Below are 126,601 nucleotides of genomic sequence, written 5' to 3'. Positions count from 1 at the left end.
CCCAAATCTAAAATACGTATTTTTCCTCTCACCTGTAGTGCTATTTATCCATCTAATGTAGATTGTTTTGGTGTGAGTTGCCGGGTTTTGGAGACATCGGCCGTAACTATTTTCCTTTAGTAGTAGTTCGCTTGGTCGAAAGAAAATAGTTCCTGCATGAAACTGCTCACTTCTGTACCCTGTACTACGAAGCTGTCTTAACAGACCCGCGATCTGTCACTTTGATCTGGTTTGACTGAACAGGATCAAAGCTATCTAGTTTAACGATACTACGACGCTGGTTTTCTACTCGATAACTGAAGCTGGGTTTATCTGGGATCTGCCTGTGCACGCGCACGTTTTTCGCTAGTGCACAGGTGCACGCGAAAGAGGTGCGCTAGCCAATCACATTATGAACAGCTGAGTTGATCCACGCCCACACCCATTTCCACACCCATTTCCTCATTCAATGAAAGCGCAGTGGGATCAGAGATTTTTGCGGATATTTAATGTAGCCTATGGCAGAATGAAAATCCACGTTGGATATAGTCTGCGGAAGGACTGTCTAAAGCTGCCGCTTGTATTCACAACAGTCATTTGATTTACTTTGATCAGCGATTTCTGTCTCCTACAGCAGCTTTGTGCGAGTGTAAATGTACATTAAATGTGTAATCTCAGTCTATACATTTCCACAATCTGTAAGCCTATTTAGACCATAGATTTAGAAAGCATGCTCAATGAATAATGATCTCTATCACTCATTATGTGTGTGTGGTTGCACTGATCGAATAATTCATATATAGGCCTAGGCTATAATAATGATATCCTAATATAAAAGAGAAAACTGCTGAACTGAATTGAGACGATGCGGGCATACTTTTCATTGATAAAAACTTGCCTATTTTTGCTCATATATTAGCATACAGCCTACAGGACACACTTCCAGCTGAAACATGCAAGAGTAGCCTGCATATTTAGTATTGGGGCTATCCCATATTTATCCCATATCTATATTATATGTATAGGCTTTTCTGGCATGTAGGAGAATATCACCCTCACTCGTTTATGATATGCGCTGCGGTGATTAATAGTGATCACATTTCTCCACGCATCGTTGAGCTGTTAAGACATAAAGTGGTAAGTAGGCTTAATTTAATTATGTAACCTACAGAGCCACAAATGTTTTTCTTGTTCTATTCTCAGTTGACTGCAATGTATTTTTCATATGGCGATCTTATATGAACGGTGAGTGACTCCAGAGAGCCGATTATATGGGTCTGTCATGGATTTTGATCTTATCCTCTGAAGCTAACCTGGTCGGGACCAGGTTAGCTTTGCAGCATGAGTTGCCATGGTGATTAGAAGTTAACTTGCTTTGTAGTACGCCTAAACCAGGTTCAAACTCAAACTTACTCGGATAAGGCATTAAACTAGCTACGTAGTACAGGCTACTGCTAGCATTAGCTGCTGCTAGCTAGCTGCGTGTAGTTCGCTCCAAAGAAAATAGTCCCTGCATAAAACTGCTCACGACAAGGTCTGTGGATTATCTTGAGTAACCTAGCCGGGTCATGATTTCTAGAAAGAGACATTGCTGTTGAGTTTTTTTTGTTGCACTTTGCACTTTGCAGTTCCACTGTACTCGAGAGATGGCAGACATCTTCACGGCTGACATCTCCAAAACTCGTCAACTCACACCAAAATGATCGAGATGGATAAATAACACTACTGGTAAGAGGAAACATGTATTATTGATTTTGGGGTGAAATGTCCCTTTAAGACAGTCTGATGAGAATCAAGAGAATCCAGATCAGAGGGAAGAATCAATCAATTCTGATCAAGGAGATGCTGAGATGAATTTATGAATGAGGAGCTGTGGTGTTAATTGAATGAGGAGTTGTGGTGTTAATTGAATGAGTAGTTGTGGTGTTAATTGAATGAGGAGCTGTGGTGATAATTGATGTTAATTGGGGGACATGGCTTTCAGGTGTTTAGCTGAAAAACACTTGCAATCCAGATGGATGAACATCACACTCAGAGGATGAATAATTCAGTGTTATAGATATCAAGAATAAGCTGCACAGCAAACCAAGGCATTTCATTAACCATAAAGTCAACTGGCAATAGAACATAAAACTTCTTGACTGGATGTGATGTTGGTGCAGGCCGGGTATTTGATATAATGCATGCTAACAGAAGGCTGGGTCATAATAGCATCCCTCTATCTGAACATTATTCTTCACATCAACAGAACGCTATAAATATGTGTGTATTGGACCTGAACCACAACAGTTTCCATTCTTTACCAGAATTTTTTTCCAAATTCCCCAAAATTTCAAGATGTGGAAATGATCAAATACATTTTTTATATTTTTTCCACACCTGCGTAGGAACCAGATGATAATCTGATAATCGAGTTTTTCCAAATTTGCTAATGTCTGAAGTATACTAATGTTACCTAAGGAGAGGGAACCGTGTGCTGCCCCCTGGTGGCAGAGCTAGTAAGTAAGTAAATCAGTATTATACAGCACTGAGGTTCCAAAGTGCTTTATACCAAAGAGACCTCAAAAGGGCAACACAGGCTGCTCAGCACAGAGCTCTTTTGGACAGATCATGGGAGATATTCTAGTGTTTTTCCACCTTTTAGCCCATTTACTGCTCTGCTCACACAGGCCATTTCTTAACCCATTGATACCTGATGCAGCATTTGTGTGTGTATCCCTTTAAGACCGCGAACAACGTGACGCGTTAAAGGGATACACACACAAATGAGGGATATACACGCAAATGCTGCATCAGGTATCAATGGGTTAAAGCACAACATACACTTTTAGATTTCACATCATGGAATGACATCACAGGTCCACAACTTAACACAAATCAACTCTGACATTACTGTCAAACTAAATGAATTATCAAAATGGAATGAATGCAAAACAGTTTCCAGTTTTTGGATCTGTGTGAGATCACGTGCAAAATAAATCAGATGTGTTTTACAGTGAAGTTGTCTCTTCTGAATGTGACAGGTAACCAGTGCAGAGAGGCTGCACAGGAGATGAGAGCCTGGGTGAAGGAGCAGGGAAACCCTGAACACAGTAGCAGGCAGACGGAGGGAGAGGAACCAACAGTCAAAATGCATTCCTCCCTCCATTTCCTCCTTAAAGGAATTAGCCATATCTGGGTCCAACAGTGTTTAGGAATAATTATTCATGCTTGTTTTATCCTTCTTAAGGGACCAGATGGGTGGAGTTTGCCACATCCTGACCATTCAAATTATGTCATGTGAGGCGTTAACAAAAAAAAGAGTACACTAAAGAGCTTTTCCTGTGATTGTCTCAACTTTCCGTTAAGTATGTTGCCTTAAGTGCGAAAAAAAACCCCACCCATCGGGGACATAATGAACATAAAACAAACCGAGAAAATTATTTCAAATATTATTTGGCCGACAGCTGGTTTCCTCCGCTGGTGGCGCTGGCCGAGGGCAAATTCAATGAAGTCTTAGACTATTTTCAATAATGAAGACTACTTAACAGCAACGCCCAATCTCGTCATATCACAGTGCACGCCCCCTTTCTTTGAGGTTGTATAACCTATTCATTGTTAGGCTCGCCCCCTTTCTCTGATGCTGTCCCCTCACCCATTCACAGTTTACCACACATGTGGCAATAACCAATCAGCCCAAGGTATTCCTCTCCAGCTGATCCCAATCACCTAATCAGCGTAGTATATCAGGGTCCATGTTTACTCTGTTTGCTATGTGCTGTGTATGTGTCATTTTCAGTTGCTGATCATCATCGCTGAAGCAGTTGTTTTGCCCCACCTCCTCCCCTGACACCACCATCGGTCATGACTCCCGATAGAAGAATTCCCTATGGGGGGATTTCCTATCCTATTCTTCACTGACGACGCCCTCTCATCATCTCAGGAGAGCGTCATCATATCATGGAGTCATACGCCAAAATTAATATGTTGTCTCATTAAAGCTTGTTATACTTTCTACTAGTCTCTCATTATTGAAATATTGTTATCTTTTTTGGGGAGAAATTTTGTAGCATCAATATTGAGTATTACCGCTGTCGAGACTTTTTCTTATTGAAACCAGTATTTTCTTTTTCCAGAGAATGTTTTAGGTCGCTTTCACATATAAGCTGTTTAGTCCACTTTAAACGCGCCAGAGTTTGTTTCCTCGGATAGTCCGCTTCTTTTGGGGTGGTGTGAACGCGCGAATGAACTCTGGGGCGAAACAAACAAGCAAACTCTGGTCCGCTTGAAAACATGGGTCTCGGTTTCGCTTCCAAGTGAACCCTGGCGCGGTTCGTTTGTTGTGTGAAAGCAAACCAGACTAAACACAAGAGCAAATAGGAAGCGCCAGTGCATCATGAGTAGAAGACGGTAGAAGGGAGCAAAACAAACACTACGGCGCGCATACGTGTACAGTACCTGCGCGCCGTGTGACGTACGCCGTCATAACAACACGTATCTCAACAGCTGACTTGCCTTCTCATTCGGTACTGCCTCGCTCGTCTCATCTGCAGAATGAAATGTTCAACAGCTTGCTGCCTCATCTGCTGCTCATATTGGGCACATTCTTGTCAAATATTTATTTGATAGTAACACCAAAGTAAAACCAGAAATCCCAATATCGCAGGTGGTGTTGCTCCATGGTTTGTGTTTTGTGGATTCACTTGTGTTGTTCAGTCAGCCCTCAGCCAGGCAAGAAGCCTGCTGGAGAGAGGAGAGATTTCCCTTCTCTATTCTGTCCAATAGACAAGTCACTGTTTTGATCACGTAACAATGTTCAGAAAGTTTGGTGCTTGTGACAAATTTCTGTGTGAAAGTGAACCAGACCAAATGAAAATAGCAACAATGTTGCAACTTCACCCCCCGAATCGCAGCGAGTCCAGCAGCTTTATATGTGAAAAAGACCTAAAAGCTGGAAATAAGGACCGTGGTGTAAAAAAACGAAATTCTCCTTTAATACAATTGATCTAACTGGATTGTGAAAACATTAATTACAGCATTAATGTGCTTTCTTCAACAAATCAGTCATTCGTCAAAAGAGCGAAAGAAGGATGCTTTTGAGAGTTCCTGAAAGAAAACTCCTGGCTCTTGTTTCCTCGAGTTCGGTTCTGTTTTTTCCTGCCACGTTCCTCATCTTTTCCGTCAGTCAAACTAACAAACAACATTCAGAACAAACAAAATGTAGATATTTAACCCGTGCACAAGCTGGTGGGCAGCATGCTCATCAGGCTCAAAGGTTCACCCTTTGTTCTTGCTTTTATAAAAACCAAACACAATCATAACTCGACAGGATGCAGAAAACAGCCGGCGGACTCACAAATAAGGTCCTATAGAGAGAGGCGGTGTTCTCACAAAACACCAGGCCCGCCGCCCGCCTCTCCTTTAAGTAGCCAGAGCCCAAGTCCCCCTCAAAGACGCTCTTCAGAGGGAGGAGGTGCAGAGGAGACAAGCAGAGAAGGAGAAGAAGGAGAAGAAGAAGAAGAAGAAGAAGAAGAGGCTGAAAAGAGACATGTGAGGTCTACACTGGAGATCCATGCCAAGTACAAACTTCTAAAGAATCAGGTTGATAATGCTAGAAGATACCAGACAAGACAACCTCAGCTTCTTTTTTCATCTTAAAGGTAGTATTAGTTATGTGTTAGCCTTGTAAAAGCATCATGAGCACGTTAACTCACATTCTGTTTCACTCCATGGATCAGTCTGGACTTATAGTTGTCCACATCCATTTCCAGAAATTACAATGTAACCGGGCCAATCAGGGATGCCACTGGCATAACAGTAATGGTGTGTGTGTGTGTGTATATATATGTATGTATATGTGTATGTATATATATGTATATGTGTATGTATGTATGTATGTATGTATGTATGTATGTATATATATATATATATATATATATATATATATATATATATATATATATATATATATATTATAATTACTGTAAATAAAATTGGCCTTTATAGTTAGAGAATTTTAGCAAAATGCTTGGACCATCTGTGAAAAAATTTACTACCAATAGCTTTCTTCACCAATGTGTTCTTATAGGTGTCTAGAATCACCTCTCAATTAGTGCAAACCCAAATCCTCGTGGAAAATCCTGGAGAGCCAATCAAAGTTAAGGTGCCCCGAGGGGCACCTTAACTTTGATTGGGGGAAAAAATATGATAAAAATTAAAAGTCTAAAATGAACTTGTGGGGTGTCTAACTAGGGGTTTTCATATGGAATCAATAAAGTGCCATATGTATTTTGAGCTTGAGAAACATTGTTTGTAAACTTTGAACTTGAACTTTGAACTTGTATGTCTGTAAATAAAACTTGTACCTGTAAAAATATCTTGTCCATCTGAGAGAAAGTTTTGTGCATCTGCAACCCATTTTTGTATCGGCAACCCATTTTTGTATCTGTAGACATATCTTGTGCATCTGGGAATAAGTTTTGTACACACGGATAGAATTTGTGCGTCTTCAAAAATATTTTTTACAAGTACAAAAATTTCCTACGTTCGTGTGCGACCTTGAATGCAGCACTTGCAAATTTCCTACGTTCGTGTGCGACCCTGAAAGCACCACGGACAAATTCATATTGCGAGCTTGGATGTCTGTTTACAAGTACAGATTTTCTTTACGAGTACGAATTCTGCCACCCAACCATGTCAACTTGGGGCCATAAATCTGAGCGGACTGGCCAATCAGGTTAGACCCAGTCCCCTCCCACTGAATATCGGATCGTATCGAATAAAACAATTGACAATTGACCAGAAACTTCTTCCGCCTAATACAGACAAACAGAGCAGTGTAGTTTGGTAGTTTGGAAAGAATACGAGCTTCAGGTAAGTGGCCACTTTAAGTAAATCGACATAAAATATAAGTTTTGTTGGTTTTATGAGACATTTCATAGCATGTTACGATAGACATGATCCCCATGTTAGTACACAGGCTCTCCCAGTGAGCTAACTGACGCTAGCTAGGTTAGCTAATGTTAGCTAGCTGCTTCATTCAATTTCCCCAAATAAACTAAATCGCTATTTAACCCGCTAGCGTAAGGGGTAATTTGACTAACGTTACAGCTCACGTAAGCTATAAAGACCGTGTCCAGTCTTAGTACAGTTAAGTTAGTAGCTGGCTAACGTATCAGGGCTAGCTAGCGTTAGCTTTCATTGCTACCAATGTTCCAGCACAGGCTGAAGCCACGACCGGGGCTATCAAAAGTATGTCAATGAATCATTAGCCTACATTTTATTATTTAACGCTATATAGCGTTACTGTAGGTCTGCTGTTGTACTGGGTCAGGCGATTGGCTGGTATTAGTAGCGTTATGAGTGAGGTACTTCACACAGCCTCACAAACTAGCTTCACGAACTAACGTTAAATCAAGTACAAAGGGCACGTTTGTATAATAGTAATAGTAATAGTAATAATAGAATAACAGTCATTATATTGAACGTGACATGACGGCCTATGTGACGTTATTGTAAGACCCTGGAGCTTTAGCTATCGGATAGCTATGAACGTTACTACTCCAATCAATCAATCAAATTTATATGAATATGGCGTTACTGTAGGGCTACTGTTGTACTGGGTCAGAGATTGGCTGGTATTAGTAGCGTTATGAGTGATGATTCATCGCTTTAACGTGTTTAGTGTTAGCATGACATTATTGCTGAGAATGTCTATGCTTAGTGAGCGTTTTGAGGTATAAAGCTGTCTTGAGTTGCAGTTGTGTTTCCTTGGTATCGTCCTTTCAATATCTGTCTGTCAGTTTCATTGCGTCTTTGTCAGTCAGGTTGTTTACGTAGCGTTACCGAGGTTAGCCGTATGATATGTGAATAGGTGGCAACTTCCATGACATGTATTTTTAATGTACCTGACTAGCTAGCTGATTAACTGGACAGTGATTGTTTATCTGTCCAGAGATGTGTAACGTTATGGCTGGACTTGGAATGGAGGCTAGCTGTCTGGAGTAGTAATACATACTACTGGACAAAATGAATACATCTGTAAGCAAGCTTATAGAAGTTGACTGCAGCAAGCTGTATTGATTGAGCATCTAAACATCAGTCAGAGGCAACAAAGGTGTCACACCCAAACCATGTGCCAGGACATCAGCCTGTGTTGCATTGCTGTAATCAGAATTATTATGTGCTTGGAAACCATTGTACATGCTATGTACACAATACTATTTCAATACTATTTTCTTTTTCTATGTCTTGCAATTGAACATGACTGTTTTAAACAACCTGCCCAGTGTTGCCAAAGCTAAACTGGTGTCTGGTATCAGATATTGATTTACAAGCTCTAAATACATTCAAAATGTCAACATTTATCAGCAAGTAGTTGGTATGATCTCCGGGCAATCGTTGATTTATATGTCTTGCTCTTATAAAATAGCTGCTGTGACTGACCTTTTCTCTAATAACCTGGGACTTTTTCATCCATTTGCTCTCCGTCTTTCCCTCTTCCTCTCTCTCTTTCTCTCTTTGCCTACCAGCCCAGGTTATCCTGTTGATTCTACCCTCAATCTTGTCGTGCTCTTCCCAGCAATGGTAATTGAGAATTTGATACTCTGTCATTATACACCGATAAAGCATGAATTCATGGGCCAGAGTTCACCACCAAGGGGCTGAGGGGGAAGTCCACAACAACTAATGAAACCCAGCAATTCTCATTAATCCTGGTGTGACCATGGCTACCTGTACCATCAACCCTGTCAAATGTCAAATCCTTCCTTTCCAAACAAAATCTGTTTTCATGATGGGAGGACCTTTGTTTAATCTGCCATCAGCTTCTAGATTTATTTAGGGTTTGATTAGCCTCAATGCCTGATATACTGTATTAGCAGTAATATGTCTCCCAAAGGATGCATTCCAGAAAGCAGGTTAAATGACTACACAGATTTTTGCAGTGTTGGGCAAGCAACTTTGAAAATGTAGTAAGCTAAGCTGCCAGCTACTCTACATTAAAATATAGCTTCACTACTTTGAAGCTATCCCCAGTAAAATGTAGTCGGAATGAGATGTTTGGAGCGGGGGAGTCTGGTGCAGCGCACAGGTCCTAGACCTGGTGAGACGAGGGAGGAGCCCGGCCGGGTGGCAACCCACAGAGCCCGGTCCCTCTACGTACCAGAGCCCTTCCCCCCCCCGGTCCCGGCAGAGTAGTTCCGGAGCAGCGGATTGAGTGGCCCTGACCGCGTGACCACCTTCAACCCTTCCTAGAGGGCTGACCGTGGGTAGCTACTGGGACGTAAGTTGGGGCTTGGCCAGCCCCGGCTGGGTCACCTGGGCGAGGGTGTATGATGTTGCGAGACCCGAAACATCCAATGACCCCAGGGTACATCACTGAGGATACGTCCCAGTTGCATCCATGCAATGTTTTTTCATTATATAGCACGCTCAGCTACAGGCTCCATGCCAAAATAAAAGTAGCTTGCTACTTTACATTGTGTGTGTGTGTGTGTGTGTGTGTGTGTGTGTGTGTGTGTGTGTGTGAGGGAAAACACTTTGAATTCAACCTATTTCTAGATTTATTAGTGTTGGGCAAGCTACTTTGACAATATGGTGAGCTAAGCTACCAGCTACTCTACATTAAAAATAAGCTTCACTACATTTAAGCTATCCCCAGAGAAATGTAGCACGCTAGCAACAAATAGCTTCACTATTTGTTGCTAGCTACTGCCCAACACTGGAATTTTCCCAACCCATAGTTTAGACTAGAGAAATCTGGGATTTTAGATTCCAAGAAGTTCGATTAGATGAACTCCAGGTCAGTTACCATGGTAAGTTACACTCTGAAGCTACCCCGCTCGGTAGCAGCCTCACTTGAACTAACCTCAAGTAATTGGTCGGAAAACCTGTCAGCCTGCAGCTTTTTACTTGGGAGACAGGTCATATTATTCACAGTCACATGATCCAGTGACTGACTGAATATGGTTGAGAATTAAATTTGCAATATCAAATAATGGTTTGCTTTTTACTTCACTAGGACAACGGAGAAATTGTGTGTGCGCCTCCCTCGACCACCGACCCCCCAGGCACTTCTGCTGAATCTCAGGTGGGTTATCAGAAAATGCTTATTTCTATAAACAGAATCTGTATCAGCTGTGCAGCACTACCAACTTCTTGCTGTACAGGAAAGTGCATTGCGTTGTTTCTCTGTTGCAGCCCCATTATGCAACTTTTTCTTTACGTTAATATAATGCCTTTTAAATCATTTTGATGGAACACACGCTGACTTCTAATAGATAGACTGGGATTTCTATCATTCCCACTCTGCACCCTGAATGCCTGTTCCCCACAGCATGTAAACTTTAGGGCTTTTCTACTGACACCTTTGGCCACAACAAGTCATGCCGTTCCGCGCTGATTTCGGTTTCCATTATATCTTTGTATGTGCCAAGTCGTCCTTGGCCACGATCGAGATGGACCCGCCTCTAAGAAAGCTGCACACCCGACTGCCCAACCGCAGTGTTCATGAGTGTTCTCTCATCTGTTTCGGTTTGTACTTTCGGATATCTGCTTTATTTCATTCCCTCATCTCTCAGAGCCGTGTCATGTTAATGCTGAGCTGATGAAAGCATTTCTTAACCCCTTTGTACTAAAAATATTATATTTGCACTACCAAACTAACGGAGGGCATTTATTAGAAAGGGCTTTAAAGGAAATGCAATGTTTATCCACCATTCCACCCGTGACTTATGATACTTTCGATTAGGCTTTGGTCGGTACTAAGGTATTACGGTATACCATGTATTTAAAAATACTGACAGTATGATTTTCAATACATCAAAACCATATTCTATTTTGTTCAGGCAAAATAGTTGCAACTGTCCTTGCCTGTGCTCAGCTTAGCCTAAATTATTTTCAATCATTTTTTATTTTTTTTCGCCATTTGTAGGCTACCTTACTAATAGGCAAGCATATATGTGTTACAAGCAACACTATATTGTGTGAGACCCAGGCTTGCCCATAACAGTGTCCATTCCATTAGACATTCGTTCAATTGTCAGTCTCCATTGAGGACATTTAAATACTTTTCTGAAAAATAGAAGTTGCAACTTTTTCACTCATGGACCTGAATTTATATACCGTATATAACAGAATAATTATTTGGAGGTAGAAAAGAAACACTTTGCACAATTGGCTGGTTACTCCAAGGTTACTTAAGTTACTTACTACAAGGCTGATACCTGAATGAGAAGAGTAGCATGTAGGTGAGGGTGCAGTTTCCCCAAATAGTGGGGCTTTAATGTTGATGTCCCACCACAAGCTGTGACTTTGGGTTGTGACTTGTGATTTAACTTGTGTTTTAACGTCTCATTTCCACTTGTGCAATTGTAAATCAATTTGATTCACACATGTTTTGCTTGTTTGGTGTAGGCTAGGTTGCTGTAGTGTTTGTGTTTTTATAGCACTTGATAGCATCCTGGACTGTGTATATGTATTCAACGTATTTTCCAATAAGGCCTGATGCTTTTATATAAAGCATATTTCATGATCTCTTTGACAGGTGATGGTGGGAAGTCTTGTGTTAAACAGACTGCGCTCTAGATTGGAGCAGGCCTGTCAGCGACAGCCCTTGGACGTGGACTATGTTGAGTTTATCTGCCGGAGTGAAATGACTCTAATAAACTCACTCTCTGCTCGCTTAGACTTCCCACAGGAGGTAAGTTCACTGCTCTTTCTTCCATGTGCCTTGATATCTCAGCAACCTCGCTGACATGGACACAAAGTGGCATTGTCAGACAATCGAATGCACATTCCCAAGCAAGAGTATGTTGAATTAAAAGGCAGAAGTCACTATACTTATTCTAACCATTTGAAAGCGGTGCTATTCCTTAACTGCCCTTGTATGTAAATGGAACTCGTTCTTCTTTATTCATTTCATGGATTATGTCTGGGGCATATTTTCACCTTTATCGAATAATAACAATTAAATGTATTTTGTATAGCTGCTTTTCAATGACTCAAAGACGCTGACAATCTCGAGTCCACAGTAAACAGAAAAAAACAAACATACAAATAACACAACTAATCGGGTGGAGGGGAGTTGAGGGGGCGTGACATGGGCGGAAGATGTGGTTAAGGGTAGGGTAGGTTGTACGCTTGGGAGAACAGGTAGGTCTTGAGTCGGGATTTGAAAGTGGAGAGTGAGGGTGAGTCTCTGACAGGCTTGTGAAGAGAGTTCCAAAGTCGTGGTGCTGCTCTCGAGAATGCTCGATCTCCAAAGCTGTGGAATTTGTATGGAGGAACAGTGAGCGAAACAGTGGATGAGGATCGGAGGGTTTGGGTGGGGCGATGGGAGAGGAGGAGGTTAGTCAGATAAGGGGGGCGCCAGGCTGTGGTGGGCTTTGAAGGTGATGCGTTGTTTGATGAGGAGCTATGGAGAGAGTGGAGAACTGTAGGTGTCTTTTTTTGGCCTTTATTACGTAGGAAAGTTGTAGACAGGAGAGAGGGGGGATGACAGGCGGCAGAGGGCCATAACTTCATCCACTCTACAACTGCAGAATATTGTTTCTTTTTTTGGTGTAACATTGTACTGACAGTAGTCAGTGTCAGAGGGTGTTATATTAACACATTGACTGCCAGCCATTTTTTTTTTGCTGTAGGTAGCTTTTGCCAAGCCGTTTTTTGAGGATTCTGGCTCATTTTACAAGAGCCGAGGATTCTTTTCTGCTTGGAGTTTGTCAACACAAAGTTCACAAAAGTACTAATAGAATGTGTGCTTTCTCTGTCTAAAAGAGTTAGTTTGTAGAGTTAGTAGTTATGTAGATATTAGCCGTTGAGTACAGCATGGTTTTAGCGTCTGAGAGTGAAAGCTGAGATAATCGCAGTTTTGTGAAATTCAATCAAACAGGCAGAACAGTCACTTTAACCATTTATTTTTGACATCAGTGAGAGATCAGACATCTAAACAATATAGTTCCGAACGCCCTCTCCTTCAACTCCTCCCTCCGTGGGCGTGTCTAGTGGCTTTCAGCCTGCGTTTGTCACAAGCGAGTGCTCTGCTGCTGCTGCTGCTGCTGCGAGTTTGAGCAGCCTCCCTCCCTGGCAGCGAGTTTGAGCAGCCTCCCTCCCTGGCAGCAAGTGTGGATAGGTCTCACTCGTCTCTTGGGTTTGAGAGCCCCGATGAAGCCCCGTGCGACTCTAGGCTTTATGCTGCCCACCCAGTCCATTTCTGGAACCCCCCACCGCAGCAGCGCGAAAGCGTCCCCGCCTACAGTATGAGAATGAGGCTCGTTCGTTTCTGACTGTAAAATCGCCAAGCCATTTCCTTGAGAATGGAGGAAGCAGCCGCCTTGGTTGACTTTCTCTCTGTCGGGAGAGGACCGTCGCCACCTAGCTGGTCGGTAAAATAGATTATACACATTCAATACTTCCAATATCTCCATAGGAGACGCGGGGAACATTGATCCACGTAGCACCGTCAAAAAAAAGAAAATCGATCACGTCAATGGCAGTCAACCGTTGGATTATTTTTGACGTATTAATACGTCAATGGCAGTGAACGTGTTAATCACTATTATCATTTTAAACTTTGCAGCCCTAAGCCGAAATAGATAAAATAACAATCCTGTTGTTTGAAATATGAATACAATTGTTTTATGCTCTAAAATTATCTTACTCTGCTTTGACAATTGAGGCCTGTGAATGAATGAATGAATGACTATGTTGACTTTTAGTGACAAATATAAACTTTATTTAAGGTACTTGAAGGCCTTTCCCAGCTGGTCACCCTCATCGACAATGAAATCAATGGGAGAAGAACAGCACACCAAAGCTGGTTGTTTCCAAAGAATACCTCCGGGACCTGATCCAGACAGACCTGCCTGTCCACTGTCCAAACCTGCTTGGGAAACTTGTGCAGTTCTGGGTGGGCTGGAATGTGCTTCCCAGTGCCGACTCCGCAGGATGGCTTCGCATACCCAAAGTCTTCAACCTGCTTCAACCTGCTTAAACTCCCAGAACGTTACAAAGACTACGAAAGATTTGAAGAGGAAATCCTTGCCGCTATCGCGAGTGTTGATGTTGACCCGGGTTATGGACTGTCGTAAGGAGATGCATATATGTTCTTGTTTAATTGTTAATGAGTTTATTTCTGCAATAACTGCATTTATGGTTCCGTTTTAACGTTTGGTGAGGCATGCTTGATCAGAGATACTCAAGTCATTTTTTGCAAGTCTAAGTCAAGTCTCAAGTCTTTGAGCTCAAGTCCAAGTCAAGTCTCAAGTCTTTGAGGGGCAAGTCCAAGTCAAGTCTCTCAAAAAAAAAACATTCAAAAAATATTTTCTTTAAATCTGAATTTTTTGGACGTTTTAGTCCGAGTGAAATGTTATGTAGTCTCTCCTGTTGTCATTGTCCATTTCTGTTCTTATTTGTAGGATTTGAATCATGGGTGGTATTTTACACCAGTGGTATGGGGGTCCGGGGACCCCCTGGCACTTGCCTGGGGTTCCGCGAAAAGTTTTCAAGAAAATAAAAATGAAAGCTTTTTTTTGCAAAATCTTCATAGTTCAATGAAAATATTTTATCCTTTGAATCTAAAATGGTTCATGGATTACATTCTAATCTAACAAACCTATCAATTTAAAAGTAAAGCACGTTACCGTGGAAACAATAAAGCTTAGCCCAAAATCACAAATCAGAATGAGGGGGTCCCCGGTATATGTTCCATCTTGTAAGTGGTCTTTGGCTGAAAAACATTTTGACCACTAGATGGTAGTATGTACCTAGTCTTCTATGAGGTAATGCTGATCTCAGGTGTCAAGCTCACAGGTGAATGGGAATTTTAACATAGGTCTTAGCCTAAGTGTAGAGAATAATTGTCAAGCCACTCTGTTAAACAGCAAATCATGTGGATCACTTCACGATCATGTTAATTGCATCAAGGAAATCTATTTCTGTCTGCAACATCATTCTACAATAAATGAAAACCTCAAAGATACATCATTGTTTGGACATTCACTCACTAACTGGGTAGACTGGCTACACACTGGGTCAATAACATTCATTTTCACATTATGCAAGTGAGCACCAATATGAAAATCTTGGCCAATACCGATAACCAACATTAACATTGCCGTTATGGCTGATAACAGATATTTACCTATGTCGATATGATCTGTATAAAAGCAAGTTTTGATGATAATCATATTTTGTACATACTGAAACACATGTAAACACTGAATTTGAAAAACAAGAAGAATCCCTACAGACTGTAGGAAAAAAGCAATAGTCAAATAAATAGTGCAGTGTTCATAAGAGCGACATACCAGAGGTGACTGATATCTGACATCACTACAGTAGGGACTTAGCAACAGCTTGATAATGACATTTTTTTTTTCAAGATTTATTTTATTTTTCGTACAGTTGCTCATTCGTTGACAATATTACAGATCCATAAACATCTCTGCTTGAGCACACGCACATTGCGTAAAATAAAACAAGACAAAATAAACAAATAAATCCCAACCGCATCCCTCCCCCCACCCATCTCCCTTGTATGTTGATAATGACATTATGTGAGACATTCAGTCGACAGATATTTATACAGTAGGCTACATCAGATTCCTCAACAGTGCCTGGAAGGTGTTAACACATGCCGTGACAAACATCTCACTTGCAGAGCTCCATCTAGGTCTCCTGAGCAATATTCTCATGGCATTATATGCCACTTCAAGTCTGTGCATGCTTGACCTCCGACTCCTATAATCTGACCACAGGTGAGCAGTGTAGAGTGGTGTGCAGTATGCTCTAAACAGAGACACCTTCACTCCATCTGTACACATGTTAAACTTCATCTGACAATTGCTCTGAAATAAAATGACCTAGATATTTAACATTATCACAAACAGTAAGGTTATTATCAGACAATTTAAAAACAGGAAATGTCAAGCATTTGTCCTCTTTGGTCCTGCAAATTAAGACAACACTTACTGGCATTGTATTTGATATCATGTACCAAACCATATTCAGTACATATTGTGAGGAGCTGCTGGAGACCAGCACTACTTGGGCTCAGAACAACAAGATCATCTGTGTACATTAAATGGTTCACTAGGGTATTACCAATAAGGCACCCAGTGTTACAACCATTCAGTTGCTTGGACAAATCATCAACATACAGATTAAAAAGAACTGGGAAGGGATAAGATTCCACCTTGACGGACCCCATTACTAACCCCAAAAAGGGTTGATATGTTGCTCCATTTAACTTGCATAGTCTGATGGGCATACCAAAAGGCCAGAATCCTAACAATATAGCTGGGCAAACCTCTTTGACATAGCATGAGTTTTTTTTATGGTTGACGGTCAAAGGCTTTAGAAGCATCAATAAAACATAAAAGAAATTAGAGGTTTTGCCATCTGTATTTGTTTACAATTTCCTTTAAGGCATACAGAGGTCAGTGTGCCATTTGCTTTAAAACCAAACTGCTTGTCTGTGGAGTAGATTAACTCCTTAACTCTGTCCAGCAGAATTCTCTCCAGGACTTTTGACAGTATATATTATATTAAGTTGATATCTGAAGCAACTTGTTGTTAATGTTTTATTTGTTTATTTAATGTTGACTTTCAACTGAAAATATTATTTTACTCATCAGCAATGGTGCATTTTGTATAGTCTAGACTAGCCATCTTGTCTCAGTTGTTGAGATCAAATAATCATTATCCCCTAGGCATCCAGGAAGTTAGTGAAACTATACAGTAAGCATTCCTGCATAACCCAAGAGTCTGTTGGGTTGGCCTGCATTCATGGGAACCAGTCTGTGAGCGGCCACACTCCAGTCAACTTTCTGGAGCTGTCGCTTTCTTTTTCTGAAAGACATCTGGAAAACACTTATGGCTAAACAATAACAAATTGGCAAACACATATTTTTAAACATCCTTATCATCTCATGAGTGCAAATGATCACCAAAGATGAAACTACAACATTTAAAAGGCTTTACTTGGTAAACAATGTTTAATAGTTTTTATCCACAATTACAATCACAAGGACAAACAATGTCCCCCCCACCCCAAAAAACATTTTTCAATAGTAAATTGCTATGTATACAGATGTAGTGTTCATAGTGTAAATGTTTTGATTATATTTTAGGAATAAATGTATATATTACTTTACACTTCATAGAACTTGTCTTGATCCCGCAATACATTGCACTGCCGGGATTGCCCACCAAATTACTGTTCTCAATCTTCCCTTGTTTATTAAAGCAGCATGATCACAAATATCAAATGTTTGATGCACCCAATACATACTGTTGTACTATACTTTAAGATTCTACTATTCTACTACTATTCACTGTTTTTCAAGCATGCAGCGTGCTGCACTCGAGCAGCCAGGCATGAAGTGGGTAAGGTGTGAGCAAGGTGTGAGCGGGACAGGGCAGCACCGGGCAAAACAGAGCGAGGCGTGGACAAAACACAGTGTTTCTGGTGTGAGTTTCAATGACTAGAAGTTAGCCCAATAGAATGTAGTGCATATACTTGGTAATAGCTTTCACTCTCTCCTGTTATCTCCCCATCTACATATATTTGTGGTGTTCAGCTGCGTCGAGGAGCTGCACACCAGCTGTGATCTTCATCCACATAGGCTGATGCGGTGAGCACTCCACTGGCTGATATCCCGATCAGCCCCGGGACTGAGACTGGTGGAGATGTTACGGGAGGAGAGATGAGGGAGAGATGCCTGAAGGATCTATAAGGGCAGAAATTAAATATAAACAGTTTGTTTTGAACCCACAGCATATTACTAAACAGAAAGCTTAGTGATGGGAGTCACTACCTATTGAATATTGGCCATGCATGCTGTGGAAATGATCCACAATGCCCCAAACATATCTCACAAGGGCAAAAAAAAGCCCTTAAAAGTGTATTTTTCCTACCCTGCTCCACAACATAACATTATGTAATACAACATTGTTATACAACATTATAACATTTAAATTCCCAAAATATTCAAGACCTGTAAATTATTAGATTCATTTTTAATGCGTTTCCAGACTTTCCACACCTGTGTAGGTACCCTGTGAACACAGGCCAAGATCAAGTAATGTAGCTGAAGAATAATTTGCGGGTAGATCATCATGATTAGATATAATTTTAGTATTCATTAATGCTGTCAAGTAAAAAAAAAAAAGTTTGTTTCATATCAATATTAATTTCAGCTGAATTATTATTTTCCAAGGACAGGAAAAATGTGTAACAAAACAAGAGCTTCAACATAATATTGCCTGTGTACTTGTATTGCCTTATTACCGACTCTGGTAGAGTGGCTTGTTGTTTCTGTCCTGCTGTCCTCTGTGTCTTCTGCTGTCAGATGTGACTCCTGGCCAGTGCCAGACAGGGTTGTATCTGGTTGAGGATGGCTGTAACACATGAGAAAATGATTTAACAGTTTGCTCTTACTACCTTCTTCCATGCAAAACAAGACTAGAACCTATCCCTGATGCATTTATTCAGGACCAGGCATGTCCAAAGTCCGGCCCTGGGGCCAATTGTGGCCCGTGGACAGATTTTTTTATTGGTTAATCAAGCAAGTTCAATTTGCATTTGTTTCCTTCACCTAACAATGACAGCACTATCATACAGTTTGTAGAAACACCAGGTAGGAACAGCACATGCAGAACTACTGTTTTCAGATGGCAAACAAAGTACAATTGTATGTGATTTTTATTTATATTTTTTAATAACACCCATATGAGGTGAGAAGCACCTGCACGGCCGCCTCACCCCCAATTCAAAAAAGTTTGGACAATCCTGCACTAGATGGACAATGTCGGCGTGGCAGAGAGAGAGACAGTTAGACCAGACTCAAATGGGGGTCCGTGGCACTTTGCCAGGGGGTCCACGAAAAGTGTTCAGGAAAATAAAAATAAAAACTTTTTGTGTGTGTGCAAAAGCTTCATAGTTCAACTAAAACATTGTAGGCCTATGCTTTAAATTTAAAATGTTTATTGTCTTATATACTTGTGCCTGCTTCAATAAAATTGTCTCTCCCTGTCCCTGATCACTCACCTGTGTACTCCCTCGGCTGGGTGTAATTTTCAACCAGGAACTCCTAGGTCAGCTGATTCCTACTGAATTGACCAAAACAGTTCAATAATTGCAACCCTGTCAAAATCTTATTGCTATGCTAGTTATTGTTATTAGTTATAGTATGAGTATTAGTTGACCAATTCTATGGGTCAGTCATAATTTTGTAGAAAGAATGCTACTGTCTGAAACTCATTCAAAAGAATCCATCCTTACATAATGAAAAATTAAATTGTTGATATTAACACTTCAAGAGACAAAGTAGTAATAATTTTGTTTGATATTTTTTCTAACTAATGGATTGCGTGAGCATTGAACACGTCACGGTGGCGCAGTGGAAGGCTCGGATGATGCCCTCCTCCACGTACGGCTTCAACTGCTTCAGGAACTCCGCGGCTGCCGCGACCTGGAGACAGAGGAATAGAAGGAAAGGTCTGAGGATGGAGATATCGCATTAACTGTGATAGACTAGATATCAGAAGGAACAGCCTCCATGCAATCCTACACCACCGGCTTGTTTTATAGCTCTTTGGAATCTCAATGTTGTATTGGCAACATACTGCCTTCTTATAACACTTAAGCCATTACATTCCCATTAGTGGACAGACTGCTGCCATGACAACAGAAACAACACCATTAAAATACAGCCATGGGCCATGGGGCTAAAATGGTTTTCCCCCACCATCTAGTCTCGTATCTATACTAGACTGTATCTATACTATCGACCCTACCCCATATTTATCTACATGATATTCATCCAAAAGAAAGGTTGTGATTTACAGGGAGGAAAAATAACAATATGAGGAAATGTAAGCTATGTATGAGGGAATACAAAGAAACACAAAACATTAAAAAGAAGAATAAAATAGAAATCAGATGAGAAACAAAAAATTGTCAAATATTGTAGGCCTAGGCTACTCACCAAGCTGGCCTCCCATCATGGTACCCAGGCCAGGCCAGTGTACACACCATTAACCACTGACAACTTGATGGAGGACAGACCAGCTGCAAATAACAAGGCAAGTCACAACAACACTCACCTTTAAGAACGGGGTTTCCACGGTTCTCTGTGTCAGGGACATTGTGGGGCTGGATCTGGGCTCTCTGACTGCGGTGTCGGAGAAGATGACTTTGTCCAGGCTACGCTCCATCATGAGCAATGACTCGCACCCATTCCACGGCGTGCTAGTCAAACACAGGAGTACGTTCAGTGAGAGGCTGATCCCACCTAGATGCAAGGAGAGGCACAGGAAATCATTCCTGCCTGTGGCCATTGGACTCTGAAAACCTCTGCTCTAGGTTAGATAGCAAGCTACAATCTGCAGTGCTGTACACATGACTACATTAGAGCTATACAGAACTATACAGACACAGCACAGCTATAAACATGTCACGTGACAGACTTTACTGTAACAGGTATCAGCATGCCATCATTATATTATACTCTGATGATAACGTTTACACAGGAAATATGCAGCTAATGCAAATCAGTGACGCTGACCTTAGTTGGGTTATGTATCGCAATTTTTAAGCATAATAAAGTGGATTACATGGCGCCACTCTTCAATTCGACATGCATTGAATACACTGAGCAGTTACTCTGAGGGAATAAAATTACTATTATAACCTGAAACGCCTGTTATTGTCACTTTTGAACCGCAGCAAAACGGCATGCATTTGAATTGAGTTTGGCTAGCCCAAGGACGCTAACGTTAATTTAGACTATTTCACGATTTTAAGGCATGAATATGTATTCATTGCTTTAACGTTACTCGGCTGACCCGTACAACAGTAGCCCTACAGTAACGCCATATTCATATACATTTGATTGATTGATTGTTTGGAGTAGTAACGTTCATAGCTATCCGATAGCTAATGCTCCAGGGTCTTACAATAACGTCACATAGGCCGTCATGTCACGTTCAATATAATGACTGTTATTCTATTATTACTATTACTATTATACAAACGTGCCCTTTGTACTTGCAGATTTAACGTTAGTTCGTGACACTAGTTTGTGAGGCTGTGTGAAGTACCTCACTCATAACGCTACTAATACCAGCCAATCGCCTGACCCAGTACAACAGCAGACCTACAGTAACGCTATATAGCGTTAAATAATAAAATGTAATGATTCATTGACATACTAGCCAAAACCATGAGGTGTCGGACTCGTGAGGTATCGGACTAGGGGGCAGTCCCCAGCTAGCCAGGATACGTTAGCCAGCTACTAAATTAACTGTACTAAGACTGGACACAGTCTTTATAGCTTACGTGAGCTGTAACGTTAGAGTCAAATTACCCCTTACGCTAGCGGGTTAAATAGTGATTTAGTTTATTTTGGGAAATTGAATGAAGCAGCTAGCTAACATTAGCTAACCTAGCTAGCGTCAGTTAGCTCACTGGGAAAGCCTGTGTAGTAACATGCTATGAAATGGCTCCCTGGTCGTGCAGTTAAATGTCTCATAAAACCAACAAAACTTCTACTTTATGTCGATTTACTTCAAGTGGCCACTTACCTGAAGCTCGTATTCCTTCCAAACTACCAAAGCTCTGTTTGTCGTTTGTCTGTTTGTTTAAGGCGGAAGAAGTTTCTGGTTGAGTTTCTGGTCAATTGTCAATTGTTTTATTCGATACGATCCGATATTCAGTGGGAGGGGACTGGGTCTAACCTGATTGGCCAGTCCGCTCAGATTTATGGCCCCAAGTTGACATGGTTGGGTGGCAGAATTCGTACTCGTAAAGAAAATCTGTACTTGTAAACAGACATCCAAGCTCGCAATATGAATTTGTCCGTGGTGCTTTCAGGGTCGCACACGAACGTAGGAAATTTGCAAGTGCTGCATTCAAGGTCGCACACGAACGTAGGAAATTTTTGTACTTGTAAAAAATATTTTTGAAGACGCACAAATTCTATCCGTGTGTACAAAACTTATTCCCAGATGCACAAGATATGTCTACAGATACAAAAATGGGTTGCCGATACAAAAATGGGTTGCAGATGCACAAAACTTTCTCTCAGATGGACAAGATATTTTTACAGGTACAAGTTTTATTTACAGACATACAAGTTCAAAGTTCAAGTTCAAAGTTTACAAACAATGTTTCTCAAGCTCAAAATATATTTGGCCCTTATTTAATTCCATATTTTCAGGGGTGCTGAATCCATTCCAAACATTATTTTTGAGTAAAAATGTCTCCCTGACCATATAATATTGGTATATTGGTTATTGTTATGTAAAGCACAGTGTATAATCAACAGAATGTTCCACGAGGATTTGGGTTTGCACTAATTGAGAGGTGATTCTAGACACCTATAAGAACACATTGGTGAAGAAAGCTATTGGTAGTAAATTTTTTCACAGATGGTCTAAGCATTTTGCTAAAATTCTCTAACTATTAGCAGATGGTGAAAGGAGAGAAATCACATCCTCATGTTGATCCCCTTCACATGAGGGGAGGGCGGGCAGGAAAAGCAACTGGGCTTATGGGAAATGTAGTCTTAATGTAGAGAAACGATTGAACGAACAATACTACTGCTGTGAGATAGAGGAGGCCATGACAATAAAGGGGAAATACATGGTTTAAAGGTGCAAACAAGATTCAAGATTCAATATTTTTATTGTCACTCCGTAGTACAAGTATCATGTGTGAAATTCTTGTGCTGTGAACTCCGTTTACAACATAGTACAAATATAACAGGGCATATGTGTGCAAAAACAACAAGAGACACAACAAGCAATAAGGCAGTAGAGTGATAAGACAAGTCAGAGACAGTGGCATATTCACTGCACATAGGTGCACATGTCATGTGCATACTTTGGACGTACTTAAACATTTTAAATTCGACGTATTTGACGTACAGGTGCAAATAGCATATACCTAATTAAACATACAATTAAACATTAGACATACATAATGGTAGCATCTACAGTGCGGTACAGTCCAGCTACTACACTATTTGTGTATGTTAAGGAGTCTCGTGGCCTGCGGGAAGAAACTGTCCCTCAAGCGATTTGTGCGTGCTTTTGGGACCCTGTATCTTCTCCCTGAGGGTAACAGGGAGAAACTCCCTGGAACAAACTGGATTTATTAAAGAATAATCAAAGTTTTAAGAAACAAACAACAAAACAAACAATGGTATGTGTAAATCACTTAATCAGTAGTCTAAGTGAGTGAATGTATGAGGATGTAAATATGGATGTGGTGTTGTACTAAAACTGTAAAACTGAATATATACACACCGCTACAGTGCAGTGTGATGAAATGCATTATCTATATTAGGGGTGACACGATGGACGATGGCATCGACCATCGTGATGGGCCGATCCCCCATCAACCTCTGAGCCTTCTACATCGGATCATCGTAATTAATTATCTGTTCGAATTAAAATTGTGCAGTTTTAATAATAAAAAAGGCCAAGTCCACTTACCGTGATGCGTGGGGGACGCACGGGCGACATTAAACAAGCGTACCCAGTTCAGTTCAGAGAAGCCTCCCCTCGCCCTCCTCCGCTCTACTGCTTCTCTGAACTGGGTGCGCTTGTTTAATGTCGCCGGGGCGTCCCCCATGCATGAGAAGGTTGTGTTGTTGTGAAAACTTTTTAAGACAAAGAAGAAACTTCACGTTCTTTCCTGTTTTCAACACAAAGTGAGTACACAAGTCTTCAACTGTGAATTTAACTCGCCTGTTTCCAAAGTGAAAGTTGGAGTCGCTCCATAGATACAGCAGCTGTAGTCTCAAAGCAAGGCCCATCAGTCATTTCTCCTCAACTCTCTCATTAGGTTCAAAATTCAAAAGCCACACACACACACACACACACACACACACACACACACACACACACACACACACACACACACACACACACACGTTGTTGGTGAGGATCTGTAACCTTAACGTTAGTTGTTTTGCGCTGTTCAAATTGCTGGTAGTGACAGCCCCACTGCTTCAGTCGCCTGGCTCTGTGCTGTTAGCACAGAGGCTACTAGTAGCCTATCCAAGCTCGCTGGTCTCATGTAGAGCTCAGCTGTCCTGTTAATGTGAATTCTGAACGCATTGCAATGCTCTGTCGGGATTTTAAGTTGTTTCTGTGTGAACCTCCTCACCATTGGTGCACGTACAGTAGTTCCACCTTGAGTTTAGTATTAGTAACTGTCACATACACACTCAGTGTAGAAAATACCAGGGCTCCTTTCATCAAACAGACAAAAAAGGATTTTAAATCTAAGGTGGACTTTGTAAAGGGAGGTTGTGACATGGAGAGTATCTCAGTGTTCATAAAGTGTTGTTTTGTACAGTGTATTACCTCAGTGTTCATAAAGTGTTGTTTTGTACAGTGTATTACCTCAGTGTTCATAAAGTGTTGTTTTGTACAGTGTATTACCTCAGTGTTCATAAAGTGTTGTTTACAGTGTATTACCTCAGTGTTCATAAAGTGTTGTTTTGTACAGTGTATTACCTCAGTGTTCATAAAGTGTTGTTTACAGTGTATTACCTCAGTGTTCATAAAGTGTTGTTTTGTACAGTGTATTACCTCAGTGTTCATGAAGTGTTGTTTACAGTGTATTACCTCAGTGTTCATAAAGTGTTGTTTACAGTGTATTACCTCAGTGTTCATAAAGTGTTGTTTTGTACAGTGTACTACCTCAGTCTTCATGTGTTGTTTTGTACAGTGTATTACCTCAGTGTTCATAAACTGTTGTTTTGTACTGGGTATTATCTCAGTGTTCATAAAGTGTTGTTTTGTACAGTGTATTACCTCAGTGTTCATAAAGTGTTGTTTTGTACAGTGTATTACCTCAGTGTTCATAAAGTGTTGTTTACAGTGTATTACCTCAGTGTTCATAAAGTGTTGTTTTGTACAGTGTATTACCTCAGTGTTCATAAAGTGTTGTTTACAGTGTATTACCTCAGTGTTCATAAAGTGTTGTTTTGTACAGTGTATTACCTCAGTGTTCATGAAGTGTTGTTTACAGTGTATTACCTCAGTGTTCATAAAGTGTTGTTTACAGTGTATTACCTCAGTGTTCATAAAGTGTTGTTTTGTACAGTGTACTACCTCAGTCTTCATGTGTTGTTTTGTACAGTGTATTACCTCAGTGTTCATAAACTGTTGTTTACAGTGTATTACCTCAGTGTTCATAAAGTGTTGTTTCGTACAGTGTATTACCTCAGTGTTCATAAAGTGTTGTTTTGTACAGTGTATTATCTCAGTGTTCATAAAGTGTTGTTTACAGTGTATTACCTCAGTGTTCATAAAGTGTTGTTTACAGTGTATTACCTCAGTGTTCATAAAGTGTTGTTTTGTACAGTGTATTATCTCAGTGTTCATAAAGTGTTGTTTTGTACAGTGTATTACCTCAGTGTTCATAAAGTGTTGTTTTGTACAGTGTATTATCTCAGTGTTCATAAAGTGTTGTTTTGTACTGTGTATTACCTCAGTGTTCATAAAGTGTTGTTTACAGTGTATTACCTCAGTGTTCATAAAGTGTTGTTTTGTACAGTGTATTACCTCAGTGTTCATAAAGTGTTGTTTACAGTGTATTACCTCAGTGTTCATAAAGTGTTGTTTTGTACAGTGTATTATCTCAGTGTTCATAAAGTGTTGTTTCGTACTGTGTATTATCTCAGTGTTCATAAAGTGTTGTTTTGTACAGTGTATTATCTCAGTGTTCATAAAGTGTTGTTTACAGTGTATTACCTCAGTGTTCATAAAGTGTTGTTTACAGTGTATTACCTCAGTGTTCATAAAGTGTTGTTTTGTACAGTGTATTACCTCAGTGTTCACAAAGTGTTGTTTTGTACAGTGTATTATTTCAGTGTTCATAAAGTGTTGTTTTGTACAGTGTATTACCTCAGTGTTCATAAAGTGTTGTTTTGTACAGTGTATTACCTCAGTGTTCATAAAGTGTTGTTTTGTACAGTGTATTGCCTAACAGCCAAAGCAAACTGCAGTCAGACTTACCCAACCTGTCAGACCAGTTCAGAGAGAGAGAGAGAGAGAGAGAGAGAGAGAGAGAGGGACAGACAGAGAGAGAGAGCAGTACAGTAACATATTATGTCTTATTGTACAGTAACATATTATCTTATTGTACAGTAACATTGTATTCTGTCTTATTGTACAGTAACATTGTATTCTGTCTTATTGTACAGTTACATTGTATTCTGTCTTATTGTACAGTAACATTGTATTCTGTCTCATTCTACAGTTACATTGTATTCTGTCTTATTATACAGTAACATTGTATTCTGTCTTATTGTACAGTAACATTGTATTCTGTCTTATTGTACAGTTACATTGTATTGTCTTATTGTACAGTTACATTGTATTGTCTTATTGTACAGTTACATTGTATTCTGTCTTATTGCACAGTGCAGTAACATATTTTGTTCTGTAGCCAGCCTTGCTTGAGTGTCTCGCTCTAGCAGGCTGTGCTTTTTACTCAATTCACTTTATTTTAAAAACTGCGACAGTTCACACAATTTTAACACCTCATACATATATTATACATCAGACCCTTGAGCTACTTCTGCTCTCACTCAGAATGTCAAAATATAAGTGATGTCTAGTTTTTGAGATGTTAATGTTTGTTTGGCACAACTCATACTAGTTTGCTGCTGCGGTTCCGCATTTCCGGGTGGTCGTGATGTCACGCTGATTCCTCCTATTTTATTATTGTAGAATAATAGTGCATTGTGTATTATTGTGTATTATTGTAGACTTAGGTGAGGGTGACTAGACTGGTCTGAGGCCTAGTTTACATGACAGCGCTCCTTGCATAACTGGGCCTTCTGTTTCCATGACAACGGAGTTATTGATGCCTGAAAATGGAAAAAAGTGAAAGCAGGTTCCAGAATGGAATTCTGTGATAAGGCTCCCCATATTATTGTAGGCCTGGTGGTCCACCTATCTTAATTCAAAGTGCAGGTCTATTTCATCCAGATTTCATGAATTTGTAGTGATTCTTATATGAATTTAATAGCAAAACTTTGGTAGACTTTGTTTTTCTTTTCCAAACAACATTTTGGAACTCTTCAAAACAATCCTCATTCAAATAGAGAAAAACATCACATGGATGCAACTGGGACGTATCATCAGTGATGTACCCTGGGGTCATAGGATGTTTCGGGTCTGCAAACATCATACACCCTCGCCCAGGTGACCCAGCCGGGGTTGATCAAGCCCCGACTTACGTCCCAGTAGCTACCCACGGTCAGCCCTCTTAGGGCAAGACAGGGCCACTCAATCCGCTGCTCCTGAACTACTCTGCTGGGACCGGGAGGCTCTGGTACGTGGAGGGACTGGGCTCTGTGGGTTGCCCCCTGTCCGAGCTCCTCCTACGTCTCACCAGGACCGGGACCTGTGCGTTGCACCAGACTCCCGCTCCAAACATTTCATTCTGGCATGATGTTTCTTGGGCCGTGGTGGTACTGCAGGCTCTACTTGTGGCTTGAATGGCCCTCATAAAAGGCCATCCGTGGATTTGTGGGCTTCTTCCTCACGGAAGACACAGGCTGGGGCGCTAACCCATACTGCTCCCGGGTTCTGTCTACATTCCGGCTGTCAACTCCAGTCTCTCCAGTGGTCTATTCCTGGTTGTCACGTAGTCTATTCCTAGAAGTCACTGGCTAGGCCAGGCTAACTATAGAGAAAAAACATCACATGGATGCAACTGGGACGTATCATCAGTGATGTACCCTGGGGTCATAGGATGTTTCGGGTCTGCAAACATCATACACCCTCGCCCAGGTGACCCAGCCGGGGTACAGGTTTCCTCCAGAAAAGCATAATTTTAAATAAAATGTGTGTAAAAGTGTTTTGAACAAAAGCCCAAACAACAACTTTCAGATTAAAGAACAAACAACAACAACAACAATAACAATGACAAAACAACACTAGACTCTTGTGTTGTTTTTTTCCTTTCTCAAACTAGCAGGATGACAGTGGGTGAGTTAACATGCACAGAGTTGTTTTGTGACTTGGAGTAGAAACAACCACCTCCTCCTAAATGTGTCAAAAACGAGGGAGATGGTTCTGGACATTGGGAGGACCAGAGGGCTGTACCACGAATGTTGTATAAGAAGATCCAGGATCTGTCCCTTCATCTGGTTTGGCTTAACCAGATAATTGCCAAGAAGCTCGATTCTAGTTAAGTGATACCACGAATGTAGTTCGCCACTCGTTAAGTGGATCCAGGTTTACATGAAAATGCCCGTGCACAGGAGCTCCTGCCCGCAAAAGAGGCATGGTTTTTAACAACTAGCCAATCACAATGCAATATGGACTACTCCAGCTTCTACTGCGCCAGACACGCCTATTTCCTCATTCATTCAAAACGCAAATCGTGAAGCTTTACTATGTATGTCAGAATCAAAATCCGCGTTGGATATTATTAGTCTGTTCCCGAATGACTGTCTAAAGTTACCGCTTTTATTCACATCAGTAATTTCTTTGAAGAGCGGTTTCTGCCTCCACGTAGGCTATCGACAGCAGCTCAATTCACCCTCTCAATAAACTCAATATAACCTGCATGTCTATTTCCAAAATCCGTAGGCGTTTTTAGACCATTAGGCTCAATGAATAATAATGATCTGATGATGTGTTTGGTCGCACTGATGGAATAATTCCTATAGGCTAATAGGCTATCAATAAAAAAAATAATGATAAGAAAAATTTAAAAAGGCTGCTGAACTGAATCGACACGGTACATGCGGGCATAGATTTCATTTATAAAAAATAGCCTATTTTGTGGTCACATATAGGCTATTGGCAGCAGAGTCGCATATCTCCATATTTCATACAAGGACTATGCTGGAAATAATATGAAGTTCAATCACATCATAAATTGCTTAGATAGTAGTAGGCTATTCTGGCATGTATGACCATGTCCAACCCAACGTCAGCCTCAGCTCCATTGCGCACACGGCACCGTGCGCAACGGAGAAATTTATGTAACCTTTTTATGCCGGTTTAGTGATATTTCTCCACTCACCATTCAGCTGCAATCGATCGGCGGGGTCAAACAACGTATCTAGCCTACTTGATCGAGAGCACAAAAATTAATATATAAAAACATATTCCAAAGTGGTAAGTAGGGCTTAATTTAAATGTAGCCTGCAACAAGTGCAAGGCTTCAGTCCTCGATTAATTCAACAGGAGCCTTTTTTCTTTTTCTCCCCCCCCCCCCCCCTTTTAAATGCAATGTATTTTTCATATGGGGGCCATATGAATGGCGACTCGCTTTTCCAGAGAGCTGATTGGTAAGCAGGTGGGTCTTTCATGGGTGTTGATCTTATCCTCTGAACTTAACCTGCTACAAAGCAGGTTAGCCGTAGACCATAAGTTGCTATGTGAAGTTACCTCGCTAAGCCACTAATCATGTTTCGTGGGCTGAGGAGGTGGTGAGGGTGGACAGCTACAACGAAATACCTGGGCGTTCACCTGTACAAAAAACTGGACTGGAAATGCAACACTGTATACAAGAAGGGACAGAGCAGACTCTACTTTCTGAGGAAGCTTAGATCCTGTATGCAGCAAGATGTTGCATATATTTTACCAGTCTGTTTTGGCAAGTGCAATCCTCTTTGCAGCCACCTGTTGGGGCAGCAGCATCAGAGCCGGTGACTCTAATAAACTGAACAAAGTGATGAAGAGAGCTGGCTCTGTGCTGGGGACCACTCTGGAGCCCCTGGAGGTGGCTCTGTGCTGGGGACCACTCTGGAGCCCCTGGAGGTGGCTCTGTGCTGGGGACTACTCTAGAGCCCCTGGAGGTGGCTCTGTGCTGGGGACCACTCTGGAGCAGCTGGCTCTGTGCTGGGGACTGCTCTGTGCTGGGGACCACTCTGGAGCCCATTGAGGTGGTTGTGGAAAGAAGGATGTTGCACAAACTGCTCAAAATAATGGATGACACAACACACCCCTACACAACCTACTGGCTGCACAACAGTGTTTTCAGTCAGAGGCTCCATCAGCTCCCCTGCAGTAAAAACCGTTACAGGAGGTCTTTCGTGCCCACAGCAATAACCATATACAATAACTCCCATACAGTACATGCAAAGAGAGGAGACTCATCCTCTCACTCTCCCCCTCTCATCCACTCCCCTCCTATAATGCCACTATTAAACCCACATTGCTCATGCACAATGCACACTCATACACTTTGTCCACGTTGCACATTTTCACGTCATAGTAATATTATTATTTAATAGTATACTCTACAGTGTACAGTGTACAGTGTACAGTGTACAGTGTACAGTGTACAGTCATGGTAATAGTACTATTTAATATGCTCTACAGTGGACAGTTCTGAAAAACGTAAGAGCGCTGTAGTAGCTGTGTCAATATGTTTATATTCTTTCTTTATTTCAATGTATTGTTTTTCTAATGTCTCACTAGACTCAGCCCTCAGTCTTAATCCGTTTCACTCCTGTAAGACTGAGAATATTACTACCGGTATTTAAATCTTTGCATAACGTTAGGTGGCGCTGTTGGAAGCCTTGAACCAATCATGAGTGTTGTGGGCGGGCCTGCTTTCTGGGGGCAGTTCTCATGCAGAACCGGTGTCTCGCAAAACATCGTCGCATTTGCGGATAAACATATTAATCACTTAGAAACAAACATAACCTGTTAATAGGACGTGTTTCATCCGGCCCCGGCGGCTAGAGGTCTTTCCCCCAGCGATAAACCCGACTCCCGAGGCTACGTTACAGAGCCTGCTGTTGACTTCACACAAGTTCACAGTATCAAGCGGACCACTTCCGGGTAGGAAAAATGATTGTAAAATAAACCACAGCTATAAATTTTGTTTGGAGCATATCAGCTTCATGCTCTGTGTTACGACTATGATAAATGGCATTGCCGCTACCAAATAAAATTCTAATAATAAACGTAGGCGTGTCTGCTGCCGGCGGTTCTCGCCGGGCTCGGAGAGACAGTTTCTGACAGTGAAATTCCCAGACGTTTGGTGACCAAACGTCTGGGAGCCGAGACTAATGTCTCACTGACACCTACCTCTTTGTGTGTTTTTGACATAAGCTATGTTGTTGTCGTCATTGCTGTCATTGATATTGATGTTGCTGTAACGGTAGAATTTCCCCTCTGGGATAAAGTACTCTATCTGTCTTGTGTGGAGTGAGGTCACCCTCTGCTGGATTGTATTTGTACTTGCTTGTGTGGAAGATGAATGACTGGCTTCTCTCTCTCTCTCTCTCTCTGCCTGCACTCTGTCCCTCCCTCTCTCACCCACTCGCTCTCCCTCTCTCTCTCTCTGTCACTCCCCCTTCCTCTCTCTCTCAGAAGAGTTTCACTTACATATCGGTGTGACGCAGATCATTTCCAGCATGAAAAGGTATTGTTTTATTGTACAGTAACATTGTATTCTGTCTTATTGTACAGTAATGATGTACTCTGTTGTTGTACGGTAACATTGTATGATAGTTTATTATTGTAGAATAATAGTGCATTGTGTATTATTGTAGGCTTAGGTGAGGGTGACTAGACTGGTCTGAGGCCTAGTTTACACGACAGCGCTCCCTGCGTGAAATGCCAAACTTCCGTTGGCTTTGGGCCTTCTGTATACAGTACATAATGGAGTTATTGTTCTGTATACAGTACATAATGGAGTTATTGGGGCACACCCCATACATATATTATACATCAAACTCTTGAGCTACTTCTGCTCTCACTCAGAATGTCAAAATTTGATTTGATTTGATTTGATGTATTAGGATCCCCATTAGCAATGCAAAGCATAAGCTACTCTTCCTGGGGTCCACATAGAACATTAAACGTCATACATTTACAACCAAGACAATCAGATAAGCAAAAATAATACAACACAAAAAAGTAAAATAGAGAGTTCCGCTCTACAGTGTATCTAAGAGAGTTCGGCAAACACTAGTACGTTTTCACTTTAGAAACAAAAGAACGACAGATCTCACAGGACAGACAAACGAGGCGATGTGCGTGCAGCCATCTTGGATTGCACGCAGACAGAAGTAACTTCTCAGTCTGATTTACATGAATGACCAACCAAAAAATATAAGTGATGTTTTGAGATGTTAACATTTGTTTGGCAAACTCATGCTAGTTTGTTGCTGCGGTTTCGCATTTCCCGGGTGGTTGTGATGTCACGCTGATTCATCCTATTTCATAATTGTAGAATAATAGTGCATTGTGTATTATTGTAGACTTAGGTGAGGGTGACTAGACTGGGCTGAGGCCTAGTTTACACAACAGTGCTCCCTGCATAAAACGGTAAACTTCTGTTGACTTTGGACATTCTGTTTCCATGACAACGGAGTTATTGGGGCCTGAAATGCAAGGAAAAGTGAAAGCAGGTTCCAGAGTGGAATTCTGTGATAACGCTCCACATATTATTGTAGGCTATTAGTAACAAACACTTTGGTGTCTGACTGTAAGACAGTGCTACATATTATTGTAGGCTATTAGTAACAAACACTTTGGTGTCTGACTGTAAGACAGTGCTACATATTATTGTAGGCTATTAGTAACAAACACTTTGGTGTCTGACTGTAAGACAGTGCTACATATTATTGTAGCCTATTAGTAACAAACACTTTGGTGTCTGACTGTAAGACAGTGCTACATATTATTGTAGGCTATTAGTAACAAACACTTTGGTGTCTGACTGTAAGACAGTGCTACATATTATTGTAGGCTATTAGTAACAAATACTTTGGTGTCTGACTGTAAGACAGTGCTACATATTATTGTAGGCTATTAGAAACAAACACTTTGGTGTCTGACTGTAAGACAGTGCTACATATTATTGTAATGCAGGCTATTAGTAACAAACACTTTGGTGTCTGACTGTAAGACAGTGCTACATATTATTGTAGGCTATTAGTAACAAACACTTTGGTGTCTGACTGTAAGACAGTGCTACAAATTATTGTAGGCTATTAGTAACAAACACTTTGGTGTCTGACTGTAAGACAGTGCTACATATTATTGTAGGCTATTAGTAACAAACACTTTGGTGTCTGACTGTAAGACAGTGCTACATATTATTGTAGGCTATTAGTAACAAACACTTTGGTGTCTGACTGTAAGACAGTGCTACATATTATTGTAGGCTATTAGTAACAAACACTTTGGTGTATGACTGTAAGACAGTGCTACATATTATTGTAGGCTATTAGTAACAAACACTTTGGTGTATGACTGTAAGACAGTGCTACATATTATTGTAGGCTATTAGTAACAAACACTTTGGTGTCTGACTGTAAGACAGTGCTACATATTATTGTAGGCTATTAGTAACAAATACTTTGGTGTCTGACTGTAAGACAGTGCTACATATTATTGTAGGCTATTAGAAACAAACACTTTGGTGTCTGACTGTAAGACAGTGCTACATATTATTGTAATGCAGGCTATTAGTAACAAACACTTTGGTGTCTGACTGTAAGACAGTGCTACATATTATTGTAGGCTATTAGTAACAAACACTTTGGTGTCTGACTGTAAGACAGTGCTACATATTATTGTAGGCTATTAGTAACAAACACTTTGGTGTCTGACTGTAAGACAGTGCTACATATTATTGTAGGCTATTAGTAACAAACACTTTGGTGTCTGACTGTAAGACAGTGCTACATATTATTGTAGGCTATTAGTAACAAACACTTTGGTGTCTGACTGTAAGACAGTGCTACATATTATTGTAGGCTATTAGTAACAAACACTTTGGTGTATGACTGTAAGACAGTGCTACATATTATTGTAGGCTATTAGTAACAAACACTTTGGTGTCTGACTGTAAGACAGTGCTACATATTATTGTAGGCTATTAGTAACAAACACTTTGGTGTCTGACTGTAAGACAGTGCTACATATTATTGTAGGCTATTAGTAACAAACACTTTGGTGTCTGACTGTAAGACAGTGCTACAAATTATTGTAGGCTATTAGTAACAAACACTTTGGTGTCTGACTGTAAGACAGAGCTACATATTATTGTAGGCTATTAGTAACAAACACTTTGGTGTCTGACTGTAAGACAGTGCTACATATTATTGTAGGCTATTAGTAACAAACACTTTGGTGTCTGACTGTAAGACAGTGCTACATATTATTGTAGGCTATTAGTAACAAACACTTTGGTGTCTGACTGTAAGACAGTGCTACATATTATTGTAGGCTATTAGTAACAAACACTTTGGTGTCTGACTGTAAGACAGTGCTACATATTATTGTAGGCTATTAGTAACAAACACTTTGGTGTCTGACTGTAAGACAGTGCTACATATTATTGTAGGCTATTAGTAACAAACACTTTGGTGTCTGACTGTAAGACAGTGCTACATATTATTGTAGGCTATTAGAAACAAACACTTTGGTGTCTGACTGTAAGACAGTGCTACATATTATTGTAATGCAGGCTATTAGTAACAAACACTTTGGTGTCTGACTGTAAGACAGTGCTACATATTATTGTAGGCTATTAGTAACAAACACTTTGGTGTCTGACTGTAAGACAGTGCTACATATTATTGTAGGCTATTAGTAACAAACACTTTGGTGTCTGACTGTAAGACAGTGCTACATATTATTGTAGGCTATTAGTAACAAACACTTTGGTGTCTGACTGTAAGACAGTGCTACATATTATTGTAGGCTATTAGTAACAAACACTTTGGTGTCTGACTGTAAGACAGTGCTACATATTATTGTAGGCTATTAGTAACAAACACTTTGGTGTCTGACTGTAAGACAGTGCTACATATTATTGTAGGCTATTAGAAACAAACACTTTGGTGTCTGACTGTAAGACAGTGCTACATATTATTGTAATGCAGGCTATTAGTAACAAACACTTTGGTGTCTGACTGTAAGACAGTGCTACATATTATTGTAGGCTATTAGTAACAAACACTTTGGTGTCTGACTGTAAGACAGTGCTACATATTATTGTAGGCTATTAGTAACAAACACTTTGGTGTCTGACTGTAAGACAGTGCTACATATTATTGTAGGCTATTAGTAACAAACACTTTGGTGTCTGACTGTAAGACAGTGCTACATATTATTGTAGGCTATTAGTAACAAACACTTTGGTGTCTGACTGTAAGACAGTGCTACATATTATTGTAGGCTATTAGTAACAAACACTTTGGTGTCTGACTGTAAGACAGTGCTACATATTATTGTAGGCTATTAGTAACAAACACTTTGGTGTCTGACTGTAAGACAGTGCTACATATTATTGTAGGCTATTAGTAACAAACACTTTGGTGTCTGACTGTAAGACAGTGCTACATATTATTGTAGGCTATTAGTAACAAACACTTTGGTGTCTGACTGTAAGACAGTGCTACATATTATTGTAGGCTATTAGTAACAAACACTTTGGTGTCTGACTGTAAGACAGTGCTACATATTATTGTAGGCTATTAGTAACAAACACTTTGGTGTCTGACTGTAAGACAGTGCTACATATTATTGTAATGCAGGCTATTAGTAACAAACACTTTGGTGTCTGACTGTAAGACAGTGCTACATATTATTGTAGGCTATTAGTAACAAACACTTTGGTGTCTGACTGTAAGACAGTGCTACATATTATTGTAGGCTATTAGTAACAAACACTTTGGTGTCTGACTGCAAGACAGTGCTACATATTATTGTAGGCTATTAGTACCAAACCACTTTGGCGTCTGACTGCAAGACATTGCTACATATTATTGTAGGCTATTAGTAACAAACACTTTGGAGTCTGACTGTAAGACATTGCTACATATTATTGTAGGCTATTAGTAACAAACCCTTTGGAGTCTGACTGTAAGACAGTGCTACATATTATTGTAGGCTATTAGTAACAAACACTTTGGAGTCTGACTGTAAGACAGTGCTACATATTATTGTAGGCTATTTGTAACAAACCCTTTGGTGTCTGACTGTAAGACAGTGCTACATATTATTGTAGGCTATTTGTAACAAACCCTTTGGCACTCTGAGACTCTGAGACGCTTGATAAATACGGGCCCAGATCAGTACAATGAGGCATTACTCAGTTTTACAGTAAATGTCAGGACTTTGACCTGGATTCATCACTTGATTTTCAGCAGAAGAAAGTGGAAAAAGTGTTGAGTATCTCTTTAAAATGTGTACTGTACCATTTCAATTAAATATCATATACTTTCAATGTGATCTGCTAGAACACTGCCCTTGTTTTTAAAACATGAAATCTGGTTGTCCAAATATAAACAACTTGTGGTAGTCGTCGTCATCATCATCACTGTCATTATTTCTGGTTATGCACTTTCTGCTGTGGCTTAGGGTTGGGAACCAAACCAAATAAGAACCAATTCCAATACCCATAAAAAAAGAGAGATTAATTTCTGTTCTACTTATAATGGCTCCTAAACAAATTTCAGGTGCACTTTGATTTGTAGTCTGGCAGTAAAAACGAGACTGCCCGGCTGCTGTGGCTGTTTGCCAGTTGAATGTATGCATGTCTTCCTGTCTCCTAAAGCTACATGCTAGTGCTCTTTCTGGACTGTAAAACGTACTGTGATTGACTTCCATAGATTTACTTACTTCCATCACCAGCATGTCTCTTGACAGTATTGAATCATATAATAACAGCAACCAAAAAAATATGTTCATTAAATTGTATGAAGTCAATTGAGAATATGAATGACTGAATATGGCTTCTGTCAAGGTTTTTAAAAGTAAACGTTTATCTGTGAAATAAGCATGTGACCTGTTTGACCCCATCCCTCAAATAATAATAATATTAATAATTTAATAATAAATGATAGGCTATCATTCTGATATATTGATGTGAGAGGTCTTTCACAGCCCACTAGATGGCACTCTGAGGCTCAGTGGGCCACGGCCCAGTAGTTGCAGAATATGGAGAGAATCATTTTTTTCATCACTGTAAAGCCACAACATATTGAAGAGTATTAATGTGATGTGTGTAGTTCTTCATAGATCTAGCCTCTTCATTTTGCTCTCAAAGTGCACCAGATTGATGCATTTTACTTTAAAATGTATAAAATTGTCTTCTGGGGGGGAACAGCCCCACCAGACCCCTCTGCTGGGTTATGCATTGTGCATGCATGCATGTTGGACCCCTTAGTTGCAAAGCCTACAATCAAAGGTGTTTATAGTTTTTAAATGGATATGGCTTGTTTTCTGATATGCTGATGATAATAAGAATATTAATTTGATGAATATAAGCGGTTGATCACTATAACTATGATCACTATAAGTGGATTCCACTGTAACAATAATAATAATAATGCAAAAAAAGCTGGCAGCAGCACAACACATATTTACCCCATTTATCTTTTCTAGTTTTTTTGTCTAATTTGGGGAAGTGGTCCTTGGAAATGTTGCTTCTCTAGCTCCCAACTCCCCTCTGTACAGTGAGAATGTAACCAGTGTGTGCATAAATCTCCATCCAGCAACACCTGTCACCTGAGTGAAAGTTCCTATATACCCATATATTACTAATAATCACTAATAATTAGTGACACCATGGTCACACATTTGGTGGCTTTATTACACTTAGCCTAGAGTAACCCTGGAAATGGCTCCTACAGACTGCTTCAAATTGTTCTTTATAGAATAGAACAGAATAGAATAACCTTCTGACAGATCCAATCGTCACACTATCACATGCAATGTGGTCTGTCTTGACTAGAACTAATGATGATATGTATCAAACATTTGTGTTTCCAGAGGTCACCACAGGCAGAGAGCAGAGTCTCCAGTACCCAGCTGTCTGTCTATGAAGAGTGATCACTCTAAAGGTCAAATACCTCCAGACCTCAGTGATGAACCTGGACCTTCAGACACAAAGTAAGAGGACTGGTTATGCTGGAAGCCTACCTGATGGAATATCATTCAATGAGATTGTATTTATGAAATCAAGATAGTCGTAAAGATATCAAAGAAAGTAATGAAAGAGAATAATGACTGCTCACGTCACTGATCGACAAAACAACCAAAATGGATGTTTATTTGGATCATGTTAGCCAGAAAAATTATTCACATCTATATGCAAATTCAAAGTGTGTGTGTGTGTGTGTGTGTGTGTGTGTGTGTGTGTGTGTGTGTGTGTGTGTGTGTGTGTGTGTGTGTATGTATCAAACATCTGTATTTCCAGGGTTCAGTACCACAGGCAGAGAGCAGAGTCTCCAGTACCCAGCTGTCTGTCTATGAAGAGTGATTGGTCTAAAGGACTACCTCCAACCTTCAGTAATGAACCTGGACCTTCAGACACAAGGTAAGAGGGACTGGTTTTACTGCAAGCTAGTGGCCCCAAAACTGAGGAGGGAGGGGGGGTGTCAGAGGAATGATGGGGGATGCGACACATACCTGTTACCACTCACGATTGGTAACTTCTCCTGTTACTGTCTTTGAGAGGCTGTAGCAGGTTGAGTTTGTTACTGTCTTTCAGAGGCTGTAGCAGGCTGAGTTTGTTACTGTCTTTCAGAGGTTGTAGCAGGCTGAGTTTGTTACTGTCTTTCAGAGGATGTAGCAGGCTGAGTTTGTTACTTTGGTGTCTGACTGTAAGACAGTGCTACATATTATTGTAGGCTATTAGTAACAACCACTTTGGTGTCTGACTGTAAGACAGTGCTACATATTATTGTAGGCTATTAGTAACAAACACTTTGGTGTCTGACTGTAAGACAGTGCTAGATATTATTGTAATGTAGGCTATTAGTAGCAAACACTTTGGTGTCTGACTGTAAGACAGTGCTAGATATTATTGTAGGCTATTAGTAACAAACGCTTTGGTGTCTGACTGTAAGACAGTGCTACATATTATTGTAGGCTATTAGTAACAACCACTTTGGTGTCTGACTGTAAGACAGTGCTAGATATTATTGTAGGCTATTAGTAACAAACACTTTGGTGTCTGACTGTAAGACAGTGCTACATATTGTAGCGTTCCTGGTATTGAAGAGATAGAGGCTTCTTGCTGGTACAGGGATCTTTATTCACAGTTATTTATATATCCAACTCTAGGCAGTTGTCACGCTCATAGCTAGCAGCTTTCCCCTTAGGCGGTAACCGGAGACTGCCCACGCATGCTCAGTCTCCCCCGGAAGTTCCCCACGAGTATAGTGTTCCCCCCAGTAACACTCCCACACATACGTTCCTCTCTGTAGTCGAGACACTACCATTGCTCACCACTGTATGTGTAACACTGATTCGCTACATACTCCCCGCCCAACAATAAGTCAACGCCCACGTTGACACCACACCCACACATCCCCCTGTACCAAAACACACCCAAACATCTTTTCTTTTCTTTAACATTTTCTTTTGTCTTTTAACCACATTTCATGCTTCATGTACTAGCTTCTCCCACATCTTTCATTCCCCCCAATATCTCATGCCATACATTATTTCTTTTCTTAGACAACATTTCAACCACCATCCTCCTTCCTTTTTTTTTTTTTTTTTTTTTTTTTAATACAGTTCAAAGTTCTCCAAATGTCCTGGAGCCCATGGCTCTCTCCGTGGCCGTGTTACACTCTGTAATTCTGCCTGTGGGGCCGATCCCACCTGCAGTGTTTCTGAGACTTCAAGCCCCTGGGTGGTGGCCCCTCCCTGTGGAAACAGTTCCCTTCTCCTAGCACGTCTAGAGATCTGGGGGAAGGGTGCACCCCTCCCGGTACGGGGCCAACCGGTCTCGGTGGAGTACCTTCCTGCCACCAAGTGGCATCTGCACTCGGTACACCACCTCCCCCATTCTCTCCAGGACCCTGCATGGGCCTGTCCAGTGACAGTCCAGTTTAGGGTTACGCCCTTTCTTTCTCCGGGGTGTGTACACCCAGACCAAATCCCCCCCCTGGAAATGGTTTCCCTTTGCCCTCACGTCATAGTTCCTTTTTTGTCTCATGCCCGCTTTCTCCAGCTGGCCTCGAGCGAAGTTGTGAGCGGACTCTAATCGATCTTGTAGCCTCCTGGCGTACTCTCGCCCTGGGGGCGCATCCAGTGCATCTGGTGGTTTGCCGAACGCCATTTCTGCTGGCGTCCTCAGTTCTCGGCCTAACATGAGCAGCGCGGGTGTGCAGGAGGTGGACTCTTGGGCGGCAGATCTGTAGGCCATGAGGATGAGAGGCAGGTGCGTGTCCCAGTCTTTCTGGTGCTCCTCTGTGAGGATGGCCAACTGCTTTTTCAGTGTCCGATTGAATCTTTCCACCAGGCCATCGCTCTGGGGGTGCAGTGCTGTGGTACGCGTCTTTTTTATGTTCAGTTTCTCGCACATGGTGGTGAACACTCGTGACTCAAAGTTCCTCCCTTGGTCACTGTGGAGGGTCTCCGGTGCTCCGAACCTACTGAACATGCCCGCCACCAGTGCGTCGACCACCGTTCCCGCCTCCTGGTCGGGCAGCGCGTATGCTTCAGGCCATTTTGTGAAATAGTCCATGGCGGCCAGGACGTATCGATTTCCATCGTCTGTGCGCGGAAACGGTCCCATCACGTCCACCGCCACCCTCTCCATGGGAGCTCCTGCTGCTAGCTGCTGGAGCGGGGCGCGAGACTGGTCTAACGGACCCTTGTACGCTGCGCAGAGGTCGCACCGTCGACAAAAGTCCTGCACGTCTCTCCTCATCCTCCCCCAATAGAAACCCTGCCTCAGGCGACGGAGTGTTTTGTTTACCCCAAAATGTCCGGCCCCTGCAGTTCCATGGCCGCTCCTGCACACCACCTCTCTCAGCGTCGCCGGTACTACTTTCCGCCACTGGCTCTCTCCCGTCGCTGGTTCCTTCCAGGACTTCATCAGTACCCCGTTGCTCAATCTCAGGGTTTCGAACTCTGACCACAGCACCTTGGTTGCGTCGGTGACCCCGGCCACCTCTTCCCGCGGCGGCTTCTGGCCCTCTTCTACCCATCGCAGTACTGGCCCCAGCTCCAGGTCGTTCTCTTGATGGCCCTCCAATCTGCCGCTTCTGCCACCTGCAGTGCCTTGCATACTGGTCTGTCCCCCGTATGGTTAGGGCATATCCTCGCTTCCTCTTGGAGCTCTCTCTCCCTTCCTTCTCTCTTCTCGCAGTACGCACACCCTCTGTCTGCGCAGGGTCGTCGTGACAGGGCGTCTGCGTTGACGTGGTGCGCCCCTGCCCTGTGTTCTATGGTGAAGTTGTAGTCTGCCATCCTTTCTAACCAGCGGCACACCTGTCCCTCCGGCTCTCGGAAGGACCACAGCCACTGCAGCGCCGAGTGGTCGGTCCGTATGGTGAACCGAGGCTGTCCCAGGAGGTAGTATCTAAAGTGCCGTAGTGCTTCTACGACGGCGAGGAGCTCCCGGCGGGTGACGCAGTAGTTACGTTCTGTTTTATCAAAAGTTTTGCTGAAGTATGCCACCACCCGCTCCCCGTCCGGCCCCGCCTGGGACAGCACGGCCCCCATACCCCCGTTGCTGGCATCAGTGTCTAGTAGGAACGGCAGTGCGGGGTCTGGTGCCCTAAGCACCGGAGACTCCGTCAGCGCTTTCTTGAGGGATTTGAAGGCTACAGTGGTAGACGGATCAATAAGCGTGCCTTACCGCAAGCTGTGTAATGACGCGCCGCGGCATTAAAACTAATTAAAACTAATCGAGGTGTAGTTGCACCGTTGACCACCAGGTGTCATCTGTGAGCATCCTTGAGAGCATCGCGACTGAGAGAAATACTACAGGCGATTAGGCCTGACTGAAGTTTGATAGGTTGTTTGTTTTATTCCTATGTTTATTATAGTAACATTTTTATTTGTCTTATATGGCTATTATTAGGAGGAGGGGGTTGATTAAATTTTATGAAGTCGTTGCGGTGCTGTTTGGCTTTCCGGCCCGGCACCGCTGCGAATGCATTCACAAACATACCAGCAATATTGAAAGGCACAAAGCAACGTTAACGTTTCATACAGAATAGATCCTGACCAACAACGTATGTTTTGAATTTAATATCTGGCATAAAACGGGGAGAATTGATCATTTAACTGTGTGTTACTACTACTACTACTGTGTGTGTGTGTGTGTGCGCAGCGTGGCAGTTCTCGTCGGGGAGCAGCAGCACGTCCGCCCGCCTGACTGAGAGAAATACTACAGGCGATTAGGCCTGACTGAAGTTCGATACATGCTTAATTCGTTTATTTAAGATAATTGCATAATTCGTTTTGTAGTCTATTTATTACTGGTTAATGTAGAACGGAATAGAAAGAAACACACGCGGGCAGCCAGCAATGGATGGACTTCATGGAAACAGGTGGGTTGAATGAATTCACTTTGCAACTTTGTCCAAGCTTGTACAGTGTATTCCTGAAGGTGAACGCAAAACTAGGCGTAGCAGTCTGTAAAGAAAGACTGTTATTTATTTTTATTTATTTTATCGTGGATCATATAATCCACACAGCACAAATCACCTCCCTCCCGACAGCAGACACACACACACACAGGCCTTTTCTCATCGTCAAATATTTTTGTTTTCCGACCAGGCCTATTTTAACAATTTCGTTGCCTATTTGAAGACATTCGTTGCAAATATATAGTAGTTGTCCTGGCATTTAATTTGTTAAGTTATTTTAAACTTAATTTAGCGTGTTTATGAGTTCGATATAGGCTAATATTTTTATTTTTTTACCAACCCGACACTGCCGACAGCCGACGACACACATGCACAACTTCTGTAGCCATTAAAATAAAGTGTTTAATTAAGCTTTGTATGTTAGCTAGGTATTATATTTTGAAATCCAAATTAAGTTTAATATGCATTTGTTTAGACTTGGTGAGGCATGAGTGAGGCTGCGCTAGTGTTTTTCCTCAGCTGAAGTCATAGGCTAGTTTTCCGACCAGGCCTATAGACATTTTCGTTGGCTATTAAGATTTTAATTGCAATATTGTATAGTTGTCATTCCGTTTAATTTATTAAGTTACTTTACACTTAATTTGGCATATTTATTTTTGTTTTACAGGCTATTGTTTTAAATGTTTAAGTGATGACGATAAATATATTTTTACCAACCAACAGCCATCCTTCCTTTAAATGGTCTCATGCAATATACAGTATTATTGTGTTACTGTATATTTATCCCATTATTAATACCTTTATTGACTTTATTGAATAGCTACTAAAATACTTTATTCTGTATAGTGTTTGGCTATTTTTATATTGACATTTTCTCCGTTTCTGTGTGAGTGAGAAATGGAGCTGAGAGGCCCTGAGCGGCCGGCGACAGACTCTTTGTTCCTTGATACTGTATGTGTGGCGGGAGAATGACACAATACGGCAAGATATTATATATATACTACAAGATGCACACACACACACACAGTCACAATGCAAACACGTTTATTGTCAGAAAGTGTTGAAATTTCCATTTTCAAATTGCAATGTGAATAAATTGGAATAACACGTCAAAAAAACAATATGGCCTAAAAAAAGTAGGCTAAAAGTGGAAAAAAATATGGCCTATATTAACAAAAAAAATCAGTTCTCAGTGACTGGCAGTCGCTTGAGCCATCTGTGCTGCGATACTGCTGTCTAGAGGGGGAACAAATAAAAGGAGCTGAATTGCCGTGGAGTGCGAAGCAGTTCATTAATGCGGTTGATCACACATTTCTCGTCGGCAAGGGTCATGGTGGGATACTGCTCAGCCGTGGTGTCTATAATGAAGCGTCGCAGGTTCTCCGGCAGCGCCCATTTTCCTCTGCAGCCGTCCCAATTGGTCGTCAAACCCCAGGCCCGATATTGTTCCTCTGTGATTACCAAACGGAACAGCAAAGCCCCATATCTGTCCACGCGTCCTTGGCTTCGCCCTGTGTGCACCGCGCGCTCCGCTCTCTTCAATGAAGAAATGGACATGATACATACAATATATATAAAATAGTGAAGGCATGGTGAAAGGTAGCCTACTATTATTATAAAAATGTACATTCTCTAGTCTGTGTCCTTTGTGTGTGTGTGTGTGTGTGTGTGTGTGTGTGTGTGCGTGCGCGCCGTGCCCATTGTCTGAAAACATATTTTTATCAAACAATATAGGCCTACTCTGGTTAATCTAAGGCTCTTTCACACCGGCCATTTTTCGTAAAGTAGCACTTATTGAAACCTACTACCCTGCTTGTAGGCATCAAAAGTCATCAGAAATTAATTTAGTGATGAAATAAAACTTCACAGTTCACAGACACAGTTCTGCCCTTGGTGGTTGAACTCGGCGGGGAAGCAACAGGAAGATAAACGGACAAGATAAACGGATTGAGAACGGACAGATGGAGAATTAACATTTTCTTGTTAATAGGCCTTTTTTTGACTTTTATATTTTGCCATATTTTGACTGTATTTTACGTGCATTTTCTTATAATAAACGTGTTTGCATTGAGACTGCTGTGTGTCAAGCCAATATTTGTACAACCGCTACAAGGCCTCTTGCACTGTTGAAAAACCAACCCGCACTTCCCCCCCAGGTTTACAGTATCACAGGCTTTGTCTGTGAAACAGGTTTATCTCCATGAAACATTCCACCCCCATCCCAACAATTAGTACAGTGATTACAGTAGGTAGCAGTCCACACACAAATGTGAGACAATGGACTTTGATTCACACAGGTTTTCACACAGCTAAACACAACAGTTAAAAACAAGAACACATAAATAGACAAATAAATAGATAAATAAATAAATAAATAAATAACCTTAAATTTGAGCTGGTTCGTTGTCTGTGTGTTTCAAATGAAACTATACGCTATTATAGGCTATTGCTTTAATGGAATGCGGGAGTGCAGTGTGTTAGCTACTAAAATACTTTATTCTGTTCTAGCTTTTTTTTTTTTGGGGGGGGGGGGGGGGGTGCTGCTGCTGTGTGTTTAGAAGACAATTTTTATGTTGACATTTTCTCAGTTTCTGTTTTCTAATTTTACCAGGCTAATTTATTTTAATTTTTGTGTGTGAAATGATGAAGGTTTTCCCAATGTCCCACTGGGTTGTGTTTTTGCAAATAAAGTGTTGTACGGAAACAAGCTTGTTTCTTTTATTTCTGTTTATTATAGTAACATTTTTATTTGTCTTATATGGCTATTATTAGGAGGGGGGGGTTGATTAAATTTTATGAAGTCGTTGCGGTGCTGTTTGGCTGCCCGGCCTGGCACTGCTGCGAATGCGCATTCACAAACATGTCATGTCGGAGTCAGGCGCGACATAAACTGCAGGCTAGTAGGCTGCTCAGTTAAAAACAACAATAAATATGCTGGTCGGTTACTTATTTTATTTACCCTTCTATATTTTAGAAGCATATTTTTATGTTTACATTTTCTCAGTTTCTGGGATAGTCGGACAAGTGAACATGAAGGAAGAGTAGAGACTTATGGAACCCTGACTGAAGACGTTTGTTTATTCATGTAGCCTAATTAAAAACATTTTCAATGATAGCCTGAGGTGTCTGACTGCTGAATGTAGCCTATTAAAGGCCTTTGGCCTAACTGCAAAGTGCAAACTCAGCAAGCAACAATAAATTAAACAAATAGCCTATAGCAGCATTATTGGGCACCTAAGTAAATACATGCACTGTCTGGCATGCCTAGAATGTCTCTAGAACGTGAAATTAAATAACTTGAAAACTAATAAATGAAGAATCACTTGTAAAAAATTTTTTTAATAAAGTGGCTGGCTGCTTGGTTCTGCCCGTTTTCGTTTAGCATTTATTTGCGTCGGGACTTCACTGCATTGAACTGCTCCGCTGCATGTGCAAAGTTGAAGGCCTCCAAACCCTTTCCACAACTTGCGATCTGCATCAGCCTTGTGACTTCTGCAGGGACACTGGAGACTGGAATTGGGGGAGGGGGATGGAGGGTGGAATGTTTCACCCCTATTAGACCCTACCTGTCTATTGTCTCATGTGGCCAACCTATTGAAATGTAAATAAAGGAACGGGGGCAGTCCCGATGAGAATAGGCCTACAGTAGCCTATATTACAATAGGCTATATATAAAATCTGTGGCTTTCAAGGCTGGTGTGAAAGAGCCTACATAACCAGAGTAGGCCTATATTGTTTGATAAAAATATGTTTTCAGACAATGGGCACGGCGCGCGCGCGCGCACACATACACACACACACACACACACACACACACACACACACACACACACACACACTGCTCCCCTACGAGAACCGCAGGCTCTGCGCACGCTGTGCCTGCTGAGCGACATGACGGGCGGCCAGCGTGGCCGAGAACCAGATGACAAATAAATAAAGTAGCTACTCTCACCTCTTGATTAAGGTGTAGGCTATGGGAGTTATTTATTTTATTTATAATAATACAGATATTTATAATAAAACATATATTATAGTTTTTATGGTAGCCTATATTATTATTATTATTATTATGGATGGCCCTCTGCAGCTGTACTAAATACGAATAAAGCAAGGCCATAAAAATTAGTTCGTATAGTCTAGAGGGAACAAATAAAAGGAGCTGAATTGCCGTGGAGTGCGCAGTAGTTTTAATGCGGCGCCGGTCAAGCCACTGCTGTTATTTCCAAATACACACACAAAGGATACTGTTGGCAGAGTACATGAAACATTCCACCCCCCATCGCAAGTGATTTTATTCTGCATGTATAATATTCAGCAGGAATGCACAAATGTCACACAAAGGAATAATAATAATAATAATTATGACGTGATAAGATCATTCATTTTAGCACCGCGCGCTCCGCTCTCTTCAATGAGGAAATGGAAATCCAGACCTTGTAGAAAAGTGTCGATTTTCGGGGTTAGGGTTGAAAGTAATTCTCTCTCTTTTCAGAGGCACACAATTACTCACATAAGACCCTACATTTAATAGTTAATTTAATAGTTAGTTTGTGGATTTGGTTTCCAGGGACTTTAATCATCAAGGGGAGACAAAACACGATTGATTTCGTAGGCTGAGAGCGAGAGCCTCCCTGCTTGCTGCATATACTGTACTGTAGGTAGTTGTGCACTGCCGCCCCCTAGTGTCCCACTTTGATACCACATACTAACGGCAAACAGAATTAACGCCGCGTTGCGGTAAAAGACGCTTATTGATCCGTCTACCACTGTAGGTGGCATTCTGTCGTCCAGTGGAAGTCTGCGTTCTTCTCTTTTAACCTGAACAGTGGTTCTGCTATTTTAGAAAACCCGTTTACGAATTTCCTATAGTATGAGGCTAACCCTACGAAGCTCTCGAGTTCGCCTTTGTCTCTGGGGGTGGGCCACTCTACGATCGCCCGAGTCTTCTCTTCCAGGGTGCGAATGCCCCCCGCGCCGATGCCATGCCCTAAGAACTCCACCCTCCTCTTCAGGAAGTGGCACTTATCTGGGTGTAACTTCAGACCCGCCTCTGCTATCTTCTGCAGGACCTTTCGTAGCGCCCCCACCGCTGCCTGAAACGAGCCCCCGTGTGTCAAGATGTCATCTAAGTACACGACGCATTCGGTTCGGGGAATGTCTCCCAGCAGTTTCTCCATTAACCTCTCGAACGTTGCTGGTGCGTTGCACAGCCCGAAACTGAGTACTCGAAACTGCCACAGCCCCTTCTCGGTGCGGAAGGCGGTCTTTGGCTTGGCATCGTCGCAGAGGGGCACCTGCCAGTACCCGCTACGGAGGTCTAGGGATGAGAACCAGGATGACTCCCCCGCCACGTCTAACAGCTCCTCGATGATGGGCCTCGGGTACGCGTCTTTTTTTGTCACTTTGTTCAGCCCCCTATAGTCTACACAAAACCGCATTTTGGAGCTATTTTTCTTTCTCACCAACACTACCCCTGACGCCCACGGGCTGTCTGATGGCTCAATGATCCCCGCCCGCAGCATGTTCTCTACAGCTTCGTTCGCTATGTCTCTCCTCGCTGCTGGGACCCGACGGGGATATGACCTAACGGGTCGCGCCCCCTCAGTGTCTATTTCGTGTTCCACCAGGTGGGTACAGCCTAGCTCATCATCCGACATTGCGAAAATGTCCTTATATTCTTCGAGTACTCGCCACAGTTCATCGCTCTGTTGGGGTTCTAAACCCTCACTCTGGCGTTGGTGCAATCCCCTCAGCACCTCTCGGTCTCCCCCTCCGCCTGTGGCGGTGGCTGAGGGTAAGTGTTCGGAGGTGGGCTAGGGGCGTGGTTTTGGGGAGGGGTTTGGTGTAGGACAGGGGTCTGGGTTGGGGGAGGGGTTTGGGGCGGGGCAGGGGTCTGGGCTGGGGTAGGGGCTTGGTTTGTTGGGTGGGTTTCGTGCTCTACAGTGACGCGATATACAGTGATGTTATTTACGTTAGGCCGCTCCCCTGGGGCGGTGGGAGGGTGGCCCATCCGGACTACTGGCCCCCCTGCAAATGTCAATGTGCTCTTCCCTAGGTCTACTGTGCATTGGTTTAGCATCAAGTAGTCCTCCCCCAGGATGCAGGGTCCCGCCATTTCTACTACCCACACGGGAAACTCCACTGTCTGTCCCCCCACTGTTATCCATACGTACCCCCTTCCCCTCATTGGCATCAACTCACCGGATACTGTCCTCAGCAGCTGTGCCGCTGGCTGCTCCAGACGCGTCCCCTCGGGCACCATGTTGACGTTCACCAGTGTTGCTGTACACCCCGTGTCCACTAGGGCGACACAGTATCTCCCCTGTAGGTAGACTGGAACATGGCAGCCATTCATCGTGCGCGGCCCGCTCTGCATGCTGACAGCTCCGGCGATGTCGTCTACTTCAGGGGAAGGCGGAGCCCCACCTCCCCGTTGCTGTCGGTGGGCTCCCTCCTGCGACGACGTGGCTACGGGGACTGTGACATCGGAGACCCGTCTCTCCCTGTTGGAGAAAAATATAAGTTCCATGCCATTTCCTAATCAATATTTCCTAATCAATAAGCTATAAGCTATAATTGCATACACATTATGACATGACTGCTCTGACCCATAGCACACTGACTTCTCCCCCAGCCCCATAGAGAGGACTTCTCCTTTTGCTTGCTGAGACCTTGTCCAGTGCATCGTGTACCATAACAATTGATACAGACAGGAGCCTGCACGGCACACACCCCCCCCCCCTCTGCCTTTTCCTCCTCTGCCTATAAATCTATGTTACACTGTCGGCCATATTGCTGAATAATTGACTCTGTATGACATATCAGAATGTGTACATTGAGGTTCAGCCCTCTGTCAATATACATGTATTGCAGAGAATGTAAGCTATTAAATATACTTTTGTGTTAAACAGTCCTGGACTCAAGGCTCAATTCATTTGGTATTAGATAAGCTGTGATATACATTACATATACATTTTAACGGAAAGAATATATTTTATTCTCTATCAATTGGCGTGTCACGAACAGGATATCTACGAGAGCGGGTAAGTCTGAATTAATTTCATAATTCATTACTGAAGCTGTCGTCTGATATCTAAAAGAATCTGAAATGTTTGCATGTTGTGGGTGTGTCAAAATGACATTGTATATAACTGTAAATATGTATATTAACCTAAGTTAGTATTTTGTGGGCTTCTTGAGACAAAGGAGGGACGCCCCAATGTAAATAATACAGATGACCTCAGGACCATACAAACTCTCTTGACCGGCTGTATTTTGCAGTGACCAGGATGGTCCAGTGTTAAGCTGCACAGCAAGAGAGCCTGAGAAGCGTTATCACATATTGCCTGGAAAGGCCATAAGGCTGCATTAGCAGCGACTATTATAGTCCAGTGGGAAACTGCGGTGATTCTAGGCATAATGCTTGATACGGTCTTTAAGAACCACACGACATACTAAATAAAACCAAAAGATCTCCCCATAACATACCACTCACTCGAGGGGTGTGTGTAGCCCCATGAAGCAATCATAGTTGTCTAACCAATATGGTTGAGATGTTTTTGAAATACCTACAATGTGTAACAAGCATGTAACAAACAAACAAACAAAAAGAAGCAGCTGTTTCACTGTAAAACAAAACAATTTCTTAAGAAGCCTATTTTAAAGGAGTTGAACAGGAGGTTTGCAGAAAGTGTATTTTAGCCAATCCCAAAATACAGAATCAATTGTCGATTGAACAAATTGATCTGTCACCAAGTTTGTAAATTCCAGATACCCCACACACGGACGGAACTGGTCAACAGGAGAACAACCGTCCCTCTGTCACCAGAGACCCCACATCGACTAAAAGGTAAAGTGTTGAAAATTACTTTACACACACGGACACTATCAGAGATCACAAGTAAGTGATAAACAAAATACGTAGTTCTCTCTCTTAGTTCTCTCTCTCTCTAAAATACAGGTTTATTACTTTAGGTCAGTATACTTCCAGAGTTTTGCCTTCACCTGAGAGGTCAGTTTACCTCCAGAGTTTTGAGTTCACCTGAGATGTGTGTTTACCTCCAGAGTTTTGAGTTGACCTGAGATGTGTGTTTACCTCCAGAGTTTTGAGTTCACCTGAGATGTGTGTTTACCTCCAGAGTTTTGAGTTGACCTGAGATGTGTGTTTACCTCCAGAGTTTTGAGTTCACCTGAGATGTGTGTTTTACCTCCAGAGTTTTGAGTTGACCTGAGATGTGTGTTTACCTCCAGAGTTTTTCCTGAGAGGTCAGTTTACCTAATCAGTGATTTGCCTTCTGCCAAAGAGAGAGAGAGAGAGAGACGTAACAGAATTGATCAAAACAACGGCTCACCGAGTCGTGTGTAAACTAAAACAAATACTGTAGATAAGCCTAGGCCTGCTCAGTTGTCTTTTCATACTGTAAGGAAGCCATCTGGTTCTGCTCTCTGAAAAAGCTATCATAATGGACGCTGAAGGGCTTTGTAGAAGGCCGGAGTGTGAAGGAGCCAGAGAGACAATTAGACAGCTTGAGATGGTTATCAGACAGTATGGAGATGAGCCCGTAAAATTTGACACAGGTACCGAACAAAGTGTTTTAAATATGGCCAAGCAGATACCTGTGAACATACAAACAGACCCAAATCATTTGCCACATCAGATGGTTCAGCATTCTATATCAGCTGACCACATGCCAGTACGCATAGACAATTCAGGAAGTTCCCCATATCAGTACACCATGCATGTGCCTCGAAACCACACTCGTTATAAAGGCTACGATAAATGCAACTACTGCGGAAAGAGAGGACATTACGTAAAAGATTGTAGATATAAAAAACGGGAGCAGCGAGTGGACAAACAGCCATCTTGTTGATTCAATTGGCCCAAGTAGCGATGGTCAATCTTCCCCTATAGCTGGCCCAATGTGATGGAACATAGCAGGCTGAAATAATTTGTTTATGTTCCCTTGGAACAGCCAGTCTTCCAACAAGGTTAAACTTAGCCAGAAACAATTGGATCCCCAAAACCTTTGAGCAAACAGTGAGCCAGCCACCGCATTTTTCTAGGTCAGAGAGATAAGCCCTGTATCACGGGTTCAAACCCCACAGTATTACACATTATGAAATTGAATGTCGAAACAAGCCCCAGGTTCAAACCCCACAGTATGTGATTGAATGAAATGTTTTTTGTTATGAATCAATAGAGTGAAGTAAGCTCTGCATTATTTAAAGTGCAGTAAGCAAATTTGAAAATCAATTAGAGTAAATAGACTGTTGATTATTATTTTGAAAATAAATCATAATAGAATGTGTTGTGAAGGGTGAAGACTTCCTGTGTACGATAATCTGAATCTGAAGTATTTTCTTAAACAGAAAAATGCACATTTATCAACCACCAATTGGGTGGATGAGAAATAAAATTAAGTGGGCAAACCAACATTTAACTTTTGGTTTGATATACACATAAGCAAAATTTACACTTAAGTACGGTGAGATGTTTTCAAAAGTATCTATAGATAAGCCAATGGCCTCTGAGGACGAGATTACACTTGAGTTTGCGTTTAGAGTATTGTTGTTTTGCCTCAGTCTGGGGACTGACCCACCCCAATAAGCTAGCTCTTAAAGCAGTTTTTTTTGGGAATTCATCCAGCCCACTCTCAAGACAAGTCCACGAAATCTGTAAACTTGAAAGGCAGACTCAAGGAGCCATCTTGTGTATGAGGTTCATTGCAAACAAATTATAAAATAAACAATTGAATATGTACTCACAGAGTATCTCAAAACATTATCTGCCGTATGTACGTACTTGTTGTACTAATAACTTGTAATGAAGTTATTTTGTCTAAAATACAGGCACATTGTGAAATCTAATGTTTATAGTTACAGGTTGTACGTCACAGAAAACCTTCAACACCAGCACAAATCTGTACTTTGAGTACTGTGCTCCCTAGTTTAGTAAACTACTGGAGAGAGTACGTTTAACTGTGCTCACTAGAGTAAAGAAAATTATTTCTATTTTCAATATAAAATGAAGTGTTTTAAAGTATCATTTTAAGAATAATCAGTTATATGATACTGTGATTATGTTTTAATGAATATGATTAATCAATGTTATGAATGTTTTGCATTTTAGAAAGTTTCAGTTCATTATTCCAAACAAACCAATATTAAAGTAAACTAGAAATAGAATTTTATTCTAATAAAATAGTTCCCAAAAAGAAATTAAACCACTGCATGGAGATGGGCTATTAAATAGTTTTTAATAACAACAATTACAACAACAGCACCAGGAACAAACAAATAAATGAATGAACTAGAGTCATCACATGAATGATGAGAAAATATTGTTGTTGTTGTGAATACTTTGAAAATAACATGATTCCTTTTAGAGGAAGGTCCGAAGGACTCGAGCGTTGAATAAAGTGAAATTATACAAGTATATAAGAAGCTTCTTTTACAATAGTGGAAAAGATTTAAGTGTGATTTGGAACACACTGAATATTAAGTTCAATGCATTATATTATTATTAATTAGACTGTTTGCATTGAACCATATAGAGTTAACATTAAGGCCCACTCCTATATATTATAGCAGCAGTGGTGATGTAATTTTGTCATTATATTACTAAAATCTGTTTTCTCTTTCCAATAGATAATGGAGATGCTGTGATATGAGCTGAGACTGCGCTGGACTGCATATTGATCAAAAATTCTGTGTTCTTTCAAGTGTTTAATGTTTCCTATGTTTTCAAAACCCTGCCCCCCCCCCCCCGGCCCACAATTAAGTACAGATACAAGCATTATATTGAATAGTGAACTTAAATTTTGTTATTTATTGTTATAGTTGATGAACATAACAATTGGGTGGATTGTTGGAGAAAAATATAAGTTCCATGCCATTTCCTAATCAATATTTCCTAATCAATAAGCTATAAGCTATAATTGCATACACATTATGACATGACTGCTCTGACCCATAGCACACTGACTTCTCCCCCAGCCCCATAGAGAGGACTTCTCCTTTTGCTTGCTGAGACCTTGTCCAGTGCATCGTGTACCATAACAATTGATACAGACAGGAGCCTGCACGGCACACACCCCCCCCCCTCTGCCTTTTCCTCCTCTGCCTATAAATCTATGTTACACTGTCGGCCATATTGCTGAATAATTGACTCTGTATGACATATCAGAATGTGTACATTGAGGTTCAGCCCTCTGTCAATATACATGTATTGCAGAGAATGTAAGCTATTAAATATACTTTTGTGTTAAACAGTCCTGGACTCAAGGCTCAATTCATTTGGTATTAGATAAGCTGTGATATACATTACATATACATTTTAGCGGAAAGAATATATTTTATTCTCTATCACTCCCCATCTGGACGGGCCCTGTGCCGTTTCCCTGGTTCCACGTTCTCTGGCGGCATTCTGCTTCCCGATGTTCGGGCCGTCCACATCTCCAGCAGATCACTCTCCCTCTGCCCCAGCTAATGTTCCGCGGAGTGGGCTGCCGAGCGGGGTTGGGCTGTAGGGTCGCGCTGCGGAGCAGTTGTTCTTTTAGCTGCTGTACTGACTCGGACAGTTCTTTCACCATGTTGCCTTGCTCTGCCAAGGCCATCTTCCAAGCTGGCTCTTCTTGTAGCGGGCTCTCCGCTGCCATTCTCACCACGGGGGCGGCCTCCATCATGCCGCTGCTCGTGTCCCAGCCTTCCACTGTCTCTATCTCCAGCGCCAACTCCAGCGCTGCTCCCAGTGTTTTCGGATGTCTCAGCGTTACCTTCTGGCTTAGACTCCGTGGCTCGATGGCCTGGACAAAGTAGCTTAGGGCCAACCCATCCAGCGTCGCCGTCGGTAGCTGGCTGTATGCGCGCCGGCTGAGAGTCTCAATGTCCGTTGCCAGTGCACGCAGCGACTCACCCTGCCGTCTGCGTCTGTTACACAGTTCCGCGGCTACGATGGCCTGCTCTTCACATCGGCCGAAGCGTCTCCGCAGGGCCCCCATCACCGCATTCAAGTCCTTTGTATCGGCTATTGCCGACACGCACGCCGTAGCCTCGCCCTCGAGGGACATCACGAGATGGCTGGCTCTCTCCCCTCTCGTCCAGCCATTCCATTCTGCAGCATAGAAACTCTCAAACTGCTTGCAGTACGCTTCCCACTCGCCTTTACCGTTGTATTTCGGGACGGGCACATCCTTCCTGGTTCTGCGGGCGCCGTCTCCCGCTGTCGCGGGCCTTGCTTCAGCCTCGTCACTCTCCGCCTGTCTGCCAGCGGGGTCCGGTTCGGCATCGTTCTCCTCCCGCCCGAGGCTCTCCGCCATCTGTCTGTATTCCTCCCTCATCCGTCTGTATATCCCCTTTACGCCCTCCACTGTATTCCTCATCTCCGCGCACACCGAGGCTTCAGCCTCTTCTATCTCCCTCTTCATCTTCGGCGGCTCCGTCCCGCACTTTTCTTCAGGAACTTGTTCGCTATTTTGCCGATTCTGGAGGCAATATTCACCGTTTTAACTTCTGACGCCAATGTAGCGTTCCTGGTATTGAAGAGATAGAGGCTTCTTGCTGGTACAGGGATCTTTATTCACAGTTATTTATATATCCAACTCTAGGCGGTTGTCACGCTCATAGCTAGCAGCTTTCCCCTTAGGCGGTAACCGGAGACTGCCCACGCATGCTCAGTCTCCCCCGGAAGTTCCCCACAAGTATAGTGTTCCCCCCAGTAACACTCCCACACATACGTTCCTCTCTGTAGTCGAGACACTACCATTGCTCACCACTGTATGTGTAACACTGATTCGCTACAATATTATTGTAATGTAGGCTATTAGTAACAAACACTTTGGTGTCTGACTGTAAGACAGTGCTACATATTATTGTAGGCTATTAGTAATAAACACTTTGGTGTCTGACTGTAAGACAGTGCTAGATATTAATGTAGGCTATTAGTAACAGTAACAAACACTTTGGTGTCTGACTGTAAGACAGTGCTAGATATTATTGTAGGCTATTAGTAACAAACACTTTGGTGTCTGACTGTAAGACAGTGCTACATATTATTGTAGGCTATTAGTAACAAACACTTTGGTGTCTGACTGTAAGACAGTGCTACATATTATTGTAGGCTATTAGTAACAAACACTTTGGTGTCTGACTGTAAGACAGTGCTACATATTATTGTAGGCTATTAGTAACAAACACTTTGGTGTCTGACTGTAAGACAGTGCTACATATTATTGTAATGCAGGCTATTAGTAACACACACTTTGGTGTCTGACTGTAAGACAGTGCTACATATTATTGTAGGCTATTAGTAACAAAGACTTTGGTGTCTGACTGTAAGACAGTGCTAGGATATTGTAGGCTATTAGTAACAGTAACAAACACTTTGGTGTCTGACTGTAAGACAGTGCTACATATTATTGCAGGCTATTAGTAACAAACACTTTGGTGTCTGACTGTAAGACAGTGCTACATATTATTGTAGGCTATTAGTAACAAACACTTTGGTGTCTGACTGTAAGACAGTGCTACATATTATTGTAGGCTATTAGTAACAAACACTTTGGTGTCTGACTGTAAGACAGTGCTACATATTATTGTAGGCTATTAGTAACAAACACTTTGGTGTCTGACTGTAAGACAGTGCTACATATTATTGTAGGCTATTAGTAACAAACACTTTGGTGTCTGACTGTAAGACAGTGCTACATATTATTGTAGGCTATTAGTAACAAACACTTTGGTGTCTGACTGTAAGACAGTGCTACATATTATTGTAGGCTATTAGTAACAAAGACTTTGGTGTCTGACTGTAAGACAGTGCTACATATTATTGTAGGCTATTAGTAACAAACACTTTGGTGTCTGACTGTAAGACAGTGCTACATATTATTGTAGGCTATTAGTAACAAACACTTTGGTGTCTGACTGTAAGACAGTGCTACATATTATTGTAGGCTATTAGTAACAAACACTTTGGTGTCTGACTGTAAGACAGTGCTACATATTATTGTAATGCAGGCTATTAGTAACAAACACTTTGGTGTCTGACTGTAAGACAGTGCTACATATTATTGTAGGCTATTAGTAACAAACACTTTGGTGTCTGACTGTAAGACAGTGCTACATATTATTGTAGGCTATTAGTAACAAACACTTTGGTGTCTGACTGTAAGACAGTGCTACATATTATTGTAATGCAGGCTATTAGTAACAAACACTTTGGTGTCTGACTGTAAGACAGTGCTACATATTATTGTAGGCTATTAGTAACAAACACTTTTGTGTCTGACTGTAAGACAGTGCTACATATTATTGTAGGCTATTAGTAACAAACACTTTGGTGTCTGACTGTAAGACAGTGGTACATATTATTGTAGGCTATTAGTAACAAACACGTTGGTGTCTGACTGTAAGACAGTGCTAGATATTATTGTAGGCTATTAGTAACAAACACTTTGGAGTCTGACTGTAAGACAGTGCTAGGATATTGTATGCTATTAGTAACAGTAACAAACACTTTGGTGTCTGACTGTAAGACAGTGCTACATATTATTGTAGGCTATTAGTAACAAACACTTTGGTGTGTGACTGTAAGACAGTGCTACATATTATTGTAGGCTATTAGTAACAAACACTTTGGTGTCTGACTGTAAGACAGTGCTACATATTATTGTAATGCAGGCTATTAGTAACAAACACTTTGGTGTCTGACTGTAAGACAGTGCTACATATTATTGTAGGCTATTAGTAACAAACACTTTGGTGTCTGACTGTAAGACAGTGCTACATATTATTGTAGGCTATTAGTAACAAACACTTTGGTGTCTGACTGTAAGACAGTGCTACAGATATTTTGAAGTATGTATACTGTATTATTTCACCTACCTGGCTGTGTTTTTCTTCGTGTGTTTTTGATGTAAGTATAATGTTACTGTCACTGACTGCTGCTGTAATGAAAGTACTCTTTCTATCTATCTATCTACAGATGCAGCCTGTGTTTGGTTGTAAACAGCTCTTTGTGACAGTGTGTGAACAGGGCAGTGTTTGGTGTTAACAGTAACTTAACATGTCAATAGCTGAAAAGCTTTGAACCTTACTTTAATCAGGAAAAGCAGGCTGCTTTTTACTTCACTGAAGAAGACAATGGAAAATGTCGTCATAAAAATTAGGTGTAAGCTACTTCCTGTTTCCCCATCTCACAGACATGAGGAAACATTGATACAAGTTATGCTGTTTCTTCAGGTCAAGACATCTATTTATCAAGATAATAGTTTATGTGTTGATCTTTACGTCTTGTTTTAGATTTTAGATTCATTCACTATGATTGACGTTAGGGCCACTACATATATATTCTTCTTGTTTCCTAATTTGCCTCTGAGCGCTCCCTGGTTGTAATTTGAAGCTACTTCTACTACTACTACTACTACATCTAGTCATCAACAGATCAGTTGACCTTTTTCAAACAAACATCTTGTTTGTTTGAAAAAGGTCGGTGACCGAAACGTCACATTAAAACAAATTTGATTGCAATTTAACAGTGTGCGAGACTCTTTTTTCACTAATTGGACTTTTTGTCTTTGCCCGACGCACCTGTCCTGAAATATGTGCAGTTTTTCTTCAATCATCTGCTAGAACACTGCCATTGTTTTTAAAACATGAAATCTGGTTGTCCAAATATAAACAACTTGTGGTAGTCGTCGTCATCATCACTGTCATTGTTTCTGGTTATCCACTTTCTGCTGTGGCTTAGGGTTGGGAACCAAACCAAATTAGAACCAATTCCAATACCCATAAAAAAGAGAGATGAATTTCTGTTCTACTTATAATGGCTCCTTAACAAATTTCAGGTGCACTTTGATTTGTAGTCTGGCAGTAAAAACGAGACTGCCCGGCTGCTGTGGCTGTTTGCCAGTTAAATGTATGCATGTCTTCCTGTCTCCTGCTACACGCTAGTGCTCTTTCTGGACTGTAAAACGTACTGTGATTGACTTCCATAGATTTACTTACTTCCATCACCAGCATGTCTCTTGACAGTATTGAATCATATAATAACAGCAACCAAAAAAATATGTTCCATAAATTGTATGAAGTCAATTGAGAATATGAATGACTGAATATGGCTTCTGTCAAGGTTTTTAAAAGTAAACGTTTATCTGTGAAATAAGCATGTGACCTGTTTGACCCCATCCCTCAAATAATAATAATAATAATAATAATAATAATAATAATAATAATTGAATAATAAATGATCGGCTATCATTCTGATATCTTGATGTGAGAGGTCTTTCACAGCCCACTAGATGGCACTCTGAGGCTCAGTGGGCCACGGCCCAGTAGTTGCAGAATATGGAGAGAATAATTTTTTTCATCACTGTAAAGCCACAACATATTGAAGAGTATTAATGTGATGTGTGTAGTTCTTCATAGATCTAGCCTCTTCATTTTGCTCCCAAAGTGCACCAGATTTATGCATTTTACTTTAAAATGTATAAAATTGTCTTCTGGGGGGAACACCCCCCTGCTGGGTTATGCATTGCTGTCTCATGTTGCACCCCTTAGTTGCAAAGCCTACAATCAAAGGTGTTTATAGTTTTTAAATGGATATGGCTTGTTTTCTGATATACTGATGATAATAATAATATTAATTTGATCAATATAAGCGGTTGATCGCTGTAACTATGATCACTATAAGTGGATTCCACTGTAACAATAATAATAATAATGCAAAAAAAGATGGCAGCAGCACAACACATATTTACCCCATTTATCTTTTCTACTTTTTTTGTCTAATTTGGGGAAGTGGTCCTTGGAAATGTTGCTTCTCTAGCTCCCAACTCCCCTCTGTACAGTGAGAATGTAACCAGTGTGAGCATAAATCTCCATCCAGCAACACCTGTCACCTGAGCGAAAGTTCCTATATACCTATATATTACTAATAATCACTAATAATTAGTGACACCATGGTCACACATTCGGTGGCTTTATTACACTTAGCCTAGAGCAGTGGTTCTCAACTGGTGTAGCCTCATGACCCACTATTTTCCTTGTCATGGTAAATGGTAAATGGCCTGCATTTATATAGCGCTTTTATCCAAAGCGCTTTACAATCAGTAGGTAGTCTACATTCACCCATTCATACACCGATGGCGGCAGGCTGCCACGCAGGGTGCCTAGACACCATCGGGAGCAAGGAGGGTTAGGTGTCTTGCCCAAGGACACAACGACGGCAGCTGGGAGGGAGCGGGGATCGAGCCGCCAACCCTTGCGTCATTGGCCGACCCGCTCTACCTCCTGAGCTAAAGCCGCCCCATTGTCATGAAGTCGCGACCCAAATTTCGGATTTTTTTTTAAACCACTCAAATTTATTGCACAAAAAATAGCGCATTAATTTAATTAACAATGCCTTCATGCACTGTTATAAACCTCAAATGAACAAAAAAGTGCAACAGAAGTGCAACTAGGGCTAAAAACCAATTGAAATAAGGCAGACTTGAATAACAGGCCTATATGTTTTTAAATTTAAACAAGTCAAACTGGTCATACTCAGAAAGTCTTATTTGAACTGTATGAAATATGAAATAAAAGGCAGACTTATCTTGAATTACATGCCTATATGTTTTTAAACAAGTTAATAATAATAATAATAAATATAGCCGCAAGCGGCGATGCGGGGTCCAAGCTTCTGGTGACTTGGGGGTTATATGTCAGATAATATAGACACTGAATTGCACATTTAGTCAGAGTTGATATGTGCACAAGTGTACCAAGTTTGCAAGTAATATGTAGTAAGTAGCAGTGGTGGTGGTAAGCCATTTGGTGGCTGTCAAAGAGGCTTATTAAGCAATGGACTTTTTCTAGGCAAACTGTCATAATTTCAAATCCTAGCTTCCTGATAAGCTTAGATGTGTTAGCCATGAGTGGACAGCTTACTGAGGTGTTGCTTTTGTGGTGTTCCGAGTCCATTGGATGAAGATAGTGTGCTGCTTCTACTGTACACTTCTGATCATGGTTATAGATGTGCTCAGTGAGGAAAGGATTAAACAAACTGTTCCTGAATGGTGATATAAGTAATTGGTTGTCACAATGAAAAGCCAGTGCTTTTGTAGTAGTGGTGGTAGTCATAAATCTGGTCTGCATAAGCACAAGGCCAGAATTTGAACCATTTGTCTTGAAATTAATGTAAAATCCTAACTATTACTAGATACTCCACATGGTACATTCATAGTGTCTCTGTATAGGTATAACAAGATTAATATTCAGGTTGTGTAAATCACCCTTTAAGTCAAACTGTTAGTGGCTTAATAGGTTATCAGTTAACAAGTTACTTGTCTGTTATTCAGATGTTTTAAAAGGGTAAGCTTGGGCACAGTGGACATCTACAAGTTGGCAATAAAAGTGTAAGCTCAAGGTTGACTAAAGGAGTTAGGATATAATGCATAAAAAACTGTGACAAAAGACAGCAAAGGAGGCAGATATATGATTCAAACAATAAGTTTTTATTGCAAATAATAGTTTTTATGAAATGAAAAACTTAAAGTAAAAATAAATATATCAATCCATTTTGTCCTTGTGTGGGGCTGAGTCGGGGTTTCTGGACTGTGTGGAGGGACTGTCGAGTCTTGGAGTCAAGTCTGAGTCAGGGCTATGATTTGTCTATTATGTCAACTCAGATGTGATTGAGCATGAGGATAGCTTCTTCCATTTCGTCTGTAGTCATTTGAGTTGGTGATTTTGTAAGCAGTGGTGTGATAAGTGCGAGTGGGATGGTGTATGATGTTTCCTGGTTATTGATGGACAGAGAGAATTGGATATGTGTTTTGCGGTTTCTGTTTTATGGCGTTGATTGCATTTGTGACATTTGTATGTGAGTGAGTCAAAGTTTACAGTAGTGATAGGTGCCAAAAACAGAAGTACTTGTTTGTGACGGTGGCAGAAGAGACTTCACCATAGATGCTTTGAGTGGTGGGTGGTGGTGGTTCTGTGTATGATTCAAGTGCAGTGGTGGGTGTTGATGTTGTGGTTGGGGTGGTTGTCAGATATGTATTGGTTTGTATGCATGTATGGATAGGTTGGTCAGGTGGTACCAGTCGTCAATGTCAGGTTTACAGTACCCCCACACAGCTAGGTCAATGGTTCCAGTTGCGTCAATGAGGAGGAAGGTTGTTGTATTCATGGTGGTGCCGGCTCAGGTTGTTGCTTCAGTTGTGGGTTTTACCAGTTTGATTACTTTGCAAGTGATGTTGATCTGTGGAAGAGCATGGCATAAACAGACAAATTAGTCATAGGAAGTAGTATGTTTAGCTTTTATAACTTCACATTGACATGACACTATTTGCATATAGGTTGACTTTAGAAAATCTGGAGTATGTAATTCAAATTCAAAGATTCAAGGCCAAGGTTCAGTAGGTGGCATTTTGTTTTTGCATGATATTGTATGTTTTATCTAATGTCACTACTGTGGCATAGGGTGCAAAAAAAGATAGTAGACTTACTTTTTCGAAGTGGCGTCCTTCATTCAGAATGGTGCTGGTTGCATGTGAATAGCCACCCAGGGAGTGATGGATTATGGGAATTTGAGTCCGAGTCTCCAAGCCCTGAGTCAATTAGGTGGCTCACACATGTGTGTGTGTGTGTGTGTGTGTGTGTGTGTGTGTGTGTGTGTGTGTGTGTGTGTGTGTGGGAATGGGGGGGGGGGGGTGTCACAGCAGGTGGCATTAAAAGTTTAGACATTACAAGTACCGCATAGTACCACACTTCAAATAAACCAAACTATACCTTTCACAAATCAACTCAATAAGTGTCAAACTAAATGAATGCCTGCGAAACTGTTTTCGGATGTGTGAGATGTGCAAAGTAAATCAGCATTGTTTTTCGGTGGAGTGTCCCTTTAAGGCCAAAACTCTTAACATCTTACTTGGCTTTAATTAAACACACAAGATAGGAATACATTTCAAATTTTTATACCCATAGCTCCACCCATCTTCCCAGGGGGGGGGGGGGGGGATGCAAACACACAAACAATAACTCACCAATTCAGCTTCAGAGTTTAGATTCAACAGGGCACCATTGGCACAGTGGATATCTACAGATCAGTAAAGGCGCAACCAATCACTTCAAGTTCAAACATTAACATTAACATGGTACATTCATGTCCACATTTTTAGTAGCGTTTTAAACATAAATTTAACATTTTTAACTTTGTGTTATTCTTTCGTAATTTATACTTTTAACTTATGCTTTTAACTTATTAAACTAAAACACAATATGAATTCAAAGATGCAAACACAAAAACGAAATCAGTGCTGCAATACAATGGTTCCTTCCAATTGAAGCAATTTAACAAATAAATTAAGCAGCATTGCATCAAACATTTAAGCAGCATTTTAAAACAACAGGAATGTAAACATATTCACCGACCATTGGCGTCTTTGAAATTAAACTCTGAGTAGAGCTTGGTGCTTCTGGTTGCTGTCTGTTTGTTTGAAGCATGACTGAGAGAATGTATTCCTTTTCAGGTGTCCTCAATCTGGTAATGAGCGGCCATTTTGCTGCTGCATCTTGGGAAGTGTAGTTTTTTGTGAGAGTAATCCCATTCCCTGGCTCATCTCTTGCACCAGGGGCTGTGTGTGTGTGTGTGTGTGTGTGTGTGTGTGTGTGTGTGTGTGTGTGTGTGTGTGTGCGTGTGTGCATGTGTGTGTGTGTGTGTGTGTGTGTGCATGTGTGTGTGTGTGTGTGCATGCGTGCGTGCGTATGTGTGTATGACACCTGTGTGTGGAGTGAAGCACTCTGGGAGATGAAGTACAGCCGTGGTGGCCATTTTAGTATATGTGTGTGTGTGTGTCTGTGTTTGTTTGTTTGTTTGTTTGTTTGTTTGTGTGTGTGTGTGTGTGTGTGTGTGTGTGTGTGTGTGTGTGTGTGTGTGTGTGTGTGTGTGTGTGTGTGTGTGTGTGTGTGTTTGTGTGTGTTTAGTGTCAGGGCATGTGTCATCAAAAGTTTAAACATTTATCATTTCAAGACGGTTTCACGTATCCAAATTCTTTCTAAGATTTTGAATCAGGGAAGTCCAGAGATGACACACAAAAAGTTTGCGCTCATTCGGGCAAATGGCCTAGGACGAGTTCGTTTTTTTTTTTTTTTAGAAAGTCCAAGATGGCGGAAAATCTAGCAGACTTAAATGGGCGTGGTCTATATGGATAGATGCGTATTGATCCAGGGAATCCAGCAGATGTGGAATTTTGATTCTACGCCTCACGGTTCAGCAGTTATGGGTCAATACGCAAAAGGGTCTGTTATAGCGCCACCATCTGGCCAATATGGCTAATTTTTTGTCTCTGAGTAGTGGGGCACATTTCCAACCTATGTGCAAAGTCTGGCTACTGTACCCCTTACGGTTTTTGCCGTGCATACTGTTTTAGCGGAGAATAAAAAAAAGAATAAATATAGCCGCAAGCGGCGATGCGGGGTCCAAGCTTCCGGTGACTTGGGGGGTATATGTCAGATAGTGCACATTTATTCAGACTTGGTATATGCACAAGTAAACAAAGTTTGGTTGAGATCCGGTGACCTGACGGTTTCCAAGCAGTACTAGTAGTAGTAGTAGTAGCAGTAGTAGTAATAGTGTTGGTAGTAGTGGGAGTGGTAGCAGTAGTAGCAGCAGAAGTACTAAGAATAGTAAATGGTAAATGGTAAATGGACTGCATTTATATAGCGCTTTTATCCAAAGCGCTTTACAATGTGCCTACATTCACCCATTCACACACCGAAGGCGGCCAGCTGCCACGCAGGGTGCTGGCACAGCCATCGGGAGCAATTTGGGGTTCAGTGTCTTGCCCAAGGACACTTCGACGTGCGGACTGGAGGAGCCGGGGAACGAACCACCAACCTTCTAATTAGTGGACAACCCACTCTACCTCCTGAGCCACAGCCGCCACTAGTAGCCAATAGTAGTAGTAGTAGTAGCAGCAGCAGCAGTAGTAGTGGTGGTTGGCTGTTATAGCGCCACCATCTGGTAGATTGGTGTAATTTTTTCCTCTGAGTAGTGGGTGATGTCTTGAAACTTGAAGTAATACTTGGATAGAAAGCAGTTTTTGTGTACAATATCCCTTTAAGTATCTGGACAGAAAGTGGTATTTGGGTAGAACATACTGTCAATACGACAAGTACTTCTCTGGCTCTGCAGATACATATAATATGGTCTACAAAGTTAAATACAACACATACACAATAGTTTATGTGTTGATCTTTACGTCTTGTTTTAGATTTTAGATTCATTCACTATGATTGACGTTAGGGCCACTACATATATATTCTTCTTGTTTCCTAATTTGCCTCTGAGCGCTCCCTGGTTGTAATTTGAAGCTACTTCTACTACTACTACTACTACATCTAGTCATCAACAGATCAGTTGACCTTTTTCAAACAAACATCTTGTTTGTTTGAAAAAGGTCGGTGACCGAAACGTCACATTAAAACAAATTTGATTGCAATTTAACAGTGTGCGAGACTCTTTTTTCACTAATTGGACTTTTTGTCTTTGCCCGACGCACCTGTCCTGAAATATGTGCAGTTTTTCTTCAATCATCTGCTAGAACACTGCCATTGTTTTTAAAACATGAAATCTGGTTGTCCAAATATAAACAACTTGTGGTAGTCGTCGTCATCATCACTGTCATTGTTTCTGGTTATCCACTTTCTGCTGTGGCTTAGGGTTGGGAACCAAACCAAATTAGAACCAATTCCAATACCCATAAAAAAGAGAGATGAATTTCTGTTCTACTTATAATGGCTCCTTAACAAATTTCAGGTGCACTTTGATTTGTAGTCTGGCAGTAAAAACGAGACTGCCCGGCTGCTGTGGCTGTTTGCCAGTTAAATGTATGCATGTCTTCCTGTCTCCTGCTACACGCTAGTGCTCTTTCTGGACTGTAAAACGTACTGTGATTGACTTCCATAGATTTACTTACTTCCATCACCAGCATGTCTCTTGACAGTATTGAATCATATAATAACAGCAACCAAAAAAATATGTTCCATAAATTGTATGAAGTCAATTGAGAATATGAATGACTGAATATGGCTTCTGTCAAGGTTTTTAAAAGTAAACGTTTATCTGTGAAATAAGCATGTGACCTGTTTGACCCCATCCCTCAAATAATAATAATAATAATAATAATAATAATAATAATAATAATTGAATAATAAATGATCGGCTATCATTCTGATATCTTGATGTGAGAGGTCTTTCACAGCCCACTAGATGGCACTCTGAGGCTCAGTGGGCCACGGCCCAGTAGTTGCAGAATATGGAGAGAATAATTTTTTTCATCACTGTAAAGCCACAACATATTGAAGAGTATTAATGTGATGTGTGTAGTTCTTCATAGATCTAGCCTCTTCATTTTGCTCCCAAAGTGCACCAGATTTATGCATTTTACTTTAAAATGTATAAAATTGTCTTCTGGGGGGAACACCCCCCTGCTGGGTTATGCATTGCTGTCTCATGTTGCACCCCTTAGTTGCAAAGCCTACAATCAAAGGTGTTTATAGTTTTTAAATGGATATGGCTTGTTTTCTGATATACTGATGATAATAATAATATTAATTTGATCAATATAAGCGGTTGATCGCTGTAACTATGATCACTATAAGTGGATTCCACTGTAACAATAATAATAATAATGCAAAAAAAGATGGCAGCAGCACAACACATATTTACCCCATTTATCTTTTCTACTTTTTTTGTCTAATTTGGGGAAGTGGTCCTTGGAAATGTTGCTTCTCTAGCTCCCAACTCCCCTCTGTACAGTGAGAATGTAACCAGTGTGAGCATAAATCTCCATCCAGCAACACCTGTCACCTGAGCGAAAGTTCCTATATACCTATATATTACTAATAATCACTAATAATTAGTGACACCATGGTCACACATTCGGTGGCTTTATTACACTTAGCCTAGAGCAGTGGTTCTCAACTGGTGTAGCCTCATGACCCACTATTTTCCTTGTCATGGTAAATGGTAAATGGCCTGCATTTATATAGCGCTTTTATCCAAAGCGCTTTACAATCAGTAGGTAGTCTACATTCACCCATTCATACACCGATGGCGGCAGGCTGCCACGCAGGGTGCCTAGACACCATCGGGAGCAAGGAGGGTTAGGTGTCTTGCCCAAGGACACAACGACGGCAGCTGGGAGGGAGCGGGGATCGAGCCGCCAACCCTTGCGTCATTGGCCGACCCGCTCTACCTCCTGAGCTAAAGCCGCCCCATTGTCATGAAGTCGCGACCCAAATTTCGGATTTTTTTTTAAACCACTCAAATTTATTGCACAAAAAATAGCGCATTAATTTAATTAACAATGCCTTCATGCACTGTTATAAACCTCAAATGAACAAAAAAGTGCAACAGAAGTGCAACTAGGGCTAAAAACCAATTGAAATAAGGCAGACTTGAATAACAGGCCTATATGTTTTTAAATTTAAACAAGTCAAACTGGTCATACTCAGAAAGTCTTATTTGAACTGTATGAAATATGAAATAAAAGGCAGACTTATCTTGAATTACATGCCTATATGTTTTTAAACAAGTTAATAATAATAATAATAAATATAGCCGCAAGCGGCGATGCGGGGTCCAAGCTTCTGGTGACTTGGGGGTTATATGTCAGATAATATAGACACTGAATTGCACATTTAGTCAGAGTTGATATGTGCACAAGTGTACCAAGTTTGCAAGTAATATGTAGTAAGTAGCAGTGGTGGTGGTAAGCCATTTGGTGGCTGTCAAAGAGGCTTATTAAGCAATGGACTTTTTCTAGGCAAACTGTCATAATTTCAAATCCTAGCTTCCTGATAAGCTTAGATGTGTTAGCCATGAGTGGACAGCTTACTGAGGTGTTGCTTTTGTGGTGTTCCGAGTCCATTGGATGAAGATAGTGTGCTGCTTCTACTGTACACTTCTGATCATGGTTATAGATGTGCTCAGTGAGGAAAGGATTAAACAAACTGTTCCTGAATGGTGATATAAGTAATTGGTTGTCACAATGAAAAGCCAGTGCTTTTGTAGTAGTGGTGGTAGTCATAAATCTGGTCTGCATAAGCACAAGGCCAGAATTTGAACCATTTGTCTTGAAATTAATGTAAAATCCTAACTATTACTAGATACTCCACATGGTACATTCATAGTGTCTCTGTATAGGTATAACAAGATTAATATTCAGGTTGTGTAAATCACCCTTTAAGTCAAACTGTTAGTGGCTTAATAGGTTATCAGTTAACAAGTTACTTGTCTGTTATTCAGATGTTTTAAAAGGGTAAGCTTGGGCACAGTGGACATCTACAAGTTGGCAATAAAAGTGTAAGCTCAAGGTTGACTAAAGGAGTTAGGATATAATGCATAAAAAACTGTGACAAAAGACAGCAAAGGAGGCAGATATATGATTCAAACAATAAGTTTTTATTGCAAATAATAGTTTTTATGAAATGAAAAACTTAAAGTAAAAATAAATATATCAATCCATTTTGTCCTTGTGTGGGGCTGAGTCGGGGTTTCTGGACTGTGTGGAGGGACTGTCGAGTCTTGGAGTCAAGTCTGAGTCAGGGCTATGATTTGTCTATTATGTCAACTCAGATGTGATTGAGCATGAGGATAGCTTCTTCCATTTCGTCTGTAGTCATTTGAGTTGGTGATTTTGTAAGCAGTGGTGTGATAAGTGCGAGTGGGATGGTGTATGATGTTTCCTGGTTATTGATGGACAGAGAGAATTGGATATGTGTTTTGCGGTTTCTGTTTTATGGCGTTGATTGCATTTGTGACATTTGTATGTGAGTGAGTCAAAGTTTACAGTAGTGATAGGTGCCAAAAACAGAAGTACTTGTTTGTGACGGTGGCAGAAGAGACTTCACCATAGATGCTTTGAGTGGTGGGTGGTGGTGGTTCTGTGTATGATTCAAGTGCAGTGGTGGGTGTTGATGTTGTGGTTGGGGTGGTTGTCAGATATGTATTGGTTTGTATGCATGTATGGATAGGTTGGTCAGGTGGTACCAGTCGTCAATGTCAGGTTTACAGTACCCCCACACAGCTAGGTCAATGGTTCCAGTTGCGTCAATGAGGAGGAAGGTTGTTGTATTCATGGTGGTGCCGGCTCAGGTTGTTGCTTCAGTTGTGGGTTTTACCAGTTTGATTACTTTGCAAGTGATGTTGATCTGTGGAAGAGCATGGCATAAACAGACAAATTAGTCATAGGAAGTAGTATGTTTAGCTTTTATAACTTCACATTGACATGACACTATTTGCATATAGGTTGACTTTAGAAAATCTGGAGTATGTAATTCAAATTCAAAGATTCAAGGCCAAGGTTCAGTAGGTGGCATTTTGTTTTTGCATGATATTGTATGTTTTATCTAATGTCACTACTGTGGCATAGGGTGCAAAAAAAGATAGTAGACTTACTTTTTCGAAGTGGCGTCCTTCATTCAGAATGGTGCTGGTTGCATGTGAATAGCCACCCAGGGAGTGATGGATTATGGGAATTTGAGTCCGAGTCTCCAAGCCCTGAGTCAATTAGGTGGCTCACACATGTGTGTGTGTGTGTGTGTGTGTGTGTGTGTGTGTGTGTGTGTGTGTGTGTGTGTGGGAATGGGGGGGGGGGGGTGTCACAGCAGGTGGCATTAAAAGTTTAGACATTACAAGTACCGCATAGTACCACACTTCAAATAAACCAAACTATACCTTTCACAAATCAACTCAATAAGTGTCAAACTAAATGAATGCCTGCGAAACTGTTTTCGGATGTGTGAGATGTGCAAAGTAAATCAGCATTGTTTTTCGGTGGAGTGTCCCTTTAAGGCCAAAACTCTTAACATCTTACTTGGCTTTAATTAAACACACAAGATAGGAATACATTTCAAATTTTTATACCCATAGCTCCACCCATCTTCCCAGGGGGGGGGGGGGGGGATGCAAACACACAAACAATAACTCACCAATTCAGCTTCAGAGTTTAGATTCAACAGGGCACCATTGGCACAGTGGATATCTACAGATCAGTAAAGGCGCAACCAATCACTTCAAGTTCAAACATTAACATTAACATGGTACATTCATGTCCACATTTTTAGTAGCGTTTTAAACATAAATTTAACATTTTTAACTTTGTGTTATTCTTTCGTAATTTATACTTTTAACTTATGCTTTTAACTTATTAAACTAAAACACAATATGAATTCAAAGATGCAAACACAAAAACGAAATCAGTGCTGCAATACAATGGTTCCTTCCAATTGAAGCAATTTAACAAATAAATTAAGCAGCATTGCATCAAACATTTAAGCAGCATTTTAAAACAACAGGAATGTAAACATATTCACCGACCATTGGCGTCTTTGAAATTAAACTCTGAGTAGAGCTTGGTGCTTCTGGTTGCTGTCTGTTTGTTTGAAGCATGACTGAGAGAATGTATTCCTTTTCAGGTGTCCTCAATCTGGTAATGAGCGGCCATTTTGCTGCTGCATCTTGGGAAGTGTAGTTTTTTGTGAGAGTAATCCCATTCCCTGGCTCATCTCTTGCACCAGGGGCTGTGTGTGTGTGTGTGTGTGTGTGTGTGTGTGTGTGTGTGTGTGTGTGTGTGTGTGTGTGTGCGTGTGTGCATGTGTGTGTGTGTGTGTGTGTGTGTGCATGTGTGTGTGTGTGTGTGCATGCGTGCGTGCGTATGTGTGTATGACACCTGTGTGTGGAGTGAAGCACTCTGGGAGATGAAGTACAGCCGTGGTGGCCATTTTAGTATATGTGTGTGTGTGTGTCTGTGTTTGTTTGTTTGTTTGTTTGTTTGTTTGTGTGTGTGTGTGTGTGTGTGTGTGTGTGTGTGTGTGTGTGTGTGTGTGTGTGTGTGTGTGTGTGTGTTTGTGTGTGTTTAGTGTCAGGGCATGTGTCATCAAAAGTTTAAACATTTATCATTTCAAGACGGTTTCACGTATCCAAATTCTTTCTAAGATTTTGAATCAGGGAAGTCCAGAGATGACACACAAAAAGTTTGCGCTCATTCGGGCAAATGGCCTAGGACGAGTTCGTTTTTTTTTTTTTTTAGAAAGTCCAAGATGGCGGAAAATCTAGCAGACTTAAATGGGCGTGGTCTATATGGATAGATGCGTATTGATCCAGGGAATCCAGCAGATGTGGAATTTTGATTCTACGCCTCACGGTTCAGCAGTTATGGGTCAATACGCAAAAGGGTCTGTTATAGCGCCACCATCTGGCCAATATGGCTAATTTTTTGTCTCTGAGTAGTGGGGCACATTTCCAACCTATGTGCAAAGTCTGGCTACTGTACCCCTTACGGTTTTTGCCGTGCATACTGTTTTAGCGGAGAATAAAAAAAAGAATAAATATAGCCGCAAGCGGCGATGCGGGGTCCAAGCTTCCGGTGACTTGGGGGGTATATGTCAGATAGTGCACATTTATTCAGACTTGGTATATGCACAAGTAAACAAAGTTTGGTTGAGATCCGGTGACCTGACGGTTTCCAAGCAGTACTAGTAGTAGTAGTAGTAGCAGTAGTAGTAATAGTGTTGGTAGTAGTGGGAGTGGTAGCAGTAGTAGCAGCAGAAGTACTAAGAATAGTAAATGGTAAATGGTAAATGGACTGCATTTATATAGCGCTTTTATCCAAAGCGCTTTACAATGTGCCTACATTCACCCATTCACACACCGAAGGCGGCCAGCTGCCACGCAGGGTGCTGGCACAGCCATCGGGAGCAATTTGGGGTTCAGTGTCTTGCCCAAGGACACTTCGACGTGCGGACTGGAGGAGCCGGGGAACGAACCACCAACCTTCTAATTAGTGGACAACCCACTCTACCTCCTGAGCCACAGCCGCCACTAGTAGCCAATAGTAGTAGTAGTAGTAGCAGCAGCAGCAGTAGTAGTGGTGGTTGGCTGTTATAGCGCCACCATCTGGTAGATTGGTGTAATTTTTTCCTCTGAGTAGTGGGTGATGTCTTGAAACTTGAAGTAATACTTGGATAGAAAGCAGTTTTTGTGTACAATATCCCTTTAAGTATCTGGACAGAAAGTGGTATTTGGGTAGAACATACTGTCAATACGACAAGTACTTCTCTGGCTCTGCAGATACATATAATATGGTCTACAAAGTTAAATACAACAGTCTGGATAGCTCACTTGGTAAAGCACGTGACTTATGCTAACTAAAGACCATTGCCGCTCAAAGTTCAAACCCCACGTGGGATGAAAAACTTTCAACTTCAGACAGGTAAGTCAGTAACAGTAATTAAAACCCCACATGCTGCCTCCTTATTTTGCGGTGTTTCATGAACTTTTTCAATATCTTGGAAATGTTAGCTGGAGATTGCGTGGCTGTGTTCAAGAACGTGTTTTGCAACAGGAGAGGTTAGTTCTTGTCTCATGATGGAGCTTTTGTGTTCTAAAATCAGAATTTTCAGTTGTCATTGTGTCTTTCCCACACACACATCAAACCATAGGGCGTAGTGGCGTCCACTACAGAAGGTTGATGGGGTTTATCCCTGAAATTGCTTTTGATGACTATAGCCAGCACCCTGCATTGCAGCTTGTCATGCAGTCCATTTACCATTAAGGACATGTCTGTATTACACACATAATCCACCACTTTACATTAAAAGTCTGCCCTGAATGGAGGTGTTTGAACTAATTGGTGTGGGTTGTGCTGTTACAATGGAAGTAAAGTAAAGTTAAAGTCCCACTGATTGTCACACAATGTGTGAAATTTGTTCTCCGCATTTGACCCATCCCCTGGGGGAGCGGTAGCATGCGCCACGCTCGGGAATCATATGGTGATCTAACCCCCCAATTCCAACCCTTTGATGCTGAGTGCTAAGCAGGGAGGCAAATGGGTCTCATGTTTATAGTCTTTGCTATGACTCGGCCGGGGATCGAACTCACAACCTCCCAGTCTCAGGGCGGACATTCAGACCACAAGGCCACTGAGCTGGACACATGAGTGACAAGGATATTTCAGATTTAATTCTCTTTTTGGACCTTTCACATCTGAAGACACAATAATGTATTGGAATGTTTTTCCTTTCATATATCTGAAAGAAGGCTCCCAGCAAACACAATTACATCATGATGATGTTCTGATATCATCTTTCAGTGACGTCCAGGACTAGGCCAAATCACAGCCGATTTGGGGATCATTTAGACATCTACACAGGAATGTCAAGAGGACGTCGAAATATGACGTTACCATAAATAGGCATATTCAGTTATTCTGCTATGTACACAGTGTGTATTCAGCAGCGTTATACATAATTATATCCAGATTAACCTTTATTCTACATTTTCAAAAAATAAAACAGTTACCTGGCCGTGGTTTGAACCCAGGACCTCCAGCTTTGGTGTCTGCTACTTTACCCCTACACCATCCTTCCACAGCAATGACAAGGCACGGATATAACCTTATTATGGCATAAACTTGTTTTTATTCAAACGTGGGTGTCAAGTCTTTGTGGATCGGGCATTACTGTGTGACATCTAAACCAACTATGTATTATGCTACAGCAGATGCAGAACCCCAAAACACATTAACCCCACCCAAAATGCTACATTCCAACTTCCAGTAGTAGTAGTAGTAGTAGTAGTAATAGTAGCAGAAGTAGTAATAGTAGTAGTAGTAGTGTTGGTAGTAGTGGGAGTGGTAGCAGTAGTAGCAGCAGTAGTTGTAATTGACCGGTTAATGAGTTGTGGGCAATTTAGTGTTGGCGTGTGTTTCATTAAAAGTTTCGAGATTTATCATTTCAAAACGGTTTCACGTATTCAAAATCCTTTACTAACCTTAGGTCGGGGTAGTCCATAGATGACCCAGAAAAAGTTTTGTGTGATTTGGCCAAACGGTCTAGGAGGAGCTCGCAAAAGTAGGTTTTTGATCAAATTCAAAATGGCGGAAAATCTACCACAGAGAAATGGGCGTGGCCTAGTGGGTTAGATACATGATGCTCCAGGGAAACCAGTAGATGTGGAATTTTGATTCTACAGCTCGCAGTTCAGAAGTTATGGACCGACAAACGTGAAATTGGCTGTTATAGCGCCACCATCTGGTGGATTGGTGTAATTTTTTTACTCTGAGTAGTGGGTGATGTCGTGAGCCTGTGTGGAAAGTTTGGGTGATGGGGGGTGTATGGTTTCTGAGATCCACACACTTTTAGGGCAGGAAAAGAACAAAAGTAAATACACAAAAGTTTAAACATTTATCATTTCAAGACGGTTTCACGTATCCAAATTCTTTCTAAGTTTTTTAATCAGGGAAGTCCAGAGATGACACACAAAAAGTTTAGGCTCATTCGGGCAAATGGCCTAGGACGAGTTCGTTTTTTTTTTTTTTTAGAAAGTCCAAGATGGCGGAACATCTAGGCACACGCAAATGGGCGTGGCCTATATGGATAGATGCGTATTGATCCAGGGAATACAGCCGAAGTGGAATTTTGATTCTACGCCTCACGGTTCAGAAGATATGGACCATAACGCGAAATGGTCTGTTATAGCGCCACCATCTGGCCAATATGGCTAATTTTTTGTCTCTGAGTAGTGGGGCACATTTCCAACCTATGTGCAAAGTCTGGCTACTGTACCCCTTACAGTTTTTGCCGTGCATACTGTTTTAGCGGAGAATAAAAAAAAGAATAATAATAAACGGAACAGATACAATAGGGATCCACGCACTTCGTGCTTGGACCCCTAATAATAAACGGAACAGATACAATAGGGATCCACGCGCTTTGTGCTTGGACCCCTAATAATAATAAATATAGCCGCAAGCGGCGATGCGGGGTCCAAGCTTCTGGTGACTTGGGGGTTATATGTCAGATAATATAGACACTGAATTGCACATATAGTCAGAGTTGATATGTGCACAAGTGTACCAAGTTTGCAAGTAATATGTAGTAAGTAGCAGTGGTGGTGGTAAGCCATTTGGTGGCTGTCAAAGAGGCTTATTAAGCAATGGACTTTTTCTAGGCAAACTGTCATAATTTCAAATCCTAGCTTCCTGATAAGCTTAGATGTGTTAGCCATGAGTGGACAGCTTACTGAGGTGTTGCTTTTGTGGTGTTCCGAGTCCATTGGATGAAGATAGTGTGCTGCTTCTACTGTACACTTCTGATCATGGTTATAGATGTGCTCAGTGAGGAAAGGATTAAACAAACTGTTCCTGAATGGTGATCTAAGTAATTGGTTGTCACAATGCCAATGCTTTTGTAGTAGTGGTGGTAGTCATAAATCTGGTCTGCATAAGCACAAGGCCAGAATTTGAACCATTTGTCTTGAAATTAATGTAAAACCCTAACTATTACTAGATACTCCACATGGTACATTCATAGTGTCTCTGTATAGGTATAACAAGATTAATATTCAGGTTGTGTAAATCACCCTTTAAGTCAAACTGTTAGTGGCTTAATAGGTTATCAGTTAAGAAGTTACTTGTCTGTTATTCAGATGTTTTAAAAGGGTAAGCTTGGGCACAGTGGACATCTACAAGTTGGCAATAAAAGTGTAAGCTCAAGGTTGACTAAAGGAGTTAGGATATAATGCATAAAAAACTGGGACAAAAGACAGCAAAGGAGGCAGATATATGATTCAAACAATAAGTTTTTATTGCAAATAATAGTTTTTATGAAATGAAAAACTTAAAGTAAAAATAAATATATCAATCCATTTTGTCGGGGCTGAGTCGGGGTTTCTGGACTGTGTGGAGGGACTGTCGAGTCTTGGAGTCAAGTCTGAGTCAGGGCTATGATTTGTCTATTATGTCAACTCAGATGTGATTGAGCATGAGGATAGCTTCTTCCATTTCGTCTGTAGTCATTTGAGTTGGTGATTTTGTAAGCAGTGGTGTGATAAGTGCGAGTGGGATGGTGTATGATGTTTCCTGGTTATTGATGGACAGAGAGAATTGGATATGTGTTTTGCGGTTTCTGTTTTATGGCGTTGATTGCATTTGTGACATTTGTATGTGAGTGAGTCAAAGTTTACAGTAGTGATAGGTGCCAAAAACAGAAGTACTTGTTTGTGACGGTGGCAGAAGAGACTTCACCATAGATGCTTTGAGTGGTGGGTGGTGGTGGTTCTGTGTATGATTCAAGTGCAGTGGTGGGTGTTGATGTTGTGGTTGGGGTGGTTGTCAGATATGTATTGGTTTGTATGCATGTATGGATAGGTTGGTCAGGTGGTACCAGTCGTCAATGTCAGGTTTACAGTACCCCCACACAGCTAGGTCAATGGTTCCAGTTGCGTCAATGAGGAGGAAGGTTGTTGTATTCATGGTGGTGCCGGCTCAGGTTGTTGCTTCAGTTGTGGGTTTTACCAGTTTGATTACTTTGCAAGTGATGTTGATCTGTGGAAGAGCATGGCATAAACAGACAAATTAGTCATAGGAAGTAGTATGTTTAGCTTTTATAACTTCACATTGACATGACACTATTTGCATATAGGTTGACTTTAGTAAAATCTGGAGTATGTAATTCAAATTCAAAGATTCAAGGCCAAGGTTCAGTAGGTGGCATTTTGTTTTTGCATGATATTGTATGTTTTATCTAATGTCACTACTGTGGCATAGGGTGCAAAAAAAGATAGAAGACTTACTTTTTCGAAGTGGCGTCCTTCATTCAGAATGGTGGTGGTTGCATGGGAATAGCCACCCAGGGAGTGATGGATTATGGGAATTTGAGTCCGAGTCTCCAAGCCCTGAGTCAATTAGGTGGCTCACACGTGTGTGTGTGTGTGTGTGTGTGTGTGTGTGTGTGTGTGTGTGTGTGTGTGTGTGTGTGAATGGGGGGGGGGGGGGGGTGTCACAGCAGGTGGCATTAAAAGTTTAGACATTACAAGTACCGCATAGTACCACACAATGCCTGCGAAACTGTTTTCGGATGTGTGAGATGTGCAAAATAAATCAGCATTGTTTTTCGGTGGAGTGTCCCTTTAAGGCCAAAACTCTTAACATCTTACTTGGCTTTAATTAAACACACAAGATAGGAATACATTTCAAATTTTTATACCCATAGCTCCACCCATCTTCCCAGGGGGGGGGGGGGGGGTGGATGCAAACACACAAACAATAACTCACCAATTCAGCTTCAGAGTTTAGATTCAACAGGGCACCATTGGCACAGTGGATATCTACAGATCAGTAAAGGCGCAACCAATCACTTCAAGTTCAAACATTAACATTAACATGGTACATTCATGTCCACATTTTTAGTAGCGTTTTAAACATAAATTTAACATTTTTAACTTTGTGTTATTCTTTCGTAATTTATACTTTTAACTTATGCTTTTAACTTATTAAACTAAAACACAATATGAATTCAAAGATGCAAACACAAAAACGAAATCGGTGCTGCAATACAATGGTTCCTTCCAATTGAAGCAATTTAACAAATAAATTAAGCAGCATTGCATCAAACATTTAAGCAGCATTTTAAAACAACAGGAATGTAAACATATTCACCGACCATTGGCGTCTTTGAAATTAAACTCTGAGTAGAGCTTGGTGCTTCTGGTTGCTGTCTGTTTGTTTGAAGCATGACTGAGAGAATGTATTCCTTTGCAGGTGTTCTCAATCTGGTAATGAGCGGCCATTTTGCTGCTGCATCTTGGGAAGTGTAGTTTTTTGTGAGAGTAATCCCATTCCCTGGCTCATCTCTTGCACCAGGGGCTGTGTGTGTGTGTGTGTGTGTGTGTGTGTGTGTGTGTGTGTGTGTGTGTGTGTGTGTGTGTGCATGTGTGCATGTGTGTGTGTGTGTGTGTGTGTGTGTGTGTGTGTGTGTTTGTGTGTGTGTGTTTGTGTGTGTTTAGTGTCAGGGCATGTGTCATCAAAAGTTTAAACATTTATCATTTCAAGACGGTTTCACGTATCCAAATTCTTTCTAAGATTTTTAATCAGGGAAGTCCAGAGATGACACACAAAAAGTTTGCGCTCATTCGGGCAAATGGCCTAGGACGAGTTCGTTTTTTTTTTTTTTGAGAAAGTCCAAGATGGCGGAAAATCTAGCAGACTTAAATGGGCGTGGTCTATATGGATAGATGCGTATTGATCCAGGGAATCCAGCAGATGTGGAATTTTGATTCTACGCCTCACGGTTCAGCAGTTATGGGTCAATACGCAAAAGGGTCTGTTATAGCGCCACCATCTGGCCAATATGGCTAATTTTTTGTCTCTGAGTAGTGGGGCACATTTCCAACCTATGTGCAAAGTCTGGCTCCTGTACCCCTTACGGTTTTTGACGTGCATACTGTTTTAGCGGAGAATAATAAAAATAAAAATAAAAATAAAAATAAAAATAATAAACGGAACAGATACAATAGGGATCCACGCACTTCGTGCTTGGACCCCTAAATATAGCCGCAAGCGGCGATGCGGGGTCCAAGCTTCCGGTGACTTGGGGGGTCAGATAGTGCACATTTATTCAGACTTGGTATGTGCACAAGTAAACAAAGTTTGGTTGAGATCCGGTGACCTGACGGTTTCCAAGCAGTACTAGTAGTAGTAGTAGTAGCAGTAGTAGTAATAGTAGTAGTAGTAGTGTTGGTAGTAGTGGGAGTGGTAGCAATAGTAGCAGCAGAAGTACTAAGAATAGTAGTAGTAGTAGTAGCAGCAGCGGCAGTAGTAGTGGTGGTTGGCTGTTATAGCGCCACCATCTGGTGGATTGGTGTAATTTTTTCCTCTGAGTAGTGGGTGATGTCTTGAAACTATGTAGAAAGGTGGGTGATGTGGGGCGTATGGTTTCTGAGATCCACACACTTTTAGGGCAGGAAAAGAACAAAAGCAAATACACACAAGTTTAGACATTTATCATTTCAAAACGGTTTCACGTATCCAAAATCCTTTAATAACTTTAGGTCGGGGTAGTCCATAGATAACCCAGAAAAAGTTTTGTGTGATTTGGCCAAACAGTCTAGGAGGAGCTCGCAAAAGTAGGTTTTTTATAAAATTCAAAATGGCGGAAAATCTACCACACAGAAATGGGCGTGGCCTAGTGGGTTAGATACATGATGCTCCAGGGAAACCAGTAGATGTGGAATTTTGATTCTACAGCTCGCAGTTCAGAAGTTATGGACCGACAAACGTGAAATTGGCTGTTATAGCGCCACCATCTGGTGGATTGGTGTAATTTTTTTACTCTGAGTAGTGGGTGATGTCGTGAACCTGTGTGGAAAGTTTGGGTGATGGGGGTGTATGGTTTCTGAGATCCACACACTTTTAGGGCAGGAAAAGAACAAAAGTAAATACACAAAAGTTTAAACATTTATCATTTCAAGACGGTTTCACGTATCCAAATTCTTTCTAAGATTTTTAATCAGGGAAGTCCAGAGATGACACACAAAAAGTTTGGGCTCATTCGGGCAAATGGCCTAGGACGAGTTCGTTTTTTTTTTTTTTGAGAAAGTCCAAGATGGCGGAACATCTAGGCACACGCAAATGGGCGTGGCCTATATGGATAGATGCGTATTGATCCAGGGAATACAGCCGAAGTGGAATTTTGATTCTACGCCTCACGGTTCAGAAGATATGGACCATAACGCGAAATGGTCTGTTATAGCGCCACCATCTGGCCGATATGGGTAATTTTTTGTTTCTGAGTAGTGAGGCACATTTACAATCTATGTGCCCAGTCTGGCTATGCTGAGCCTTACAGTGTCTACATACAGTTTTACCGGAGAAGAAAAAAAAAAAAAAAAAAAAAACAGAACAGATACAATAGGGATCCACGCACTTCGTGCTTGGACCCCTAATAATAAAACAAGTTAACCTGGTCATGCTAAGTTTCAATAGTCTGAATTTAACTAATATGAAATAAAAAGGAATCACAGGCAGGCTATATGCTTTTTAGTTAAACTGGTAATAACTTTTAATTAAACTGGGGCCATGCTAATCCAGTTTCAATCATCTGAATTGAACTAAAATTAAATATGAAATGAAAAGGCAGACTTCTCTTGAATTACAGGCAGAGCATATGCTTCAGCTTGTTAAACAAGTAAAACTGGTCAGGCTAATCCAGTTTCAATAATCTGAATTTAACTCAAATGAAATATGATTTTTTTTTTTTTTTTTTTTGCCAATGTCCACGACCCAATCAAAACGGCCCTGCGACCCACCTTTGGGTCGCGACCCACCAGTTGAGAAACGCTGGCCTAGAGTAACTCTGGAAATGGCTCCTACAGACTGCTTCAAATTGTTCTTTATAGAATAGAACAGAATAGAATAACCTTCTGACAGATCCAATCATCACACTATCACATGCGATGTCGTCTGTCTTGACTAGAACTAATGATGATATGTATCAAACATTTGTGTTTCCAGAGGTCAGTACCACAGGCAGAGAGCAGATTCTCCAGTACCCAGCTGTCTGTCTATGAAGAGTGATCACTCTAAAGGTCAAATACCTCCAGACTTCAGTAAAGAACCTGGACCTTCAGACACAAAGTAAGAGGACTGGTTATACTGGAAGCCTACCTGATGGAATATCATTCAATGAGATTGTATTTATGAAATCAAGATAGTCGTAAAGATATCAAAGAAAGTCATGAAAGAGAAAAATGACTGCTCACGTCACTGATCGACAAAACAACCAAAATGGATGTTTATTTGGATTATGTTAGCCAGAAAAATTATTCACATCTATATGCAAATTCCAAGTGTGTGTGTGTGTGTGTGTGTGTGTGTGTGTGTGTGTGTGTGTGTGTGTGTGTGTGTGTGTGTGTGTGTGTGTGTGTGTGTGTATCAAACATCTGTATTTCCAGGGATCAGTACCACAGGCAGAGAGCAGAGTCTCCAGTACCCAGCTGTCTGTCTATGAAGAGTGACCGGTCTAAAGATCCTCCTCCTTTCTTCAGTAATGAACCTGGACCTTCAGACACAAGGTAAGAGCAGAGATGGGCAGTATTTGAAATACTTGTATTTGAAATACGTATTTCAACTACTTTTTTGTATTTTGTAATTTGTATTTGGCTGGGCAGAGAAAAATGAGATGTAATTTGTATCAAGATACTTTCAGATCTTGTATTTTGTGTATTTCAAATACATAAAATACATTTTTCTTTTTATTCTCAAATTGACACATGTAAACATTGACACAGGTTTAAACTAAAGATGGAGAAATTAGTTGTACTAAAAACAACTAAGTGAACTAAACTGAAACCTGATATGAATAAACAGAGAAATTACTTGTACTAAAAAACAACTAACTGGACTGAACTGAAACCTGATTTGAATAGGAGAAATTAGTTGTACTAAAAACAACTAAGTGAACTAAACTGAACTGAAACCTGATATGAAAAGATGGAGAAATAAGGTGTATTGAAAAACAACTAACTGAACTGAAACCTGATGTGAAAAGATGGAGAAACTAGTTGTACTAAAAACAACTAAGTGAACTAAACTGAAACCTGATATGAATAAACAGAGAAATTACTTGTACTAAAAAACAACTAACTGGACTGAACTGAAACCTGATTTGAATAGGAGAAATTAGTTGTACTAAAAACTACTAAGTGAACTAAACTGAACTGAAACCTGATATGAAAAGATGGAGAAATAAGGTGTATTGAAAAACAACTAACTGAACTGAAACCTGATGTGAAAAGATGGAGAAATTAGTTGTACTAAAAACAACTAAGTGAACTAAACTGAAACCTGATATGAATAGATGGAGAAATAAGTTGAAAAAACAACTAACTGAACTCAACTGAAACCTGATATGATTCAGAATAGATAGAGAAATAAGTTGTACTGAAAAACAACTAACTGAACTAAACGGAAAGCTGATATGATTCAGAATAGATTGAGAAAGAAGTTGTATTGAAAAACTAACTAACTGAACTAAACTGAAACCTGATGTGAATAGCCGAAGAAATAAGTTGTACTGGAAAAAAAAAAACTGAACTACCGTATACTAAAACCTGATATGAATAGATTGAGAAATAAGTTGTACTGAAAAAAAACCTAACTGAACTAAACTGAAACCTGATTTGAATAGGAGAAATTAGTTGTACTGAAAAACAACTAACTGTCATAAACCTGATTTGAATAGATGGAGAAATTAGTTATACTGAAAAACTATAACTGAACACCAAAGTACCCTAATGAAAATCAAAAATGTCTTTCTGTTGCTACAAGGATGTCTGAGCTTCACTGTGCATAATGATGGCTGTGCAGATTTTGACACTAGAATGGTGTTACCACTGCTGATAGTGGAAAGTTGTATTCAGTGAGTGATTGTTCTTTAGTAATTATGTTCTAGATAGCCAGGTTGTTTTGGATTTTGTTTATGAAGCAGAAGGAGGGGAAGTCATTTTAAGGATGTAAGGATTTGAACAAGAGTACAATTTCATGGAAGGCCTTTTTTGTTTGAGATGCAGTTTCTCATCGTTCCTCTCACCGATTCACAATTTCACAACCTTAGACAGGATGTGCATCAGGGCATTCAATTCCTGAAATGTAACCTTTTCTAGTTGTATAAATATGTTTGCACGTTAAATAAATACTGTGACGACAAGTTACTGACATGGTGGTGAATGTGAAGTTGTTTAACTCATTGAGTGCCATGGACGTCTTTCGACGTCCAATTAAATAGTGGCGTAGAGTGCCAAGGACGTCTTTCGACGTCCAATGCGTTTTTTGACGGTGGGACGTCGATCAAAGCCTTCCGCATCTCCTGTACAACTATTGTAGCTATTGGAGGTCTATAACCTATTTTACAGAACCCTTAGGTGGCGACAGTGCTCTCCAGGTTAACAGAAAGGCAGAGAAAAACAGAGAATAAGTCGTTGGGGAAACGGAAATCGCATCGCATCTGTATGCATCGATATGCATGAAGCGTTTTAACGTTAGATGTGCCTGCAGCCAATCTGCTCCCACAATTGAGCTCCTCCATGTCCGCTGCGACAGCCCATCCGCATGATCAGCCGTGGAGTTGTTATTATTCTCAACTGGAAGCATAGGAGCCGGTGACAAACACACGCGGAACGCTGTAAAAAAGCTGGATGTCGCGCACCCTTCACTGTGCACAGCAAACTCAGCAGAGAGCCACCAGAGACACTCCCATACGGAGGAGGAGTGTGCAGTTGAGGGGTGGGAGGGGGGGGGGGGGGCACGCAGAGCAGCACACAACACCCAGACAGACCCAGACAGCAGGACAGGATTGGCAAACGCAAGCCAGAATATCCGATGCCCACCAGCAGCAAATCAAGACCAGCAAGAAGCTGCAACCAGCAGCGCACGCAGGGGCCAGCGCTGCTGGTTGCAGCTAAAAATATTATTCTGCCAAACAAAATTCCCTGGCCTTCACTGTTTTATTGAAGGAAATTATTTTTGAGGTGTGACTACATCAGAAAATTAGCTTCAGAGTCAGTGATGTGTTTGAAATGTTTAATTTCACAAAAGGGTCATTATCTCAGCTTCTAGAAAAAAACTGCTCTTTTTGGTTAAATCAAGCTATCTTCTCCGGCTGATAACTAAAGAACGGAAAATTATATCAATAAACCTGTTTTTGCTGATGATAGAAAAGAGTCTCATCGTTCTTTTTCGTGTTCAGTGTTTACATAGTAATATCACACAATATTCTGTGGGCCTCGAGAAATCACTGAAAAAAGTCCGTTCTCCAACAAGTGGCTGGCACTCAATGAGTTAAAGGGGACCTACTATGCCTTTTACCTATTTCAGTTATTTATATATTGTGTTATGATGTCAGATATCTATGGCTAAACATAGTCAAAGTTCCAAAACTTGAGGTTAACATGCAGAAATGCTGCCTTTAAGTCAAAAGCCCTCACAGAAGGTGATTAACAGCTGAGATGAAGGAGAAATTAGTTCTACTGAAAAACAACTAAAACTAAAATGGAAGAACTGCAGTGTGTTAGGGAGTACACATACTGTGACAGAGGACTAAAGAGAGGATTTACTGTCTAAGGAAACCAGAAAATTTCACTTTTGAATAGCTGAAATCAGAGAATTAGGACATTTTCCTTAAAGAAATGTCTCTAAATGATTAATAGGTCATCAAAATAGGCAATTAATTTAATATTTGGCAATTCATCTATGAATTGACTAATCGTTGCAGCTCTTTATAAGTTTTTATAAAATGTATTTTCATGTATTTTCAAAATACAAAATACGTATTTGTATCTCAAATACATTTTCAGACAGGTATTTTGTATTTTATTGTGATACATTTTTTGAGCAAGTATTTGTAATTTGTATCAAAATACTTTATACTTTACTTTATTTTCGCCCATCTCTGGGTAAGAGGACTGGTTATACTGCAAGCCAGTGGTCCCCAAACTGAGGGGGAAGGGGGGTGTCAGAGGAATGATGGGGGATGCGACACTGAGTTTGTTACTGTCTTTCAGAGGCTGTATCAGGCTGAGTTTGTTACTGTCTTTCAGAGGCTGTAGCAGGCTGAGTTTGTTACTGTCTTTCAGAGGCTGTCAGGCTGAGTTTGTTACTGTCTTTCAGAGGCTGTAGCAGGCTGAGTTTGTTACTGTCTTTCAGAGGCTGTAGCAGGCTGAGTTTGTTACTGTCTTTCAGAGGCTGTAGCAGGCTGAGTTTGTTAAGTGCCTTTTAAACATGTTATCTGGATCATGTCCTGCTAGAGAGAACAGGATATTTTCAGGTTTTGCCTTTCTAAACATGAGGGGTCTTTGTTAAGAAACAACTGGATATGAGCCGTTTTTTCTGCCAGTGGGCGGCGAGGGGGGGGGGGGGGGGGGGGGGGCGGCGCGGTAGCATCTATCAAAAACAAGAAATGTGATAGGAAACAGCTTTAGCGAATTTGTAACCAAACAAAAACAAATCAAGTCATATCTTGTTTTAAATTTATTTCTCCCCACAAAAGTTTGATAGCCTATCAGTCAGTCAGCTCCTATCCTCTCCACAGTGTGGATGCACAGTCTGCCTGCCTGACAAATCTGGAGACTTCAAAAAATATGTTTTAACGGAGTCCATTGACAACGAGGGGTGGCAATGTGCCAAAAATGCCTTTGTTAAGCTACATAAAGCCGCGCAGTCAAAATAGTGGTCGGACTGTCGTCAATCACTGTGGGTGATTTATTTTATGACATTCAAGTCATATCTGACTAGTTTGAAATGTATTTCTCCCCACAAAACTTTGATAGCCTATCAGCAGTCAGCTCCTATCCACTCCGCAGTGTGGGCGCACAGTAGCGTCAGGGACGATGAAAATTAATTTGGGGATGGAGCCATACGATAGCCTAAACACGCTCTGCTCGTTATGAACAGCGTTAAAAATGACATGCCACACACACACGCACACTAAACAGACATGCGGGCACTGGCAGAGAGACAAACAGGCAGATAGAGCGGCACGCATTGCGCAAAAAGTGTCAGAATGTCGGCTGCTCTTTGTGATAGTTGTTTCATTTGCTTCAGTCATCCTGCTGCCTCGTATTCTCAGGAGCGCGTTTCTGCTCCACTTTTCACTTTCCTTCCCCGCTGCCTCTCTGCAGTCAAGCCAGCCCTCACCTCGGAAAGCACGGTCATTCTAGCGCCCACTTAACAAATCAAGCCGTTTTTGCAGCACTTGAGGAAACCGTGAGTTTGCTCGTTGATATAAGCGATTGCCCGAACGATTCATTAATTAATAAACTAGCGAACGTGAAGTGAGTCACGAAGAGCCACACCCGCCCACTCAGACATATGCGGATCATATCGTTCCACTGTTTAACATGACCAGCGCTTGCGTGGAAGCGGATCTTATACCGGTGGTCGAGGTAGATAAGATACGGAGTCTCGGGAGTGCGCGTAGGCCGGCTAATTGTTGTTTAACATGCAGGCCAACCGGCTAGGTGCAGGTTATAATACGGATTCCACTGCATGTTAAGAAGTGGCTTTACTGTCTTCCAGAGGTAGCAGGCTGAGTTTGTTACTGTCTTTCAGAGGTTGTAGCAGGCTGAGTTTGTTACTGTCTTTCAGAGGCTGTAGCAGGCTGAGTTTGTTACTGTCTTTCAGAGGCTGTAGCAGGCTGAGTTTGTTACTTTCTTTCAGAGGCTGTAGCAGGCTGAGTTTGTTACTGTCTTTCAGAGGCTGTAGCAGGCTGAGTTTGTTACCGTCTGTCAGGGGCTGTAGCAGGCTAAGTTTTAAAGCTAGAGTGAAGTTTCTGGTATCATATGAAACCAGAAGACCTAAAGCATCCATTGGTACCGACTAGGAAGGCACGATTCTGGAAAAAATTAGAATCATGATTTTCTCTCTCTGAATTAAGATCACGATTCTCTCATGATTTGTTCAGCGTTTATTGCACTCATTTAACTGACATGAAAAACAAAACAAAAACATATTTTAATTAATTATTGGCATCATCATCTATTTTTATTATTGAAACATATTGATGTAAATAGATTAGTGTTACTGCGATTATTATTATTATTATTATTATTATTATTATTATTATTATTATTATACTAATTTCGCATGGAGGAAGAGTATCCTTCAGTAGGCTACCGCTGGCACTTTTAATTAAACTGGGGCCATGCTAATCCAGTTTCAATCATCTGAATTGAACTAATATTAAATATGAAATGAAAAGGCAGACTTCTCTTGAATTACAGGCAGAGCATATGCTTCAGCTTGGTAAACAAGTAAAACTGGTCAGGCTAATCCAGTTTCAATAATCTGAATTTAACTCAAATTAAATATGATTTTTTTTTTTTTTTTTTTTGCCAATGTCCGCGACCCAATCAAAACGGCCCTGCGACCCATCTTTGGGTCGCGACCCACCAGTTGAGAAACGCTGGCCTAGAGTAACTCTGGAAATGGCTCCTAGACTGCTTCAAATTGTTCTTTATAGAATAGAACAGAATAGAATAACCTTCTGACAGATCCAATCATCACACTATCACATGCGATGTCGTCTGTCTTGACTAGAACTAATGATGATATGTATCAAACATTTGTGTTTCCAGAGGTCAGTACCACAGGCAGAGAGCAGATTCTCCAGTACCCAGCTGTCTGTCTATGAAGAGTGATCACTCTAAAGGTCAAATACCTCCAGACCTCAGTGATGAACCTGGACCTTCAGACACAAAGTAAGAGGACTGGTTATACTGGAAGCCTACCTGATGGAATATCATTCAATGAGATTGGATTTATGAAATCAAGATAGTCGTAAAGATATCAAAGAAAGTCATGAAAGAGAAAATATCTTGACTATCTTGATATAGATTATTCATATTAGTGTTACTGTGATTATTATTATTATTATTATTATTATTATTATTATTACCATTATACTAATTTCGCATGGAGGAAGAGTATCCTTCAGTAGGCTACCTGGGCGATCGCCTCTGTGATCTTCCAGGAGAAACACAGTCTGTGCACGAGTTTTCATGGTGAAGTCACTATCGATCAAATGGATCCTCCCCGCAATTCTGTGTCCACGTTTGTTCGCTGCTGATTGTACAGATCAGGTAATGCAACCTTTGAAGTTGCAAGAGGGCGAGTAGTGTGTCGGCTTCCTTCTAAATCCCTCATCAGTGCACAGATATCAACCCAAAGTAGGCTATCGGGGCTGAGAAATGAAATGCAGAAAGTTTGGTTATTCTATTCTAGCCTCGACGGGAGACTCATTATTCATTCTTCATTCTTCGTCTCAGATTAGCGAGCCCTTATCACACTGCAAGATTGGCTAAAGTGGCTGCACGCGACATACACACCAATCACAATAAAACTGTACCCACCTCCGACACAATGTTGTTCCAAGATGTGGGTGCCATGGTACTCCTAAATATTATGTAGTCTCCAATACCGAGCCCTTATTCACATCTTCACAACAACTGAGGGTTTATATATCATAGTGCAATTAATAATCTATTTATGACCAAGACGGTAGGCGACATCACATTTTGGGTGGTGTATGTGTGTGTGTGTGGGGTGTGTGTGTGTGTGTGTGTGTGTGTGTGTGTGTGTGTGTGTGTGTGTGTATGTAGGTGTGTGTGTGTGTGTGTGTGTGTGTGTGTGTGTGTGTGTGTGTGTGTGTGTGTGTGTGGGGGTGTGGGGGGGGGGGGGGGGGTGTTCCTATATCTTAAAGGGGGTCATCACAGAAACAAGTTTGAGAAACCACTGCTGTTACTGTAGGCCTACCTGGTGGAAAATGATTGAATGAGTTTCCAGTACCCAGCTGTCTGTCTGAAGACTGATTGTTTTAAAGATCCTCCTCCAGACTTCAGTAAAGAACCTGAACCTTCAGACACAAAGTAAGAGGACTGTAATAATCTGTGTGTGTGTGTGTGTGTGTGTGTGTGTGTGTGTGTGTGTGTGTGTGTGTGTGTGTGTGTGTGTGTGTGTGCGTGCGTGCGTGCGTGCGTGCGTGCGTGCGTGCGTGTGTGTGTGTATCAAACATCTGTATTCCAGGGTTCAGTACCACAGGCAGAGAGCAGAGTCTCCAGTACCCAGCTGTCTGTCTATGAAGAGTGACTGGTCTAAAGATCCTCCTCCAGACTTCAGTAATGAACCTGGACCTTCAGACACAAGGTAAGATGACTGGTTATACTGGAGGCTAGAGGTCCCCAAACTGAGGCTGGGGGAGGGGGGTGTCAGAGGAATGATGGGGGGTGCCACACATACCTGTTACCACTCACGATTGGTAACTTCTCCTGTTACTGTCTTTCAGAGGCTGTAGCAGGCTGAGTTTGTTACTGTCTTTCAGAGGCTGTAGCAGGTTGAGTTTGTTACTGTCTTTCAGAGGCTGTAGCAGATATGACTGTCTTTCAGAGGCTGTAGCAGGCTGAGTTTGTTGCTGTCTTTCAGAGGCTGTAGCAGATATGATTGTCTTTCAGAGGGTGTAGCAGATATGACTGTCTTTCAGAGGCTGTAGCAGGTTGAGTTTGTTACTGTCTTTCAGAGGCTGTAGCAGGCTGAGTTTGTTACTGTCTTTCAGAGGCTGTAGCAAGCTGAGTTTGTTGCTCTTTCAGAGGCTGTAGCAGGCTGAGTTTGTTACTGTCTTTCAGAGGCTGTAGCAGGCTGAGTTTGTTACTGTCTTTCAGAGGCTGCTGTAGCAGGCTGAGTTTGTTACTGTCTTTCATAGGCTGTAGCAGGCTGAGTTTGGTACTGTCTTTCAGAGGCTGTAGCAGGCTGAGTTTGTTACTGTCTTTCATGGGCTGTAGCAGGTTGAGTTTGTTACTGTCTTTCATAGGCTGTAACAGGCTGAGTTTGTTACTGTCTTTCAGCGGCTGTAGCAGGCTGAGTTTGTTACTGTCTTTCAGCGGCTGTAGCAGGCTGAGTTTGTTACTGTCTTTCAGAGGCTGTAGCAGGCTGAGTTTGTTACTGTCTTTCAGAGGCTGTAGCAGGCTGAGTTTGTTACTGTCTGTCAGCGGCTGTAGCAGGCTGAGTTTGTTACTGTCTTTCAGCGGCTGTAGCAGGCTGAGTTTGTTACTGTCTTTCAGAGGCTGTAGCAGGCTGAGTTTGTTACTGTCTGTCAGAGGCTGTAGCAGGCTGAGTTTTAAAGCTAGAGTGAAGTTTCTGGTATCATATGAGACCAGAAGACCTAAAGCATCCATTGGTACCAACTAGGAAGGCACGATTCTGGAAAAAATGAGAATCCCGATTTTCTCTCTCTGAATTGAGATTTCAGCATTTATTGCATTAATTTACATGACATGAAAAACAAAACAAAAACATATTTTAATTAATTATTGGCATCATCATCTACTTTTATTATTCTATTTTATTATTGAAACATATTGATGTAAATTGATTATTCATATTATTCTTACTGCTATCATTATTATTATTATTATTATACTAATTTCGCTAAATGGCGTGGAGGAGGAGTATCCTTTAGTAGCCTACCTGGGCGATCGGCTGTGTGATCCTCTGGAAAAAATGCAGTCTGTGCACGCGTTTTCATGGTGAAGTCACTATCGATCAAATGGATCCTCCCCGCAATTCTGTCTCCACGTTTGTTCGCTGCTGATTGTACAGACCAGGTAATGGAACCTTTGAAGTTGCGAGAGGGCGAGTAGCGCTTTGGCTTCCTTCTAAATCCCTCCTTTTGCAGTGCGCAGATATAAAGCCAAAGTAGCCCAGCAAACATTTTCATGTATAACGACCGTCTGCTGCACGTCAAACCACTACATCTAGTCAGGGTCTAATTATATATCCGGAATGGAAATTGTAGTGACGTAATTCGTCCACTTCCCCACAACGTCGAAATATATCGCTCCCACAACAGCTATATTCAGATATTCAGATACAAAATCGGCACAGTCTGCATGCAGCAGCGTTGCATATAGCCTACTGTGTGTCCAGATTCAACCATTTTTGCTACATCCAAAGAAAAAAATATGACCTCATCGGCGCCCCCTCGGATTCCTGTGTCTTAACCACTTATCGATTTTTTTAGAAAGTCTCTCTGAATTGTGTCATATATAGAGTCCTTAACATTGAGAACTTAGCTGTTGACGTGACGGTCCCTACTGGAACTTGCATTGCTAGGTTGCCTCGCTAATTCTGTTTCATGATTCCAACCAGCGATGAGACGGGTATATATTTTATATAATTTACGATAATGGTCAACGTGACTTGACCATTTATTTAGCAGACGGCACCATACAGCACAACATCCAAGACCCAGAACACACTGCGTTCAGTTACGGCAAGAGTAATGGGACAATACACCACAGGATTCAGGAAGCTTGTGATAAATACAATAAGAGACACTTGCTATAGGTACTTATATGACATAAACGTGTTTTCATATTTAAAAAAGGAAAGGGGCATTCAATAATAGTCGTCATTGCACGTGAAGGGCACGTCACACTGTGACTATCTGATCACACAAGAGGTAAATTGTCAATCAAATGTCATTGTATTCAACAAAAACACAAAGGACACCTACATGTGTGTTTTCAAAGCAATATGATATCAAAATTTATTGTTTTGAAGGGACAGTCTAAAAGCTACTTTGGGGGAACGTGGAGAGAACGTCAGACTTTCTGGGTAGATGCTACACCCCTAGTCACCGGTGCCATGATCCTCCTCAGGTCCACCACCAGCTCCTTTGTCTTTGTCACGTTGAGCTGCAGGTAGTTTTGCTCATACCATGTGACAAAGTTAGCCACCACAGCCCGATACTCTTCTTCATCGCCATCTCTGATACATCCAACTATCGCAGAGTCGTCAGAGAACTTCTGAAGGTGGCAAGACTCTGTGTGGTAGGTGAAGTCCGTTGTGTAGATGGTGAAGAAGAAGGGAGAGAAGACCCCTGTGGTCCCTGGTGCTCCCGTATTGCAGACCACTCTGTCTGACACACAGTTTTGCAAGCGCACATACTTAGGGATGGGAATCGAGAATCGGTTCTTGTTGAGAACCGGGTCCCAGTGGATCGATTCCTTGGAATCGTTAGCCAACGTCCTGAACGATTCCACTATCGATTCCATGCGCGATGACATCACACGCTGCGACACGCACGCAACGCAGCCTTGTTTTGTTTCCAGCCACGGTCTAGGCAGAAGCAAAACGATGACCACAGTGCCACTTGCTTGCAAACCCTCTATTTCGTCAAAGGGGGGAAATACTAGCAATATGCAGAAACATTTGTCCACACAGCATGCAATAATTTTGGAGGAATGTCACGTTTTTGATGTGCTACGGAGTGACGATAAGTGGCTAACAGCAGCGCGGCTAACGTTAGCGCGTCATCTGTTAATATGGAGAGTAAACTCCTCCAGACCCTGTCTATCGTGTAAACCAGATTTCACCAATACTCCATTTCCATCCATTTATTTTAGAGGATGATGACGTTCAGAGTCAGACTGGTTCAGGGGCTGGTAGTCGCTTTGGGTCAGACTCTGACAGAGGCTGCAGCGAGTACTTCTTGTGCGGCTCTAGCCCCTCCATTCACCCAGGCAGCAGGGAAGAGTAAAATGACCGAGGCGAGGGTAAACGAATGTCCCCGAGCAGTAAGTTTGTCTGACATGCCAGCTAAAGTAAAATGTCCAAAGTTGCATGTTGTCATTCTAACCACTAGTTCTGTTTCATTCATTCCCACTATATATTTTCTATAGGGAGATGACAAAGATGCTCAACCCAAAATACAAACCCCCAAACAGAGCCAGTTTAACAGACACACTGATCCCTGCTTGGTATGGGATTGAAAAGAGCAATCTGATCTCAGAGCTGAATAATAATACATAATTATAATAATAATAATCTAAAAGAAAATGAATGTTAATTAACCTGTTTGTACTCTTCTTTTTTTTTTCCTTGCCCAATGAGAATCGATAAGAGAATCGATAAGGAATCGGATCGATAAGCAGAATCGAAAATGGAATCGGAATCGCTAAAATCTTATCAATTCCCATCCCTACACATACTGTGGTCTGCCAGACAGGTAGTCCACAATCCAGGATACCAGGGGGGCATCCACCCGCATCGCTGTCAGCTTCTCACCCAGTAGAGCCGGCCTGATGGTGTTGAAAGCACTGGAGAAGTCGAAGAACGTGACTCTCACAGTGCTAGCTGGGTTGTCAAGGTGGGCATAGGCGCGGTTGGTCAGGTAGATGACAGCGTCCTCCACACCCAGTTGGGGCTGGTAGGCGAACTGGAGGGGGTCGAGGGATGGTTTGACGATAGGCCGGAACTGCTCCAGGACGAGTTTACCTTCAGACAGAAGGTAAGAGGACTGGTTATACTGGAGGCCAGTGGTTCCCAAACTGAGGGCGAGAACTGGGGTGGGGGGCGTGCCCCTATGGCATGCGGGGGAGGGGGGACAGAGGGCAGAGCAATGATGGGGGATGTGACACATACCTGCTAACACTCCAGATTTTTAACCATGTCATGCTAGCTGCTAGCTTGTCGGGAAGGGGGCTCCTGATGTTAAAAGTGTGGGGGCCCTATCTTCCCAAAAGCGGTAATTTACCGTTTGCGCTCGTTTGGGGCGGGCAAGCCTGTTATAATTGTACTGGGCACAGGCGTGCCACATGTCAAAGGAGGTTTTTCAGCGCTAAAATGTGGGGATAGATGGCATTATCCTATCATCAGCAGCGCGCAATTACTTTGCGCTAAGAGCTTTGAAAAGGACCTCTTACACGCTAAAACACTCGCTGTGCTTGGAGTGCACCATAATCTCCGCGCAGCACAGAAACGTCATTACGGACGGACATGCCACGCCAGGACATCAAATTCTGCTGCTAAAATTGGGTAACCAGCAGATTATTCGGTGAGGCAATCAACTATAATATACTGAGAAACTTTTATCACATTGCAAGGAGGGGTTATGGTAAATTGAGAAAACCTGTACATTGTAGCCTACTTGCAATAGGCTATTCACCTTCACCTGCTATAACCTGGAGGGTCGTTGGCATCACAGCCGATCTGGCACAAGCCTCGGCAATTGAGTACACTGTAAATCCTCCAATCTTTTCTTTTGTCTCCGCCGTTTACCCGCTGCAAACACGTTTCTATTGTCCCACCCCAGTCAACAAAATAACCCAAATTGCATCAAAACTCAGATGTTTTTAACAGGTATATGATGTGATGGTGTCATTATGAGATAGAGATAATATTTATACAGTCAATAGGCCTACACCTATCCAAATTACGCATGGGAAGAATTACAGCATACCTCACGCAAAGTGTCTTACATGGACAGCAAGACGGGAATCTGGTTTGATTGATCTAACGCCCAGGCATTGCCAGGCCACACCGACACCTGTGAATAATTCTGGTGGTTAACACCGCCCAAATCCCGTTTGCGCCATGCATAAATTATTTGGCACGCCTCTAATCTGCGTTTGCGCCCGTTGTTGTGACGATTTATGCTTCCCCGCACCACCATGCATCACCACCATATTTTGGGGCTGTTTTAACTTAAAAACAGGGGGGTCACGTCTACCAAAACAATTATACTGTATAATTTTTAAACAGTTATGTTTCTGTATAAATCATTACAATATGTTCCCGTGAGGTGGGGATGCTGCTGCCTGGCGGGGGTGCAAAACTCGGCATAACATCTGGACAGCGGACTGCAATCTTCCCTGCTTTAAGGCACGCGCAAACAGGTGCGCAAGCGCTAATAGGGGATATCGCCTGTACGAAGATAGGGCGCTAGATCTCTAAGTTGCTGCAGTCTTCAATGTAAAAAAAATATTATTATTATCATTATTATTATTATTATTATTGTTATTGTTCAAGCAAGATGACCCAACTTCAACTCACTTCCTGTCATTTTATCACGTGGGTTTTGCCCATGGCTTTCACGGCCACGGCCACTTAGGAGGTTTTCGGCAGGTGTGAGTCTATTTGAGTCAATGGGAAAAGTCAACGTGATCTCAGATTATGACAGATCCTTTCGCCCACATATTCATTAAAGTATATATTCGGCCCATTCTCAGAAGTCACATATCTTCTGAATATTCTGACACAAAAATGGCGTTTTTCAGACAGCCAGATCAGGAGAAAATTAAACTTGTTCAACACCTGTCTCTGTCTCAGCAACACACTCCCGAGATTTGGCAACAGGAACTCATGTTAGCAGGGAACGATTAGCTAAAGCTACATGTGAAGTTTGTTGATGTAGTAGATAAATCTGTGGTTGGAAAAATTATTTTTTGAGTGGAATATCTTAGTTTCAACTATATTGAGCTAACAAGGGGCAGCTTTGTGTTTATATGTGTGGTTTGTTTGGAGTTTGGGAACTCACAATCTCTATTTCAACTTAGCTTGCTAGGTCAGCACTAACCCCGCGTCACCAGGCACAGCCCTCACAACACTTCAGGGGAGAGGTGACCACGTGACCATTTAGGAGACTTGCTGCTACCATTTGTTAAGAATGGCAGAGCCTGCAGTGACCCATCTATAGTAATATAATATCTATGGCAATAAATAATTATGCCTAAAATGTCTGACAGCTTTAAATTGGCTAACAGCTACTGATGTTATCAAACATTTGGGCACAATATGAATCATACAAACATTGAATCAGGATTCAAGTGTACAGGACAATTTCTTATGAACATGAGCCTTACTCTTTTTAAATAAATGTGAGAGCTTAAAAATACATGTTATGCTACACATACTATCTTCTAACTGCATGAAACATTCTGTACACACACACTTTCAGCTAGCTAGCTAGCAGTTGGTTCCTTTAGCAAACAGGCTAACGTTACCTATAACAACTAAAACAGTCCAGGGTGTTCAAGCTAACATGATCTAATGTTATCAATGTTATAAATCTATCTAACATTATGAATGTTAGATCATCAGGTTGCATGCTAATGTGGACAAATATCTAGCTAACATCACTGTTTGGATGCTGCAGCCAATCATAATGCGTGAAGTTGTAGTGTCAGCTGTAGTCGCTGGACCCTGACTACTTCCAGTAGGGCGAGTAGATCTGGTACTCACACCGGACCTCGGCTGCCCCCTCGGATACCACTCCACCATTTTTCTAGTTTGCTCACACACAATTCAATCACGGTTCCTGAAATATTTGGAGATACTGTTTTGACAAAAAAAAAATTACCCAACTTTAGTATTCACTTGAACCACACGCATTCCCAGAAGTCTTTGTAGTTGTAGTTGTGGCGCTGCACTGGATGTTTGCACGTAGTTGTGTCACATGTCAGGGTATGGAACTAGTAACTGTAGAACCTTGAAACATTTGCTGTGAATGAACAAATTCAAATGTGTGTCTGTGTGTGTGTGTGTGTGATAATATAACTTATTATATGACCATTGACCTAATATCTGATGTTTTCCCCCCCAGGGTTGACCAGGAGATGTCAGAGGTTCCCAGTGGGCAGTCTGACCACAAGCATCAAACAGACTTGGACTCCATATTTATCGTGTGTAAATTAACAACACCTTTTACTTCCTTTTACTTGTTTGTTTTGAAATGCAAAACAAACATACATGGCCCCTATCTTCCCACTGGCCTTAGGCGCCAAACTGGCGTTAAACGCAAAAAAACACGCTTTGCGCCTGCCTCAGGAAGATAGCATCATGTTTTTAGGCCCCGAAATGCGCTTTACACCAAAGAGGCGTGGCGCAGTGCCAGAATAGGCCAGAATGGGCGTTTGGGTCTTAAATACTGGCCTAACGCTATCTTCCCCCCTGGCGTTAATTTAGCGTTTAGCGCTTTCCAAAACCAGGCCTCATTCAGTGCGCCGGCGATATTTCTGTGCATAATTGCGCGCAGCTCTGCTCTGCCATCTCACTCTCTCTCACTCTCTCTCTCGCACGTCAGACAGGCACAATGACCGATGAAAAAAAAGTTGTTATACCGTAGTTTTGAGCCCCTGTCATTCAGAGGCTGTTGCATCATCCTACCTGTGCAGTGGGGGAGAAGAAAAGGTAGCGAGAGAAAACGATATCATTCTGCCCAAACTTTCACCAATCTAATCATGAAATCCAGGGATAGGCTATATTTTTTCTAGCCGATGCGTTTAGAACATTCTTTTCACTTTGATCTTGCTATAGTGTAGCGTATTTACATCCTTGCTGTATTTAAACTGCAGTTTGATTGGTTTGAGAAGCATAATAATATGGAATAATATATATGGAGACAGACGGGGATGAAAGAGGGAGGGGGGAGCTCAGAGCGCTTTGGTCGGCTTTTCTGACCGGACTGGATCGCTCCGTGGAATGGAACATGAAAGGGACATTGTGATTCATTTACTGCACTTCTCCAATGAGCACGGTGTGAATAATTCTACGCTTAAAAGGCATGGTTATAATGCTTAAGGCCACATGTAGCGCCGACAGGAGAATAGGCAGTGCGCCGGTCCACGCCCACTAATATAGGCCGCACCTGGCGCTAAGCGCTAATTCAAGGTCAGTGGGACGATAGAGCCAACAGTCTCCATGCTACAGTTTTTAGACCAACAGGCTTTCAGTCTATGCACGATTGTTTTGATGTTGTGTTCCACAAGTTTATTATGAAAGTTTGATCGTTATGTTATTCTGTTGCAGCTTCTTGAGTGGAACATCATCAACTTTGTAAAGAAAGAGCTGAAGACGTTCCAGAGGGCTCTGAGTGCAGATTCCCCAGAATGCTTAGAGAGTCAGAGGGTGGACGGTGAGGAGGGAGAGCAGAGGAGGAGCAGCAGAGAGGCTTTTCTAGACATCACACTGCTCTTCCTGAGGAGAATGAAGCAAGAGCAGCTGGCTGACTCTCTGCAGAGCAGTAAGAAGCTTTGAACACGTTTGCCTTTCTTTCTGCAGCTGTAAATACAGACATGTCTAAAACCAGATTGGAAGGTCAATGAGCAAAGTCACCCATGAATAATCTGGTCAAATGATGTGGTGTCGTGCTGCACATGATAATAGAAATATGGGGAAAAAAGAGAAAACGACAACACAACAGTTGCCTTTCACTTTGAGCGAGAAACACGTTGATATTGTGCATTGAGCTCCACACACAATCAGGATCTATGTCAATGTCCACTGAGCTGAATAGATGCCAGGAGCTGCAGTTTTACAAACATTTACCAGGACTCATCACATTTACTGTAACATTCACTCATTGATGTTATTTTGTTATTTCATTCAGAAACTCCTGCTGCCATTTGCCAACGTAAACACAAATCTAACCTGAAGGAGAGGTTTCAGTGTTTGTTTGAAGGCATCGCAAAAGCAGGAAACCCAACAGTTCTGAACCAGATCTACACGGAGCATTACCTCACAGAGGGAGGGAGTGGAGAGGTCAATCATGAACATGAGGTCAGACAGATTGAAACAGCATCCAGGAAACCAGCAAGACCAGAAGCACCAATCAAATGTGAAGACGTCTTTAGAGATAAACCATTCAAAACATTGATGACAAAGGGAGTGGCTGGCATTGGGAAAACAGTCTTAACACAAAAGTTCACTCTGGACTGGGCTGAAGACCAAGCCAACCAAGATATACAGTTCATATTTCCATTCACATTCCGAGAACTGAATCTGCTGAAAGAGAAAAGGCTCAGCTTGGAGGAACTTCTTCATCATTTCTTTCCTGAGACCAAAGAACCAGGAATCTGCAGGTTTGACAAGTTCCACACTGTGTTAATCTTTGATGGTCTGGATGAGTGTCGGCTTCCTCTAGACTTCCAGAACAACAAGATCCTGACTGATGTCACAGAGTCAACCTCAGTGGACGTGCTGCTCACAAACCTCATCAAGGGGAGACTGCTTCCCCTTGCTCGCATCTGGATGACCACACGACCTGCAGCAGCCAATCAGATCCCTCCTGAGTGTGTTGACATGGTGACAGAGGTGAGAGGCTTCACTGACAAACAGAAGAAAGAGTACTTCAGAAAGAGATTCACTGATAAGAAACAGGCCAGCAGAATCATCTCCCACATCAAGACTTCACGAAGCCTCCACATCATGTGCCACATCCCCGTCTTCTGCTGGATCACTGCTACAGTTCTGGACCATGTGTTGAGAACAGATGAAAGAGGAAACCTGCCCAAAACCCTGACTGAGATGTACATCCACTTCCTGGTGGTTCAGTCCAAACAAGGGAATGTCAAGTATCGTGGGAGAGCTGCTACAGATCCACTCTGGAATCCAGAGACCATAAACATGATGATCTCTCTGGGAAAACTGGCTTTTGAGCAGCTAGAGAAGGGCAACCTGATCTTCTATGAAGCCGACCTGACAGAGTGTGGCATTGACATCACAGCAGCCTCAGTGTACTCAGGAGTGTTCACACAGATCTTTAAAGAGGAACGTGGTCTGTACCAGGACAAGGTGTTCTGCTTTATCCATCTGAGCATTCAGGAGTTTCTGGCTGCTCTTTATATCTTTCTGACATTCATCAACATTGGTGTTGATTTACTGAGTGTAGAACCGTTGTGTTATGCATCTTATATAAAACACCTCTACCAGGATACTGTGGACAAGGCCTTAAAGAGTCCTAATGGACACATGGACTTGTTCCTCCGTTTCCTCGTGGGACTTTCACTGGAGACGAATCAGACTCTTCTGCAGATACAGCCAAGAAGTAGCACACAGACCAAACAGGAAACAGCCCAGTACATCAAGGAGAAAATCAGAGAGAATCTATCTCCAGAGAGAAGCATCAATCTGTTCCACTGTCTGAATGAGCTGAATGACCATTCTCTAGTGGAGGAGATCCAACAGTACCTGACATCAGGAAGTCTCTCTGAAAAAAACCTCTCCCCTGGTCAGTGGTCAGCTCTGGTCTTCATCTTACTGTCATCAGAAGAAGAACTGGACGTGTTTGACCTGAAGAAATACTCTGCTTCAGAGGAGGCTCTTCTGAGGCTGCTGCCAGTGGTCAAAACCTCCAATAAATCTGTGTAAGTACCTGGATAATTGGATATAAATATGCAGAATTATATTTTATACAGGAGAGAATACTTCCAATGTTATTGTTTGTTTGTATTCTTTTCTCCTTCAGGCTGAGTGGTTGTCAGCTGTCAAATAGAAGCTGTGAAGCTCTGGCCTCAGTTCTCAGCTCCCAGTCCTCTAGTCTGAGAGAGCTGGACCTGAGTAACAACGACGTGCAGGATTCAGGGGTGAAGCTGCTCTCTGCTGGATTGGGGAGTCCCCACTGTAGACTGGAGACTCTCAGGTCAGTATTACTGATACTGTTAAAGAGGTTACAGTTTAAATTCTGGCTTATAAGCACAATACTGTCAGTGAAGTGAGTGGAGAACTCTTATGGGAAAGTTTGCACAAGTAGTCCAGGTCCCAGTTGCACAAAGCACCTTAGGTTAAGATTTCCCTTAGAGTCAGAGTTAAGGGTCCCTATCGTTGCATCGGCGCTGTTTCTAGGCCGAGCGCCTGGCGCAGCCCAAATCAGTGGGCGTGGACCAGCGCACTTGATATCTTGGTCTTGGCGCTAGACGCAGCCTCAACCATTACAACCACGCCTTTTAAGCGTAAAATTATGCACCGTCATGCTCATTGGATAACTGCAATAAACGAATCGCACGCTTGCCTTTTTAGCTCCAATTCCAGTCATCCCGCAAAACCAGACGAAAGCCAAACGCTCTGCCCCCCCCCCCCCCCCTCCCTTCATCCAGTCTGTCTGTCTGCATTATAGGCTATTATTCCATATTATTATGCTTCTCAAACCAATCTAACTGCAGTTTCAATACTGCAAGCATGTAAATACGCTACACTATAGCAAGATCAAAGTGAAAATAATGTTCTAAATGCATCAGCTAGAAAAATATAGCCTATTAGATTGGTGAAAGTTTGTCCAGAAAGATATCATTTTCTCTCGCCTGCTGCAGGAAGGATGATGCACATAAATATAGCCTACATTATGTAAAGTCATTGCATAAATGTGTTTTTATTGTAAAACTAAATGTGGAGTAGGGCCAAGTTATTGGAGCGGACATCACAGTATAGCAGATGACAGTAGAAGCTTCCGAAGCTCGTTCCGCTGTCACTTACCTAAATCACGTTAAATCCACACAGGGTATATATAGGCTCAAGAGGACATATATGTTTCACATAGGGTGGTGTTTCATTTCGATGTTTTATTTGGTCCAATATTGAAATGTTCTACAATTGCAGGTTGTCTTACCATTACACATTATTTTAGATCTACCTTTTATATCTATTTCGGCTCATTTGGTTGCTATTTAGTAGCGAAATGGAGGACCCAATTGCATGCTGGGACAGGGACATTCACAGGCAGTAAACTTACAACTGCTATTTCCTATGGGAAGCTGGGTGCTGCTATGTGTTGTGTCTGTCTGAGCGAGGGAGTCAGAGAGAGAGAGAGAAGGGTGACAGAGAAGAGGCAGAAGAGCACTGGCGCACTGAATAGGCCTGGTTTCAGAGAGAGACAGAGAAGGGTGACAGGGGAGAGGCAGAAGAGCACTCCTTGACACTGGCGCACTGAATAGGCCTGCTTTTCAAAGGCGCAAAGCGCTAAATGTAGGCCAGCTCGGAAGATAGCAGTACGCCGGTATTTAGCGCCGACACGCCCACTTTGGCCCATTCTGGGACTGCGCCACGCCCATTCGGCCTAAAGCGCATTTGGCAGCGTAAAGCCATATTGATATCGTCCCAAAACAGGCGCAAGGCACGTTTTTTTGCGTTTAAGGCCCGTTTTAGCGCCGAAGGCCTGTGGGAGAATAGGGCCCAAGGTGTCCATAAAATAGAATCGGCTGCACAAAACACCCTTAAATCTTGTGCTTATGTTTTCCTTAAAATGTTTAACCTTATGGAGAAGATTTAAGGGTGTTTTGTGCAGACTTGGTGAGGGACTGCCGGCCGCCACACCTTTTATGAGCTGTCGGTGCGTTTCTCAAAGTCGTGGTTAATATATATCTGACCAGGCCTATTTGAACATTTCCGTTGCCTATTTGAAGACTTCCGTTGCCATATTGGAGTTTTTGTTTGGTTTATTTATTAAAGGAACACTCTGCCCATTTTCAACCAGCTTTGTATCATTAGAACATCAGTAGTATATCAGAAAACTGTAAACTGTTTTGAAGTCTGTCATTTAATTTGACAGTTATTGAGTGTTAAAGTCTGGACCAGTGACATCACTGGTCCACACTAACTCAAATTAATAACTCATTAACTCAAATCAACTCTCAATAACTGTCAAACTAGATGAATGACAGAATGTTTGACAGTTATTGAGAGTTGATTTGAGTTAATGAGTTATTAATTTGAGTTAGTGTGGACTAATTTAGTGTTAATTTGGCATGTTTTTGAGTTATTATTTTAGTTTTTTAAGTGATGACGATAAATAAGAGCCACGGCTAAAACAGACAGTCGCTGTAGAGCTTTTCAACTTATGCACAGCAGGTCTATCACAATTCAGTCACAGCAAGGATAAATCTAATAGACTTTAATTAACTGGTGATAACTAATAACTAAATAACTAACTAACTCAATAAATAAGTGATAAGCTTTTGTGCATACTTTCATGACATGAGGAAGTTTATTACTCTATATTACTCTATATATTTTGTAGTTGTCATAGACTGTGCTCCATACTTGATTGCTCTATTGCTGACAAAAATGTGTTATTGTAAGTTGCTTTGGATAAAAGTGTCTGCCAAATGACGTAATGTAATGTAATGTAATGTAATGTAATATTCTCTACTCTTTATTTCTTAGTTATTTAGTATTTCATTCATACCTAAACTATTTAGTTTATTGACAAATATATTTTCCAAAGGCAAACATCGGCTGTTCACTCTCATTTAAATAAGCAGAGCTTTGTAAATCCCAAAAATCAAGATCCATTGAAGAACCATACAGTACATGTAATTATTCCCCGAAATAATTAAATGCATTTTTTTACCTAAGTATTACACAGTTTACACCATCCTTTTTGTTGGTGTTTCTGTAATACATGCCAAAATAAATCAATTAACTGGCAAGATGTGACATCAGGGTTCAGCACGAACAGAAACCTGAACCTCAGATTTCAAACCATAAACTTGAATTAACTGCTGATAAAATACAATAATACATAAATACATACATACATGATCGGCCTTTTGAATGACGACGAGACCAGTTATAGAGCTGTGATTGACCACTTCTATAACTGGTGCTCAGATAACTCACTGATTTTAAACACAAAAAAGACCAAAGAAATGGTCTTTGATTTTAAACGAAACCCGGTTTCTCTGTCCCCCGTGTCTATAAATAATTTACCAATTGAAATAGTACAGGAGTACAAATACCTGGGCACTATTATTGATAGTAAACTCACATGGAATGCCAACACCAATGCCAGGTCTGCAAAGGCCCAACAACGTCTCTACTTCCTAAGGAAACTTAGAAGTTTTAAAGTGGACAGAACCTTGCAGATACTGTTCTATAAGACCTGCATCCAGAGTGTTCTGACTTTCTGTATTCAGTGTTGGGGAGGAGCACTAAGTGTGCAGAACAAGAATAAATTAGACAGGGTCGCTAAACTAGGAGGTAAGATAACTGGTGAACCAACGTGCAATATTACCATCATGTCAGATCAGAACACCAGGAAATTGGCGGAAAAGATCATAGGTGATCCACTGCACCCCCTATGGTCTGAGCATGCACTCTTACCTTCAGGGCGAAGGTACTGTATGCCCAGGATGAAAACTAAACGAGGCATTACATCCTTCGTCCCACGCAGCATTCAGCTGCTTAACAAGCTTTAGCTCATAGCTTGATTTCTTAGCACTTTGAATTTGCACCTTGCACCTTGTGCCTTATTGATCATGCAATTTTATGCTTTTTTATGATGTATGTATTTTATGCTTATATATTTTTATTTTTATATGTTGTGCTTTATGTGTGCCTGTGTTCTTTTTGGGCATAACAAATTCCCTGAGGGGCAATAAAGGTTTCATAAAGGTTTCATTCATTCATTCATTCATTCATTCATTCACATACATACATACATACATAAAAATAATAATTTAATCTGAATGAGAGAAATCCTCACTAGATATTCGCTCAGCCGAGCATCAACCCATCGCCAGATCAGGCAGACAGGTTACAGCGCAGATGACATGGGTGAACTGGTTCCCTCAAAGGCAGATGGCTGAGGGGGAACTATACACACTATTATAATTACTATTTACTATAATTACTATTTTCCAAATCTCTAAATGGATGAAAAATGATCCGTTGTATTTGAGCAGTTTAGTAGCCTAATTTAACCTTTAGAATATTGTTTTGTCCCTGGAATAATCTTTTATTTTCTTTGTCTCTTTCTATCTCTCTCTCTGATATTAGCAAGTGGTAATTTGGCTCCATTAATTTGGTAAAAAATAAAACAAAACCCTCTCTCAGAAAACAGGGGAGGGAGGAGGAGAAGACAGAGCAGAACGCTATACAACGTTTCACAAGCTCAAAATATATTTGGCTCTTTATTGCTTCCATAATACTGGGGCTGGGCGATACGGTTGAAATCAATATCACGATAGTCACAGGGGTCAGTTCAGTCACTATGGTTCATGTAATCAAAGTCACATTTAGTAATCCAATTACCATATTATCATATGTGTACTTACCTGTGTGTGTGTGTGTGTGTGTGTGTGTGTGTGTGTGTGTGTGTGTGTGTGTGTGTGTGTGTGTGTGTGTGTGTGTGTGTGTGTGTGTGTAGGCTGTCAGGCTGTCTGCTCACAGAGAAAGGCTGTGCTTCTCTGGCCTCAGCTCTGAGCTCCAACCCCTCCCATCTGAGAGAGCTGGACCTGAGCTACAATCATCCAGGAGCCTCAGGAGAGCTGCTCTCGGCTGTACTGGAGGATCCACACTGGAGACTGGACTCTCTCAGGTATTGAGAGTTAACGTCTGCTAGAATGCTGAGAGTCACTCCGTCGCTCCATCCCTCTCTCTCTCTCCATGCATCCGAGTCCATGCCGACTCCAGAAACTAGTTTAAACAGAAGTACTCGTCCGTGGTGTCCGTAGTTACACCTCCACTCGGGAGTATATGGAGTGGCTTCTTCAGCTCGCGCACCCCAGGAAATTGACCTACCTAGCCTATAGGAAAATCATGTCGTATAATTTTGTGCACAGAATGGCTCCAATGAGACTGGCACTGGAAGCAACTCTAAGATCAAGGTGACACAGTAATTTACACATCATAACATGTAGACATTTGATTCCATCCCTATCATAATTGCAATCAGGTTTAAAGGGGTATGCTGATTTTAAAATACACCTTCAAAAATAAAAGACTCGATATCTTTCTTTTTTCTTTTTAAATCTGCATAGGTATATGACATTCTATATCAGGCCTTTTCGACTGGTGGCCCGGGGGCCAAATCCGGCGCGCCAATCAAGTCACAATGGCCCGCAGACCAGTTCTGAGGGGGGGAGAAATAAAAATATCCTCTCTCTCTCCCTCTCTGCCCCCTCTCTCTCCTCTCTCTTTCCCCTCTCTCGACGACACAGAGGCTTCATCAGCAGATACAAATCAAGTCATGTTTCTGTTTCTCATCTGTGGATTGATTTTGATGTGTAATTATTTTTTAATTTATGTTTCTGATGGACCATGAGGCTATGATTAGGCTAGTTTTGCAATGTAGTAAAATCTAAGATTTTACTGTGGTGGCGCTGATGATAATAATAGAGCGGACATGTATAGTTGAATATGCTTGTGTACATTAGTGTCTTTCCCAATTCCCCCCAAGGTTGATCACATTCCCCAGGGTGGCTGGTTAATCAGCTAGCTATGGTACTAGCTAGCTAGCAACTCGTCTGTTAACAAGCAAGCTAACAATTACCTAATATTTGCCAAAACAGTCGCAAGGTACCCACCCTATGAGCCACAGGGCCAGTTTCGTAGCCCCAGGACAGCACCCCCAGCCTCCCTCTACCCGCCCTGTGACCTGCATGGTTGGCCTCAGAGACCCAACAGCCCCCTCACCCCCACCCACCCTCCAGCCCGCTTCTACCCTGACTTAGAGGCCCCTTCTCCAGGGGAGACTACCCACCTTCCATGTATCTGCCCAACTGCATACGCATACCCACTATTATGCACCCCTCCCCAGGCTACACACAGACGCCCGCCCCACCAGGACCTTGTGCCCCTGGTATTCCAATCTAAATGTTGTGGTCCTGGTACTACTACCATCCTCCAGGGACCTACGTTACCCACTGGTCAAATCTTGCTGGCACACTTAACACGTTCACTGCCGTGGACGAGATATCTCGTCTTAAAAAAAAAAACGGTTGACTGCCGTTGACGAGATATCTCGTCTTAAAAAAAAAAAAAAAATTGACGGTGGGACGTGGATCTAACACTTTTACATCTCCTATATAAATATGGGAGCCCCCGAACGTGTACAACCCATTCCACCGACCCACTAAGTGGCGACAGTGCTCTCCAGAGTAGAAAAAGCCGAGCCAAAACTGCAGGGGAAAGCGCGAGGAAACCATTCTCATACTGTAAAATGGATTGGCGAAAACGGTTTCGCTTTCGCGCTGACGCACAACGGTGGCGCACAACGGTGGGGCGTTCCAAAAATAGACTGGGTGCACACTTTGAAAACACGCAGCATAAATAAGCCCAGAATCGCAAAAGCTTCATCAAAGCTCTCAACCGAAACCCCAAGAAACGAGCGAGCCCATCCAGACTCGCCCGACGAGGGGCAGCCAGGCAGCAGCCAGGCAGCAGCAACTCGCTTGTGACAGACCCGCTGCAGAGCCAAGGAGGGCGGAGGAGAACGCCCACGGAGGGAGGAGTTTGAAGGAGAGGGGGGTTTCCTGCTGTTATGGAGGAAATTACTGTTCAAAACTATTGTTTAGATGTCTGACGTCTTACTGATGCGAAAAATAAATGGTTAAAGTGACTGTTCTATCGAATTTCACAAAAAGCCATTTTTCTCAGCCTAAATTTTCAGACGCTGAAACCATGCTGTATTCAAGTGCTAATGCCTACATAACTACTAACTCTACAAACTAACTCTTTTAGACAGAGAAAGCACACATTCTATTAGTTCTTTTGAGATATTTTGTGTTCACAAAATCTTAGCAGAAAAGAATCCTCGGCTCTTGAAAGATGAGCCAGAATCCTCAAAAAAAACCTTTGGCAGAAGCTACCTACAGTAAAAAAAAAACGCCTGGCAGTGAATGTGTTAAAGGAGAATTTTACACCCTGGACCTTAAATATGATTTTTAAGTCACCCTGACAACTTCGGTTTGATTAGCATCAGCAGAAACGATAATCAGTTTTGAACTGCGACCTGAAAATGAAGAAAACGGGGCATGTGAAATGCCTGTATTTATGTCTTGTAAAAAGCTTATTTTCCGACGCACATCGGCTCATATGCTTATTATATCAGAGAGAGAACGAGATAAGAGCGATCTAACGTACCTCCGTGCTGCCGGCAGCCTGCTCTGTTTGCTGTCCGTCAAATAGATAGCAGCTCCCGATGTATTCCCGGCCGCTGCTTGTAATCCATATATGACGTTATTCCATATGGACGGCCATTGAATTCAAGTGAATCGTCCATAATCTTGAAATCAGATAAATATGTGCTAGGCTAGGCAGGCTAAGCTACACAACAAACTGGATGCAAGTCAACTACCACCGTATTACCAAACAGAAGAAGAAAATAAGTACATCCGGGGCACTAATGGCTTATTTCTGAAGGAGTAGGTGTAGAAATTGTATCCGGTCTGAGAATGTACATTTGGCAGTCTGAGACTGTACATCGTGGGCAGGGAGCTGGGCTCTCCGGCTCTGCAGTTTGATGTATCTCGTAAGAAGTGGTTTTAGATTGTCTACGCCCCCGCAGAAGATAGCATAATGCCAGGATTTAAGGTGGCACGCCTGATTTTAGCTGGCCACAGCCAAATCTGCACCACCAGTCTGGAGCGCATCTTGAGGCATGGCTGCACAGGCCCCGAATTGGCAGCTGCGAGGGGTGGAAAATATCAGATGATGACCTGGGCAGTCGCAAACGCTGTTTTGCGCAGCTTGACAAAGGTGGACGATCGGGCACTGGATCATTATCAGCCCTGTTTGGGAGAGCGAAGACCAAGTTCAAGATGGAACTCGACAAAGCTAAAACTTTGGTGTAGTTCAGTGTGATTTCCCCACATTCGGTATGATTCTTGGTTGAGAGTAATAGACCTAGGACATATTCAAATTATTTTTTTATCAGAGCCTCAAAAGTAGTACTCTTCACTCTGCCATTTTGGATCCCCCCACCGCAGCGCATTGTCCTGTCTTGTCTAAGGTAAAATGCAAATGAAATAGAGTCACATGATTAAATGTTTCATTTCCTCTTGAATGTTTCCATCATCAAAGCGAATCTGCTCATCTGACTTTGTTTCTTCCTCCAGTGTGGACCATGATGGAGTGCAGTGGTTGAAACCAGGTCTGAAAAAATGTAAGTTTGTATTTAGTTTGATTCATGAAAACAAATTAACACATTCAAGTGAGGACTATCTATACCTTACAAAGCATTTATAAATGAGATTAAATACAATTGTTAAATACATTATAAATTAGCTTATTAACCAGGAATAAAACCTTTATAACTGTGTTCATTAATTACTCACCGATTGAATCATGTGATAACAGTCAAATCGGTCGGAGTGACACCCACAGGGAGAGAGATGAGGAGGATGAGGCTGCAGTCAGAGAAATATGCGAGCCAGAGAGGAGTTATTTCACATGGCGTGCTCTAAGTAGAGGACAGTACAGCAGACAGCGAAAACACTGTTTTGTGTCATTGTTAAGCGTGATGCGAATTTGAAGCGCCACTCTGAGACGAAGCACATTTTAATAATTTATTTATGTCCACATAAATACAAGTATGTATGTAGTATTAGGGCCATGCATGATGAAGGAAAAAAATTACATTAGGAAAAAAAGATAGTTTCCAATGACAGGAGGGGGTGGAATAGTTTCCATTTCAAGAATAAAGTCAAAATGTTGAGATTAAAGTTGAAATTTCGTGAATAAAGTTGAAATCCTGTAACGAGAATAAAGATGAAATGCTGAGAATAAAGTCTAAGGACCCTGTCTTCGTATGGCACTATTGTTTGCGCTGCCGTTTGCGCGCCTCTTATTGCTATCTTCCCAGCGTCTTAAGCTATCGTCTGCCTCCACCATCCAGTTTTGCGCTGGGATCTAAGCGCAGAAACAGGTGTAGGCGTGGCCCAGGCGTGTCTGTGGGCCTCTAGCCTATCATCTCCCTCCCGCAAGTGTCATTTTGCGCTCTGGCAAAGATACCGTCAGTATGTTCCGAGCGCAAAGAGAGGTTTGGGCGTTGACCGTGCCAAAATAGGCCTTCCAGCGCAATGTTTTGGAATGGCCTTGGGTGCTCTCAATTTTAACGCCACCAAATAGCTGGTCTTAACGCAAAAAACCCCACTACGCCATGCGTACGCCTGAGCGCAGACAGTATTCTCCGGACAGTGCAGGAAATCCTTGCTTGGATACATTTATGCACGGCATGGATGTCTCTCTCTCTCTCCAACACCTCGCGCCTGCACACACTCTTCTCTCCTCGGAATGCCACGTTGATTTTCAACTATAGCCTACATTGCAGAAAAAACACCTTGATTTAAAAATGCGAATTTGTTTGTCATGGTTTTATTAGACTACATAATTCCCAACCATACAGTTTGTGGTGTGAGGTAGCAGTAGATTGCTGCGGCCCTCTCTGACCCCCCCCCCCCCCCCCTCGCTCTCTCTCTCTCCTCCTCTCTATTTTCTCTCTCTCTCTGTTTCTCTGCTTGCTCTCAGCAAGAAAGAAGAGCTTGTCACAGACGTGATGGCGGTGACGCTGTGTGGCTTTTAAGGGGAGTGATCTCACCTTGTGAATCCTGTTATGGGCATAAACACGCCTATGGAGGTTTGCGCCGAGATGACGTGAAGCGCAATGGGCCGACACGCCCACAATTAGGGCTTTGTGCGGTGCTATTCCAGCGCAAAACGGGCGCTAACGCAAAATTACCGCCGTTGCGAAGATAGGGCCCTTCATGTCAATAACAAAAAAGTCAACTCCATCAAAACAAGTTAGGAGAGCAACCGCCTTAAAGGGAAGCTGCCTGACCGTGTCAGTCAGTGGTATCCTTGGAATGTGAACGTGAGTTTCTGAATTGTTGCAACTGTATTCTTAGCTGTAAGCTGCTGTATCATATCAATAACGTAAATACCATCAATGCAACCATTGATGGCAATGCCATATGGCTTCAGTTTATCGTACCCAACCATATGCCAGAGCGCATTGGGACCTTTGCAGCGTCAATGCCTGTCTCAGACGCCGCACCCGCCTGTCCTCCACATGTCAGGATCAATCAACTTGATCAATTGTCTTACTGTAGCCTATCTTGTGATACAACATAGCCTCTCTGTATTGCACACAGATGAATTAGTGAAATTTTACTTCAGAATCGGTTTTAGGAAATCCTCTCTTTTAGCGCATAAACACAGCGTGTTGAAGTAGCCTAGGACTTTGAAACGTTTGTGCCGAAAATTGCGGCTGTTCAGAAGGAGAAACTTGGAGGAGGTGGCCGCATTCTTGCAAACTGAAATAGCTGGAAATGTACAGATGCAAGGGTGTGCCGTGCAATACAGAGAGGCTATGTTGTATCACAAGATTACAGTAAGACAGTGATTCCCAAACTGTGGGACGTGGCCCCCTTTTTTTTTTTCTCGTTTTTGGACAAATACAATCTAACAAATGGACTGTACTTGAGTAGAACGGTTGAATAATACACTAACAAATAGGGATGGCTATCGCATCTTTTCATGCCATGTCTTTATTTTTTTGCACCAAATTATGGAGATTAGTGTCGATAAGAGTATCGATAAGTATTGGTATCGATAACCAGTACCGATACCGGAACTGATATCGATAAAATCCAAACGATACCCATCCATACTAACAAACTAGGTTAGACCACCCAAATCAGTGTTTTTATTTCACTATACATCCTGGAACTTGGCGTTAATGGCGTTAGCATACTCCATCCACATACATGAAACGGTTAGCATTTGAGCTACAGTAATGCATTGCAACATTGTAACAGCAACATTACTAATGTGATTTGGGTGATGCACCCCAGCCTGCGAGCTTTCAAACCATGTCAGGCTAATTTGTAACTACTGACTATCGTGTTCATGTGATAATAGTTTGCAGTTATCTCCCAGGCTTTTTATTATCTAACGATAGTCACAGCTGCTGTAACTATCGTTAGATAAAAAGCCTGGGAGATAACACTAGCCCGGTCATCTTACAAAAATGTCGGTGCAAACATTACACGTAGGCTGTATCTTGATAAAACAACTCAACAACGACATTACCACCGAGAATTATGGCATTTCGTAACAACGTTAGCAATGTTATAATATAATATAATAATAATAATAATATGGCTTGACCGCACCAGCACGGCTACTGACTATCGATAGTTAGCAACAACAATTGTGTTAGGCTCCAAAACGGAAATCCATAAAATGACATTTAAACTAAGATAATACAATGGTTATCGTCATTTCTACATCGATATTAACAAGGAAATACTTACATTTGTAGGGATGTCCCATTTGAAAGTCACAAGATAGCCCTTAACACTTAGTTTTGAGGGCTACTAAGATTGAGGGTTGAGCTTAAGGGTTAAGATTGAGGGTTAAGAAAATATTTGGGATTGGGCAGACAGACAGGCAAACAGATAGATAGACAGACAGGCAGGCAGGCAGACAGACAGACAGACAGACAGACAGACAGACAGACAGACAGACAGACAGGCTGTAGTGGAGAGAACAATGGACTAGGTGCTAGTTAGGGGGTTGTCACCAAGTTAAAACAGGCACCACTTAAAGCCTCCAGGTATGAGGAATAAAGAGCTGAGAGAAGATGGTGTTTCTGTCTTTCTTTACTGGCACTGTGCAGCAACACATACAGGTTGCGAGTTTGGAATAGTTGTGAACAGGTGTGGATAGTTGTGGATAGTTGTGAACAGTTGTGGGTAGTTGTGGTTTTCCTATACAGAAAGAATAACAAAAATACAATGAGTGAAACCAAACATAAATAAATCCCATTAATATCCCCATCTGCAGAAATATACCATTACCAATCTATAAACATTAATTGCAACAGGATGAAATCAAATGGCTACAATTATACTCCCTTTACTATTACAGAGCCAGAAATAAACGCCATTCACCTATTAACAGGTTTCTACAAACATAATTAGCTTTTATAACTCACGTTTTACCATCGACCTATATAAAGATGGACGCCATTTCAGGTCCCGTTTAGTGAAGCCGCTGCATGTTAGATCGCTGCCCTGACGGCTGAATCCAGTATTAGGTCACAAGGCCCGCCTCCCCATGTTAGTGGATGGGAAAATCACAACCGAAATAATCACAGTATACGTCAGATAATTTTTTTCCAAAGGTGGTTTGTATCATTTTAGATAGTCATTATCATGCTAATGCCTGTGCAAGTGGTCATTTTTCTGATCAGTTTGTTTTTAAGTAGTTATTTGACATATAAAAAGGGATAAAAATGGATGATTGACAGCTGTGGCAGCCAGTCTCAAGCCGTCATTGGCTGGACAGGCTCTGCACATTATAGATCTATCGTCATAGACAACACACACTGCTTCATGTTATCTAACGCTCCCTGGAAGTCGGGTGGCTCATGTTGGCTGTGCTGGCTACCAGACATCAATGGACCCCAATAAAAAGAACATTGTTTTGAGGAATGAAAACAAATGTTTTGTGCGCGAGGAATTAACGTTGGTTGGGGACTGAAGTAAGTTCAGAAAATATGTGTTTTATGAGTTACTCCAGCTACGTTATAGGTATACAATGGTTTTAACACGTTCACTGCCGTGGACGAGTTAACTCGTCAAAAAAACAACGGTTGACTGCCGTGGACGAGTTAACTCGTCAAAAAAAAAAGCGTGAGGAAGCCATTCTCATACTGTAGAATGGTTTGATGAAAACGCTTTCGCGCTGGCGCACAACGGTGGCGCACAACGGTGGGGGGTTCCAAAAATAGACTGGGTGCAACACACTTTGAAACACGCAGCATAAAGCCCAGAATCGCATGCAGATACATCCCAGCTCTCAACCGAAAGCCCAAGAAACGAACGAGCCCCATCCACACTCGCCCGACGAGGGGCCGCCAGGGAGGGAGGCAGCACAGACAGGCAGCAGAAACTCGCTTGTGACACAGGCTGCAGCCACCAGAGACACACCCACGGAGGGAGGAGTTTGAAGGAGAGGGGGGTGGGGGTGCTGTTATGGAGGAAATTACTGTTCAGAACTATTGTTTAGATGTCTGATGTCTTACTGATGCCAAAAATAAATGGTTAAAGTGACTGTTCTATCGAATTTCACAAAAAGGCATTTTTCTCAGCTTTCATTTTCAGACGCTGAAACCATGCTGTACTCAACTGCTAATGCCTACATAACTACTAACTCTACAAACTAACTCTTTTAGACAGAGAAAGCACACATTCTATTAGTTCTTTTGAGATATTTTGTGTTCACAAAGTCCTAGCAGAAAATAATCCTCGGCTCTTGAAAGATGAGCCAGAAACCTCAAAAAAACCCTTGGCAGAAGCTACCTACAGTATTGAAAAAACGGTTGGCAGTGAATGTGTTAACATGCAGGCTAGCATTAGCGTTAGCTGCTTGCGCTAGTCAGCTGTTTTTCATATTACTATAACTTAACAACCGATAACTATAGCTGGAATAACACAATAATAGACACATATTTTCAGAACTGACCAGGTTGTCCAACTGACAGGAAATGTGTTTTATAACGTTAACTCCCGTCCCGGGTATAAGATGAGATGAGGCCTAGTAGTACACAACCACCATTAGCTCATCGCTAACGAGTTAGCATGACATACAAACAGACGTTTTATTTTTTTGTACTTCTAGCCGCTTTTCGTCAACTGCAGCTGCCAAACATTTCAACACCTGGTTGTGACGCCAGGTGTATCGCCCCTGGGAGAGACTGACCTTACACCCTGACAGTACATGCCTCAGTGTACATACACTAGAACACAACGGGCAGGCACCATCCTCGCCCAACCACTGATTTAAGTTCTGGGGAGATGGCAGCACATCATAAGTAGCCCCTAGAATAAATCTAATTCATAAAGTTAATCAAAATGCCACGGAAACATTAGGCTAGCTTAGTCAACACAGCAATCCCCCCCAGTGAGGCTGAGGGTGAGTGAGTGGCCTGACTCCACTTCCGGCCCGGGCTGAGAGCGCTGAGAGCACTCAGCAATCAGCAGCAGCCCTGAGGTCTGAAATCTCCGACAACCAAAATCAGATTTTCGTACAGGCGTCATTTTGATAAACTGATCTCATAGTGGGACTCTTCCTGGTTACTTTTGGCGAGACAAAAAATATTACAACTTAACTCATTGAGTGCCAAGGACGAGTATGTTCGTCAATTCAAATACTAACGTAGAGTGCCAAGGACGAGTATGTTCGTCAATTGCGTTTTTTGACGGTGGGACGTGGATCAAAGCCTCTTACATCTCCTATAAAAATATGGGCGCTATTGAATGTGTATAACCTATTTTACAGACCCATTAGGTGACGACAGTGCTCTCCAGATTAGAGAAAGGTCAGGAAACAGCACACCCGCGCCCACAACTGAGCCTCTCTGTCTCTGCTGTATAGTTTCTCCACACGATTAGCCGCCAGAAAAGCAGCACCCGACGCCGAAGGGCCAAACCATTCTCAGCAGTCCGGTTTGGCTTTTCCGTGTCGCGCTGGGAGCCGGCGCACAAAAACGGAGCACTCCGAAAATAGACCTGGGTGCGTGAGGCTGTGTGTTAGTGTGGGGAGGAGTTTGCAGCTGAGGGGGGTGGGGCAGGCAGGGCACCACACAACTACACCACGTCACTACATCAGAAAATATTAGCTTCAGACTCATGTCTGCTTGAAATGCTTAATTTCACAAAAGGCGGAATATCTCAGCTTCTAATTTGAAACGCTGAAATTTGCTGAAAACAACCTATCTTCTCCGGCTCATAACTAAAGAACGGAAAATGAATATAACTAACAATAAACTTTTTTTTGCTGATGATACTGTAACGTTCCTGGTAACTCATGAGGCAGAGGCTTCTTGCTGGTACAGGGTTCTTTATTATCAGTTAGTTATATTACAACTCTCAGCGGTTGTCACGCTCATAGCTAGCAGCATTCCCTCTAGGCAGTATCTGGAGACTGACCGCGCATGCTCAGTCTCCCCCGGAAGTATCCCCAACAGCATAGTGTTCCCCAATAACACTCCCACACATCAGTTCCTATCTGTAGTCGAGACACTACCATTGCTCACCACTGTATGTGTAACACTGATTCGCTACATACTCCCCGCCCAACAATAAGGTCAACGCCCACGTTGATACCACATCACACATCCCCCTGTACCAAAACACACCCAACATCTTTTCTTTGCTTTTTAGCAGCTTCTTTGTTTTTTAACCACATTTTATGTCACCACATTTTATGTTTCAATCTCAGTCTTCTCCCCCATCTTTCCTCCCCCACAATATCTCATGCCATGCACATCATTTACTTTTTTTGTTACAACATTTCCAACCACCATCTCCTCCTTTTTTTTTTTTTTTTTTTTTAAATATAACTCAAAGTTCTCGAAGTGTCCTGGAGCCTTTGGCTCTCTCCGTGGCCGTGTTAGTCTCTGTGAATCTGCCTGTGGGGCTGATCCCACCTGCAGTGTCTCTGGGGCTTCAAGTCCCTGAGTGGTGGCCGCCCGGTCATGGCCGGACGCCCCTCTCTGTGGAAACAGATTCCTTCTTTCAGCATGTCTAGGTGAAACCGCTGGGCGGCCGAGATCTGGGGGAAGGGTGCACCCCCCCCCGGTATGGGGCCAACCTGTCTCGGTGGAGTACCTTCGTGGCATCTGCACTCGGTACACCACCTCCCCCATTCTCTCCATGACCCTGCATGGGCCTGTCCAGTGACAGTCCAGTTTAGGGCTACGCCCTTTTTTTCTCCGGGGTGTGTACACCCAGACCAACTCCTCCCCCTGGAAATGGTTTCCCTTTGCCCTCACGTCATAGTTCCTTTTTTGTTTCATGCCCGCTTTCTCCAGCTGGTCCCGAGCGAAGTTGTGAGCGGACTCTAATCGATCTTGTAGCCTCCTGGCATACTCTCGCCCCGGGGGCGCGTCCAGTGCATCTGGTGGTTTGCCGAACGCCATTTCTGCTGGTGTCCGCAGTTCTCGGCCCAACATGAGCAGAGCGGGTGTGCAGGAGGTGGACTCTTGTGTGGCAGATCTGTAGGCCATGAGGATGAGAGGCAGGTGTGTGTCCCAGTCTTTTTGGTGCTCCTCAGTGAGGATGGCCAACTGCTTTTTCAGCTCCTGATTGAATCTTTCTACTAGGCCATCGCTCTGGGGGTGCAATGCTGTGGTCCGTGTCTTTTTAATGTTCAGTTTCTCGCACATGGTGGCGAACACTCGTGACTCAAAGTTTCTTCCTTGGTCACTGTGTAGGGTCTCTGGTGCTCCGAACCTACTGAACATGCCTGTTACTAGTGCGTCGACCACCGTCCCCGCCTCCTGGTCGGGCAGTGCGTATGCCTCTGGCCATTTTGTGAAATAGTCCATGGCGGCCAGGACGTATCGATGTCCACTGTCTGAGCGTGGGAAAGGTCCCATCACGTCTACTGCTACCCTCTCCATGGGGGCTCCTGCTGCTAGCTGTTGGAGCGGGGCGCGAGACTGGTCTAACGGACCTTTGTACGCTGCGCAGAGGTCGCAGCGTCGACAGAAGTCCTGTACGTCTCTCCTCATCCTCCCCCAATAAAAGCCTTGTCTGATGCGACGGAGGGTTTTGCTTACCCCAAAGTGCCCAGCCCCTACAGTTCCATGGCAACTCCTGCACACCTCCTCCCTCAGCGTCGTCGGCACTACTTTCCGCCACTTATTTTCTCCTGTCGCTGGCTCCTTCCAGGACTTCATCAGCACTCCGCTGCTCAATCTCAGGGTGTCGAACCCTGCCCACAGCCCTTTGGTTGTGTCGGTGGCCCCTGCCACCTCCTCCCAGAGCGGCTTCTGGCCCTCTTCTACCCATTGCAGTACTGGCGACAGCTCCCTGTTGTTTTCTTGGTGGCCCCTCCAATCTGCTGCCTCTGCCATCCGCAGCGTAGCAAGCCGGAAAAGGTGGGAATGGTCAGCTCATTCATAAAAAAATGACAGGGGAAATCACCTCATGTATCAAGAAAGTGCACGAGTGATAGTAAAAAAAGTAGCCTATACAATCATGACTGCGCAGGGACGCCAGGAGGAATGCTCCATGCGGTTAGGCTTTATGCTCAAACGATGTTGACATTAGGTAAAATTAACGGATATAATAATAAGCTTCAGAGGGCTATAGCTGTCTGTGGCGAGTTGGTCTGATGATATTCCCCCTCGAAATCAGCTCTGTGCATTCCCTTACAAAAACTACTAACGTTAAGTAGTCATGTGCATTTATAGCCTATACTATTCCCCCGACGAACGTTATGCAGACTGGAGCTGTTTGATATGCGGGCGGTCGTGTATCGTTTCAATTTTAGTAGGACACCATATCGATCTGCCCGCCCACCATGCGAGTGCACCTATCATCCCTGCTCAGCGGACTAGGAGAAGGAGGGAAGTCTTGGGTGTTGAATGATTTCGTTCATCATACAGTAGCGTAGGCTACACAAACCTATGAAAATATTAATTTGGGCTAGGAGGAGCAGGAAATCCCTCCGCTCGCCTTTCAATCCGGGAGCGGGGGATTTCACCTGAAAGTACACCACAGCACGGGATTGTGGCCGTGCTGCTTGGCTCTGTGTGAAAGCAATTTCTGTGGCGAGGGTGCGAGCTTTGCGGGACTCCTAAACGGCAATTTTTGCGCGATCTGTGTGTGAAAGAGCCTAGTGAAAACACTGTTTTTACATGTTGGCTCTTCCCACGGAGGGCAGTTCAAAACCAGTATGTCTCGTTGTTAAGCATGATGCGAATTTGAAGCGCCTCTCTGCGACGAAGCACATTTGAATAATTTATGTCCACATAAATACAAGTATGTACGACGAGTATTAGGGCCATGCATGATGGGGGAAAATTACAGGAGGGATTTATTTTTCCAATGACAGGAGGGGGTCGGGGTAGTTTCCATTTAGAGAAAAAAGTCAAAATTTCATGAAAAAAGTCAACATTTCTGTATTAAGAACCAGTCAGAAGAAAAAATAATCAGAGGAGGAAGTTGTTTCCCCCCCCTTCCATTTCAAGAATAAAGTCGAAATGTTGAGATTAAAGTCAAAATTTAATTTAATTTGAATAAAGTTGAAATACTGTAATGAGAATGAAGATGAAATGCTGAGAATAAAGTTGAAATGTCAACAACAAAAAAGTAAACTCCATCAAAACAACAAGTTAGGAGAGCGATTGCCTTACAGGAAGCTGCCTGACAGTGTGTACATACAGCTCAGTCTCTGACTCAGTCAGTGGTATCCTGTGAATGTGAGTTTCTGAAGTGTTGCAACTGTATTCGTAGCTGTAAGCTGCTGTATCATAAATAACGTAAAGACCATCACTGCAACCATTGATGGCAATGCATATGGCTTCAGTTTATTGTCCCCAACCATATGCCAGAGGCGCATTGGGACCTTTGCAGTGACAATGCCTGTCTCAGACGCCGCACCCGCCTGTCCTCGACATGTCAGGATTAATCAACTTGATCAATTGTCTTACTGTAGCCTATTTGTGATACAACATAGCCTCTCTGTATTGCACACAGATTAATTAGTGAAATTGTACTTCAGAATCGGTTTTAGTAACAAGGAAATCTTCCCACTTTCAGCGCATAAACACAGCGTGTTAAAGTAGCCTAGGACTTTGAAAATTGCGGCTGTTCAGAAGGAGAAACTTGGAGGAGGTGGCCGCATTCTTGCAAACTGAAATAGCTGGAAATGGATAGATGCAAGGGTGTGCCCAAACTGTGGCCATGGCCCACTGGTGGGCCGCAGAGGAACTGCAGGTGGGCCGCCAGGAGCTTTTTTTTTTTTTTTGCGTTTTTGAACAAATACAAAGTAATAAACTGACTGTACTGTACTAGAACGTTTGAATAATACACTAACAAATAGGGTTGTGTATCAAGCACCGGTATTATTTGGTACCGGTGCCTGATTGGTCGGTAACAGGAGTACCTGGACGTTCAGTGCTGCTATCAGTATTTTATTTTCTCTTATTCATTTTTTTACCGTCCCTAATGATGACGAAGCAGCACCAGGCGTTTGATGGTGCGTGTTTACACTCCTGTCCTGTCACTAGTACGATTGATTGATTGATTGATTGATTTCTTTATTTACGTGTCACACACCAATGGTGCCCAGCCCCGTATGGGCTTATGAGACACAAAAAAAACGGATGCAAAACTGTGGTTTACAGAAATTCAGCTTCCATATTTCAGAATGCAAGATAGCAAACAAAAGGACAGACGGTGTCATATAGAAAAATAGAACATTGGTTACAAACCTATACAAACAGCATATTGTTTCTTCTTTCCCACGCATTACTAATAAATTGAGCTATATCAAAAACTCTCTTATTAAAGAAAAATTCAAGTCTAGGCACATCCTGTAACCAAAAAGCTTCAGGGTGAACCACAAACACTTTTTCATACATTGAATGTCTCAGGTCATCATACAGAGTACGCATGCGGCAGCCGACAGGTTTAAAAGATTTCAAACATCAGTAGGCTAGCTTAATATATTTGGAAGAAAACACATGTAGCGAATCACACAACAACAGAGATTGATAAAGCGAGCGACTACCCTGTGATTCACAGAGAAATCTCCACCTAGCGTTGCACAAACGTCACGGTGCTTTGCTGAACCTGATGAACCTGACCTATTTTCTGACAGTCACAGGATATTAAGTGGACTTCACTTTGCCAACTCTGGAGAACAACAAACAGCGACGGTGTTCACTTTACCTGTCACGTTACGTTAGCTTGAACGCAGCTAACGCTACTAGACTGAGTCATCCGTTCAGACAAAGTTGGTCCACAAACTCCACGTAACATAACTCCATCGCGCTGGTTTGTTTCATAATCCTTTGAAAACGGGTGTGATTTATCCAGACTCGATGAAGAAAACGTTTTGCAAATGAAAATATGCCACAGTAAAGAGATGTATTGCAGGCAACTTTGAGTGTCAAGTTTCAATTGAAGTGTGCAAAGCATTCTGGGTGTTGTAGTATGATTCCCCCTTAAATGGGGAAAACAACAGCTGTTTTCTCTGGTCAAAGGGCTCCAATTAACACATTCAGTGCCAAGGACGTCTGTGGACGTCCTAAAAAAAAGTAACGAGGAGTGCCAAGGACGTCTGTGGACGTCCTAAAATCATAATTCATATTATTCCATAATTCTGCTGTTTAAGGTCATACCTAGCCAGTGAGCATGAATCCCTTCAAGGGATCACACGGCGCCACCTTAAACATCGTCACAGGAGCTGCTCCACCCACCTCAGGTCCTTTACTTTGTACAGGAGACAGCGGAGAAAGTGGAAACCGATGCATGCTTTCTGCCATCGCCGTATATATTGCTCTGCCTACAGCGGAGAGTGGGCTCGGCTGCATCCGCGCTCACAACTGAGCTCTTATGCTTCTATCTATCTCCACACGATTTCCTAGAAAGCCAGCATCCGAAGCCGAACGGCCATGCCTTTTCATTCAGTCGCGTTTGCCCATCAAGGAAATGATGCGCGCTGGGATCTGTCCGGGGCAAAAACGAGAAAACAAACTCTGTGCGTGTGGGAGGAGCCCGCAGCTCAGAGGTGGAGAGGGGAGAGGGGGGAGGGGGGGGGGGGGAGAAGGGTGTGTGACACACAGGCTGCACAGAAACCACACCACACGCCACCACATCAGAAAACACCAGCCAGAGTCAGTGAATGTGCTCGAAATTAGAGTGCAAAAGGTATTCATAAAAGGGCCTATATCTTGGAAAGTAAAAAAAAACGACAGAAAACCCTTGAAAGTGCACTTTTTTGAGAGGCTGTAATTTCATAATGGAACTGTCTAGAAACAAAATTTCTTCTTTGGAAGAAGCAGGAGTGTTCAATGTTTCATTAAAGTCCAGCCCCGTTAATATAGCCATAATAGAAAAAATTCTATAGCTGTTTTCAACTGAATGGAAGTGAATCTGGCACAGGCTCCAGACAATTTTACTGAAGCGCTGTGGCACTCAATGTGTTAAAAAATAATAATTGCAAATTTCTACCACATACAGTAGGTGGCCTAGGTTTAATAAATCATCATATTCACAGCGGTGAAATAGGCCTTCTCAGGAATTTTACTTGTAATAAGTAATAACCAAATAACTGGTGAATCTATTCGCATCTTTTCATGCCATGTCTTTATTTTTTTGCACCAAATTATGGAGATTAGTATCGATAAGAGTATGATAAGTATTGGTATCGATAACCAGTACCGATACCGGAACTGGTATCGATAAAATCCAAACGATACCCATCCCTACTAACAAACTACGTTAGACCACCCAAATCAGTGTTTTTATTTCACTATACATCCTGGAACTTGGTGTTAATGGCGTTAGCATACTCCCTCCACATACATGAAACGGTTAGCATTTGAGCTACAGTAATGTATTGCAACATTACTATTCTGATTTGGGTGATGTACCCCAGCCTGCGAGCTTCCAAACCATGTCAGGCTAATTTGAATTCAATCTAGTTAAAAGCAAAGAAAATTGCAGTGCATTGTTTGGAGAGTAGGAAGTGAAATGCGTGTGCATTTTTTTTTCAAAATCACCTGTCAAATCCCACTTTAACCCCTGTGCACGCAAATATTTCTGATGAGTAAGGGAGAGAAAATGTTGGCAACCTGGCTTTTGGGTATTTCGCAGATTTTTGTATTATTAATTAATGGATTATTAATTTGCCGTATGCCCATGTTCACATGCTCTGTTAATGAAATAAAAAAACATATAATATAAAAAACATAGGCTATAGGGAAATACATCATCTTAGTAGCGTGTGCTGATCAAAGTTGTGAGGGTTGGGTGGGCCCTGGAAGATTTTCAGATTTCAAAGTGGGCCGTGGTATTCTTAAGTTTGGGAACCCCTGCAGTAAGACAATTGATCAAGTTGATTGATCCTGACATGTGGAGGACAGGCGGACGTTGTCACTGCAAAGGTCCCAATGCGCTCTGGCGTATGGTTGGATACAATATAAACTGAAGCCATAGGCATTGCCATCAATGGTTGCATTGATGGTCTTTACGTTATTGATATGATACAGCAGCTTACAGCTACGAATACAGTTGCAACACTTCAGAAACTCACGTTCACATTCCAAGGATACCACCGGTTTTGATGGAGTTGACTTTTTGTTGTTGACATTTCGACTTTATTCTCAGCATTTCGTCTTCGTTCTCATTACAGTATTTCAACTTTATTCATTAAATTTCAACTTTAATCTCAACATTTCGCCTTTATTCTTGAAAAATGAAAGGGGAAAATCGGAAAATCGGACAAACTGTTCTCGAGATAAACTGCTTTTTGTGTTTGCCAGTAGGTGGTGTCACATGCCAAGTCTGTGTGTGTGTGTGTGTGTGTGTGTGTGTGTGTGTGTGTGTGTGTGTGTGTGTGTGTGTGAGGGGGGGGGTGGTATCATTCGGCCGGGGCCTTCGACTTTCGTGACACAAAACATGACAGGCAGACAGACAGACAGATAGACAGGCAGACAGACAGACAGGGTGAATCCCAATTCCCACCTTAACCCTCAATCTTAACCCTCAGTCTCAAAAATCCACGCTCCTGCGCAGTGCTAGTGCTGTCCTGATTCTCAGAGTGTTAAGTTAAGGGTGGACTTTAAGGGCTGTATGGCCCTCGGTTTTAAAGGTCCCAATTCGTGCAGCTGTAACCTCTTAAAAACGTGTGTCTCTGGTCCATAAAACATGATTCTGGATTAATTTGTTGAAATTATAGCAACCCCGTTTGTTGTGACGGAGTTCTCACGGTCTCATGGTCTGTTTCTATAATATATTCAGAACTAACAGTTCAGATTAGCGTCCCTGGACCAGCACGCTAGGTTGTGTCCACAACTAACGTTAGCAACGAGCTATCGCTAACTTAAAACAGGACATCTCAAAATGCCTAGATTTACCGAATGCGAATGCACCTCCGCAGTTGCTGGATCACGTACAGTTGGCGTCGCTCCAGCTAGAAGTGTTAATTTTGTGGCTAAACCTTGATTGTACTGCCCCAGATTGTTGAAACATTCTGGGCTGAAATGGTTAGCACAGACCAACAGGTCATGAGGAATCTCGCGCAGGGAACAGCTTGCAATGGTACACAATAGACAAAATGGCGCAGGTAGCTTGTGTGAGAGAGACCGCGCGCAGTATGCTTAAGGAGCCGCGTGACGTAACACGAAACCGTCTTGGAGAACAGAGTGTAAGGGGCGTGGCTTGAAGGAGACCTGCAGGGGGAAGCTGGATAGAGACAAATTCAACTCTGACAGTTCTGAGGTTGTGACCACTCATTACAGGGAGGGATGACAGCAGCATATATGCATTTAGAAGTAAAAACAGCTTTTGCACGGAATGGGACCTTTAAGATTTTCCAGGACCACCCTTGGCGGTGAGTGCGATCCCAGAATCCCTTGCGTGTCATCAGCTAGATCCATTCAGATGGAAGATGGCGGCGAAAGGAGGAAAGAAGCAGCCCTACAAATGTAAGTATTTCCTTGTTAATAGAGATGTACAAATTACGATAACCATTGTATTATCTTAGTTTAATGTCATTTTATGGATTTCCGTTTTGGAGCCTAACAACAATTGTTGTTGCTAGCAATCGATAGTCAGTAGTCAGTGGTGTGGTCAAGCCATTATTATTATTATTATATTATATTTAAGCAATATAGCATGAGAGCTAGTGTGTTGTGGCAAATATATCCCGCTGATCAGTTGTTATCCCACGAGGCCGCAGGCCGAGTGGGATAACAACTGATCAGCGGGATATATGCCACAACACACGCTGCTCGAGTGCTATATTGCTTTTATAAAACAGTTTCCAAGTATGATAATATAAATATAATAATAATACTATAAGTCCGACTGGCATGGTATTCTGATAGAGTCAGTTGAAACACTACTGTAAGGCGGGACCTCTAGCAAGAAGATAGACGTGCGGGTGATTTGATTGGATCGTTCTGGAGACTGAAGTTGACATTGGCCAATCCTGGCGCTTGCTGAGAAGCTGAGAGCTTTCTGGAAAGCCCGACAGGCAGCTCGAGCGCAGCGCTGCATTCTCAGCGCTTGCTGAGAAGCTGAGTGCTTTCTGCAAAGCCCGACACCAACTAACGTTACGGGCAGGGCTGTAGTGGTGGCTAAACGCACGTAAACGGCGTTTACGTACCTTTTTCAATCCTCTGCAGCGTTTAGGCACCTTTTAAGATCGTTTACTCACATGTTTAAATCGTTTATGCACACTTATTATTGCACGAGTTTTAACACGTTCGCGTAAACTCCGTTGATGCGGAGACCACGCCAAGCACGTCACACACCAAAAGAAAAGAAAAAAGATTACTCATGGGCATGGCACTGACCAGGATCTCCGCGAACCGTAGCCTATTTTTGTGGAGCGCTCCGCGGGAAAGGTACACGGCCCCGGTCACGTTGGTGCCTTTATCGAGCTGTGCTTGCCTGCCCAGACAGCGCTCCCTTCAAACAACTTAACGGTGCCATTGTGCCAGCGATGCGCAATGCGCATTTGGAGAGCTGAACATAGGTAAGGTTGGTTAAAAATGTGTGTCCGGAGTGGGGAAAATCATATAGGCTCACCGTTTTACAACTGAAGAGTGAATCACTGGTGTAAGAAACATGATTGATTTCCCTCTGATCAAGTAAAGTTTGTAACATTAGGTGCGTGCAAGTCGACTTGAATAGTCCAGGTGCTACTGTATAAAGCCAATATAATACGACCATGTTGAAAACTATCGAGAAACATACTGGTGTTTGTTGTGCCGAGATCTGTATAAATAAATATTGGCTGACTAAAATTTAGTGGCCAGAGTGGCAGAACCACTTTTATTTCCATGTACAGTATGTTGTCTACCTATCCTTGCCCAATGTGTTTGTGGACAGTTTGAATTATATATTGGTATTCAAGAATCACAGATTCAATCTGTCTACATACTTTTAGCTATAAAGCTGAAGCTGACAATCACAGGTACAGTGTGTGTGAGAGAGAGAACTATATTACTCTTCAAACTGTATATACTAGGTTCATACAAGGTCCTTTAAAGTAGGCTACCTACTGTATAATTTAACTTTTCATACCTGGAGAAATTCAACAAATGTTCATTAAATACATTTTATATTGATTGTTTAGGCCTAATTATTTGTAAAGTCACAACACATTAGAGATGTGTGTAGTTCATTTTGCTCTCAAATGCACCAGGTTGATGAATTTTACTTTAAAATGTAAAAAAAAAAATCTTCCGGGGGAGAATCCCCCCGGACCCCCCTTGAGGGGCAAGGCCCATCCCATAGCCAGCTACTTTTTCTATCTGGCTGGCTACTCAGAAATGTGGGGGAACCCCCTGATATACCTTATAGGGCTATATGATTCAGATTAAAGCAGCTACGAGCAACTTTTTCGATTGTTATTAAACAGTATAAATTTAATATCAATGCATCACATCTTACCTCTAATAGTCGACGAGACCAAAGCCGTGTGTATCTGAGATTGCTCCCTTAGGTGATTATTAAGTCTATAGTCTGTCTAAACTCGCGCCAACAGGGGGCTCTCTAGCGACCGGACCGGGTAAACCGGAAGTGAAACGCGGAAGTGAAACGCGGAAGTGAAACGCGGAAGTGAAACGCAGCTGCCTTTTTACGCCGTTTGCGCTGCCTAGCAACATAACATAAACAATGTGAACGCCACGCATACTCGCGGGAACATCTCTCGTTATATTCTAACAGGTTTTTTGGAAGTTATTTTGTGGTTATGGCCGAAGTGGCTGCTGCAAACCGTTTCATTTCAATTCCTGATCTGCCCTGGCTACAGACACACTAACACTGGCCGATTCACTCGGGGTTCAAGCGAGACTACTCTGCGTTGGTATCGTCGACTATTAGAGGTAAGATGTGATGCATTGATATTAAATTTATACTGTTTAATAACAATCGAAAAAGTTGCTCGTAGCTGCTTTAAGTTGTTCTATATACTCTCATATTTTGTCTTGTATATCGGTCACGGAAGCTTATTTATCCGCCGTTATAACACTGCCGGTGCCGCGTGAGAAAGCTGCCTCGAGTCAAAAGTATAGTTTACCCACTTTTTTTTTTTACCACTACAGCACTGGTTATGGGGTTAAATGCGGGGTTAAATGCGGAGTTAACAGCCTTTTTTTTGCAAAGAAGACATTAGCCCGCATCTATTCTTGTACAAAACATAATTTTCTGCGAAGTATTAGTAAAGTTATAAGCGAAGATCAATTCACAAGAATCTGACAGCTGTCTCCGCCATTTGTTTTTTTTGAGGTAACCAAAGGCTTTTAGTAAGAGAGTTGCCATGGCAACTCAATAACCCATGGCCATGGGTTATTGGAGTGGGTTACTGGATTTATACAATGGCTGTGAACCAATCAGATTGCTTGATTTGAGAGAGCCGTTTTATAATATACTATAACATTGCTAACGTTGTTACGAAATGCCTTGTTGAGTTGTTTTATCAAGATACAGCCTACCTGTAATGTTTGCGCCGACAAAAAGCCTGGGAGATAACTGCAAAGTAAGAACATGAACACGGTACTCAGTAGTTACAACATCCAGCAGTGCCACTAACATGTTTCAGTTTAACTGGTGACCGTGTTAACTCTGTCATAGCGGCTCTGCTGGATGTTGTTAGCCCGGTCATCTTACAAAAATGTCGGTGCAAACATTACACGTAGGCTGTATCTTGATAAAACAACTCAACAACGACATTACCACCGAGAATTATGGCATTTCGTAACATTAGCAATGTTATAATATAATATAATAATAATATGGTTTGACCGCACCAGCACGGCTACTGACTATCGATAGTTAGCAACAACAATTGTGTTAGGCTCCAAAACGGAAATCCATAAAATGACATTTAAACTAAGATAATACAATGGTTATCGTCATTTCTAGATCGATATTAACAAGGAAATACTTACATTTGTAGGGATGTCCCATTTGCAAGTCGCAAGATAGCCCTTAACACTTAGTTTTGAGGGCTACTAAGATTGAGGGTTGAGCTTAAGGGTTAAGATTGAGGGTTAAGAAAAGATTTGGGATTGGGCAGACAGACAGGCAGACAGATAGATAGACAGACAGACAGACAGACAGGCAGATAGACGGGCAGACAGACAGACAGGCAGACAGACAGACAGACAGGCAGGCAGACAGACAGACAGGCAGGCAGACAGACAGGCAGACAGACAGACAGGCAGGCAGGCAGGCAGACAGACAGACAGACAGACAGACAGGCAGGCAGGCAGGCAGACAGACAGACAGGCAGGCAGACAGACAGGCAGGCAGACAGACAGGCAGGCAGACAGACAGACAGACACACAGACAGACAGACAGACAGACAGGCAGGCAGGCAGGCAGACAGACAGACAGGCGGACAGACAGACAGACAGACAGACAGACAGACAGACAGGCAGACAGGCAGACAGACAGATAGACAGGCTGTAGTGGAGAGAACAATGGACTAGGTGCTAGTTAGGGATTTGTCACCAAGTTCACGTCGGTGTGTCGGCCAGGACACCACTTAAAGCCTCCAGGTATGAGGAATAAAGAGCTGAGAGAAGATGGTGTTTCTGTCTTTCTT

The 126,601-nt window shown here is 42.1% G+C and overlaps 2 protein-coding genes and 1 long non-coding RNA gene across 3 annotated transcripts in view; all 3 read left to right on the top strand.

The window, feature by feature from the left end:
- The first annotated feature begins 8,366 nt into the window (after nt 1-8,366).
- On the top strand, nt 8,367-14,873 carry LOC310791934. The gene is made up of 4 exons (XR_014553465.1): nt 8,367-8,544; nt 9,980-10,048; nt 11,504-11,659; nt 13,701-14,873. It is a non-coding gene; the product is annotated as an uncharacterized lncRNA (long non-coding RNA).
- A 16,469-nt stretch (nt 14,874-31,342) lies between these two features.
- On the top strand, nt 31,343-87,836 carry LOC310792202 (uncharacterized protein; the record flags this gene model as incomplete). Its single annotated transcript, XM_083653930.1, has 7 exons — nt 31,343-31,378; nt 37,747-37,866; nt 38,174-38,293; nt 79,649-79,771; nt 80,089-80,208; nt 86,266-86,388; nt 87,713-87,836. Exons 1-7 carry the CDS (start codon nt 31,371-31,373, stop codon nt 87,834-87,836), a joined length of 738 nt encoding a protein of 245 aa, XP_083510056.1. The 5' UTR covers nt 31,343-31,370.
- Nucleotides 87,837-96,375: 8,539 nt separating this feature from the next.
- Nucleotides 96,376-126,601, top strand: part of LOC310791924 (NLR family CARD domain-containing protein 3-like) — a 36,477-nt gene continuing 6,251 nt past the window's right edge. Inside the window, exons 1-5 of the mRNA XM_083653607.1 lie at nt 96,376-96,485; nt 96,852-98,607; nt 98,709-98,882; nt 103,383-103,553; nt 107,074-107,120. Of these exons, the coding sequence (XP_083509733.1) occupies nt 96,449-96,485; nt 96,852-98,607; nt 98,709-98,882; nt 103,383-103,553; nt 107,074-107,120 (2,185 nt within the window). The 5' untranslated portion in view covers nt 96,376-96,448. The remainder of the gene's footprint in view (nt 96,486-96,851; nt 98,608-98,708; nt 98,883-103,382; nt 103,554-107,073; nt 107,121-126,601) is intronic.

The sequence above is a fragment of the Poromitra crassiceps genome, assembly GCF_964638095.1.
Source record: "Poromitra crassiceps genome assembly, chromosome: 17".
Taxonomy (NCBI): domain Eukaryota; kingdom Metazoa; phylum Chordata; class Actinopteri; order Beryciformes; family Melamphaidae; genus Poromitra; species Poromitra crassiceps.
The sequence above is the reverse complement of the archived record's forward strand: the minus strand, read 5'-3'. Positions and strand labels throughout refer to the sequence as shown.